The sequence below is a fragment of the Balearica regulorum genome, chromosome 6, assembly GCF_011004875.1.
Source record: "Balearica regulorum gibbericeps isolate bBalReg1 chromosome 6, bBalReg1.pri, whole genome shotgun sequence".
Taxonomy (NCBI): Eukaryota; Metazoa; Chordata; class Aves; order Gruiformes; family Gruidae; genus Balearica; species Balearica regulorum.
In genome coordinates this window covers 30,306,308-30,412,066 of record NC_046189.1, presented here as the reverse complement: position 1 = coordinate 30,412,066, position 105,759 = coordinate 30,306,308, and the positions used below count along the sequence as shown (strand labels likewise).

Genomic DNA, 105,759 nt, shown 5'->3' with positions numbered 1-105,759 from the left:
AATTTGGTCCCCAAACCCCAAAGTGCGGCGAAGACTGCATGCCCAAAAGAAGGTCATGCGTGGTCCTCTCCGTCCTTCATCTGTGAGATGGAGACAACCCTGCTGCAGGAGTGCAGGGTGGGGATTAATATGTCGGAGGCTTTGTAGAAAAGCCAGGAAGGAAATCTGGTCCCTCCTGGCGAGCAGAGATGACGCCTCCCTCCTCGCTGGGCTGCAGCCAGGTGCGATGCCCAAACTCCCTCCACCTGCCCAGGGGTCTCCCAGCGGCACAGGGGGACCATCACCCTGGTCCCTCCAGATGTTGGGCTCTGTCTGCTCCCACCACAGAGCACCCAAAACCATGCCCACATGGTGGTGCAGGTTGGGGCTGCAGGAGGATCAGCTCCAGCACCCGGAGCACCAGCCCCACCGATGCACAGCACGTGCCAAGGTGGCTTTTTTTTCTTTCTTTTTTCCTTTTTTTTTCTTTTTTTCTTTTTTTTCTTTTCTTTTCTTTTTTTTACCACAGTCATTCTTTTATTCCATCAGCTACAGAAAATCGATGCATCTTTTCGGTTAAAAGTCCTGGCTTGAAGCTTTCAGTCCCTTAAATCATCTTCCTATGATTTAAGGGGAGGCGAAATCCCTCTCTGGTGCCAGCTGCTGTGATGCCTTCCCAGGTGAAGTCCCACCGGGGAAAGGAGACCTGACAGCACGAGATGTGAGAGGGGCTGAGCCCCCATGCCCTGCCCCTTCGCCCTCCCACCCCCAGCCACCCCGCAAAGCACCTTGTCCCCAATTCCCGATGGTGGCTCAGCCAGGGTCCACTCCTCCTCTCCTCTGTGCGTGGGCAGGGGGGGGATCGATGCCAGTGGGGGGTTCCAGGTCCCAGAGGGTGCTTGCGGGAGCAGCCCCGTGCCACCGAATCCCCGCAGCATCCTTTTTACTGGCAAATGGCGCAAATTTGGTGGGGGAATCACTGAAGTGCAGCAAACATTGTGCGCCAGGAGGCCATTTCCAGCCCCACTCCTGGGAGCGCAGCAGCACCCGCATACTAATCCAGCCAGATGTTATTAAAGCCTTGATCACATTAAGCATAGAGAGCTTTTAAGTTCTCCCTTTGGATTTATCAGGAGTAAATTCTTCTGAGAGAATCAGCTAATTGATGGGTTACTTTTAAAAAATTTAGGCAGCCTGCTGGGTTGGAGCATCAGCGAGAGGGAGCTGCTACCCCTGTACCTGGCCAGGGACGGCCGGTGGGATGCTTATGGGCTCCATGTGTTTCCCTAATGCTTTATGGACTTGGCTGAAACATCAGGAAGATGTGGAGAGCCCCAGAAATTTATTTTTTTTTAAATTCTGTATTGAAGGCTTTTCCCTCCTTCCCATTTTCAGATTCATTTATTTAATTTTCACCCTTGAAATAAAGACTAATGCTGCCGAATCTGAAAGCACGGCTCTTTTGTCTTGCCTCGCAAGGAAATAAAATAGCCTTGCTCCCCTTTTAATGCTAATGCATGAAAAATCTTCCGGCAAAATTTCCATTTATCAAGCCAGATTGAAGGGCACACAACGGAGGAGCTTATTGCCCTGCTGCCTTTTACCTTGTACCTCTGTTTGTATTATCAAACGGTGTGATTAAGAAGATATTGCTTTTTCTTTTAAGTGTCGCAAGACAGAAAATTTACAGCAAGGGGAAGCAGGAAAGGACATGGATGCAGCTTTACATCAAAATTGGAGCATTTTCTAACAATTAAGAGGGAGACACAAAGTCTGAGGCACAAGGTGACTTTCGGCATAGATGTGCCGCATGCCCCGTGTCACCGAGGGATGGTGGGAAGCTGCTGGGGATGGAGGGCTCGGGCTGGGTCTGTGGTGATGCCGACAGTTCTGCCACCACCTCCCCACTGTCCCAACCACAGGGAACCCCTCTGCTGCATTTATCGACCCATAACGGAATAATATTGATGATTTTCACTGACCCAAACACAATCTTTTAAGCAACTATTTATACAATTAATAGAGAAGTCAAATAACCCAAATGAATGATAACATTTTAAAGTAATTATTTGCTACAAATGAACACAAATGGTTTCAATACATAATGCATTAACTCCAGCAGCGGGGAAATTCATCCTAATTAGAGGTGCGCTCGGGCTGCGGTGTGTTCGTCAGGGAGTTCAGCTCCAGGACCCACCTGAAACCCTTTATCAGCTGTTAATCCATATTTTCTTCCCTCACATATAAACTCCTCATGGCTTTTACTTTCGAGTAACGCACATCCACAGTGAGCTTTTCCTTTTTGTCCCTTAATTGCTCCACTTTGTCCCAGTTAATCCCGCAGGAGGTACGGTAGTGGAAGGACACAGCCCAGCCATAAAGCTCATCTGCTCTAAAGTAATTTTTTTTCTTGCATGGAAAATTTGCAGCGAACAATGAGAGCGTTTTAATGCTGGCCTCTCTCAGCAGCCAAATTCAACAAGAAAACTAGGGATGAGCCCAGAACTCACAACGATCCCGATGGCACCAGGTAGGAGCAGCTCCCCAGACCTCCCAGCCAAACCCCACCACTTGGCCAAACAAGGACCATGTCTCGAATCAATCATCAGGGCAGATATTTTGTGGGCATAATGCAGTTTCTTCCACTTAATTCAATCATGACATAACTAGATTACCTTCTCTGTACCCTACCAAGGGCACACACTTTCCAGTTTTTATTACTAGCCTTCCAGGCAGCTGATACTGGACGATGCGTTCAGTGGTGGCAGAAAGTTTCTGTGTCGATTAATGAGAGAACAAAGTTCTGGGGGAAGGAGAGGCAGAAAAGCAGGGATGGAGGAGGACTCGTGGTAATTCAGGATGATTAGGGCTAATTGCCCTCGTTCACTGCTGGTTGCAGTTTCCGAGGCAAAACTGTTGGGCTGTGAAGGTCTGGAGATGTCCCTGAGCGATCGCAGTGATGGTGAGGTGGGCCACTGGGTGCAGGGTGTGGGCCACTTGCCCACAGGACTCGCTGCCGTCCCACCACTGCTCATGGAGCCCTGCCAGCGTGCGTGGCACAGGGTAAACAAAGGGACAGGGACATTGTCCCAAGAGATCCAGCCATGGCAGCGAGATGGAGGAAGAAGCTGGGTTTGCTGTAGAAGCGCCATATGGGGACAGTCAGTAGCAGTGACCCTCAGTGCATCACCAAGGCAAACACCAAACCCAGCTGTGGTTTCTGCCAACGCGGTTCCCCATGGAGAAAACCAGAAAGTGCCTGTCTGCCCACAGCATCCTTCCTCCTCCTCTCTCTCCAACGTGGCTGGCTTGCTCCCTGAAGTGTGGCCGTTTATATCCTTCATACACCACAGCGCTGGCTGCACTTCGTCCTTTCATGGATGCATTGGCTCTTAATTCCAATGACACCTCGTAGGAAATGAGTACAGTTAAATATTTCCTTTAGCACTGTGTCAACGCTATTGCAGTGTAACCATCTGGCTTTCCCTCTGGTGCCTGTCTGACATCTGCAGATGGATGTGGCCATGTTTGCTCTCCTCCAGTCTTCCTCTCCAGCCCTCTCTGTTGGCCTCATCTCCATCACCCCGCTTCACTCAGTATCTCATTGAAGACCAAGGCAGTGAAATCTCATCTTGACAGACCTCAGTAAAAGTAGGATTGCACCCAGACAGCTTATATTTTTATTAAACAATAAGGAACATCCTCTCCTCCAGCTTACACAGGTCACCATCATCCCGGAGCTACACAAACCAGGAGCACCTGGTTGCCGGGCTGCCTCAAACGCCTGTTTTGCTAGTGGATGTGTGTGACATCCCCACGCTCACATTAGCCTATTTTTCAAGGCATCTGATTTGCTTTTGGAAACTCCCAATCCTCAGGAAAGCAAAATGAGAAGAGACTTGGCTCCTTCCCCAAAAAACCACAGTTGATATATAAAATGTTCCCTGAGTGCTGTGAGTTTGCTTTGCCCTTGCACAGCTTAAATATTGCACGAGGCTCAGGGAAATGGGGAGAAAAGCTTTTATTATTACTAGTTTTGCCTGTTTCTCATTAAGTTTTGACATCTCCATGGCGTCTCTGGCCAGGAGGGATCCCACCGACTGGGGTGTAATGTCACAGGTACCCTTCGGGCTGCCCCTGGGGCACCTCGTCCTGCCCATCCCTCTCTGGCTGGGAAGGGGCTGCGCAGGGAGCCCGCCTGGGCCACCAGCCTTCTCCACCGGCTGCAGCAGCCCTGCGAAATAAAGCCTCCGCATCAAAGCACACCGTGTGGCAGAAAAACCTGATGAGCTCCTCTGGCAGAACACGAATCGGCACGGAATTGCTTGGGATATGAGATATTCATGTGCAGCAACATCTTCCACTGGGAGAGAGCTGGCCTCCATCGCAGCCCCGTCAGGAGCCATTGCAAAGGGTTTCCACCGGCCGGTTGCCCCACTGCTGTTTCCCCAGCAGCATCGTGCTGGCAGGGCTCGGGGGCGCGAAGGGGATCTTTAAGGGCATTTATGGCCGTCCGCGGTGGGGCTGGCCTGCGAGGAGATGGGTATGGCATGGAGGCCGATGATGCTGATGGGAACACGTAGAGTTCCCACTCCCAGGTGTTTGGGTGCATTTAGATACCTGCCAAGAGACATCCCCACTACTGAAAGCAGTGGTGGTAAGGAGGGAGCCCTTTCCATCAGAAATATATTCTTTATTTCTGGGACCTAAAATTTTACCCGTGCCTCATGCCCTGTGGCAGCTGTAGGAGCAAACCCACCAAAGTTGTCTTTGTGGAGAACAGAAGTTTGGAAATTACAGGAAGCTTTTATCCAGAGCAAAACCTTTGTCATAAAACTTCAGAAAACGAATTTCTTTTTCAATGGGTCCCCTGGGGCCTAAAAAATAAATATCTGAGGATTTGTGTAGTAGTAAAAGTCGATAAAAATCTTTGAAGCAAATGGGCTATTGAGGAATTATGCGTGGAAATGAATGGATGGATTCTTCTGCAAATCTCTTCATAGAGGTGCTCTGACATAATGAAGACACAGTAGGTGCGTTAGTAAAAATCCTCTTTTTAATAACTGCTGTACCTTATGGTTTTCCTAAAGCGATGGTTTACCATATGGAAAACCCACTTAAAGATTTTTATCTAGAAAGGAGGCTGCAGTCGTTCAGTGGGAAGGAGCCAGCTTCGTTCTCCATCCCCTCCCTGGGGTGGGGGATGTCGTACCTGTCCGTGCAGTACTCCAGAGCAGTAAAAGCCTTCCTTTCACCTGGCAAGAGGTGGCCAAAGGTGATCTGGGGTCCACAGCCAACTTTAGAATAGCAAAATGCAGGGAGAAAAACTCAACCTATGGAGATATGGCCGGTTCCTGGCCAGAGCAATGCCAGACACATCCCCCATGGAGCACCTGATGGCCAGAAAACACAGCGGACCGACCCCTCGCTGTCCCAGCGGCCGGGTACGCTCTGCGGAGGTGACCGCAGGTCCCCCGGGACCCCCAGCCCTCAGGGTGACATCTGTGCCTTCCCATCGCCCGCCCTGTGCCCAAACCAGCCGCCTAAATAATGTCCCAGTTCGCGGCGCTTGTTCTGCAGCTTGTCATGGTGTTTGCCAGCGCTCGCGGGGAGTTTTTCATGCACCCCCTGAAGAACATGAGCCGAGTTAGTTTTACATAAGTGCCGAGCTTTGCTGCAGAAACATCACTCCCTGCTTTAATTATTATCGATTTTCATTTTTCCAGGGAAATGTTGGGTCTCTATAAACCCCCCCCGCTGCTGACTCCAGAGATCTGTGAAGGATTTTGGCTGAGCAAGCATTTCTCTTGCAAATCTAAATATTTATGCTACAGCTGTGTAAACAACCAAAACTCGAAGGGGGTTTATTTTTAGCATTCTTGAATTGCAGCAAGGGATTAAGACGGACATGTCGTGCAAACTCCGACGTCTTCTTTTTGCTGTTTATCACACGCTGCTGCTGATGAGCTCAGCCCCCTCAGCCTCCTTTCTAAAGGTGTTTCACTCTAATTATTTATATGGTGAATCCAGATGGATAGGAATTAGATGGTCGTTACTTTATGTTGCATCGTCTATCCGGACGCCAAATGTACATCTGCTTGAATGCAGCAATTTAAAATTATACAACATTAAAAAAAAAAAAAGAAAAAAAAAAGCAGCCTCTTGTTAAACCATGATATTCAGGAGGGAGAAAAGTTATTCCTTAGTGTGCATCCAAAGAATATGTTACCAATCTTAGCACGACCCTCCGCAGACCCTTCTCACGGAGAAATGATTATACAGTCTTTACTTGGCATTGAACAAGCTGAGTAAAGCAGGAGTTTTGTTTACGAGAGCTGACCTATAGGTTATGTTATCCCTAACTTGCTGCTCAAAAGCTGCGTGGGAGCACGTCCATGCCTGATAAGGTACCGATGCGATTGCAGACCCCCTCCCTGATTTTGGCTGGGGTCTCCCTGCAAAGTGAATAAGGGTTTTAAATATATAGGCATGCAGCGTATCACCAGGGGGGCGGCAGGGAAGGAACCCTAGGACTGTGTCCCAACCCCCACACACACTGCTGTGCCTCCTGGGACGAGCACCCGCGCCTCACCGGGCACTTGGTGGTATCTGACTTGAACAGCTCATCAGGGAAGGGGGATACAAACCCCCAGCGATGGGTTTTCCCTAAATAACCACTGCGCTTCCAAGCAGTGCCGCTGCTGCCGGCGCCTTGCCCAGGCGACGAATCGATTGTCCTAATTAGCAGCCCCGTTGGTTGGTGGCGCATCCAGGAGGCACGTGGTGTGGGAGCCCCAGGCTCGCTGGGGCAGCGTGGGCGCGGGGGGGGTTACCCCACGAGCCCCCGCAGGAGCTGCCCCAGGCACATCCCCGCCGGCCGGGCATGCAGTGCCTCCACGGGGTCCCGGCGCGAGACCCGGCACCGTCCCCCGGGCGCACCATCCCCCGGGCACACCGGGAGCTTCGGCCAGGGAAGATCCTGTCGTGGCAAAACAGGGGGACAGGTGCCATGAAAAAATCTTCGCTAGAACGAAAGTAATGGAAAACCTCCCAGAAAAGCAGCTATTTTAGAAGTGTAGCATTCACCAAAGTGGAAAAACATGAAGATCAAACCACCGGGTGGGCAGGGGGCTCGGGCATGAGTCCTCCAAAAGCAGTTTCTGCTTGGCTTTCAGTGTTTCAGCACCTCCGTCACCTTGAATGGGGGCAGGATATTCATCGGGATACTCCAGCACCAGCCACACGCACGTGCTGAAGCCTTTTGACAAAAGTTGATTAAAATGAGACACGTGCTCCCAGCACCGCACAGGAACGGAGCTCAAATTTCAAGTCAAGGAGGCCTTGCACCATCAGGGGTTTGTCTGACACGGTTAATATTAGGTAAACAATTTCTAACAGGTGACATTCCCAGAAAGACAGGATTTAAATTTTCAGGAGCAAAGGAAAAGCTGGCAACCAGGGGCTCAATTTTCTCCTGGTTTTCACCAGGCAGGTTATCGCAGTTTGCAAAGTGCTGCCAGGGTAAAGAGGACTCAAACCAGCTCCTTTATGCTCTGCCACTTAATTAATTTTAAGCACTTTACAGTAAAACGCAGTTTGGCCCAACTTCTGCAAATGAGAAGACAGAGCGGTGCAAACGCCTGGCTGACCCGGCTGCGTTGCACACCCCAAACGTGCCGCAGCCGGGCACGGGAGCTTTTCCACCTGAATATTAAACAAGGAATGGAAGGTAATTCAAGCCTCCTAAAATTAAGGGTCTAAATCAATTTACATTTACAAACTCTGTAATTAAATAATAAACCAAAATATTACAGCTTGTGCTCTAAATGTGAATTCATTTTCTAAAGAACATATATCTAAAATTACATTACAGCCCCTTATTTGTTTAGCCTGCTGCAGTCCCTGCTTGCAGGAAGGAAAAAAATTGCACAGAGAGGAAGGAACAAAATCCCCGAGTCCCAGAGCCACAGCGGGTCCCTTCTGCTTTAGTCTGGGCAGGCTCGGCCAGGCTTTTCCTCCCAAAGCTGTCGAGGTGCCTGCGGCAGCACGAGCATCTTCCTTCCCCGCGGGCAGATGAGCCGGTACCCAACTCCACCCCGTGCCCGACCTGCTCCTGCTGAAACCCTGTGCCAGAGCCTGTCCCCGCTGCGTGACCTGCCCCGAGGTGACTGCTCGGTGACGCTCACTCTGCCCCATCACAGGGGCTCTCGTGCCAAAACACGGCAAAGACGCGGGTGCTCGTCCCTCCTCCGCGCCCCGTGCTGGCAGCGGCTCCTCTCTGTGGGGCCATGCTGGGGCTCGAGGCACCTCGGCTGCTCCCGGCAGCCTCTCCCCACCTTTGAGCACAGTGACAGCAGCACAGACGCCACTCATCTGCTCTTTTATTTGCAGTCTCGGCAAAGAAAAGGAGAGAGATGGGGAATAAAAGCAGTAAGTAATGCACAGCTGCCGTGCTTTACATTTCCCATGGCGATAAAAACAACTCGCGGCCTGCATGCAGTGCGGCCACGTCTGGAGAGAGAGAGGGTTTGGGGGAGGTTGTTCTGTTGCGGGGGGAGGTTTATGGAGCGTCTACTTTGTTTCCTCATGGCGTGTCCTCAGTCTGCTCAGCCCGAAGCACAGCCCTGTGCCGGCACTGCCAAGGGTCCCACCAGTCGCATAGCGAGGGCTTGCAGCGGGGCCAGCGTGCAAACGGCTTCGGGAACCTTCCGGGTTCGGAGTCTCTCTTGCCCATCACCTCAGCATCAGTTCTGCTTTACAAATATTTTAAAACCTCGTATACATGTGCACAGCCTTCTGCAGCAAAGTTTCCCCGGCACAGTGGGAGGGGACACCAGTTCATCCCAGTGACACGCTGGGAACAGCGGTGGATGTCACCCGCCCCACGTCCTCCTCTCCATCCCCAAGGGAAAGGCAACGTACCCAAGACCCTTATCTCCCCATCTCAGGGTCACGTAATCTCATCTGTCACTCCTTCCCCTTTTCTCTTTTATCCTGCTGCACTGCTGAAGCGGCACCGGCAGCCTCCGCTGTTCGGAGCTTCTCCTTCAGTTATCCGCGTGTTTTAAGCTCTGCGAGGCAGAGAGCCGAGCGCCTTTAAAACCACGTACATCAATTATCGCCGCAGGGTTTTCATCCCGCACAAGGGCGCAATAGGCAATGCAAATAGCGCAAATAAAGCGTTTGGTATTTAATGATCCCACACTGGATGGGGAAGATGTGCTCTTGAACAGGAGTTGCTTTCTCAAGCCGGTGCAATGCAAAAGGACCCTTGTCTTTCATGACTAATTGAGCCCTAATGATTTTCCTTTATCATCTGAAATGAAAACAAAGGATTTAAGGGATGTTTCATTGCGGCACTGTGGGTCTGTCTGTTCATTTATTATTCCCCACATTAAAAGCCATGCTTTGACTCGTCCTTCTGAACCCGCTTCTCCCTGGTGTTGCTGCTGCTTTTGTAGTTCTGTCCCTTTGCCTCTGACGGCCCGAAAACAGCCGCAGTGGCTCATGCAGCCTCTGCCAGGAGCGAAGGCGCCTAGACCGTCCCCATTAGCCACAATATCCTCCAGAAACTTGTGGATTTGGGCATTTCAATCCAAGTGTGAATTCCGAGGGTCGCACGGGCAGGCTCTGTGCCGGGAGGGAAGCGCGGGTGTGCGGCTGGCACCAAGGCACAGGGGGAACGAGCTCGCCCCCAGCTTTCACGGGAACAACGGAAATGCCAGAAAGGAGCAGGGCAGAGCAGATCTTGAAACAACAATATTTTATTCCCCACAGCTGGGCAGCAGTGATTTGGGATGAACTGCTTGCGAAGCCCACCGCTCCCCTCGCCGGCACGCTCACGCACCGGCAGCAGCGCCTGTATTTAATGGGGAGAAGAAAAGGAAGAACTGTTTCGCCCAGGTAAACGGATGGGGTGTGCACCCTGTGCCCACTCCTGCGCTGAGCCTCGCGTTCAAGCAGAGGCACGGACGTAAGGGAAAGATGTCGGGCTGGGAGCGGGGCTGAAGGTAATCTTGCAGCCAAATCATTCTGCAAATGGCAACAGCCTGAATCATTGTACAAATCTGGCCATTTGCTGTAATTAAGGCTGGGCTCCGAGGTGCCATCGCAGCCCCACGACACATTTCCAAATTGCTGCTCTTCTGCGAAGCCGCCTCCAGAGCTGTCCTTGAGATGTCAGCACTAGGGTTAATTGGAATCGACAGGAAAATTGGCCTCCGGCAGGAGAAATGCGGATGCCAGGTGCATGGGAGCTGGTGGGAAGGGAGCCACGCTGCTGCCGGGGCCCTGCCATCCCCCTGCGCGGCACCCATGGGTGCTGGCACCTGCGAGAGCGGCGGCTCCCCTCCAGCCCAACCCTGGCTTCCCTCGCCCCAGCAGCCGGACACAGCCCAGACACTGGCGTGGAAATCCCACGGGGGTCAGTGCCGCCGAGCACTCGCAGTTCCCCCGTGCCCGTGGGAAAGGCTGCGGATGGATTTGGTCCTTCCAGCTGGCACCTCTCCAATTCCGGCGCTGACACCGAGCTCATCGCTGGGGTGCTGGCCAGATCGCAAGGGGGATAAAAGCAGAGCCAGAGCCCAGCCGCGGGGTGCCGAAACACGAAGGCTAGGCGTCGTAAGGAGCGTGGCCGCCCCCCACCTCCCTCGCCCCCGAGCAATGCACCGGCCGTGGTACGGAGCTGCAGGCTCCTGTCATTTTTCTAAGTGTTCCTCATCTCCTTCAATGCCATTAATCACACTATTTCAATTAACAGACCTGAACCATTGAACAGACCCGTCCTGCACTAATATGTTATTAATTGGGTCAAGTTGGATGGCAGCAATATTGAGTGCCATGTGGCTCTGAGCTTTCATCTTCTGGTCCAGGCTCGTTTCATTTATCTAATCGCCTCCCCGATGCCACAGGAGCCCCGTTCACTTTTTCCCTCTCCACCCACCTTCGAGCTAATCTGATACATTTTCTGCATTGTCTGGTATCAACTACACACTGAAGAGAGTCGTATCTAATTTACAGTACTCTACTTTCCCAAGAAAAATCAATGATTGTTTACATTACTATCTTACGATCCCTATTTTAAAGTAATTCATGGCAGGGCCAATGCTATTAATTTTATTAAGCCATTATTGGAGGGTAGATATTATTCTGCTCCATTGATCCTAAATTGCTGGAATTACCACTTACAAAGCTAGCACCGTATGTCTGAAAATTCCAATTCTGTTTGCAAACTGAAGCTGTATGTTAAAATTCTGCCAAGCCAGATGCTGGTGGTGGAAATCGGGGAACCTGCTGCATTTCCGAGCTGATTCAAAACAAACAAGGAACTGCCCGAAATTTATAACTTAAATCCTTTTAAAGCGGAGGTACTGATATCAGCCTGGACCCGAGCCGTTCCCGAATGCCCTATGCTAAAGGGAGAGACATACGCAGATACTCTCTTAAAGCCTCCCGGGTCCTACAGTTCCTAGAAATCTCATCATCGTGGATTACCGGTTAACTGAAACATTCTCTGGTGTGAAAGGGAAATTTTACACATGAAACTAATTTTAGCTCTATCTGCACAGAAAACAGGCCAAAAGCCAGGACAGGCCCATGTCCAGCTGAGCGTGCATTTCACTCTGTTTGCAGAGGATGAATTTCAGAGGCCTCAGGTCTCCTTCCCCTCTTCTCTATGGAAAAAAATCAATAGCAGAGCAGCGTGGGAAAACTGAGTGAGACAAAATGGTGCACATCACCAGGGTCTCAAGCATCTCCAGGAAATCCAACAGCACCGAGTGACGTTCTGATCATCAGAGGTGTGAGGGGTCCCGCGGGGCAGGAATCCCCATCGGTGATGACCACCCCATTGAGAGGCCATGTGGGTGCCCAGTGTGGCCACAAGGCATAAAAACTTTTTACTCAGCAGGAATGAAAACCTGCGGTTTAAAATAAAAATAGGAGCTCATCAGCCTTAGGCAGCTTGGAAAAACAGTAGTTCAACCACATCCTTTTGATCATGGACAGAAATGTGCTTTGTGTGTATTTGCAGGTCAATAAAAACCTGCCACTCAAGGAATGGGATAAAAGAGAGAAAAGAAAGACAGTCCCTGCCCCAGGATCTTCCTCTCTAAATAAAAGGTGGATGGATGGATAGTGGAGAAGAGTGGACCAAGGAGGAGACAGGAGTCATCCCAACAGGCTGCAGCGCCGGCAGCCTCGCCGTTGTTAAGCTGATGATAGACAAAAGGTTTGAAGGAAGACCATGATGTCTACTGAGAGCCTTGGCAATGCAAGCAGGAGGAAATTGAGCCTCGAGGAAGCCTGGCTAACTGGGACCAGTAGCCTTTGGAGCATGTTCTACTGGAGAGGGACCTCCTTTCTGCTAGTGCTTTGGGCTGGACTTATTTCAGAGTGACAGACGCATTTGTGTGGGACATACAGGTTGACCTGAGGCAAATAAGTGCTCTGTTAAATGTATTTTAAAACACCGTGAAGCAATGTATGAACATTTTCAGTAAAAATTAGGCCAAATAAGATTTTTAAACTGTTTGTATGAGAATACTTGCAGTAGCTCATAGCAGCATCAGGCAGCTAAGGTAAATCACCTGGATTTGGAGAGCAAAGCTAAGTTACACCAGCTGACACTCTGGCCTCAGAGTCCCCCCCCCAGAATAACATGAAAAGGTATCATAAAACTGCTGGTTCACGGCGACTGGTTAATGCTCTGGAGATGACAAATGATTTATAGGACCTACTGCACTCAGCTAAAACGGTTGTTCAACATTATAAACCAGCAGCCTTGTCTCCCATGCAAAACAAAGAAATAAACGAAGAAATAAATTATGTGCTTCTTTCCACAACTGAGAGATGTTCTGCAGGTGGGAAGCTCCACAGGATAGCTGCATGGTGCTGTGGGAGGGTCTGTGCCGGGGTTCGGCGAGCCGTCCCGCAGGCGGGATGTGGGAGCAGAATCCATGCCATTCAGCTGGGACGCTCCTCGCTGCCCACCTCCTGGTCCTGGCTCCCGGCAGGTTCAGCCGCTGCAATTCACTGCGGGGGCAGTGGTGGGAGCATCCCTGAGTCCGCCTGGTCCCCTGGCCGGGGTGCAGTGGGGCACATACCTCGCCTCAGCGGGGTGCTTGGGGGATGGAGGAGTGGGCACAGGGACTTCCCAGACCCAACGGTTCTTACCCTGGTCAGGAACAAAGTAGTTCACAAGGTGGTGCTGAAATAGTTCAGCTCCATGAGCATTTTTGCTATTGAAAGGGAGGGGGTTTAGCATTTCTTCTCCTTTGTACTTTTCAAACCATTTAAAGTATGCCTAGGTGGGTTTTTTAACCCTTTTGGAGAGTGGAGGACTGGGCCAAAGCATCCTCTCCCTGTGGGAACGGGGCTGTCGGTGCAGGAGCAGCATCACCCTTTTGCCGTAGAGGTTTTAGGAGCCCAGAGCACAGACGGAGCCTGGAAACAGCTCTCTCCAGGCTGACCAGAGGCACGTTAGCCCGGCACCTTTCCCGGTGCTTGACACCCTTCACCAGAGGGTATAATATAAGCAAAGCCCTCCCCTGCCTCTCCGTCCAGACAGCTCAGAGTCCCTTGTCGGAAATGGCAATAGAGTTTGGCTCATCAGCATATCGGGATCTGGTTTATATTATCTGCCCACACAAGCCTGCATGCAGGGATAGATCAGATTAACATGGCTGATGAAAAGCATCTTCCTCTTTATGCCCTCTGACAGCAGCAACCCTTTATCAACAGTCTGAAGACAAAGTTTTCTCAGCCATAAGTTTTCTGCCTTGGAGGTTCTCGGTTGTTGTTTTTTGGGTTTTTTTTCCCCAGTAGAAGTTTTCTATTTTTTTCTTCAAGAAAAATCAAAACATTTTTATGGAAGATTTTTCAGCCATCCTTATGCATTAGACATGGTGGCAGACAGGCCTGGCACATCAACATCTACTCCTTCTCACTGGATTAAATTTAATATCTGGTGTATGAGCGCTAACTCTCCCTCAGAGCTCCGCTGGGGTCAGCTCAATGAGACATACCTGGCTTGGAGAGAAGAAAATAGCTCCTTTTCTGAGGGTTTCCAAATGCTTTTCCAGAGTGACCCTCTCACCGTTTTATCCCCTCTTACAAAGCTAACTTCATAATGCTCTCCAATGAGGCTTTGGGGAGGACAGTGTTATAAATTGCAGCTCAGTGAATCTGCCACTCACTGCTGCTAATATACTGCATTTATCCTCGCCGCTGCAGAGGCTGTGGCAGTGAGAGCAGGAGAGATGGAGAAAAGTAATTACTTCCCGCTCAGCTTGTCACCAAATCCCTTCATTGGCCCTCTCATGTCATTCTCGGCTGCGTTAGCGACTCGCCACGCTCTGCCATGCCGGGGCTGGATTCAGCAGTGCTGGTGTGAACGGGCCATGAGGATGGGGAAGGGGTTGGGTACCGCAGGCACCGGGAGCCCCCTCGGTCCCCAGCATGCCCCGGGCTGTCCCGCTTGCATGCACCAAGTCCCATCAGCCCAAACAGCTGCTGCTTGTATGCCCATAGGATCCCCTAATCAAGGCGTGGGTTTATTTCAACAGGGAAGTCTTATCCCAAAAGCATCCCCAGTGTTGAATGAGAGGGAAGAGGAGGTGTCTTCTCTGGGTGGTTTTTTTTTTTTTAAATACCCTTTAAAAGTTACAGGTGTGAGAGAGCCCAATATTGAAGACTCTCTTTTCTGGAGAGGACTCAAACTCCACATCCTCATTGGATGTCTGATGGGGATCAGCCAGACATTGAGTTAAAAGCAGAGATATTGAATCATGAAATGAACCCAAAATGAGGCCAATTTGCTGGTTGGTGCTGAGATTTCCAAGAGCAGCAGCATCTTCCTGAGACCTGAAATTACGTGGGATATCAGAAGCCTTTACCTGGGGCATGTATTAAATTGAAGACAAATTTGACCTGCACCTGATGGGCCATTTCACTGTTTTTCTTCAAGTGCTGCAAGGTTGAATAAAGGACCAATACCAATGGCCGTTGTCCTCTGGGGAGGCGGTGGACGTGGGGACCACTGGCGATACAGTGAAGGTATCCCACTTAACCGTCCTGGCATTGCCGTCGCTGAGGTGTCATGCACTGAAACCAATGTGCCGTGTGATAAATTTGATGCACTTCACACTGAAATTGATGCATCACCTTTGGAATCAAATTTATCAGCTCTTCTGTCACACTACATATACTGAATCAGAGTCACCACCTACTGAATTAAAAACTTCACATGCAGTTCACATCACATCATAAATCAGGCCAAAATGGAATTAAATGCATTGTATGCTAAGAACTCGTTCATCACCCCATAAATTAAGCATGGGACAAGCCTCTTAGGCTGGATGTGCCCAGATATAGCCTGCAGAGTGCACTGGGGAAAACATGACACCACTGAAGTCACTGAGGGCTTGGCCATTAATTTCAGTTAATTTTTTTCAGTGCCAGGATCTATTGTGTACCTGGTCCAGCTCTGTCCTGGACCAACCCAAAACCTGTGTACTCAGCAACTTCTGCTGTTAGTGGCTCTTCTGTTGAACCATCCACACTCCCCACTTGGAGGTTTAGGCAGGAGCCTGGAGGAGAGAAGCAAATTGGACCCTGTCACTGCTCCTGCAACGGGCAATGGCCGCAAGAGGCTGAGAGGGCTTTGCACGCCTTGGGCAGCTGGCACACAACATCGCATACACACAGCACCTCTCACCTTCAAAGGACCATGCACCATGAAAGATCAGGGTCAAAGTCCCAACATTGTTGCTGCTGGAGGGGAACATCCTTCTCCCAAGCCCTCAGCAGGGCTGCAGAGGGCTGGGCTCGGCTGCGGGGGCTGCTGGGCACCTGACACACCTTTTGCATTCTTTGGACTTTAAGGCAACACGAGGAAAAAAAACCCAGGCTGAGGGATTCATGTGGTGCCAGAGCATCCGAGACAGTTCAGCCCTTGGCAGTAGGTGTCGTCAGCCCGGCGTGACAGACGGGAAAGAGGAGCGCAGAGCAGTGGGTACCAGCTGCTCGAGGCCAAAGCTAGAGCTGGGGCAAAGATAAGGCTTCAGGAACTCTTATCTAAAACCAGGATATTATTTTCTCGTTTTTGTTACCCACATTAATTTTGGCTTTTCTGACAGCACCTCCCTCCCTGTGTGCTCTCGCAGCACAGGAGCTCCCTGCCCTGTCCCCGTTCCCCAGAGAAAGGTGGGACAAACCTCCAGCTTGTCTGAAGCACGATGCAGTCAGATACATCCTTGGATCCAATCCACAGTCTTTCCTTTTATTTTCCTATTCATCTGCTGCTCTCAAAATCTGCTCAGGAGCAATTAAAGCCTTTTGGCTAGAAGCTGATGCAACTTCTATTTAATTAGCCCAGCAGCCAATAAAGATCTAATTCATCAACATCTCATGGAAGGTGCGGTTGGTGGGGGCGAGATTTGTCATTTCTTCCCTACATCCAGATGGCTGCGGAGCATCTATCAGTGATCCGATCACACGCATGGACTCATGTGCACATCTGAGGAGACCGACCAGCTGGGAGACATCTGTCCGGAAAGCAGTTATGGGAGAAAATAGTGCAAGACTGTCCCAGATGCTCTGTTAGCAAGTCCTGCTGGTCACTCAGTCTCCAGACCATGCCCAACCTGGGCAGCAAGTGGCCCTGGTGGGATGATTTTGGCGGGCTTTTCCTTTTCTGACCTATTTTACTGACCCAGCAACAGGAAAGGGCAGAGATGTGTAAGGAGGGCTGAACGCCAGCAGGATGAATTGGGGGAGGCCTGAAGAAGTATGGGGTTTGCCCCATATCTGCTGCCTTTGCCCTGAGGGGGATAAGAAGCCCCTTCTCTGCACTGCCACACTGAGAATAAACACAGAGACAGCAAAGCAGGAGAGGGGAGATTAGTACCCAGACGAATGGATCCCAGCAAAGTTTTGGGGTGTTCAACATGCCAGAGAAAATCTTTGGAGTGACACTCTCTTGGCCTGAAAACTTCTCCTTAAATTGACTGTCAGGGTATCAAATACTTGCCTGATCTTCTGCCAGGCCATCTAAGCAGGACACGTTTGGGTTTGGCTTTTCCCAGCGACTGGGCAGGTGGCCAGGAAGATGGGGGAAATGTAAATCTCCCCCCTGCGCAGTCTCTGTGCTGGCGTCATGTCATGAAAAGGACGTTTCACCAGCTCAGACCTGCAGGAGTGGGTCCCTGCAGAAATCACTTGCCAACACTGTTTGCAGCCTCACCATCACAATTCTTTGAACTAAAAAAATAAATCAGTTATCATGGGACAGTTCACAGATTACAAACATGAGTGATGGCATCTTCATAATTAACGATTGTGAGAAAGCAGCTTAATAGTTTGGTTCCTTGTGGCTGGTTTGATTTGTAATACCTGGCAGTTGGAGTAAGCAAAGCAGGTAATTGGAGCCAGTTTACCCTTGGTGTGTCCAGCTGGTAGCTGCACTTGACAAACTTGCATGTAAGGCTGCTTTCTTCTCAAAGCCTTAACCCCCAACAGCAGAAGAGGGCTGCAAATGTAACCACAGCGACAGCCGTATTCCCAAGCTGGGAGATGCCTGGGGACCGAACGATGGGCAGTTTCTTGCTCCTGCTGCACGGCGCATCTGTAAGTTTCTGTGGTCAGCAAATCCCCCTGGGCATTCGCAGAGAAAATGCCTGTGCTCAGCTCAGGGCATCAAACCGTGCGCCGAGCCACCCGGCTCCCCGGTAGTTATTAACAGGAGCATCATAGCTGTCATATTACTGTGATTGTTGCTGCATCAATCAACTGGAAAAGTGTTAAGCAAGCCTCAAAAATAAGTGAGATGAAGACTTAAATACCGGGCTAAAATGTGCATATAATGGGGATTATTCCAGGACTGAAAAAACATGTGCAGACATGCTGAAATACACAGCTGTGCCCCTCTCCGCTGCTCCACCGCTAGTTCCAAGGGAAGTGAGTAATGAGTGCTTACATTGCGAACGGGGAAGGGCAATTAGCAGAGGGCACATCCAAACTGCATTCAGCGCGAGTCTGTGGTTTTACTGCTTATCAAATAAAAAGTAATGAAGAAACACTCTTTCTATTAACACATTATTTCAAGCCAAGCTGTGGTGCTTGCCTGCTTTTATTCTGTTCCATCAAGTTTTGTTTGATTTGGCTTAGTTTTGCTTGAGACCAATGTGATACGCTGTACTTGGAGTTGCCAAATTTAGCCATTTTTGCTGGCGTGACATTTGGTATTTCAGAACTCCTGGGGGCTCCTCTTTTAAGGAGAGTCTCAGATTTTCTTGCATTAAAACAAAAAATTTGTGGCCAGGTCTGTTGTGGCGAAACTTATGTGCAGCATCCAGCTTCCCAAACCCAAAAGGCAAACAAACAAACAAAACCCCACAAAAACCAAACAACAACAAAAAACCCCTCTAAATGTGTTATCTTTTAATCATCTGTGATTTTCAAACACTATTCCCTTGGGGAACCCAACTCACAGATTTTCTGCTAACAAAAGGTGATTTTACTTGAGAACAAACTCACTTTTCATCTCCAAAGCCTGGCTCACAGACCAGTGAATTCCTGTATTGTGTATGCAAAGCCCACGGTCAGAAACCGCAGGGCAGAAATGGCCCCATGCCCAGCACGTGCTCCAAAGCGGGTGCTTCATGCTTTCTTTGTTTCTCTATTCTGGTGCTGCATTTTCCCCCAGAAGATGCCTCTGCCTCCGTGAGAGCTTTCCACTGGTTAACTAACCCTTACTTAAACTTTGCGGGATGCATCAGGCTTTCCCATGGGATGTAGCACCCTCCTTGCTTCACCTGCAGCCATCTACACCAGAAACAATGTTCCCAGGCAAATATTGGTGCTTCAGCCCTTTCTATAGCCCTTACCCTGTGCTCAAGCCTGGAGCAGGTGGAGAGGAAGCTACCGCAGAGCGTGGATGTGTTTTGCCAGTCCCAGGACGTGGACCGAGTGCTTCCCAGTGCCGCCTCCAGTGCTTTACCGAGGACCAAATCCAGCACGTCTTTCTGGATCTCTCTTTTCTGCAGAGGCTCGAAGTGGTCTCCTTGCTCCCATGCTGGTGCTCAGAGAGGACCTGTCTCAAAGCACTTACAATCCGAACAGACCCAGCAAGCTCAGGGTTGAAAAAGAAAAACAGCTCCTTTTGCTAGCCTTTCATGTTAAGCTTCTATATTTAAAATGACTACATAAACTAAGAAATTAATAACAGGTCTAAGCACTTTACCAGGCAAATCTGATTTCCACTTAGGAGAATTGGAGGGAATAAAGCTAAAAAATTTGCTTCAAGGATGAGATTTAATTCAAAGTGCCAGTGCTCATTCTCCCACTGCACTTGCAGGTTTAGAGAATAAACCTACTAGCAAACAATCGTCTTTTAAACAAGATCATCATTAATCTTGAATTCAGCTGTCAAACAGACTGAGATTGCAAACTAAGAGGGGAATAAGGAAAACCTGGTAATTTTCTTGTTAAATATTTGCAAACTGTCATATCAATAATGGATAATAAGAATATTTTGGCCCTCCAGAGCTGATGCATAACACAAATCTCTGCTGTATTGCACCTAAACTATTATCAATAGCACATTTATTATTATAATAGATGAAAAACAAGCTTCCTGGCTGAAAAACAAGATCAATTTGAGCTCAAACTATTTGGACATATTCTAAATGTAGTAATTAAAATGCAGCATGAATGTTCCTTAAAAAAAAAAAAGACAAGAATAGCCCAACAACAATTACACATGCCATCCAGCTCTGACTCAGTAACCTGAGAGAAAAAAAACAGGCAAAATTGTATTTGTGTCCAGTCAGACATTTCTCATCTTCAGGGCTTGATGCAGAGCCTAAGCTAACAGAGCTTTTCCTACTGGGTCAGGATCCAGCCCCAGGCTCAAGGATTTGATGCAGGGAGTCAGCCTAGATTGCACTGAGCTCCCTGTGCAGGTCAGGATTTGATTAGAGTCCATCAAAGAAACTCAGCTGAGCTCTATCTTGCTGCAAAGACAACTGTAGTTTATGGGGGGGGGGGGGGGAACACCCAAGAAACTGTAGAAAGAGATAACGAAGCCACCTGTGTGAAAGGTTTCACTGCTGGAGCAAGTGCCTTGGGGACAGAAACAGTTGGAGTGACGTTCCCCGCTCTCCGCAGTGTTATTGCACACATCAATACCTGCAGGAGACAAACGTGACTCTCGCCCCCCCCAGCAATTAGAGGCTCACAGACACTTCCCGGGGGCTGCCTGCCACCCTGCAGAATTGGGCTCTTTTGTTCTGATAAAGAAGCGACTGGTGAGTTACAGCAATCTCCCGATAGCTCTCTAAATAATTGCATTCTCTTATGTCTTTTAATCATAAGCCCCGCGAGGCTCATAATACCACTTGTGCAATCCAAATTGGCCCATCAGCTCAGTTTATCAAAGGGACCTAATTTAATCCCAGTCTTTGATGGAGACAGGAGCGGTCAAAGTCTGCCCTAATGATTTGCTAAGTTTACTTAGCTTGCAGATCTGTGGCGTGAAGGGCACTTGGACTCCAAGCACAGCATTGATAATGGCAAGCCATGATGAGGAAGACAAAATTGGCAAGAGCTTGACAGTCTGAATCAAGAGAAACCGCAGCAGAAACCCGGAACAACAGCAGAGACTGAAAAGGCAAAATAAACCCCATGATGGGTGCCACACAAGTACCATCATGAGACTGGTCAAATAAATCATTGGAGGCAATGGCTCCCTCGGAGTGAATATCACTACTGCGAGAGACCCACCAAGGAGAGGACCACAGCAGGTGAATCCAAGCCGGGAAATGCAGAGCCAGAGGAAAGCAGGGGCAAAGTGCCAGGGATAGCAAAGCTGCTCTGACCTGGCAGCATCCCATCCCAGAGCAGGATGCAGTAGGCATGAGAGCAGCACACCTTTCAATGGAAAAGTGCCCACTCTTCCTCTAAAAAGCTGAAAAAGGGCACAAAACTTTCAGAGCTGAGCAAGTTCAGTCTAGGTGCATCCTTTAAAACCACTGGGATGACTTCTCTGCACCTTCTCAGCCCAGCAGGTCAGTGGGCCCCAAGAGGTGTCATACAGTGACACCAGCTAAGAAACGCTGAGCAGATGGAAGTGAAAACCCCAAAGGAAGGAGCCCAAATCCCTGGCTTCGAGGGATGCTGAACAATGAATAGCATTAGGGCTAAAGGCACTGAAGATAACGTCTTTACAGAAAAGCAAGGGTTGGCAGAAGACTGGAGCAGTGTTTCATTCCATACCTGTGAGTGATGGATGTGAACACATTAAAAAAATACAGAAAAAAAAGAATTTTACTAGACAAAACCAAGTGGTTCTGATGCACTCAATGGCTTTTAATAGTTTTCAGCTCAAACAGAAGAGGGAACTCAGAGCCTGCATTACAGGAGCTTGAGGAGTGCTGCGGGCTGTGAGAAATGAAGCACAAATGAAGCCCTTTGGTTTTAACCAGCATGTACAAAAGGATGGTGCAAAGAAGGGCCAAAGAAGTCCTCCAGTAAGGATGTAAAGGTTTATACTGGCACCATTAGCTCAGAGGGATTCTTCATGGCACTATCAAAGCTTCAGTAGAAGATGGATGGACCATCTGCCTGGAAACAGGCAAGGCTACTCATTTATTTTATACAGAGAGTGCAGGTGCTCAGGGAAACCTTTGCGGGGGAAAAGGACTGAAAAACAGTGACATTACCTCCAAAAGTAAAGCCACAGCCAGCAGACAGCAAAGGGTGAAAGGCAAATATTACTCAGGCTGGCTAATCCCCACAAAGGGACTGGCTAGTTAAAAACATGAGAAATCTTTGGTCTCAGGAGGGATGTGCTCTTTGGAGGAGTGGGGGACCTGAATTTGAGGACAGCTTCCAGGAAGGTGCTCGTGTGTGGGCAGAGCGGGAGAGCCCTGACCTCCCCTTACTCCAAGGCAGCGATGATTTGGGGGGACTGCGAGGCCCCTTGGCCAGCCCTGAAATAACAGGGCAGCTGATGACACTGCTGGTGAATGAGAAAGCAGGGGGGAGAGCAAATTATTGGCACAGCACCTTTGAGAGGTTCCCGTCTTTGGTGAGGATGGCACGAAGGCCTGTATGGAGAGTGTTTTGATGCACAGGTTAAAGAAACTGCCCAACAAAGACTCCAAGAAGCTCCAAGTAGAGTCAGAGCTCAAAGCAACCAAATTCACTTCGACTTGAAGAAACTTCCCTTGTGGGAGAGCACACAGCACTCGAGGTTTGGGAGATGCCAGTTACCCAAGACCTGGTCACTGGGGCTGGGCAAGTAGAGGAAGGAGCAGAAAGTGCCCTGCCATGGGCAAGCAGCACCAGCACAGGTCCCTGTGCCAGGAGAAGCAGCCCTGCCCCGACACACAGCCTGCTGCTCCTCACCCAGCAGATTCAGAAGCTGAAGCCTGGCAGCACCATGGTAATAACACAGGTCTCCCAGCAAAACATTGACGCTGGCTTTTAAAACACACTGGTCAAACCTGGGAAGGCCACAGAACCAGCCTCACCGACACCAGCAGTCCCTGTGCTGGCATGCTGGCAGAGGAGCTGGCCCTGCTTCACCGGCTACCACGTCCACACTGACAGGAGATCTGTGGTTGCCGATGCAGCCCGCTGACCACGCAATAGTGCTGCAGCGAACACAACCTGAGTGACTTGCTCCCATTTCTCTACAAGAGAAAGACTGACAAACTGATGGGGGGGGGGGACACTGGGGATCCAGAGCCTCCAGCACAAGTGAGAGGCTGGAAAGAGCAGCCTGACCATAAGTAATGTATAAACAAAGGTCAACTAAAGTAGGCTGGGGCCACCAAGGGCCACGGGTAGCACAAACAGACCCCCCATGGCTGGTAACAGCAGTGTGTCAGTCCAGGGGTCCCTGCAGCTTGACATGGCCCCACACAAGGGGGGCTGACTGCGGGCTGCTAACTGGGCATGGGATAGATTGGAGGGACACACAGAGATGCTGGGTTACCCCAATGCTTCTGAACTATTTGCCTACAGAAGATGCATAGGGTCATGCAAGGCTGTGATAAGAGGCCGGAGCCAAAGCCAGGGCAGATGGCCTGTTACCAGCAGATATCTGGCTCTGTGTGACTTCTACCTGGACATGGTGGTCCCATGGGTGAGCAGCTTTTCTGCCCATAGGAAAGTGGGAAGCACTGCCCACAACGACTCCCAAGAAGACATGCTGTTGCTGGCAGCAGAGAGGCTGCGTGACAGGAAGAATAAGCAAGGTGCTGAGGGCTGGCAAAGTCATCCGGGAGAAATCTGAGTGACTTCTGGGGAGGAAAGATCAGCATGTGGGAATGAGGGGGATGACTGCTAAGGAAGGGAGTCGTTTGGAGCTAACTTGGGAGTCTGCAACAAGAGGAAAACCAAGCTGCAGCTTGGGAAGGGTGCGTGGCTTCCACAAGTCAGTTCAGCTTCTTTTCCTTACACACATGGGTAGATTGAACAGGACAGGCCAAGCAGACTGAAAAACATATGCAATGACAAAAAATAATCTAAAAAGTGATGTTTGCTTGATTTTTGTGTCTTCAGCTTGGCTGCCAGTTGCCATGCTGCTGGATTCCAACTGCAGCTCTTCATCGCTCTGACTGAATTGCTACATTCTGGTTTAGGCTTTTACTTTCTGTAAGCATATTAAAAATTTAATTAAGCACTAAACCAGTGTTTTTGCAGGTTTTTTGAGTTTTCCTATTTATCTTGTTGATTACAAGTCTCTCAGGTCCTTAGTTTTGTCCTAAATTTAGACCAATTCTGGCTGAGCCCTGCAGGATAACTGCTAAAACTATTCATTAAAAATGAAGAGATCAGAGTTGGTCAGCTGACAGTGGGAGCCTGCAGTGTGGCTGCTCTGCATCCTGGAAATCTTCTGATCTACAGATACTAGAGGGAGGTTAATGCTGATCTACTGGTAAAACACAGCATGGAAAGATGCAGCAGCATCTTGATTCAAAGCTCACTAAGAAACAATTTGTTTCATTCCTTGTTGACCACCTGAGATGGATTTTAAGCAAAGCAATTATTTTCCTTCATGCAACTCTGTAATGTAGCATGAGCCCTTCTCAAGGGAAAATGTTTAATAGTGTCCCCCATTTTTGTCTTTCTGGGAAGCACTTTGCAAGAGGTGAATGAGTGTCCCTGCTTTACAAAGCACGTGGGCAGCTCCGACAAGGAAGCAACGCCACAGTTTATGCTTAGCCAGCTTTGATGCGGATTTTGGTTTTTTTCTAATCTGCTGGGGAAATCCAAAGGCCCCGCAACACCTGCTTGTACATGACAGGTTTATCGCACATGTTAACATGAAAGACTAGCATAAATCCAGCTATCAACACGCAAAACCCTGGCCAGATCTGTCAACATCTGGGACCAGAAACATCTCTTAAATGCTGTTTTAAAATTATATCACAATAACAAATGTAGTGATAATGAAATGCAGAGTATAGTACCATCCAAAATTCAGCAGCTGTGGTATTTGCCATGGAGCTGAACTCCCAGGTTTAAGCTGCTGGTGCTTAAAAGTGTTTCTTGTAGCTAGGCAAAGAAATTCAACAGAGAGAGGAGATGATTTCTCTGTCTATGACCCTGGCTAAAACTGCCCAATAACCAACTCTAACTATAGCATTTACTCCTCTGCTACTTCTATCTGTAGTACAGCTTCAGCTGTCTTTTTTCTGTCCCAAGTGGAAGCCAAGGTGGTGGCTGCCATGGATGGTGGGGGCATCTCCAGGAGCACAGCCACCACCTCCTCCAGTCACTGCAGACCCACTGATGAAGGTCTTTATGCTGATTTTTGCAATACTCTGGAACGACAAACCAGTTTTCAAGCCATGAGTGACTAACTTCACCACTAGTTAGAAGAGCACCTTTCTGAAAGGTCTGAAGTCATCCACTATTTAATTATCTGAATTTTCCACTTCTCATTTTCTCTCCAATTACTTTGATGTGAGGAATTCCAGCTGTTCACTGAGGAGTTGGGAAGACCCTGACCAAATAGCCCTTTCTTTCCTCCCTGCCCGTCAGTCTCCAGCCTCCTTGCACAGCGCCTCAGGCCAAAGGCAAGCCCAGTGAAAACTTTTCCTTTCACTCACTGACATTTCATTTTCACAACAAAACTCACATCCAGATCACTGCTCAGGAAAACCACATCTTCCACCAGGGTAAGCCCTGCTCCAGGCTGCCTTGCCCAGCCCCATTTGGGTCTCCAGAGAGGAACCAGCTCCTGTTTTGCTTCCCAGGCTTCTGCCTCCCAGCCAGCACTGATAGCACACACCAGCTGCATCTCAGCCAGTCCCATGCAGCCATTCATCTTTTGGAATCCTCCAAAACTCATCTTCTGGAATTGTGGAGCTGTGGGGAAGGGGAGAGGGAAGAAAAGAGAGATGCAAGCCCCTTGAGCTGAGCAGAGCAGTTTGCTACCTAAAGGCATTCGACTGCCTCAGAAAGAAGACGTAAATTGAAGCAACCCACAGCCAAGAAGTTGTTTTGCGGAGTTTGAAATCTCATTTTTATGCTTATCTCATGCAAAGCTGGAAATAACACTGGCCACACTTACTACCTGATAAGGGGAAAAATGTGTTGAATAACAGCCAGTGCAACTGAAGGGAAATTTGCTGCACAAAAAAACTTTATCAGACAGCATCCTTCAGAAAAACAGATAAATACACAGACTTCCACAGTGAAGCCAAACCCCTGCAATCTCCATGAAGGCTTGTGCGGCAGCATACCTACAGATCCCCACCAGCTCATTACTGTCCCTTAGCAGGAGATGATCATTTCTGTAGGTCACCCTCCAAAACAGCTGGTGTGAGCTTTCCCTAATCTGCTCCAGGGCAAATTCCACCAACAGCTGAGACTCCCTTCAGTGACAGTCGAAGCTGATCAGGCAGCAGCCTGCTATTTCTCTACAGAGGTTCACATAGCTTTACATATACTATCACTATTTTGGCTTCTCCCTCTTATCCTAAATCAAAGAATCAGGAGGAATAAGGAATATTGTTCTCAAATTGAGAGTTAAGAGCTGTGCATGGCCCCATCTCTGAGCTGACTGTATGGAAGAAAAACCCAGAGACCTCAATACTCCACAGAATCAGGTCCTAAACCTTTGATCCAGTCTTGAGTCCATCTGAAAGTGATGAAAGGGCTCCGAGGATGGAGTTGTGGCTCTAAAATTGGAGAAGCGCTACGCTGAATGTGCTATATGGCCACCTTCTCCAGCTACAGCAGGGGTAGCTCTTCATTACAGCCCCTGGCTGGTTGGCAGCATGCCCGGTGGAAACCCCTCCAAACTGCTGGTGCATTTCAAATAAATGAGTCCAATCAGCAAAGCTTTACAACTGCAGCTGAAACCATGGGGAAGGATCATACCAGCAACCAAGCAAGCAGATCAGAGCGGGACAAAGCTTCCAATAGGTGACGATGAGCCAGTGGGAAGAAGTAACTGTGTCAGCTGGAAGAGAAATGTGAACAGAGCCTCACACTCCCTCGGGCAAGCAATTCCCCGGCGGGGCTGGAGGAGCAGCCCCCAGCCTCATGTTAGCAACTTTATTTATAGCATTGCCTTCCTGTTCATAACCTTCCCAACTGTGAATTGCAAATTTTCTCCCCCTCCCCCCCCCCTCCCCGGCATTATGGTGATGGTTTGGAACATGGAGATGTTTGGAAAGGGGCAATTTGGCATCAGGAGTCTAAAAAGCAGATACAGATGACATCCTAAATGTATCTTTTATGAGTTTGGAATGATTCCTTTAAATTAAGCTCAGAGTGGTGACAGCTTCTGGTAGTGCCGCCAGTAAGGAAATAAGACGTAAAAATCAAGAGGTTCTTGGGCATGTGCAGTCTAAAAGATCATGTCCTCTGGACACCTTGCTTCCCCTCATGCTGCTTTGAGCTGCAATGTACCAAGTACTTCCCAAGGAAAGTGGTCCAATAATTTTCAATTGTCTCTTCACCACATATGCCCTCGAACCTCAACATACTTCCAAATTCAAGGCTTACAAAAAATTAAATGCTCCAATAATTCTAAATTGTGTCTGTTCAGTGTTACTGGAGCCTGTCCATTCCTTCAGTTTGGGGATTTTTGTTTAGTTTGCGGGGGGGAGGAAGAAATGCTTTCTATTAATGCTTCAAATTGGAAGCTGGTCAAACAGCATCATAGCAGAATGATTCAGCAGCCTCTGAGCTGATTCACAGTGTATCATAAAACAGGATTAGGAAAACAACAATGCCTAAAGAAGAAAGAACCCATACAAAGAATCACGGCAGGAGAACAATACCAGAAAGGAACAGAGGGAATAATCCTCACTTGGCTTCTGAGGAGCAGGTCGAATGACCTAATAGATGGCTTTCAATGCCCTTCATTCCCTGCTGCGTCGCAGGGTTCAGCCACCCAGATCCAGCCACCACAGCTTAATAAATGGCTCTGCATCGACTGAACCACACTAAGTGTTTCCGTGTGCACAATCACAGCCTGTTGTCATTTATCCGAGGCCATGGTCTGCCCTCTGGCACAAGATCCAGATGCTATTTCACAGCAGGCAGGAACTTATGCAGAACTAGCGGTAGAAGTTCATGACCATTTAGGACAGGAAGCAAAGGAAACAATCTGAGGCTGTGAGTCTTCCAGTTATAAACCAAAAATTGGGGTTTTCTTAGCCTTACTCAAGAAGACACAAGCACACAAGGTGGCACAAATGTCAAGCTAAGTGTATTCCCTAGTACTGTCCTGAACAGGAATGAAATTAAACATGTATTTCATGATCTTCTGAATCAAAGCATCAGCAACCACCTATGGCCAATGCCAAGATGAAAGAGGAAAGCATCATTTAAAATCTGTACTCTGTGAACCTGAAGATCCTATTGATAACCTTGCTGTAAATTAGGCCATACCTGCGGCCTTGGAGTGACAGAGGAAGGCAGAGACTCTCTCAGGAGTTTTACTAGATCAGCAATGGTTGAAGTACTTCTATGCACAACATGAAATCACAGCTCCACGCAAGCAAGAAAAATCAGACGATTATATCACAATTCCAATAAAATAGCTATATCCAAAGTTTGGTAGAGAGACACAAAACCAAGGAAGAAAACAAAAAAATCTCCTATGCCATGGTCTCCTCTTGTAGACTGAAACAATGATAAAGTGCATCCTTGTTTAACTCACTGCAGGATGCCTGAAATTTTATAGAAAATGCTGCAACATGTCTCCCAGTGGGGAATAACTGAAGCAGGAGATAAGAAATCAGCCATATCCTAACTTGCAGTGGCAAGTGCTGTAAAAGGAAATGCCCAATAAAGGCTTAATATATAGGAAGATGGCAAATAACTGCCTGGATTTCTGAAATAAGAAAGCATAAGCCGATTCTTTAATCAAGTCTAATCAAAGAACACCATCAGTTGCTAAAATCTTATAGGAAAAAATGGGTATCAGAGAGATGGTAGCATACATATCTTCTTCAGTAGTGTTTTGGGAATATTTTAGCTTGCAGAATTTAATTCCCTGTTATTACTTCTGAGCCTAGAGGCGAAAGTCATAAATCAGGACCACTCATAACATGCAATAATGGGGTGAAATTCTCATAAGGAGAATTATACAGTGAAATCCTTTGGGATTGTGTGTAACACTTCCAGTCCTTGATGATAGCATTAAAAATTCTTCTGTCAGTAACATCTATTCTTCCCTAATTCCTATACTGGGTTTTCATTCTTTTCTCCCAACATCTCCAAATTTTGCTGTCATATGGCATTCCTTCCACCCTTCCTCCCTGCTGCCCTAAATATATGTTTAAAACAAAATCATAGGAAAGCATTCCATGGTTAAAAAGATAGGCAGGTTTTAAATTACACTGTATTTACTTATAAGGGCTTTTAATACCAGAGGAGCTTTCCCAGGGAGTTTTGCTCTGATTTCAGGACCCCCATTGTTTTTATAGAGGGCTATTTGGTCCCATTTAGAAGGTGGCTACATTTTAGGTAATAAAGACTGCAATGCTATAAAATAAAATAACACTGTCCCCGCCCTTCTTTTACCCTCCCATCTACTGAGTTAAAAAAAAAAATCCCAACCCATGATGTGTTAGAGCTTTGTTTTCTGAGTAACAAGACTAATCATGTTTCCTCTGCTTGGGGTCTCACTCTTCTCTTCCTTTTCTTCTAGGTCCTCTGGATCCACACTGACATAGAAATATCCCATGATGGAGAAAATAATGCACACAGCAAAGAGGAGAACAGTGAACAAGACAAATTCAGCCCACTAGGAAAGAAAAAAGAACAGCAGGTCAGGATACCCTGGATTCGCAGTGCAGAGGATTTCTCTGCATTTCCAAGTGCTTTTTAAAGATCTAGGTGAAAACTACTTTTTCGCTTCCAAGATTGCTCACAAGATGGAAACTCTCTCATCCTGTTTTCTGGTAAATCCATTTACACATAATGTAATTATGAATATGTGATATACCTTGAAACAAACCAGTCAGATTGGTCTAGTTTCCTTAAACCTTTTCTTACAAATCTGTTCTGACTGGAACATACCTGCCTGGGCTTTTTGCTCACAAGATGCCTTTGGGAGAGGCAGTTTCATGTTAGCCAGAAACCAGCCCCAGTTCACACCTTAATGCCATCATCCCAGAAGTCTGATAGCCCGAATTAAACAAGTTCCGCATCACAACCTTCCCGTGCAAGCCCGACATCTCAGGGGTGCCACAGGAGGAGGAGGCCTTGAAGGAGTCCCAAGCTAGATGCTTGAGGAGGCTGTCTGCCCACTGGGCAGGCTAGATGAAGGCAAGCTGCTTTTGGTAAGCAACTGCAACGCGTGGCTGGCATCGTGTCCAGGCTCCAGGCCCAAATACAGCCTGCTCGCCTAGAGCTGAGCTCCAGCAATGTTATCGCAGTGCACAATATTATTTACTGCCACTTAGGTCATCACTGCTGAGGGCAAAGCAGAGCTGGGAGGCAGCTCCATGGAGGCTGCCACCACTCCATTGCAGGAGCCTGGGGCTGTGCGGAGAAGCTGTGCCTCCAGGACACGGACATCCAGAAGCACCATCCAGGGCCTGTTTTAAAGCATTACCTCTGTTTAAGAGCCGAACCATACCTGTGCCATTGGTGCAGCCTGGGCAACAACAAGCACAAGGGTATTCCCAACGGCCACCGTGAGCAGCCAGCCTGCCTGCAGCACGGACTTCATGCTGGCTGGAGACTGAAAAGAGGAGAAGGGCTGGATCAGTGGGTATCACACTGTGCCCTTCTGCCCTGGTTCACCCTTGTGATGTCCTGTCAGGTGTAGGTGTTCCAAGGCTCAGCCTAGGGGGAGATGGTAGAATTTCCTCTGTGCAGGGTGGTTAATCTCAACAGCTGTATACAAGGAACTTTTGAAACATGTCCTCCTGGAGGACACATGAAGAAGAAGGAGGTGCTGTTGCAGAGCTGGATCCTGATCATCCCCAACCTGCATCATCTCAAATTGTAAGATCAGGAAGCCCAGGGAGCCACACAACAAACCCTGCAGCTTGGAATCTGGTACCATGTAGCTGTACACCTTTGGAAAAGAGACTGTATCTTGATGTTATGCTTCCTGCTGATGACAAATTTTCCACATCCCATGACAGATCATCCCACTGTATTAATCACCCTCATTAATAAACATCTGCACTTTACTCCAAGGACAAATTTGAGCAGCTTCAGCTTTTTGATCTTGTAATGTCTCAGTCCTCTCTTCTCATAAACCTTCTCCCCAGACAACACAATACACCACAATCAAATCATCCCTTACACACTCGCTACCCCTTCCTCCCTTGTTACAGACTCAGGTAGGCTTAGACCCCTTCAATCTCTCATCTTAAAGCAGGTTCCAATCCTCCATGCCACTCTGTAGTCCTTGAGATACCTTTGTATTTTTATCACTGGTAAATACATACCACAAAATATTTCACTGGGAGAAAACCTGATATTACAGTACTCAGAGCTGTCACATTAAAATACACTTCTATCCAGTTCTGTTCTATGTTCTCAGCTTTACCAAAAAAGGAGTTTCCTGAGTATAATTAAGAACAGTTATCTTCAGAGTATGAATTATTTTAGCTTGAGGGCACCCAGCAAGTGGTGTTATAATCTCACTTTTAGCTAAAGTACAGATAACATTGTCAGTAAGTGTCATGCCAAAGGATGTATTACATGTCAATGGCAGATGCAGGAATAAATCCTAAAGTTAATTGTAAGCTCTTTCAGTGGAATACCTGAGAATAGGAGAAGGCCAGACCCGTAATGGAGAACATCACCTCCCCAGCAGATATTAATAAGTATTGTGGTAACTGCCAAGCCATATGGACGTTGTTGGCTTTGATGTCTTCTGACTTCCATGTCTCAACAGCACCTTCAGAAACCTAGCAGGAAAATAAAGGCACATTGATTAGCTGCTCAAAGATCAGATCCTTCTTAGCCTGGACTCCAACAGCAAATTTACCAAAATGAAGTTTTAAGTAAAGGTGAAATCAAAGCTATGCCCTGGAAGAAAAACTCTGAATCTGACCCCTGCCGTTTCCAAGCATGTTGGGAATGGGCTGACTCCTAGTGCACAGGGCAGAGGTGACAGGACGGAAGTATCCCAGCTCATTCATGTGCTACAAGAGTCACATGAGGTATTGCAAACGAACAAGTTGCCTTCTGTAGTGGGGTTGGGAAAAGCACATGTAGTACTTGTGCAGAGCCTGAGACCTGCTGCTGTCCCCAAAGCCAGAAGAGGACAAGAGGATAAATGCTCGTGGCACCCATGTGGTCACTGCTCCCATTTCATCAGCACTGTACAACTCTTCTATGTAGCACTGACACCCAAACAAATCCAGTTCAGGAATACCAAGAGTAGCAGAGACTGCCCCATATCAGATGTATTCAGATAGTTATGGTAGCTGCGCTTCTAATTGTGTTTTTTTTGCTTTCCCAGGTGTAATTAATACCACCTCTGATGCACAGAGGCAAAGAGAGATTTGAGTAGTAGCCAGGAAAACACTAGGCTGAAATGACTTCAGGCAGAAAACCCCGTGTTTAAGGACAGTACTTGGGAAAATACAAGGGATGTTTATGAGATGTACTTAATCACCATGCAGGGAGGCAAATCAAGAGACTGTATTTTAGCAGGCTAAAAGGGGTGAGAGGAGAGCTGCGCATTGCTCTTCAGACCATAAAGAAATGTCACAAGCATCATACTATAACTGCGCACTGAGGAAGGCTGGGTAGAAGGCAGCATCCTCATGATTTAAGTATCACGGTTCAGCCACATTAGCAGACTAATATATTGCATTCTTGGTTCTTCTATACAGCACTCCTGGCAGAGGAGCAGAGCTTGGTACAAATCACTGCAATAATTAAAAATGATCTTGGCCTGGAGCAAACTAACTCTACAGAGGAGAAAACCACAGGGAGACGGAAGGAAAAACATAGGGTCAAAAAGATTAAAAGACTAGCATAGGGTCCAGAAGAGCTGAGGGGCTGCACCCCTGAGCAGCCATGGCTACAGCAAAGACTTTTGTAGATGGGACCACAAACTGGAATCCTTGCTCTCAGTGACCTGGGACACATCTATGTCAACTGGCCCTGACTCAGTTGCATTACCAGAGGGTCTGGAGTAATATTCTTAGGTCAACATGACCCAGCAATGTGCGCTTGCAGCCCAGAAAGCCAACTGTATCCTGGGCTGCATCAAAAGAAGCGTGACCAGCAGGTCGAGGGAGGTGATTCTGCCCCTCTACTCCACTCTTGTGAGACCCCACCTGGAGTACTGCGTCCAGCTCTGGGGTCTGCAACATAAGAAGGACACTGAGCTGTTGGAGCAAGTCCAGAGGAGGACCATCAAGATGATCAGAGGGATGGAGCCGCTCTCCTGTGAAGACAGGCTGAGAGTTGGGGTTGTTCAGCCTGGAGAAAAGGCCGCTCCGGGGAGACCTTATAGCAGCCTTCCACTACCTAAAGGGGGCCTACAGGAAAGATGGTGAGGGACTGTTTATCAGGGAGTGTAGTGACAGGACAAGGGGTAATGGGTTTAAGCTGAAGGAGGGTTGATTTAGATTGGATATTAGGAAGAAAATCTTCACTGTGAGGGTGGTGAAGCACTGGAACAGGTTTCCCAGAGAAGTTGTGGATGCCCCATCCCTGGAAGTGTTCAAGGCCAGGTTGGATGGGGCATTGGGCAACCTAGTCTAGTGGAGGGTGTCCCTGCCCATGGCAGGGGGGTTGGAACTAGATGGTCTTTAAGGTCCCTTCCAACACAAACCATTCTATTGTTCTAATATTCTTCATGAAACTTCTCTACTTGGTTTCTCATCTGGGGAAAGAGGCTTGCAGCCATGAAGGAAGGGTCTGGCCAACATCACTTCAAATGTGTATGTGTTTTATATACATAAATCTCTGCACTCACAGATGGCAGCATCTGCCTGTTCCCTCCAGGACTGTGTATCCCACTCCAGCTACTGGAGTTTTAAAAAAAATAAATGCCAGGTGCTTTGCAGCTATATTTTTCCCCCTACGTATTTGGCCTCTGCAGACATGAACAGCTCCCATTAATTGCCCAACAGGGGGATGTTACTGCCAGGGAACAGCTGACAGCATTTTGCTCTGCTCATCACAACACAGTAGTCAAAGTCCCATAGGGCAGCTCAGCAGTGTGTCCTGTCAGACCTGGTTTGTCTGTGTGTCTGTGCAGTGGAAAACTTAAAATGGGAACTAAGCTGATCACGTTCATCTCTGTGGCTCCTGCCAGCTGGACCAGGGTTAGACCAGCGTGCCTAAGAGGTTGGCAGGCAGGGAAAGGAATCCACCCTCTCAGCAGTGCTCATGCCCCATCAGGGCTAGGTTGTTCAGAAAACCATGCCTTGACTTTACACTAGGCTCCAAATGAGCTGTACAGACAGTGAGAGGAGGAAAAACAGATGCGCCATCTCACCAACCTCCTCCCTCAACACTTTGTCCCTCCTTCCTCCCTCCCATGCACAACCCACAAGTCTTGGAAGATCAGCCTTTAGATCAGTAAGTTAAACGTGAGGATACAGCAGGCTGTTTCTGCAGAGTTTTTCAGGTGTGAGGTACCACTAGGTACAGTATTTTAAAGATCACAAGCAGAGTCAGCTCTTGGCAGACTGTAATAGCTCTTTGCAGCGCACTGGGTCCCTGTTAACTGAACAAGGATGGCATGAGACCAGCACAAACCATGTATTGTATGATTTTCCATGAAGGATTTCCATCTAGGAAAAGATCTTCTTAACCCAGGAGACCTGACAAGATCACAGTGTAAGGTAGAATGAGAACCCACCCACCTCACGTAGGTGCCAAAACCTTTTACTGGCCCTTGCAAAACGGACTGCCTTCACATGGCTACTGCCCAGGTCTCACAGCATGGAGAAAGCAAGTGAGAGTCACAAACATAAGAACAAAAGCACTGCCAGAGACTACAACAGGAGCTTGTTACCGTCACAGGCACACTTACGTTAGTTATCACAATGGTGTATGACGCGCCGAAGTCGAGCAGCCCTAGCTCCAGGGTGAATTCTCCCATTTCAGTTATGCATTTTCCATTATTATATCTAGACACAATGATGAAGTACAGTATTTCCCAGTTAGTCCGACAGACAAAGAGCACAGAGCAGAGCTATCAAACATGCCCCTACAATGGACTAGGGAGAATGTATGATGTAAAGATGCAGTCATGTTTAAGTCAGACGATCGCTAGAGTTCTTGCCATCTTTTCCTTCCAGAAACACTTAGGCGCTGACTGGAGTTCACCTAATGACCTGGGCTATTGCTAACATTTTTAAATGGTTTCTACTTCTTTCTAGCACTGATTTTTTTTTTCCCCTCTCCTCAGGCTTATTTTCCTTCCAAACTTTTCTCCACTCCTTCAGGAACTGTGGGCAGACAGGTTAGCCAGGTTCAAGCAGCCTTCAGGAAATCAGAGATATGCACCCACAAGCCACTTTGTTTCCTTTCAATAGAGCAAATTAGCCTTCATATTTGTTCTTCTGATTTTGGATGTGTGAGATGGCACAGAGGCTCAGCAGCATTGCCACAATGACTGCTGCATCCTACTAAATTGCAGCAATAAATATTTTGGATGGAGCTGATGCAGAGAAAAGCCATGAAGCTTGTTTTGAAACATTGCAAACGCCAGAAATACCCTACAAAAGCCAGCTCCAATGCTGCCAAACCAAGGCCATATGGAGCCCCGTCTAGCAAGCCCAGCCTGCAAAGCCATGTAACGTTACTTGACATTACCAGCCCACATACCAATGCTTTGTAGCATGGAATATGAATTGGCCTTTCCCTCAGAGCACCTTAACACTAAGAGGCCTAGGCCTGAGAGAATATCAAAATAGAGCAGGAATCAAATGGCAGAAGGGATTTCACCATGTCCCACCTTACTCTGCTGACAGATGCATAGGAATGGCTAGTCTCTTCCCCACAGGCCCCCACATAGTGTGAATAAAAGCTCAGAGAAAGTTAAGTGCTGTATCTGGACTTCTTCAAAAGGCTTTTTGGGTTTCCAAAATTCCCCTGACCTGACTCTGAGAAAAGTCAAATTACAGCCTAGATTAGGATGTCATTATACTCTTATCATGGGAATAAAGTTTCCAAGCTTTGTCCCTACTGATTTTATCTTACTAAAGCAGTAACAGCCACGGGAAGGGAGCTATCCCAGATGCTTTTTGGAGGCTGCATCTATTCTACTGTGTATTTCACACAGAGATACTGATTTGCTGTCCTTTGGCTTGGACACTTTGCCGACTAAACGTTTGGTGCTTCTGCACACATAGGAGTGGCCTGGAATACCTGCTCTGCTTATTTACAAACATCTGCCCCCACAACCAAATTTCAAGACAATAGCAATGAAGGTTGTGCTATTTGCTTGAGAAAAACCCCACTGTATCCAAGGAAATGCCTCGGCAAGGACCTTGCACAGCACGGGAAACTTACTTGTCCCTCTCTAGCAGCGAGTACTCAGAAGCACTGTAATTTTTCTGAACAGCAATGAACCGTTTGCTGTCAATGGTGAGGTTCACATCTTGGCTCAAACCATTAATGAATCTGCAAAGAAAGCATATTTCATTGGGTTAGCAGACAGGGCAGGAGAAGCCTAATATCAGACACTTTAAAAGAAGTGCACTCTCTCCCAAAGCATTCTGTAACTCCATAAGGTTATGACAGCCTCTCCTGCAAGCTACCAAAATATTCACCTGATTCGTTGCCCAGTTTTTCAATATAAGATTAGTTTTCCCTGCTGCGTAATTTTACCCTCTTATTCTCTCTCCTGTGAAAAGTGACCCTCACTTTTTGTGGGTTAGGACTTCCAGGCAATCTCATCTCAGAGACCTTCAAAGATAGTTCCGTGGCTGTTCAAGAGGAGAGTCCCAAGCCCATCCCAGGAAACTATAAAGTTGGGTGTCCTGATGATGCACCATACTGGCATACTTTCCAAGGAGTTTCTACCAGTGGGGAAGAGTTTTCTAGCAAAATAAGACATTTTCATCAAATCCAAAACTTTAATGAGAATGTTCAGGTTTGTTTTTTTTCATCCAGTGCTGATATGCTTTTTCATACACAAAAGACAGTTTCCTTTTGACAACTCAAAAATTGTTAGCAAAACCAAACCATTTTCATTTGATCTGACTATGTTTTAAAATATTTTGGTTTTCAGTTCTTAAAACAGGGGTGACTGTCCCTGAAGATAGTCAAGTGCTTAACAGAAGTAATTTTTTAGTGGAAAAATAGATTTTTCCTAGTGAAACCTCTTCAAAATTTTTTGGAGGGAAAGTTTTGGGATTCTGTCAAAAATATTCACAGCAAAATATAAAACATTTCTGACTGCAGGTATTAATCAAGCCTCCAAGGTGGTGTTTAGCCAGTAGAAGCCTTCACAAACACAGGGCTATGAAGAGGTATTGCTCTCCTGATACTGTCAACACAGGCTTTCAGACAAGGGAGTTGCTCATTGGTTTATACTATCTACAGTTTTTGGGGTTTTTGTTGTTTGGTTGGTTGTTCCTCTTTTTTCTTTTTTTTTCCCCCAAACCTGCTTCTTCTGCATCTCAGTAGTCTCACATAGGTCTGGTGATGTGGCGCTGGACGTGTGACATCACTGAGATGGCAGCTCAGCCCAGACAGCACAGGACTATTCATGGACTAGCTCAAATTTGGAAAGTAGACTGGCTTCTTAAGCAGATCCCAATGCCCAGCTGAATTGTTTACAAGGATGTAAAATTGTTGCTGTATCCAATTCAGTAGGCATTTGTGCATGAGGTTGGGTGAGATGAATGAATGTCATGAGTTGGCCAGTTTGCAGAGGACAAATGACGACAGCTCCCTTCCAGATTGCTTCTTCCCTTTCTTTCCCTAAGAGGTGGGACACAGTGAGATGAATTTATCACTCTTCTAAGGGAGGAGATCTTTTATATTGCCATCTCAGCCCAGACTATCCTAGGCAGTAAGCAGCAATAATGCTCAGCTCTGCGTGGCAAGTGTGGGAGGTGACACGCTGTCAAGCCTCCACAGCTGACACCTGAGTCTTGCATGAGAAGCGTGGACTAGATTCCAACCTGAGAACATCTGGGTTATGTTACATACAGTTTGCATTAGACAAAAGCAGTTTCCCTCACCCCACCACCCCCAAATCCTCAAAAAAAGCCATTCCTACCTAACAGCTGCCAAACCGTTTTCTGGCTTTGCTTCCAAGTCTGTAATCTAAAGAGGGGAAGAAAAAAAAAAAATCAAACATATTTATTAATCCTGCCTTATAAACAATGTGTAGCAGAAAATACTAGTGTCTGTGGAGTTACACGTGTTGCAAAGCCCATGGAAATCGACTGGACTCTCACATAAACTTTACATCAGGCCACAGAAATGAAGTCCCGGGACAATGAAGCCAATGGCAAAATTTCAGCTCCACTAAGGGCTTACGATGAGATCATACCTTTTTTCCTCATCTCCTGTGTAACAAAGGCTACAGAGTTTCAGCCAGTCACCCTTCTACTGAGGCATGTAACACCCTCCAAAAAAGTATTTATCTTGATCTGAAGATAGCAAGAGAGCATTATCCACATTAGCCTTTCAGTGATTAATTACAATTAAACATGAGTGCCTTACTCCCACAAAACCTGCAACTGCCTAACTTTCAGACCTTGGTTCTTGGCATACTCATAGACTTCACAGAAGCCTAAAGCCAAGAGAAACTGCTAGGTTACTACTCTGAGCATCATGTATGATTTATATTTTCCCTGACCCTCAATACTCAAGAGATTAAACTGTTGTATGGCGCAGGCAGAGAGCAGGAGAGACCAAGATGCACTGAGCTTGTTTGCGCTCACAGTCTCTGCAGACACATCACTGAAATGACCATCTGGTTGGGCACACTGGGGAGCGAGAATGCCTCTCCTGGAGATCACAGCTGGAGCATCAGCTCAATAGTTCATATGATCTACATTCATTTGAGGAGAGCCCATTTGGTGTACAATGCTGAAACAAAACAGTAAAGACACAGCCCTGCCCTGAAGATTGTATGTCAGACAAAAAAGGTACAGAGCAAGGTTCTTGGCTGGTAGAAATCCACAAGTTGTGCCATGTCCACTTAAGCTGGCAGGGCAATTTCAATTTGCACTGCCCACAGACAGAACCCAGGCAAGCCAAAAGGGACTGAATCTATCTTCAGAAAGCGGCTTTCTCTGAAAATTTTCTAGCCCTTTCTCCACACTGTCTTCCTGATGTTAAACCCTGAGCTTCTGAGACCAACGATCCAGAATGTCTATAAAATGCCTATTGCACTTCAGTGTGGTATGCTGATCCGCAGATAATGTATGCCCTAAATAATAAATAGCCACAGTGAATAATAAATGTCAGGGCAATAAATAATAAACAACAACATTGTGGGGTTTTTGTCCATGGGGATACATGGGGATTAACAGTCTAGTTCGTTGTAGGCAGGCCAGCCAAATTATTACTTGTTTTCATTGATGATCCCAAGAGTTCTCAAATTCATTTCCTGCCCACTCAACAGCCCACAAAGGAGAAGAAACCAATTTCAGATTGGCTCCTTCCAGGAAAACACCCCCACCCGAGTGAGGGGACCAGACCCAGCAGGGAGGGAGGCTGGCATGGGCCACGGCTACTCCAAGGCAAGCCCTGCAACACAGCAGTGATGCTGGCATTGCCCTCCTCCTGTTGCAATGCTGGAAAAGTGAGCATCATTTACCACACTTCTCTTAGGTACAGCTGAGAGTGACAGGTCAATAGCATCACCCACCAGCACTGCTGTTCCCCAGCGCACGGGAGCCTACCCGTGCTAAGGCAGGCATTAATTTAAGCACAGGCTAGATAGCTAGGGCAGCACAGAGATGTACTGAAGCTCAGAGATTGCTTTGCTCCACCCTGTCACAAGCTTTCGCTTCTTAAGGACAGTATGAGAATCAGTGTATGAATATCCACTTCTTAAGGCAACAGCACACAGTCATCAGGGTCACAGGGAAGCTAAACAACATTGTGTCATAATGAGCCCCAAGCTCTAAACCATAAAGCAGAAAAAAGCCCCAGTGTTAGGAAAAAATAAATTCTTAAAACTCCGCATTTTTAAACACAGTTATGTTTCTACTATGCAATATTGAATGCTTAGTATGGCAACCCTGCAAGGTAGGAGGCTGAGGAACTACAAAGAGAATTGATATTTTAGCAGGAGGACAGATTCTGATGGCATTTACGTGCATACATACACACCTGCCACAATGTGCAATAACACCATACATTTCAAGAGAGCTTCTTGGGACACAGCTGCACGTAAAAGATATCAGAATCTGGCCCTGTACATCCCACATGCCTCTCTCTGATTGTTGCGGCAATACACGAAAGTCCAAACACAGCCGGCTCTGCTGCAGAGCCTGAAATGAGCTTAATCATTTATTCTGTTCAGCAAAACAAATGGGCCTTCTGTGCATTTTCACTAAACACTTGCAATAACTAAACCCGGAATCATTCCTCTGATGCTTTTATTCCATGCCCAGCCCTAGAGCCTCTTTAACATCTTTGCTTTATAGAATCATCTTTTGGGGAAAATCTCCGGCTCTCTGTTTCCTTAGCTTTCTCAAGCTCTGCTGCCTAGCAGGCATGACTCTGCTCTCCCACTGCAGCATTCACTGGATTAAAGTGTGCCCGGCAACTCTCAGATGCCATAACGCCTCTATTAATCAACCAGCAGAAATGCGTACAGATCCAGTGCCGCTAGCTAAGAAGTCAGGTTTAGAGCAATCAGACAGACACTGCAACTGAGCAAATGAATTAATGAGCCCATTACCCCATTGTATCATCACAGCCATTGAATTAATACTGTATTTACACTTCACTCCCACACTCACTAAGCGGCTTGATAGGCTTCCTTCTGCCTCAAAAACAATTAAGCTGTACACTGATTTTTCCTTCACGGTGTAGTTAAAAGCAAGAGACAATCCTTGATGTTGCAGGGTGAAGCGAAGGCTCTGTTGCTCTCCCTTCAATATTAATTTTGAGTACTCAGCCGGGTTCTGTGGAAAAAACAAACTTGGTTACATTCTTTCTTCAGATGGGAAAGTATCTGGCTCTTCCCATCAAGTGCAACCCTACCCTCTCCTCAAGGGAGCCTGTAAAGAGAAGTTAACAGTCAGAGCTGCCTTCTACAGCAAAGGACCTATGTTGACATATAGGCTTTGGGCTGGTCAAGCCAGAGCTCGGAGTATCTTCCCTTGCTGGATGCAACACAAAGGCCAGGGTGCACCTTCTGCCCACACAGCTATCCCCCTTCCCCTGGCCCTCCTCTGCCCCGATGGAACCACATCTAAAAGATGGCAGGCAGCTGGTGGCCAGTGGACTCAATGAGTCCCAAACTAGCCTGACCTGTAAAGTAGTCTAGAAGCTGAAATATGAAACAACCCAGTGCCTGTGCCCAGTTAACTGCCTTCCTGTTTCTCTCCTCCTCTGCAGGTAAATGCTTTTCAGATGCCATCCAGATCCCAGCAGCAAAGCCTGGTCTGAGCACTGAGAAATGTGAGATGAATGTCTCTACGTGCTCATCTCAGGACAATTATCCTTTACTCCTAATTACAGGTTAATGTAGTTAGTCATTTCCTCCTTTGCAATGGAAATATGTCTCAAACTTTCCATTTCTGTCTCATCAACGGAGATAATATGCTCCATTTTTAAAGCCATTCTCATGCACTTCTAAGGCAGTGGAGGAGAACAAGCTCTACAATCTGTGGGCTTTATTAGACAGTGCCTGATAAAAAGCCCACCCTTTCTTCAATGGAATGCAAGTCAAACCTTCCAGCCCCACATATATGCATACCTGAAAAGCCTCCACAGGCTGCTGAAACAGGTCCCGGTCTTGGATTGTCACTTGAACAGGGTTCTTTGCCAAATTCAGGACCCGAATTAAACTTTCTTCTGAGACAAGTTGAGGCATATCGGTTTCCTAATTAAAATAAAAGGCTTTAAGTGCCATCTGTATGCTTTATTAGCACTTTAATATCTCTTCATTTTTAGTGATAATAGTCTTCCTCTCTGTAATGACACTTTTCCATCCCTTCCTCATCAGAAGTTGCACTGAGAGAAAACTGAACATAAATCTTATTTAGGGAGGTTTCCTCATAGTAGCTCAATAGCCAATCTATCGTTCCTCCCAAAATCTGCTCTTCACACTGCAGAGCGTACAGGCTACACAACTGTTGGGCAGGTAGAACAAAGTCACTGCTTTTATTATACAGCTCCCCAGTGCCTCAATTTAACTAACTGCCATATCAGAATAGAAAAAAATGTGCTTAGCTTTTAAAAGCAGTGACCAGAATAATTATTTCCCACTGCAGTCAGTGACTGGGCAAAGAATTAGGCCAGAAGCTAAGCAGTTTTGAAAATCCCAGTCCAGCTCCATGTCTGTAATTGGTGCTTTTGCATCACTTGACACCATACTATCTAACAGCTGACTGTATAGATCTTATTCCCTGTTTTCTGAGAAAGGGAGGATGATGCCTCCAGCACAGACGTATCTTTTTCTGTCAGGAATCATTTCCTAGAAATAGTACTTCAATCAGCGTCAGCCTTGTACTACCTGCAGATCTAAAATGAATATTTTTTTTAAACTACTCTTTTTTTCTCACTTTATTTTCAAGTAGCTGCCAGCAATACTTCAGAGCTATTAATTTTTTTCTATCTCATCCTATAATTTGGGTATTGCAGACAGGGTAGTTTGAACCTAACCTGGCAGGGAGACACACTGTCAGAGAAGATAGGGCGACACTGATTTCCCTGTACCCAGATGCTGCTCTAGACCAACAGTCCTGTTAATGGTATCCAGCAAATCCCATTACTGTGGCTTTTTGCCTGCACTACCCACAGCCAAGCCAAGGTGGGCCATCCTACCCCCTCTTTGCTAGAGCTTTTAGCGGCCTTCAGGGTAAAATTTCCATGCACAGGCAGTGGGGAACATCTAACTCACCTTGCCCCTGCCCGGAAGAGTTACCCCCAGCCAGAGCAGACTTTCAGTGCTTGGCCAGAGCTGCTGGCAGTGGCAATGAGAGCATTTCTTTGTTCACGTAAAGAGATCAGAAAGAATATCTGAACCCACAAAATCTCATCTCAGAGGGAGACTTGTCAGTGGATTCACCTGAGAAACCAGCAGATGTTAATCCAGGGCTGCATGCCTGCCACTCTAACAGAACATTTTAAGTATACGTGGAAGCTTTAAAAATTAATCCTACAGTAACTTTTGTGAGCCAAAGGTCAGCAAAAGTCTGCAAAAAGCTGGTCATAGGCCAGAAACAAACGGTACAAATCTGCAGAGGCTAACGTCGAATTTACAAGAGATTTGCTGCCATCCTGTCTGGGGATGCCTGGCAGTCCCTGATGCCTGTGACTACAGAAGTGACTGCATTCACTTGCCTCACCGGAGAATCAACTTGGCTTGTAAAAAAAACCCCAAAAAACCCACATCCCCACCCTACAGTAGGAATGGAATTAAATTTAAAAAACAAAACTATCACACATACACACACAAAAAAACCCCCAAATAGTAAAATATAGGCAAGCTACAGCAAAAAATAGGAGAGAGAACAGACTACCTTTTGGAAATTAATCACTAGCATTAACTAGATGTCTGTCAAGCACTTTGACGATGGAAATCTAGAATATAGACCAATACAGATGACCGGCACAGCAAAACTGCAAAGACTAGAAAGACAGAAAGAGACAGAGATAGAGAAAGAGAAGGAAAAGTAGACAAAGTAAGAATTATTATTAGCAACTGGATCAGTAGGCTTAACTGTAAAGAACACATTAAAAATTATCATCAAGGAACACAATGATTAAAAGGATTATCTAACAGGCATCAGTAAAAACAGTCCAGGGAAGGAAAGTATTTCTGCAGAATCCCTTGTGCTATACTTACATTTATTTTGACTTCTACAATGGCTGCAAGTCCAAACGCCATCCCTGCAAGGATCATACCTGTTGCCATTTTCCTAATAGGTCTATGGAGCAAGTGAAAGAGGCACCATTAAGAAAAAACTAGTAATTTAAAATATAGAATACCATTCCTCAGAGCAAAAGATGTGCCAAAACCATGTAATAAACTGTCCAACAGGTGGCACTGGGGATGACATGCTGTTTAAATTGCTAATCATTTAACTTAAAACTATTCTATTATTCTGTATGAGGCCAGCACTGAGGCCAATTAAAACTGATACGCCGTGAAAAAAAGCTCTTTGCTTGCAAGTTTCACATTATCTCATTCCTAGCTCTTCTAGTGGGAGCAGCTTATGGCATTATGTTAACCTGTGATGTTGGAAGGAGCACTAGAAATGATATATCTTCAAGTCCCTTTTGGGAAAGGCAGAAGAAAAGTAGCACACTATTTAGCAGCAGGAATGAGGAGAAGAAAAATGTATAGTTTGTGTCATCAATGTTTCTGACCATCTGTGGCATCATTCTGGGTTATTTCTCATGCCAATACATTTACATTTCTCAAGAATAAAGAGCTTGCTTCTGAACTCAGAGCAAAACTAGTGCAACTCTACCAGAGTTACATGAGACAATCTGATATAAAGCAGAACAAAATAGGTCCAGAACGGCAACTCCAAACTGAGTATTGAGTTACAAAACAAATCTGGTTCTAGATTCAGTGGTCTCTACACTCTGTAATGGTCTAATTCACATTCCAGATTGACTGGGGTGTGGGAAATCCAGATTAGGAACCCACGTTCTGTCTCTCAGTTACATGCCCTGGGATAAGAAAATATTTACTGCTTGCATCTTTTAATAAAAAAAATGGTTTTGATATTCAATGCTGCATTGGGATTTCGTAGCACAAACTTTTGCAGCCACATAGGCTAACTCCCTGCAGGCTCAGTGTTTCCACAGCCACTTCTACAGCTAAACTGGATAGGAGCCTGTTAGTATCCCACATCCAGGGGACCGAAACAGCATGGCATTCCAACCTGATCGATGCATGAGTTTGTGCTGCTAGGTGAACTAGTCTGTGAACTGATCATCAGGCAGGAAGTTTTCTGTCAAGCTGGTGCTCAGTCCAGCCCACAGGCTCACAGTGAGGTAGCACAAAGAAGCACAGCTCCTAATGTGTGTCCTCCAAAGGGCACCATTGCAGGGCTGGACAATGTCTTTGGGTGCAACTAATTCAGCATGATGGTAGAGGATCAGCAGGGTGAAGGGGTAGGCTTCTGAGGCTCCTTCCATCCCCATTTTATGTCATTTTGTCTATCCAGCATTTTAGTTTGGATTAGGAACATGCTTTTTAAGCTAGTCACCCACTCATAGCCCCTTCCCACGCTGTGGTTCACGTTGAGAAGCGGTGCTGGAGCATGGAAACTTGATTCCTTTCAGCTGAAAGTGCACTGGCAGAGGCACTCCATCAGTGCTCCCACTGCTAAAGGACATCAGTCCACAGAGGCAGACTACAGATACCCTGAAGTAAAATCCCCCAAAATGCATAAAGGGAGTCTCAGAACTGCTCCTATTACACTGCACTTCTTGCTAACATACACTTGGAATAAAATGCTTGGACCATGTGGAAAATCCCTTATGCACTCATTGGTTCAGATTCTAGTGTGGAATCTGCTTCCACACCACCGCATGTAGCCCACATGGGACAGGGAATTTGGCCCCACAGGGACCTTTAAGGGAGGGAATTATTTAGGGATGCTGTAGGAGATAAGGTGAAGAACCTGTTGATCAAATTCAAAGAGGTACTGGTCATATCTGCTTTCAGGGAAAATCTGTACAGAGCAGAATCCAACATCACTGAATTTTCCCCTCTGGAATTTCCAGGGCCTATGGAAGAGGCTGATGCTGCCTATTGGGGCTGAACTAGAGGCAAGTACTGGGAAGGATGAATGGAAATTTGTGTTCCTCCTCCTTAAAAGCTATTGTGCACACTTGCTGCAAAAGAATAAGAACTGAGGCATCTACATTGTCCCCAAGTACTTACGTGAAATTAAATTTGCACATGTTTATCAGGGGGTAGAGCCCAAGGTCAAAAATTGGGATGAAGACAAGAATAAGAAGTGGATTTAAGAACTGCAATACAAAAGAATGGGAGTTTAGTGACTAGAAAGCAACTTTCAGTAATTAAACTCATAAAGCACTGTCATCCAGAAATGATTCCATTACAGAAAGGACATGAACAAACAGTTAAAAACCTCCTTTTAAAATATAATCATAGTTTGCACTCCAACAGCTTCTACTATTTAGTTTTCACAGGCATGAATACGTTTTGTTCACATCCTCCCCTCCAAGAGGTAAACGAGCATCACTGGCCCAATTTCCCTGAAGAGAGAACTGAAGCATTATGTTTTTAAAAAGCACAAAACCCATTGAACAATAGAAGCAGGTGACCTTCGGTGCTGTGGTGGGACCTTACAACAAATCAGCAATAATGGAAACACAGAATCATAGAATGATAGAATGGTTTGGGTTGGAAGGGACCTCAAAGATCATCTAGTTCCAACCCCCCTGCTGTGGGCAGGGACACCCTCCACTAGACCACGTTGCCCAAAGCCTCATCTTGGGACTTCAGCAAAATCCCAGAGGAACAGGCGCTATTCTGTGAGATTGGCAATTTCTCGCACTTCCACACAGCTTGGTAATCCCCCAGGAACTACACTTCTCCTGGGAGGGCCAGAGCTTGTCTGCCAGCCAGCAGTGGCAGAGCAAGAAAATAGAGTGTGGTGGAGAACAAGCAGAGAGAGATGCTGTTTCAGTTTTGAAGGAAAATTTCAGGGAACAGAACAGAACGGCTTTGAATTTCTCCGGAACTGTTCAGCGTAAGAATTGTAATCAACTGTGATGACACGGCACCATTTTTGAGCCTTCATATTTTCATCTGCCCTGCAGGAAGGGAGGAAGGAAACATATTTCAGGTACAACGCTCACCCCAGAGCAGGGGCATGTTAAAAGGAGACACAGCTTGTATCTGCCGCATACCAGCACTAGTTAAACTACTATGGTGGCATGTTTTCCCACACCTCTGTGCTATTCTGCAGAATTCAACCTCCATGTTAGGACATCCTTGGGGTCTCCTGAACCCCAAGACTAAGCTTTCAAAACAGCTAGTGAGCACTAAGGCAGATTCCACCCCACAGCAGTCAGCAGGAGCACTGTTATTACCTTCAAAAGGAGCAGAGATAGGCCACCGGTCCCATGAGAAAAATAAAAATGAGAGAGAAAAATAAAATACATTTCTAAGGGTTATTTCCTACCCTATAGTATCTTTTACCTGCATTTGGTCAGGCTGAAGGACATATATTCCCTGAAACAAAAAAGATATTCCAAGTGATTCATAAACACCATAATATAACTGCATATGGCAAATAGGCAACCAGTCCCGGAGAGGCCTTAGCAGCAAAGGTGGTTTCCTCAAATGCTTTATGTTCCCTTTAGCAGCTGACATTGTGCTCTTGACACTTGTTGTCTAAGGACACATGTTTGATGAGAATAATTTTGCAGAAGGAAGCTACACCCAGACCTTGATATATGGCAGCTGGGACACAGCCTATGACAGGTACTGAGACCCATCTTTCAGGCTGGCTGAGCCATCGACTAGGTGAGTGGAGAGGAATGGGCATGTTAGTGTCCCAGCTGGGATTTGGACTTAGAGCTTCCTCGCTTCTGTAATGGGAAAAGCCCAAATCCTGCAAGTGAGTGCTCTCAAGCTTCAGGACCCTCTGAGCTCTGTTGGCATTTCTCCCAAGCACCCCAAAAGGATAACAAAAGACCATCCCTCAGCTGGTGGGCTGTACAAACACCTCTTTTCCTCCTTCCATCTGCCCAGGGCACCAAATGGGCTTTAGTCAGCTCTTCAACTGTGACTTCTTGGTTTGAACCAAGAGTCCGCAAGGCTATAAGAGGTACCTCACCCTTGCATCACTGTACCCAGCCCCCACAATTTGGCAGGGTCAACAGGGATGGATGGAGGGGTCCCAGTTCCCAAAAGGGACTGGTGAGCTGTCTCCAGGGAGGAGCTGGTGTTTGTCTGAAAGTCCACATAATGCTTTTCATTTGAAATTAAGATGAAGAGGGGGGAAAATTAGGAAGGAAATATCTTTCCAAGAAGGGCTGTGGGGGCTTGTCTCCTGTCTGCCAGGCTTGTCCTGAACTGAATCTGGAATGGCTGCTTGTCTCTGCTGGCAGCTGCCTCCTGGGAGAGTGGAAACCACTTGTCACAGCAAAGGAGTCTTACAATTCAAATTATCAGGCAAATATCCCATCCTGCTACTTTGTGCACACTATACAAATGTGCCATTAGGAAATAAGCCTGCAAATATTTAATCTCACACTAAATCATTCCCTGTTTAACTCCAGACTTCCTAGCTGAGCCCTTTGTCTGCAGAAGGGAAAAACATGGAATATTCCAAACATGAACTCCAGCAAGCCTAATGATGGGATCACCCTAATGTTGCAGTTAATTCTCACTTTCATGAGTCGGGACAACTCACCAGTGGAGAGAGAATTAGACTGAAGCACAAGCCAAAAATTTATCCAAGTGGGTGTGACAAAAAAGCCCTGAATATGTCCTCCTCCACCAGGGAGAGTTTAATAAGTAACATCGGGGGATTCTTAGATGTTCTGCTAATGGATCACTAAGAGCATGTGAGCAAAACAGCAGAAAACAAAGTTTTTAGATACACATCACAAAGACTGCATGAACTTTCATTGGTTTATCTTTCTGAGGTAGATAAATATCACCCAAGGTGTAGTCTTTTTCATGCCTCATTTGAATTAAGCAATGAGTATCATTGCTTAATGAGTATCACATGCTGAGAGTCCAATTTTTAACAGGAGTGACATAGAAGGGCTCTAATTTGGGGCTTTAAGTTAATTTTAAACTGGCAAATGGGCATTTACAATCCTAAATTCTGATGTGAGCATCCACAGGTAAGATCTAGATGGCTTGTTAAAACATGTATGTCTAGAAGCTGTATGGTGGCATCTTTAGGCAGCTAGCTGATCTGCATTTATCTGCTGCTGCAACCTGCACCATTTGCCATTCACATCTTTGAAGAACTTTATGGCTACTAACTAATCCTCATCACATCTCTACCCTATACACAAGATTCCTGCTGGTTTTGAGAGATTTTATTAATGTATCACCAAGCCAGAGCAGAAATATACAACTACAATAGCTCTAGTTACACCTTACAAGGGCTGTGTGAACTTTCCCTGACTTCTCTGTCTTCAGTGAGGGTAGCAGGCTGGAAACCCTACTTGCTCAAGGTCACAGAGTGACTGGTTGCCAGTGGGACAGCATTCCTGACCTTGCAGGCTGCTGATGGCTCCCCAGTCCTCGCTCCTTGCCAAGATATGCTGTGATGAATTGAACGTGGCTGACAGAGCCTCTCGCTTCTAATCACCAGAAGTGCAACTCACCCAGACTCATCAAGCAGGTGCTCTCAGTACTGCAAGACTCCGGTTAAAAAGCAAAAGCAGTGATGTTACTACTAGTCTTACCAGCCCTGGTGACACTAAGTACTTACAAAATCAGCATTCATTTTTGTGGCTTGCAAAGTCCACCTGGATCCCTAAGGAGAAAAAAGACAGCTGTGAAGCCTTCGAGATGTCTTATGGGACTAGAAAACATGGGGATAAAGAAGATGACAGTGCTGGAGGTCATATTTCCCATCTATTCCTTTCCTTCCATTCCCTTCACTGTAACACCTGCCAGTAGGCAGGGCACATTCTTCCTTCTCACCCTCCTGTGCCAGACACCTGGCAGGACTGTGAAGGGATGGCCAGCAGTGATGGTGGGTACTGCCTTAGCAAGCCCCTGGACACCTGGTAGGAACGTGGCACTCTGTGTCCCTGGGATGCTTTGATGTTACCATGGAAGGACAAGGGTGCAAACCCAGGCTGGCAGGCAGACCTGCAACGCTCTGTACTGTACCTGCTGATCAAACAGGGCCCAGAACATTGGCAGCGGTATGAAGAGGAAGAGAACGCGTGTCACCATTTTAACCTCCCCAATCAGCTGTTTCTATAGAGGGAACAGGCAAAAAGGTAAGATGGGGGTGAAAAACCAACAGGAGATTCAAGCCACAAAGCATGAGAGCTCCTAGTTCTTTCTGCATGGCAGTTATTCATTGCACTTATTCATGATATTGGACATATTTGCATTTCTGCATTTAAGTGCAGCACCTAAACTGTCCATTAAGGGTCAGGAGAGTACAGATGTGGGAAGGGACAAGACAAATGAGAGCCCGGTGCATGTGAGGAGTGGTGTGGCCAGGCTAGTCTTACTGTGTCCCCTGTCTGTCTGTCCATCTCCCCCTTTCCCCCTCCAAATCTGCCAGGTAGAGCATCACTTACCGAGTATTTTTCTGATGCCCAGTCCAGCCAGTGATCTCTCTTTGGAATCTGATGGGAACGATTTTTTAGCCGGTTTTTGATCGCAAACTAGGGAGGAAAACAGGTGAGTAACTCCCTCATGGCGTATCTGCCCTTGTTACATTCCCAACTCAAGGTTGCTCTCCCCATCTCCAAATGTAAGCAGTGCCAGAAAATTGCAGAGATTTTGCTGGACGCTTCCAAAAATCTCAGATTGGATGCTTTATCACCAATTCTCTGCAGGGAAGTTTCTGTGACATTGGTTGATTAAAGGTATGATGTGGGAATGAACTACCTCATGGACTTTTGGAGACAATTCTGACACTAGCCCCAAAGACTGTTTCATACTTGATTTAAAACTTGCTACATGATAAAGCTTTAAACATCATTTCTTCAGTTCTCTTCCAAAAAGCACCTGTCGAATTGACTGCTGTGCTGAGGAGGAAACGCCTCATTATTCAAGCAATGTCAAAACCAGAACTCTCGCTCCCTTCTTGTTCTGTAGATCTTTCTTTGCATACTCCTGGTGCAGCCCATGTCTCATTCACTCCTAGACCAGCTTTCAAGTTGGTTTCTCACTGGAGGAGAAATCAGTGACACTGAACTTGTAACTTGTTTATGCTGTGTGCTGCAGTCACTGAACACACTGAACATAGCCACCCTGGCAAAAAGAGTGGCAGACCTCACTTAGAAATCCTATCCTTAGGATCTGGCCTGCTTCGCCAAGGTAAACCTGTCACTAGGACTGACCTAGGTAAAAAGAAAACATCTGCTGTTAGCAACAACTTCCTGAAAAAGAAACATCATTATGCACCTAATAATAGAGTATTTTTTCCACATACTATATTCAGCTCACACACTATGAAAAATAATTAATAAGGCTATAATGCGACTTCAGCGGGTGTCTATTGCATTTACATGAACATGCTGCATGTGCATAATACGGATGTGTACTATTACTGTCTGCTGAACTGATAAACTTCACTAAAATTATTCAGCTGAAAAAAAAATGAGTCATATATCTGATACTCTGTGAGTTTCTGAATTTTCCTTTCAGTTCAGTCTCCACCAGCACCTGACACTAGTGGTTCTACTGACATCAGCTGAATAGTTCATGGAGCTATGGAAAAGACAAAATGTTGAAAGAATAAACTAGGACCTAAATGTTGTTTCTTATTCCTTACAGCTCATCAGCAAGATATCCAGGAGCAGCATACAGAAGAATTCCAAATGTCACCTCACCTTTCCCTTTGCACTTTTCTGACCTGCAACCTCAGAGTCATGCATAAAAAAGAGAGAATGGCACACACTTACGCCGATGCATTTGCACACTTCAAGTAAGATGTTCCCTTGTGGTGGCGTTTTTCTGTACAGTCCACTTCCAGCAATGAACACAACTGAAAAATATTATAATCCAAATGGGAATTCCCATGACTTAGGCTCAATCCTGCACCGGCTTCGGGGAAGGATCCCCCACCCCTGTATTCAACAGAAATCCTCTGCCCTTGGGGCTTACAGGATTGCACTTTTAACAAAATAAAAACATAGGACTCCTTTAATACCTTCAGATGGAATAAAATGCAACATCCTACAAGAGGCAGTGCGATCCCTAAGAAGTCACCGTCATCTTCTCATGATCTGTTCTGGCACAACAGGCACCTCCACATCTGATTCATGCTGGGAATTAAAGCTTTGAAAATTCCCCCCCCCCCCCCCATCTATGCTTTTTTTAGGCTAAAATTAAAATACAATCCACATTGAATTGCTGCACCTGATGTTGGAAATCAGCCCTGAGTCATCGCAACCATGCGAGCATTAATCCAGATCCAACATGGGCTCTGTGTACTCACATCTCACACACATTTCAATGGAAACTGCCATGAAGGTCACTGCATCACACACAGGTGTTAACAGAAATTACCTCCGTTTATGGTTTCTACAAAGGGATATACAGTTTAAGATACTGCCTTGTCTTGATTTTCTCCCTCAAAGCACAAAGAATATTGGACCAAGGCTTCAAAATCCTGTCACAGAGGGGGCTGATTACGTATCATTTGTCCTGCTCTTTGAGAGCCTCTGAGCACATTGCAATTCCAAAGACACTAGCAGGGAGAAGCACAATAAACACTGAGCACAAAATTCATATAACAAAGGAAACTCAATGTTTTAAACTAATCCAATTGTCTGGGTCAGTCCACAGCCAGTGGAGAAAAGCAGGCACCTCTGTCCTAGCACAGGAGGCCGGGGACACTGCAGGGAACTCATCATTTCTCTTTTCTCACTGTGAAGACCCTTCATATCCAGTTCTGACTTGCAGAACTGTCAAAGACACATCTAAAGTTGGTTTAGGTGAGTCGCACTGAAAAACACTTGTCCAAAATCACCCAGAGTGGGTAGTTGCACTACCTAATTAGCATCTCCCTGTGGACCTGTTGGCACCTCTCATTAGGTTGGCTGAAATACCTTCTGGTGATGCCATTGACTCCTTTGAGAGCAGAAGTTCCTTCATTAGGTTTGGTATTTGGAATTAAATAGTATCAGTCTTTCCCCACCTTTCAGAAACTGAGGCAGCCCAGAAAATAAGATTTCTATAAGATTTCCATTCTGCCTCTAAATCTATCCTTGCTTTCCATCATCACGGGGAGAGGGTCAGTCAGGGCTGAAAGGGTATTTTCTCCAGTTCTGCACGCTGCTCACATAGTCAAATATATCACTTCCAAGAGCATTTTAGTGTGCTAGAAAAGAACACAGAGCTGCTTTGCCAGGCAGGCTGTGGAATCTGGCAGTAGGACACTAGCTAAAAACACATTTTGATTGATGCCTTCACCAAAACTGCAATATTTACACGTCCATTTTCCCCTGGGCAACTACTACCCTGCTAGAAACATTTATCACACAATGATGCACAGAGGAGCCTGTGCTGCCTTAAACTGATAGAAACAGGCCACAGGGGAAAAGAGAAGCTTCTCAGGCCTGCGACCACGCACTTTTTTGAAAATAATTGCTATAATGTTAGCTGTGGCCTGATGACATTTCTCCAATGTCCTGATTCTTCTCCCTGATGGAAGTCTGAGGGGACAGAGCAACGTTCACATTCTCTGGGAGATGAACTTTTCGAATCACAGACGCTGTGGTGAAATCACACAATTGCTTGGTCTCTCGATTAAGCTAACAAGCTGAATGAGAAGTCACCCCATGCTGTGTGAAAACGTCTCAAATGCAGCGTAATAAGGGGACTGCTCCCCTCAGCAGCTTGCAACTGTGCAACTAAAGCTAATGGGGTGTCCTCTGTATTGGCTACCAAGTAGTAACATTAAGAATGTGGAAATTGGTGAGTATTTTATAAGGGTTGAAGAAGAAATCTTGACAAGTACATTAATAGGGCTAAGATGCAAACTTTAGGAAGTAGGGTGATTGCGGCTGCCTCCTGACACTTGGACAATAAGGGCTTTTTATTGCAACATAATAATAAGCTGTCACTGTAATTGTGGGAATTACTTCAGCCAAGCAAAGTGAGACAGCTCAGAATAAAATAACATCTCATTCAGCTCCTTCCACAATTTCTGTGTGGTGCACAGATTCTGTAGCAAAAGTCTGAGCCATTAAGGATGGCCCCAAGCTGCAAAGAGCCTATGGAAAGGTTAGAAGTGGCATGTTAATCTTCCCTTCTATAAGCTGGGGAACTCTGAGGACTGCTTAGATTGCAGTTCAAAAGCCAAGCCTACTCTTGGGAAAGCTGCAAGCCATCAGAAGAATCATTTTGGTGCCTCCCTTTGCTTTACAGAGCAAGGCAATTGTATTGCGAAACATCCAACAGACCACTCTCTCATCAGTATCATGATAAAGGATTGCAGTAAAGCCATGGTCTGCCCACGACTAAATGAACTAGTGATTTTTCATGCTGTTCTGAACTGTGGAACTGTTGGATAACCTTGAACCCTTGAGTTTCCTATCACAGTATCCATCCAGAGCTACTGAATTTGTGCATTTTCTCATCTATCCATGGACTCAGAACTGGTAACTCTTATTACAAGCATTATTGTTTCCACTCACCAAGTGCCAACACCATCAATGCTGCTGGGACACCAAAAGCCAGTGCATAACAATCCTCTCCAAAACATTTCACATCCCCTGAAAAAGAAGTAAAAAATAAAAGCACCTCATTACAGTCAGACTTATGTTACAGGGCCTTTGATTTGCTTCCCCTAAATCAGTCACTTCCTCTGGCTTTAAATCTTCTTTGCTGGTGCTTGACACTGTGAATTGAATCTCCTTGAAACAGTTGTCCTCCCTTGATGAAGACAATTTGGAAGCAGGGTGAGTGTCTGCCAGCAAAAGCAGCTGATAATGGGATATTGATGAGAATGGTAAAAGGGAGGGGGCACACAAATAGGTAGAAAGAAGTAGTAGGAATTGTAATTGGGGAAAAAACCTGCAACATTTAAAATAATAACCTGAAGTTGTTCTGTATTTGCCTAAATCTAAATAACCAGTACTGTGTTTCCACATTATTTGTGCCAGCTGCATGAGTTATTGAGCTAAAAACCTGAATAAGATTTCATAGCAATCTACAGTGTACAAAGTAGAAGCCAATACCCCTACTAAAGAAATGGAAACAGAGGATTATTCTCAACTCCAGTTCCCTTTCTCACCACCTTCCCAATCTCACTACAGGCAGCCTGCTCCAAATGTCAGGTCTTGCAATAATCCATCAGGAAGCCAGGTTTGTTATAGCATGGCTCTGATTGATCTGAGCTATGGTTCGCTGAAACCCTGTGCCTCTTGGACCAGGTCAGTTCTCACACCACGTGAACTTAGAAGTCTAGCTGCAAACAGCAAGCCAGCAGTGGGGTCCATGTTTGTATGCCAGTGGCCACAAATAACTGCATTCTTCATGGAGTAATAAGAAAATGGCTAAAATAAGCCAACATAGTTAACAGAAAACCAACCCATAAAGCCTTCAGTTGTTCCTGTTTGTTGTCCCTGGGCAGTCAGTCAGCTGCATAGCTGTGTGCGTGCATAGCATTTATTTACATATTTTCAGTAAGTTAGCTAAATCCAACAAAGCTGGCAGCGAGATATTATGGGCACACTGAACTTCTGACATGCAACATGAGTTGGACTTCTCCACCTAAAAGTATATATTCCACATTTCTGCCAAATGTCTATGAACTGCATTTCTTGCTCTTCCAAGAAAAGCTTTCACGCTTAGCAGAAATGTTACTCTTTCCCCATCCTCTCCACCTCATTTCCATGTTGCAACTAGTTTATTGCTAGGCTATATTGGCACAGGTTTTGATGTTTGAAGGGAACTGGATTTTCATCTGCTCATGGACTACATTGAGCAAAAGCCCCTTCCCAACAGAATGCTGACCTGGGGACACCAGTGAGAGAAAGAGCAAGAGATACAGCATTTGTCTTTGCCCATACGCAGGGTGTAAATACGAGGCGAGCACAATTGCCCACAGCCTTGTGAAATGAACGGCCTGTTAAAATAACCACTCTGAACAAAGCAAGCTTCCCGGAGGCCATGGGACAGAATGAAAAAAATTGCTACTGAGCGTGAAGGCTACCTTGTCCCTGTCCCATCCTCATCGCCTGTAGCCTGCTGCTCTGCCTCTGTGTCTGTATTTAGAGCGTGCCAATCCCCTTGGCTTCCAGGAGCTGCGATACAATGAAGTAAGTGCAGCAAGACTCAGGGACTAAAAGGGTTGTGCAAGCTGGCTAGAATGTAAAGTAGGTCTTAAGTGGGGCATAGGCCTGTGCTTTGTCTCCAAGGCTAGTTGCTCAGGGCTGCAATCTTGCAAGCAGACCCACACAGACATGCCTGGGTGCCAGGACAGAGCCCTCCAGAAGTCGGCAGCAGCCTGTGGGAGAGAGAAGGTAGGACTTCAAAACCAGCCCTGCTAAGTTTTTTGGCCCTGATACCTGCAGAGGACAGCAGAGATCAGTTCCCATCCACAGGCTACCTGCAGGCAAGACAGGAGAATAATCCTTCACTGGCAATGGGGAGGATTAGATGACCATATAGGTCCTTCCACCTTTCATATTTTAATTCTACAGTTCAGGCTGGCTTTGAAATACAACCAGGAATATAGTTTCTGTGACTTGTCTGCTAGTACTATAAATCTGTTACACTGCTACGGCAGGATTAACAAGGCATAAATGCAATACACTGGCCACTTCACAGATAATACAGTTTCTGCCATTCAGTTGTCATAAGAGCCTAACTATGCACAGCAGAGTAGTCAGAGGGCAGCTAATTTATTGTCTTATTCTAAATCAACACTGACCTCTTAATACAGGAGTTACAAACGTGGAGATCAAACTTCCAGCATTAATGGATAAATAGAAGATGGAAAAAAACTTGCTTCTCTCCGAGGTCTAAAACAAGAGAAGACAATATCAATGTCACAGCTAACACACAGCATTGGGCTTGCAAATTGAACACTATCAATTCTCTTGTTAGGAAGGCTGGGTAAATATTGACACATGGTGCATAAAATGTTAAACAAACAAGCTTGTGTTCAGGTGACGGTAAATGCTCACACAAATCAGCTCACGTTACTTGAGAAGCGCTTTGGGGCTCTTTGGCATTTCAGAGTAAAAGCCACTGCTTTGAGAGTGTTGTGAGATTGGGAGGAAGGGAGAGCATTTACTTATTCAGAACAAGTAGCATGATTCAGATCCTCTGTCACCTAATTCAATCCAATTTGGCACGGTTTGACAAGCTCATCATTTCTTCCCATGTCTAAGCGCTTTTTTTTTTCCTCCTCTCCTGTGTAGAAATAGAAAAAGTAAACCTGTGTATTTTGAGGAGCATAGATGACAGAGTGCCAGCAAATGAGACGTATCCATCAGACAGGAGATTACCAAGCTGAGGCCAGTCATCCTCAAACTAATAGGGTAAATTAAATCTACAGGAGCAAATTCAAGAGCCTAATGGAGGGATGAACTCTAAGACAAAGAATTTAACTGATGTTGTAACATATTATAGTTCATACAGTCAAAGCATTCCTGTGGATCATCTTTCTTCCTGTATAATTCATAATTTGGAAGGAATCAAGAACTTGATGCAGAGTTTGGTCCTTTTTGCAGGAGTAATGTGTGAGGGCATTCAACAGAGAGCAGTCTCTCCTTGCTTGTGGGGGAGACCTACATGCACAGTCGCATGCACATACACAGTGCTAAACCTCCTCCCTGTGCCTAGGTGGGCCAGCAGAGGGGAGAAGGAAGAGCAGGGTACCTGACCTGTCCCACGCTCACCTGTATCACCAGCTATGGGACACCTGAGTCAGTGAAACCAGCATTTAAGGACAGCCCAAGCCCAGGCAGCCAGTATACTCTGTAAGTGGCTAGGCTTTGCTCCCAGCTGTCACCAGGTCCAATAAAGGTAGCGGACAAATTGCTCGGGACATGGCTTGGTGCCTGGCAGAGAGCTCCTTAGGGCATCTTGAGCCATATCTCTATGACCTGAATGCAAAGCTTTAACTTAGCTGAGTGTGAGGAAGCTCCTCAGGGGCCTGGTTCTGTCCCCTCTCCTTCTAATATGTCCTGCTTCCTTCTGCTCCCTGAGACAATAATATTCACGAGGGCAGAAAACAGAAGAAAATGTGAAGAATTGCAGGCAGCTAGAAGAGGACAGCTCTTAAGGAAAGAAGCCTGGGATCCAAAAATGTGGACAAAACTTCCCGTGACTGATGGTGCAGCCAACAGGAAATTTTGCTACTTCATATGGCAAGAAGCCTTTTATCACAGGGAATTACTGCAGGGAAGGTGGGCTGGTGGGAGGGCTTTTCTTTATGTCCAGCTGTGAAGTGGGTACTGGGAAGGTGAAGGTGAGAGCCCGTTGCCTCCCACTGCCACCCACCAAGTAGTCTGGGGGTCCCCTCACTTGGATTAAGGGCTTTTTGCCTTTCCTCAACACAGTTCTGAAGACTCCATCAACTTCAGCTTTTGGCTCTTCCACAATTTTATTTCCTAGCGTGTCCCAGGCAATCTAATCCATACATTACTTGTAAATGATTTATCCCAGATTAAAGGATTCATAAGCCTTAGAATTATCATCTCCATGGCATGTTCCCATGGTTAATAGCAAACAGCACTGGGTCTTACTCTCTCTTATACTCCATGCCTGTCCTTACCACTGTTTTTGGTTACCTGGACCTTTCTACTGCTCCCAGAGTAGCCCTGCCACAGCTTGACATGGATGGTACAGTAGAGTCCTCACAGTCCTGCCCTCTTCTAGTCAAAGAAGTTGGAGCGAGTCCAGAGGAGGGCCACGAAGCTGATCGGAGGGATGGAGCACCTCTCTTATGAGGACAGGCTGAGAGAGTTGGGGTTGTTCAGTTTGGAGAAAAGGCAGCTCTGCGGAGATCTAACTGCAGCTTACCAGTACCTAAAGGGGGCCTACAGGAAAGATGGTGAGGGACTGTTTATCAGGGAGTGTAGTGACAGGACAAGGGGTAATGGGTTCAAGCTGAAGGAGGGTCGATTTAGATTAGATGTTAGGAAGACATTCTTTACTGTTAGAGTGGTGAGGCACTGGAACAGGTTGCCCAGAGACGTTGTGGATGCCCCATCCCTGGAAGTGTTTAAGACCAGGTTGGATGAGGCTTTGGGCAATGTGGTCTAGTGGAGGGTGCCCCTGCCCGCAGCAGGGGGGTTGGAACTAGATGATCTTTGAGGTCTCTTCCAACCCAAACCATTCTATGATTCTATTATTCTGTGAAATTCTCATGCCATTTCTCTAACCCTTCATATCTGAACAACTCAGAATTTCTGAGAGCTGGGAAAAACTCAAGCATGCAGCTCTCACCATGATAAAGTCTAGAGCAACAATTACCAAAAAGAATGTGCTGGTAAGAGAAGAGGGTAGTGATGCATAAGGAATTTGGGGCATCTTATTTCACACATTTTCAGATTTCAGAGATGGAAAAAAAATGGTCAGAGAAAAGCAGAAAAGAGTACAAAAATAATAACCCAGCAGCCTGAGAATTACACTGATTGGAAAAAGGAATTCCCTCCCTATTTTCTCAATCTTTGGAGCAGATGTACATGAACAACATGATTTGGATTAGCTAATTTGAGAAAAGGTACCGTACATGATAATCCTGATCTCCTTGGCAACCAGAAAATAAAGAAACAAAGAGAAAGCTATTTAGTACCTTAAACACCATATCACACTGTTTAAAAGCAGCTTTGGTCCTTAATTAATATGCACAGCAGCCTTCACATTCATATAATATATCATAAATATAATTTTGTTCAGGCATTTTTAGCTTGGACTACTAATCCCATAGACAAAGATGCCTGGAAATCTCCCGCAGATAAATCTGCTTTCCCTGACCTCCTGCTGAATCAGTCTCCATCACTGTTTGCAGTAGTACTGTTCTCAAAGCGGCAGATCCAAGACTATTACACTCATAAAGTACTTAAAAGAAAACCAGACCAATGGTGTGCATTCACCTCAAAACATAAATTTGTCTCTACGTGGGAATAGCAGGGGCAATTTATTTATTCATTTTATATACAGAACTACCACATCTCTAGTTTCCAGATGAAACAACTAAGCCTGTGCACTTAAGGGCTCAGCTGAAGTTTATTGGTGTCCTGAAAACTAAGGGGGAATCAAATGCTTCATTTCATTGGGAATTTTCAGAACTTATTTCATCCTACCTGCAGTGGAAGATGAAAAACATGATAAGTCCTCTCAAACACCACTCTGGAGGGGAGAAATATTCTGGTTGGCCCCAAACCTTTCATTCCTTATAAAATCAAAACTTCTTATTCCAATTTTGAAGACTTAAATTTCCTATCACATAGCATAGAACTGTTTTTTCTCCTGAAAAGCCAAGTCATTTCAAAATGGTAAAATACAAAACTTTCTATTCTGAAAAGAATGAATAGAGCAGAACACATTGTCCTTATCAGAAGGCTTTTCACAGTTTTCTTTCTCTAAATTAGTTTTTCTTGAAGGCAACACACAGGTGAATGTTTGAGCCTTAGTATTTGATAAAGTTGTTGGAGAGGTATAGTCTGAATGCTGGAGAATGGGCACAGGCCCACACAACCACAGGCAATACAGTGTTTTCTCTGAAACTCAGCTGCGGTTGTAAGTTTGGGATAATAATATGTATGTGCCTGACTGGGGTGCTGAGATTCATTAGCTGAAGTCTATAAAACATTCTGAAGATAAGTGGTACATATTATCATACTGTAATTAGGTGGTAATTGAAAGATGCTGGATAAACATTATTAATCATTAATATTCATAGAAGTAGCACTTCTGAAAACGCTGCTGTAACACCTGTTACAATCCTTTTGGGACAGCTATCGGTGCTGCAAACTGGGATGCCCACATGCTGATATGCACGCGGCATATTCCCAGAACACGTGTGCTATACTGCCAGCCTGCTTTTGGTCAGAGTTGTGCCAACTGGGGAGGCTGGTGACCACCAGATGATAGCTGCTCCCTCTTCTGCAGCATCCCCTAAAGCACCAAGTCCAACTGACAGCACAGGATGGACATGCCTGCACAAGGATCTGCTTTGAACAAGTGACCCATATACATCCTGGGTTTTGTCACTCCTTAGTAACCATAAGCTTCATCACTTCAGCATCACACAGTTCACGTGCAAAGAGCTCAAGTCTTCCCAAAATTTTTAAATAAACATTCCAGTCTATATTATTCATTCATTAAATGTTGACTACATGCTGGGGCATTGCAAAAAACAAACAGCAAACTGCCCTATAGGGGTCCCCCATCCCTTGTCCAACTCTATCAGTGCCTTTCCTGACTGACCATTAGTCTACTGTCCTTCTTCAATGTTTCCACTGATGGGAATTTCCATCTCCCAAAGGTTCTAGTCTTTCCCATTACTTCCCTATATCTATTTCTGGAAAATTTTTCCTACTGTCCTAAATAATTCTTCCTGAATTTAAGCCTACTCATCACAGACCTAAACACTTATTTTCTTTCTTGTAGCAGTGGCCTTCTACATATTTGAGGACCTATGCCATGCACAGAAGATGCTGATTTGAATACTGGCATTGAGGAAACTCAAAACTTTATTTGTGTGTTAGGTCAACATAAATCTAAGTGTTTAATTTAATTTCAATTTGAAAATTATTATTTTGGCTGAGGATTAGTACTTCCTGACCTGCACTACCTTATCACTGGTTGAACCACTGTGCTGCAAAATGGGAATTTGAGATTAGTGCAGGTGAGGGGCTAAGCACTCACGATGGAGAACGAGCACATGAAGCAACTGGACTACAATTCACAGGATGCAGAGCACAAACAGAGCTAAAAAGAAAGACTTTCCCAATTCTTCTCAACTTTCCATTCTGGAATATCTAGAAAATATTCTGGGCAGATTTGGTACCAGCACTACCTTCAAAAGACTGGAATTTCTTACAGTTCTTGCTGAACAACATCTGAGACACAGACAATGACTGTTTTGAGGGAAAATTCCCAGGGAAGCATAGGCTGGTAATACAATTTTCTCTTTCATTTGCTGTATTCCATTGCAGTGCATTATAATCACCCCTGTTAAGCTGGTTCAGAAATGGCTACAGTTCCATGATACAGGATCTTCTGACTACTCCAACGTCCAATCAACTTTTAGATGATTTGATGCAATTATGACTTATCCTTCCTGGTATTGGTCCTGTTCTGCTGTCATTTTCCTTTCCTGGAGCATCCAGGTTCTCTCAAGTCTTATGCAGATCATCCTACCTCAAATCTTACTACATCTTTTCCTAGCAAACTGGCCCTTATTCTAGAAAAACAGGATTTGTTATAAATATCCTCAATAAAGTAAGCATACACTGCAGATTTTAGGAAAGAAAAGAAATCTTACATGTTCCTCTTCAAACTGGTCCCCACCAAATGCAGAGACACAGGGCTTGATACCTCCCGTTCCAAGGGCGATCAAAAACAGACCAACCATAGACAGGATCCTTCATGCAAGAACAAAAATATCACCATTGCAAAACCTTTCCAGTGCTTATGAGAGCATTTTAATGTCACCCAACCATGATTCCTCTGGTATCATTGTCTTTTGCACATGGGTAGTGATGATGAGCCAGGTAAGTGTGAAAAACAAATTGATTATCCTCATTTCTACATTCAGTACCAGTCAATTAACCAAACTGGTTTTGTCAGTTTTTTGCTGTTCTGAGGCCCAACAGACATACTAGAGATCAAAGATCCATGGGATTATTTTTCACTCATATGAGAACAAAAGATTGCAGAGATCAATTGAGAAAAGCAGGGGGGAATGGTCTTTTCCTTTAGTCTTCCAGCCTGGGTAAGCAAAGACAAACTGTTTGAATTAGGCTCATTCTTCAGTGTTTCTACCTCCTAGTGCTCCTCAAAATGCCATTGTTGGCCTGACAGATTACTTCTGTATGAAACAGGAGTGTCAGGACTGGCGAGGTCTGGGACAGAAGGAAACCGTTCTGTAAAAGAGATGTGCTTCTACCTGCATGTGCGTATTTTTAAAGCTGTGACCACCTAGGTAAAAATAGCTTGGTGGTTTCAGAGATGCCAGCTGCAGAACTACTCTGACAAGCCTATCAGTTCAAAATCCAGAGGGCAAGACGGGTTGTACCCTGTGGAAGAGGCAGACCCTTCCTCTGTCACATCAGAAAATGTACCTTTGTTTTTGTGTTTCCATGCACACAGAGGACCTTGCTGGGCTGGGCAGCTATGCTGATGAGGAAATGAGGGAGGAATAAGCCTGGTGCAGGCAGTTGGATGGAGACCAAACTCCAGTATAGCAGAGAGGGGTGGTCAGAGGTCCCCATCTCAGTTGAGTTTCCATGGTTGTTTCCAACTCCTTGTGGTGTGTATTCACACTCTAGATCCACCCTTGTGTTCTTACTCAGATATCCCAAACCCTTCCCTGATAAAAGCAACCCATGCACAGCTCCCAAACTGCTGGCCTGATGGAGGTGAAACAAATGACAGTCCTGGGTAAACCAGCTACCATCGCAACCTACTACAGCACTGCGGTTTCAACAGCTACTTACACATGAACCGCCTGGTTGCCTAGGGATGGAATTGCACCGACTGACTTTATCAGGTGGCCAATCACATACACAATGGAGAGGTAGATGATAGTCCTGTGAGGAAAGCAAACAGCAGTGACTGAAGGTGCTGGGTGATGTATGATCCAAAACCATAGTGCACCTGTGCTTCCTGATAGGGCAGGTCTGCTTGGCAGACACACAAGGAACCAGTTTATTTGTACCACTGATATAGCAGGCAGCTATAACTCTTTTGTGTCGACACTGAGTGCCCTGGAAGAAAGAGACAGGCAAACGGGTTCAGGATTAAGGAGGGATAGCCCCTGCTTTCTTTGCAGTGATTGCTGAGCAGGATAAACTAAAAATGTTCCAGTCTTGTCATGCACAGAAGGCTGCAAATAGAAGGGTACTGTTCAGGTCTGACTCTGTTTCCATATTATTATTAACTGGCGTTTTGTAACATGTGCTTAAGTGAATCCCTTGACTGGAAGGCATCTGTAGGGACTGCTGCCCACATTCAACCCACCTGACTAACACATCCAAATTAGATGTGGTTTCCCCATTAGAAATCTGTTTTAGATCCCAAGTACCTCTGAAGGGCTGAGCTCATCTATCTATCTGCCTCCCATGTCTTGGTGAGGGAGAAGAAGAAATCTGACCAGGAGGATCAGGCTCTTGTGTGATTTCTATTCCTTCATCGCCTTCAGGATTAAGAGATGTCTATGTATTTATGTGCAGACTAGACACACACAGAGGGAATGGAAGGACTTGTTAGTACAGAGGCACTAGAAGCCCTATGAGATTTGAGTATGGAAGCGATCCTTGACGCATCCAAACGCTGGCTGCAACAGCTAATTTAGAGCCACATCAGATCATTCTTAAATCCCCTCTAATCTGTTATCCTGTTCTCGGTATCGGCCAAGGTCCAGTTACTACAGCAAAAGCCACCCTACATTAAGTCATAGGGATTACTCCAGGGAAAGTTTCCTGCCTAATGCACCAAAGTCTGCATAAGGATTCACCTTCTCACAACATCATGCTGCAAGATAGATATCCTCAAATACCAATGAACATTGCTAGGTGATCTTAAGCAATTAAGTTAATAAACTGCCACTGTTATTTTTTTCCATTCAAAGGGACAAGAGAATGACTAAAATTGAGCACAAAGAAAATTGAACATTGATATCTCCTTAAGAACTTTCTGCTGGAAAGGCATATGGCAACTGTTTTTTTTCCTGTTGAGACTCTTCTGCCAGATGTGCTTAGTCCTAGAGAGAAGGGTTCAGCTGCACTTCATCACTCTGACTGCCAAGACTCCTCAGACAACGAAGAAACAGTGCCAAGCAAAGAAAGTTCTATATCCACGTGCTCATCACCACTCTGGAGCAGATGATGGCCCCACAACTTTTCAGCGGAGGGGAAGACTGTCTAACTTACTCAGGGAGATTCTACCTGGTTATGTGCTGAGGGAGATGATTTGAGTGAACCCAGGTATCTCTGGCATAAAAACAGGTGTGCTCACACATTCCCTGTGCTGTGAAAGTATAAGTATAGTATAGTTAGGGACATTTCATCTGAAACTGCAAGATGTAGAGGATGAGACGGTTTCCTCACCATCTTTGAATCCCTCTCAGAAGCAGATCTTGGCAAGCTGAGGGTTAAAGACTCTACATCTCGGCTTCCTCAAGGTGGGTAGGGAAGGACAGTGGAGAAGCGTCCTTGTGAGATTTAATTTGTTCCAACTTTTTTGCCTATTGGCCCTTGGGTGAAAGAGGAGCACAGAACAGCATGAGCAAACAGATCAGCTGTTCAGCCATTAACAGAAAGGACCTGTGTGTTGCAAGTGTGTTGTTGCTGCACTCTGAGCTAGCTCAAAACTGGGAGCACACACAGCACTGTCCTTGCACAGGCTGCATGGTATAGATGTACGCTGTCTGAATTAGAGAGATGTCTTCACTTACTTGTATTTCCCCAGCCATGAGTCTGCCATGATGGCTCCAATGACAGGTGTGAAATAACAGAGCGCAGAAAAGGCATGATACACAGCGGTGGAGAGATTCTCATCCCAGTGGAAGAAGCTTAAGAAATATAGCGTCAGGACAGCTAAAAGGAAACAAGCAAATCACATCAGATAATTAATGTGTATCTCTGCAGGTAAGCAGGAAACTACATCACGGTGGGAAGAAAACCACTGATTTGTCTAGCAGCTGTGAGCACTGTTGTGGAAAGATCTGTGCTTTCAGACCTGTTCCTCATAATCCCTGACACAGGAAAAGCTGAAATGAGATATATGAGTATCAGGCGTTCTTTGCTCATAAACATTTATATTTAGCTGGAAAATGTATTTTCTAGCTTATCTTACTGTAACCTGTAGTTATGTTTATGCACATTTTCTATTTGCAATTTAGGTGCCTGTATGATTCAATTCCCAAACACGCTGATTGCAGACAACTATGAAAGATGTCACATACTGGAAAACCAGATTTGGGAGAGAGAATCAAATTTAGACTGGAAGGTACATTTGGAGCTCTCTAGTCTCAACTTCTGCCTAGAGCAGGTGCAGCATCAATGTTAAGGCAAACTATTCATACCTGCATCCCAAAATACTAATTTACTTTGAAAGACAACTGAGACTACACACAGCACAGCCATTGTACACCGGGCCAGTGTATATGGAAACCCAAAGACGGGAAAGTTGCTTCCCAGCCACATACCTCTCATACCATAGTAGGAGAAACGCTCACAGAACTCGTTCACCACAATGAAGGCAATGCTTAGGGGGTAGTTGGAGCCACAGAGTTTCTGCGGGAGAAACAAGAACCTATCAGCTCTGTTAAAGCCTTCACCCCAGCAACATATCCCCATAGTGTCTGGGTGGTGGAGAGGAGTCCAGTCCAAAAACCAGGCACTCACTGCTGCTTGACTGGCCTGTGGGTTGGACTCAAAGGAGGGAGGGGATCCCCCACCTATCTTGCTTTGGTTAAGGCTCCCCAGTGAATCAGCCTGGCCAATATGGGCCCAGCAAATACCGCCATGGGGATTCGTGGGCTGTCAGCAGGCCACCACACTTGTAGCTCCAGGAACTCCAGTGGAAGGGTCCTACCACCGCTCCACTGCAGAGCAAAAAACCACTGAGATGAAAAAACGCCTTCAGATGCCTTTTCTCCTACACTTCACATAAAGCTACTACCCTGCCCCAAAACTGCTCCCTCTCCTAGCACCAGACCTTGCCTCATCAGTTGATAGACGGCAGGGAGCTGCTGTCTGCTTCTGTGTAAAGCTGCTCCCTCCCATGCGACAATTGCCCTCAATCTCTGCATGTCACTTGCACTGAACTGCGGCACCACTTTCACTGAAGCAGAGCGTCAGCCCTGTGTCCAGCACTCCCTCGGGCATGGCATCCATTTCATATTCCACAAATGCTGGCATAGCTACGGATAATTCAATTTATTAATCAAAACTAAATAAAACAGCGATGGGGCTATCAAACCTGTACGAGCGTGGCCACTCTTTCCCTGGATCTAACTTTGGCTAAAACGAGTAGTTTCCAAGTGAAATACAAGGCATTGAAACAGATGAGTCTTGGCATGACCTTGCTTGGGCCTCCGTCCCTCTCGCTACCCTACTGTGGTCTGGAAGCTGCTTACCTCCACTGCCTTGCAACAGGGAAAGCAGGTTTTCACAGCACTGCCAGCCTCTGCCAATTCGTGGCAGAGAGGGGCTGGCCACGCACTTGGTGAGGGATAGGGGAGGGAGCGTGATAGTAACAGCTGCATTTATATTTGTGATTTATATTTGTGGTTTTAAACAGCCATGGTATGGGCCAGTGAAGCGAGATGAACTCTTCACATGCATTTCTGTGCCTTGTGTCAGAAATAATGAATTCCTGTATTTCTTCCCAAAGTCCCAAATGCAAATACAGATACCAAAATAGATGTGTTTATTCAGGTTTATTTCACCACCAAGAGACCCGAGCTTATTTGGATTCCCAAAGCAATGGCATCAAGTTTGGAAGAGTCTAGCTTAATGATGCTGTCTTGCTCAATATTATGCAAGAGCAACAAAAGAGAAGAGACTGGCTGTCTGGGAAAAAAAAAGAACAAAAACCAAAACCCTAATGACCAACAAATGCTTTCTGTTACTTAACCCAGCATCTCTAAAGACAAATATTTTTGTCCTTTTTTATATATATTTTTCTCTATTTATGGGCTGCCTTTTTATTAAGAAACTCTTGGCCTCTTTGCTTTACTAGAGTAAATACGTAATTATCCATTTCATTTATTATTTACTCTGAAACCCTCATGGTCAGGATATGGCTTGTAAGACAGAGTGGGCTCCCTTGGAAACTGCACTGGGGCCTCCTGCTTTTAGACTATCCTAAAAATGGTGGCATATATAAGCTGTAAATGCACAAACACACAGAAATATGCACACACAGAATACCTTTCTCCAACAAGTTTTTCATAATAAAGAAGAAAAGCAATAAGAGGCAAATAATGTTTCCTGTGGGTGCCTGGAGGCATTTGCTGAACTTGGAAGTAAAATTGTACAACACGGATAATTTCTTCCTCTTTCACAGACCTTGCTATCAGTACTTGTGAGATTTAATAACATTGGACGGATATGCGGAGCGTGACTGCTCAAACCCAGATGGCCAGGTGACGGGAACCCGCTGCCTGAACTCACCCCTCCGCACCCGATGCACAAGCCCTGCTGGATTTAGCTGCAGCGGTTTAAGGTATCACACGCCACGCTGCGAGCTGCAGTGACAGAAAACCTGGCAGTGACCCATTTCAGCCACTCCTGCTCTGGGATGGGTACCTCCTGCAGACGAGCAGGGGCAAGCAGGGAAAGGAGAGCGGGAGGTGGTGACTTCCCAGCTAAACCTCCCCAAGAGCCAGGACCCTGAGTAAGTGCTTGCAAACACTGAGCAACGACTTACAAGCAGGGGTACTTCCATCTGGTTTGTATGTCACGAGCTGGCATCGGCACACGCAGAAACCCTCGTGTATTCTCTCCGCTGTATCACTGACCTGCCTGTGGCCTGCCTGGACATCCAAAAGCGGGCAGCTTTCATCCATGTGGAGAGCCAGATGCAGTTTGCTTGCTTTCGCGGAGGAGGACCTTGCTCAGCAGAGAGCCCCAGCAAAAGCAAAGAGGCTAAGCCTGGATTCATGAGCGCACAGATAGTCTGCCGTGCTTAGCTACCACTGTAAGTCTGGGATCTGCAGGATTATGGAGCTCTTAAAAAGATACTGTGGAAGTTGATGGTCTGTGTCTTTGGAAAAAAGAAAGGTCATTTAAAGTGCCAGCTACAGGAGATGTTTGTTTTTCACCTCTCCTTGCTGGCTAGCTGCAAAATGGGACTAAGATTAATATTTCACAGGAGCTCTGGATATCCAATAGTTAATGTCTGCACAGTACTTAAACTTGTGAGTTAAATAGTTGGATTGCTAATGACATGAGTGACTGCAGGCTTTAAAAGCAAGCGTTAGCATTGCCAGTATTACTGTCCTGCAAGTCAAAGCAGGTGCAATACAAGCCTTGTTCTCCCCATAGGGAATACAACGTACAGTTTTTAAGGGTCAAGCACTCAGCCAGAATTAGCTGAAAACTGCACAAACTTCAAAGCTGCAAGGGAACAAAATATTCACCTGAATCTGGCTTTAAATCAGAGCCAAAGAGGTAAATCTGAGGCTCTGGCACTGCATTTAGGCTCTGTAACACACATCAGCGGCCTGTCCTTCCTTCTGCGTTGCAGCACTTGGGGACCCTTCCCTGGTGGGTTTCACCAAACTAAGCAAACACACAGGTCAAGTCCCTCCCTCCGCCCCACACACAACACCCCCCTCCAGAGAAGTAAGTCCTTTCCCACGAGGAAAGCAGCGTTCAGGAAAAAGGCAGCAATCAAACCCCTTACCCTTTTCCCCAAACATTCAGCCAGTTCATTTTTTCCCTTTAAGCTGCCCCTTCTTAACTTAATCAGGTTAGTGGAGGGATTTTTGCCTTGAGTTGTTAATGCTTATTTCAACCCTCTGCAAGAAAGGGTGTTTGTCTCTAGACAGAGCACAACAGAGGAAAGAACAGAGAGATCCTGCTATGTTTAGAGCAAGCTGAGCAGAAAGCAAAGCAAAGGAAGCCAGCTGTAACACTCACCGGGGATTTTTTCTGAACAGGGAAAACTCCTTTGGGGGGATCATCTCCTGCAGAAATCAAAGTGAACAAAGTTTCCTTGGATGCGTTTCTCTGAAAAGCGTTCATCTCCCCTCTCGCCTTGTCTCCCACCATGCTATGTGGCTGTGGTGAGTTGACTGGGAAGATTTCCAACCTCAGGCATGAAGTTTGATTCAGTTTGAGTTAACCCTAATTGAGCACATTTGTGCAGCCAGGGCAGAAAGGGGAGGGAGATGCTACCAGGAGAGACAACTCCAGAGTTCAAGAAGAGTCAGGGAACGCAGCCTAAATCATTCACAGGTTGGGGCTGTCGGCACTTCGTGGCACAGACCTCCTATTTGCTTGGCATGCCCCCAGCTATCGTACGTGCACCAGCCCAGCACAGCACTGTATGCTGAACAGATGTGAGCTGAATAAAAATCCCAGGTCCCAGATACCACTACAGCCTGCGGATTTAGGAGCAGAGCGTGCATCTCTCTCCCGATGCGGTAATGACAGGTTTATTCTGGTCTCATTCCACTGAAAAGCCACACATGCATCCCAAGTCATAACTACTGAAATGCCCATCTTGCCAAGCGCTCAGACACTGGATGTCACGGACGCCTGCACTTTGTTAAATCATTTCTTTGCTATCCCAGAAGTGAAGTGACCCAGGGTTCATTCCCACACCAATTCCCTGGAATGACCCTGCCTTTTCCTATGAGACAGTTTAATCTGGAGGCCATAGCCAGCACCCAGGAGCAGCCCCAAACCCCGTATCTTCTTCCTATTATCCAAAAGGCCACCTTGGGGCTCCCTACGTGGCAAACGCATCCTGCACTGTGCTGGGGGCCCCTGGATTCCCCATGCAGCTATGTGTGCTCAGGTCCCTGCAGGTACCCTGTCGTCCCTCCTTCTATACCATTCCCACAGGAATAGAGGGGCTCTTCATCAGTATTCTTCCAGTGCCAGTTTCAATTACAGAGCAAAATTCACAACCTTCCCATAAACCATCCTCAGTGGCTGTAGCTCCGCAGAATTCTCAGCACAGCGCAGGCATTTTTTTCTTCCCTTTACATTTGGCTTCTTTAAAAGGCAAACGTGCAAAGAATTTTCCCAAATATTTCTCCCTTCTCTTACCAGCAAAAAGTACAGACCACACCCAGAACCTACAGTTGGTACAAGGAGTCTCCATAAACTCATCCGTAGCTCCAGTACTGAGTTGCTGCTAATGCTTGGGTATCACAGGAACCAAGTTTGCAGTTGACAAACCAGGAAAGAGACCATGGATTACACCACAGATCCTTAATTTGGCTTCAGTTATTACTAACAAGATATGGAGAACGCTTAGGTAAGGGACTCAGATGTGACAGAGTGCACAGAGAAAGCATAATTACTCCCCACTGTGTGCACTGGCTTTGCTTCTGCCGAAGATCCCCAGGGATCCCATTTCACTCCTGCTAACTGAGCAGCTAAACATGGGGCCAACAGCCCAAACTTCAGATGGGGCCAGGAAGGTCTACCCTGTTCTTACTCCCTTTTTCTTCTACAGCAGTGGCAAAGCAACAGATGGGTACCTCCTCCATACTGCCACAGGCCAGGTCCTCGTATTCAGCCCTCCCAGTGATTTGCACACCCACGCAACCTTGCTTTTCACCTGGGTCACACTTCTCAGGTGCCATGAACAGCCTCCAGGGAGCTCGGGTTTGCTAAGCCCATTTCACGGGCAAGAGCGACTCAAAAGCACACCCAACTTTGGGGACAGTGCAAGGAACAGACTTGTGCAAGTTGTTCCTGTCTCCTGCACGTCCGATTAGCACACACTCTTGAGTCCTGCAAGTCTGACCCTGCGTTCAAGGCAGCAGGAATATTTCTGAACCCTCTGGTGGTATCTCTTACTGCCCTAAGTATCTCTGGACAACTCCAGGTAGAAACCTGCTGTATTCTGCCTTGCACAGGGGAGCAGAGCAAACACAGTAGCAAAGTTATTAAAGGAGTAATACAAAAGGAAGACAGAAAAGGTTTCATCATCCCTTGTGCAGGGCTCCCACGCTGCTGCAATGCGATGCCTTAATATTTTCAGCATCCTGCAGCTATATTTCCTGAGTGTGTACACAGCCCTGTGTGTCACATAAGCTAAATGATTTTTTTTTTTTTTTTTAATACTAGCATGAAAAACCGTATCAGTCAGTGGGATTAACATACTACTTGTCAAATACACTGCAGAAATGTTTAGGCCATTAGCTGCCAGAAGGTTTTCTGAAACAGAAAGGGAGAAAAGGAATTCAAATGTCTGGTAACTCATGGCAAACAGCAAGAACAAGTTAAACAGAATAAATCTGCAAGCACCTCAGATACAAATGAATTCAGAATAAGACTCGATAGAAGGAGACCTGTGTGGCTAGGCTGAAAATCAGGAAGGAATTGTACCACAAATGGAAATAAGGTGGCATTTCTGAAGACAAGTATAAACAAACAGATCAAGCATGGAGCAATAGAGACTGCAAAGCTAAGGTACAAAATGAATTACAGCTACCAGAGAGACACAAAAGGCAATAAGAAAAGGTGTTAGAAATGCTGTCAATATTAGAGAAAGAGGAAGGAAAATGAAAGTCTGTTATTTAAACTAGAAAACGAGCAAACAAAAACTCATCCAGAGAAGCCAGAAAAGTTGTGTCCTTTTTGTTTGTCTTCACTAAAATACTAAATTGCAACAAGATACGTAACACCATTAAAATGAACCAGTAGGAATATGGGTGAAATGAGACAAAAACCTTTTAAAGAATATTTGGATACCTCAAGATGCTCAAATCGTTAGAGCCTGATGAAGTTTACCTTCAAGTGCTGAATGTAGTATTGAACCACTTCCCTTGTGAAGGGCAGGAGCAGGACAAGCATCACCACTGCCTTTAAAAAGGCAGGTTAGGACAACCCAGTCGTGTTCCTCCATAGCCAAAGAGATAATTGATCGGATAATCCCTTCTAAGCACCAAAAGGAGAATAAGGATTACAAACCAGCCATTTTGGATTGGAAAAAATGTTCTCAAACCAGACTCTTTTATTCTTCGGCAACAGAGTAAGTGGTGTAGCAGCTAGAGCAGCTGTGGATGTGATATATCCGAACTCTAGTGTCTCTGATGCCTCACAAGGAAAAGAGGGTCCAGATGAATACCCATATAATGGGCAACTGGGAAATCCCTCTCAGAGTAGCTGTCAATGATTTTCCATCAGATTAGGAGGACATGAAACACACAGGTCCTCAGGTTTTCCACGAGCAAAGAGAACATCAGCACAGCCAGCATGCTGCTCATGTCTGTGTCCGAAACCAGGATGGAGCAAGCCTGGAGGAGAACAGGGTGTGAATTCAAAATGATGTTGCTAAATGGAAGGAACCACTTTGAGGGTCTGGAATGAAAAAGATGAAATTCAGGGAAGAAAACTACCAAATGCTACTCCTACCCATCGACAGGAAAAGCAGCCACAGAGACCAGCTACTCTGCATTTTCATTGAGAATGAGGAAAATAACTGACTTTATTTTCAGTAAAAAAGATTCAGGGCTGCTTTTGGCCAAATTCCCTTTCTGCAAGAACAGGTGAGCACTGAAACAGAGATGGCATGGCTGGGGCTGCAGGGTTCAGGCAATCCCTAATGTCTATTGTATAAGAACATATTAGGGACTGGCTAAACGGTGGGTGCTGTGCCAGAGCAGGCGAATGGATGAGGTGCCCTCCTGCATTTCTGTGAAAGTCATGTGCTAAAACAACTTCAACTGGTAAGCACAAAAGCAAGGTCTTCTTTCTATAAAATTTCCTCCTTTCTCAGTTATCTTTTATGCAAGTGGGGAATCTGCAAGATGATTCATGCTTAAATGTAATATTCAGCTACCAGATGCTTTGCATAGCCAGAAGTTCCCATGAATGTATTTTTCTATGACTTTCAGTTCATCATTTAATTTTTTCTCGTTCCCAAATCCACAGGAAGACAATCTGCACTTTCCCCTTGCATTTACAATCCTCAGATTCTTACTGGTTCCTGCTGCAGTACTGTGCACATTAATCTGTTTATACTCAACTGATCTCTTCATTTTTATCTGCATTCATCTTGTGGTACAATCCCTTCTTGATTTTCAGCTCAGCCACACTGATCTCTTAATAATGAGTCTTATTTTGAATTCATATACACTGGCCATACTTTCATAGCCCTTTTATCATATCTGTGTTTCTCACGTCTTTCTCTCTTCCCAAGATAAGGTTATAGGAAGCTAGATGAATGTGTGCGAGCAACACTTTGGGCTTAATGACCTGGCCCTGGATGGAAAAGATAACTTCTCCAGGTCTCTTCTGGCTTATTTTCTCCAATTCTTTGATTATAGGAAAGAGCATGGCTTAACCAATTTAGACAGAGGAAGATGGTTTCCACTGCCTGCAGACTTGTCTCAAACTTCAAAGTAATTTAAGAAAACGATGTATCAAATCACTTGAACAACCAGAAAAATATACCAGAAGTCTTCAGACCTGCATCTCTGCTCTATTCACTAGCCCTTATAGACTCAAAATTGTAAAGGTATTTAGATTAATACCACTAACAATATCACGTACTTAATCTGTATTTAAGAGCCTGTCATCTGGTCACTAGTCCACCTGTAACAATTAGAGAAACTTCTCATCCGTCCTAGTGCCTTTTTGTCTTCAGTTTCTTCTATGATTAGCAACAAGAAATATTTTTTAAAAATTTTCTCACCAGCTTGGGCTTCCTTTGCAGCCTGCAGCATGCCATCCCCCTCTGCCATGCCTGTTGCTTCCTGCGCATCGGATGATCCCAGCTCTGTTGCGCCTGAAGATGAACCTCATTGAGCAATCCTGGCTCACTCCCACCCTGTTGTTAATGATTCATTTCACAAGAGCAGTCCTTTGGTCACCAATAAAATAGTTAAACTTTCTTTTATTTTTGATCTGAAGTCGTCTCTGCTCAGCTCCAAAATGTCATAGGGAATCTGCCTTTCTCCTTGAATATAACCTCTAAGGCTGCATGGCATCTTTCATGGATGTTCACCATCAATCACTTCGCACTGCAGGTACACTATCTTTCAATAAAATGACTACTTCTGGATGAGAACAGGGACTGGACCTGTGACTAGACAGGATCTACAGCTGGCCATAAATCCAAACTTTTGTCACTGTACACCAGCTACAGATCTGGCCTTAAGTATATGCATCTTTCAGTAGTTAAGGTTGTAAGAAGACAGAGAAGACACAGGGTTTCATCACCTTTTGACAGACTGGCCTCAGTTCCTGGTTCTTCACGTGTCACACAGGAATGCAGACATAACGTCGACATGCTTTCCTCCCAGACGCTTTTTCACCTTAAAGCCACGAGCTGACTGAAGGAGGATCAACATTTTTTTCTACTGCATTTCTGCTGTTTATTCCTTTCTGCTTTCTTCCCTACCCCTGGAGAGGAATTGCTTACAAGGTTATGTGGTGATAACAATGGGTAATGGCTTTAAGCTGAAGGAGGGTAGATTTAGATTGGATATTAAGAAGAAATTCTTCACTATGTGGGTGGTGAGGCACTGGAACAGGTTGCCCAGAGAAACTGTGGATGCCCCATCCCTGGAAGTGTTTAAGACCAGGTTGGATGAGGCTTTGGGCAACCTGGTCTACTGGAGGGTGTCCCTGCCCATGGCAGGGGGGTTGGAACTAGACGATCTTTGAGGTCCCTTCCAACCCAAACCATTCTATGGTTCTATTATAACCTCCTCTAAACTGATGCGACTTCTTTTCGTAGAGGCTCTAAGGCATCTCCTCCACAGGGGAAAACACCAGATATTTTCTGCAGATACAGAAATACAGTCAAGGCTACAGACAGGTATGCAGTTCCTAATGAGCTCTGCTATTAGCTGAACAAAGGTTCACCTAGGGGAACTGGGCAGGAGGACTAGAAAGATGAACTAGGGAAACACTGAGACACATCCAAACTTCACAACAAAGAGAAACATGCAGAAATAACTACTTATATGTGCAATGGTAAGCAGCCTAAGCTGACTGCAGATCAAATTCCAAAATGAAATGAGGAATAAAATCCTACAGGTGTCGAGTCATTTGACAGAGCAACAAGGGATGCACAGCCTGAAGTGAAAGGAAGAAGAATAGCACAAACAACTCATAAAAAGATTATGGTAAATTGTAAGTGGCTTGTGAAAGGAGGATTGAAGCAAAACTTTAATTATGGCTACAAAAGAGCAGGCTATTCACACAAGATATATTAAAGTAAAGATAGATGGTAAGAAGAATTTAAATCCAGAATGTAGGATGTATGGCCAGGATCCAGGGACTGTTAGTCATATTATAAGAGATGTACCATCGATAAGTACAAAGCACAGCACAGCAAAGCCAGCAGTATGAGACTCTGGGCAAGCACTGTGAAAAACAAGCAGAAAAGAAGCATGAGCACTATAGGCCAGACAATGCAATAGAGAAGAAAAGCTGGAGGGAGAATAGTTATTGGGGAGAATAAAAATCTTTACTTGGTAATGCTTGTGATTTCTGTTAGAAGATTGGGGGGGGGGGGGGAGACACCACATCAGGAAAGCACTTTTATTTCTGAACAACTTTTTAAGAGGCTGTCATAGCATGGAAAAATTAGAATTTTTCTCTTCATTGGAAGGAATGTTCAAGCAAAACACAGGGAAAGATAGAGCTGATCAGCTGAGGCAGGAAATGAAGAAAACCCAGCACAAACAAAATACAACCACAAATTTAAATTACTTTCTAGGCTTTCAAGATGGGAGTATCACAAAACCACTGCAAAAAATTGGAAGTCGGCTCCAGAATAAGACTTACGGTCTTTTGGAACAGACCACTCTTTAACAGTAAGCGAATACCAAGGAAGGTTATATATTGCATAGAAAATCAGGAATAATTTAACTATTCAGGCTGTCAGTAAGGAGACGGGCTAAGTGACCTCTTGAATTCCTTTCCAGCTATTTTCACCTCCAGTTCTAAGTTGTACTTCATGTTATGGGATAAGGTACCGTGCCCTGACTCAGAGCTGACTGGTAGCACTGGTTTCGATAAGTTCAAGACATAGGGAAAATGGACATCCAGATGCCCCAGTCAGTCCGGACCCAGGGGAACATGTCCAGTCCCTGGGATGTTTCTATGTTCTGCCCTTCCTGCCTGGCCTTTGTGTCCCCTTTATAGCAATTTAAAGCATTTCAGGAATGCTGCCCACTTCTTAGAGACAGTCCCTAGTTAAAACAATTGCTAGTTTTACTGTTCACATTGGTATGTAAAGCCAGCAACAGAGAGTGCCCTCTGAAAAAACAAATCAAGAAAAGGAGAGCCAACATAGGTGTACAAGGGAACGTGAGCTCCGTTTCTAACACACATCAGTGCTGTTTGACTCGCAAGGGTGTCAGTGATCAATTCTGAATGTCTTTTTTATGCTTCTAAGAATAAAGGTGTGCTAGTCCCTCAGACACTCAATGCCACAGCTGTCTGGGTCAGGAATAACTTGGGCTCTCTGTTCAAAACCTCTGAATAACAGAAAGAGCCTGGAAACAGAAAAACCTGAAGGTTTACCGGGTCCACTTGCCTGGGGCTGAGGCTGGGTTGTCCCCTTCATGGAGTGAGAAGGTGGGAGGTCCCTGCAGCTGGAAGACTGGAAGTTTTTCCAGGACTTTGGAAAAACACTTGAGGACTGTTTGGTGTCCCAAGAACATCTTCTCACTGATGGTATCAGAAGCAGGATCTTACAGAGTGCCTTTCAGCAGCAGGTCTCAGGGCATTTCACTGAGCAGATATCAGTATCTCCATTTCAGAGATGAGCAAAAGAGGGAAAAACCATCCTGATGAAGGCAGACTCCGCTGAAACCTCTTGCACGCCAGCTCAGCAGTCTATCCATTAAGCTGCCCTACCTGTAGTATTATCACAGCAAAGAAAAACCAGCTACTGAAGACATCACAGCTTGCAGCAGCCTTGGGTGTGGAGGAACGCCGAAAGATAGTCACATCCAATGTTTCAGTCATCCCTTGGGTGTATTGCCCTCCTCTCTGTGCTCACTTCCAGCCTCTGGGACAGATATTGCCTCAGGGATTTGCCTTTTTGCACTGACCCCTCCACTGGCTAGTAGCTCCTTTCTGGTGGTGAGTCCCACACCTGCTTCCCACCCAGCTCCAGAGTAAAAAGCTGGTTTTACTCACTGCTAACCTCTCCTTCAGCGAGAGGCAGCTGGTAATGAGAAAGCAGGAATACTGCAACTACTCTATTCCTCACAGCCAGCTCACAGGGATGCCTGGCACTGGGGGGGTCTATGGGGCAGCGAAGGAGGGGCATGGCTATAGGATGTGGCAGCAGGACCCTGGGGTTCAGTTCTGACTGTGCTACTCATCCAGCACCTTGAGCACATATTTCAAGTTTCCTAGCCTTAACTCTACTGGCCATAAAACAAGAGTCAAGCAGTACTAATCTCCTGTACATCTGGGGCAAGTGGTTTGATTCATTAATCTGGCTACAGGACTAGAAGAATCTCAGGGAAGGCATTAATTTCAGCTTTTCCAATTTTTTCTGTGCGCCCACAGTAAACAGCCTGATTGTTTTATTCTTTGCAAGCTTCTCTGTGTCAGAAGACATAATGCACTGCACAATTTCAAATCTTTGCCATCACAGAGAGGGTATTCTCACTGTATCCCAGTACACAGCTGATTTTTTGGCTACAGCTTATGTTAGATTGCAATTATGTAATGAGTATTTCATCAGGGCAAGCTGCCAGGGACAGAGAACATGTAAATCCCCCAAATAGCTCTGTTCTAATAAAAAAGCTGCAAATCTAATCCAGAGAGATCTCAGCTGTCCAACAGTGACCTCTCCCAGCTGCAAGCACAGACAGATATGATACGACTTTCTGCATTCTAGGGACTGGCATTTCTACCGAGATGTTAATCAGATCCTCCTCAGCCAACTCCCTCCACTGCCACACCAAGGGCCAGACAGATCAGGGGCTCATCCAAGATTCATTAACTCTGGTTCCCTGCATTTTCATAACGAGCTTGCAGTGCCATCCATTCTTTTCAGCCTCCCCCCACAGCGGCCACAGGGATCAATTTGCTAACATTGTGAGTGCAACCAGCTCTCACCAGCTCCAGCGGGAAGTACAGTCATATGGGTTTTCGCTGCATCAGGTCTCAGAGGGACTGGCACAAAATTAGAGACCTTTTTTGCTTTTTTTAACGTTGATCTAAACATCCAGCTTTTGGGTCTCCGGGGACCCTGACACTTTGAAGCGCAATTTGTTCTGTTCTGGCCATCCTGTGTCCAGGGCAGTCTGCTCTCTGCTGGCACTCGTGGCAAATCCCCTCTGAGTCTGGCGGGGAGAAAGGTTATATTCACGGAGGATGAATTCATCTGTGCCTCTTCCTCCTTATGGCAACTCCCCCAAAGAGGTCCACTTTTCCTAGAAGCCGAGTGGCATCTGATCCACCTGACATCAGTGGGACCAGGGGTGCTCAGCCTTTCCCAAATGCCACCCCTACAGCACAAGTTAACTTCCCTCTGCTCAACACACCTTTCTCCCAGAACTAACCTCTCCTGTCTCAGTAGCTTAACTGGAGCACATCTTCTGGCTATGATCAAATACTGAATCAGGCACTTGCTCTAACCCTCCTCGTCTACCCCCAGCCTGTCTCCTTCCTCCAGGGATCTTGCATGAGGTTGTGCCCATCACACAACAGCTGCGTCCTGCATCACATACCTGCAAACACTCTGCGTGCTGCGTGCTTCGCTTGTGCAAACAGCAACCCTGAACACAGAAAGGTTTTTCCCATGGGCACACGAAAACCACTTCTAGTGTTTTCCAACTTGCAGCCACCCAGGAGCTATCAAGCAGTGCTGAATGCGCAGGGCAGCAGCACAGCACATGCCCAAGCAGCAGACAACAGTGTATGTTGCTCTTACTGCACATGCAGGCCACCAAAGCCTTGCTGGCTTCACCAGGAGCAGAGCCAGCCCCATGTGTTTTGAGTGACTGCAGACACAGGCTCAGAGCACGAGCCCTACGCAACAGCAGGAGGTTTAATGAAGTCAAATTAAGCCCCATTCACTCTTCAGGCTACTACACTCACCTCCAGCCCTTCTGCTTCTATTTCTAAGCGGTTCCTCACACACTATAAGAATACAAACCCTCCACAGATTTCCAGTATCTTCCTGTGGTGAGCTATCAGCTATTGATCTGGTCCTTCTTTACATTTATTACTCACCAGCAGCCCATCTCCCAGCACTTGCTCTCTTAAACCTATTTCCCCGGAGAGGACATCTGCCTGGCAAACTCAGGGAAAAAGCTCTTCAGCTGCAATAGCCATATGGAAATGGTACATGTGGGTTGTTGAGGTAGCATAGGCATGTACCAGCTACAGCAAGAGTTGCTAGGTGATGATGATGTGCCCAAGCAGGTCACTTAATATATCCACTGCAATCTCCTCTGTGGTGTGTGACAAGGAGAGATGGCGTTTCCACCCCACTTGATGAGTAGTGGTGCTGGGGATGTGCTTGTACAGGCTTTCCATCACCCCTTTCACCTCCTGTGTCCACAGCTGGCATGTCTATGCTGTTTGGCATCCAGCCTTTAGATGTCTCCAAGTGCTCCTGTACAGCCCTTAGTAAATAGAGGACAGCACACTGGTACTCACTGACAGAGAAATCCATGAGTGCCAACATTTATTAGCTTTAACAAATCCATGCCAAAAAACCACAATCACCTTTTCCACGACCTCCAGCTATGCCTAGGCTACCTGAGAAAAATCTATCCACACCTGTCCTTTAAGATGCAGAGGGCCACTCAAGAAGTGTATTTTCACTTGACTTCAAAACCTTTGAGCACTCAGCAGCTTGCAAGAGATTTGTTTACAGAAATAATCACTCTCAAAAGCAAAGTGCATGGCACTTTTTTCTCCATCTCCCAATTCAGTTCTACCTCTAACAATAAATCACTAAAGAGACTCAACATGGAATGCCTTAGCATTGTATTCATCCAGAAATATTTCTTTGCTGTATAAACTCAGATTAATATTCATTCTCTCCAAGATAAAGACAGCTAGAAATAATTTGAGGCAATAAAACCAGTTTTCAGCATTCCTGACACTTCCCATTGTTAACAAACAGACGATCTTACAATGGTAAAGTCAGAGGAATAACTCCTCTCCTATACTAGATCTGATTGACTAGACATGACAGATGGTGCTTTTATTACTTTCTGTCTTTATGCCATTCTAAAAGAGGCCTCATCTAATGCAGCCCAGGCTGTGTTTTGAGTCTTAACCTCTCAGATAAGCAAACCCAGTTTCATCAGGTTAATGGATCCTTACTTGATTCAGGAAGGCAATTTTCCTTAAAGTTATTCTAATCAAGTACTCAGAGCCCAAATTGTCCCGACTGATTGACTGCCAGCAACGGGTAAATCTTTCTACTAAGAACCATATTTATTTTCAAAGAGGGAAAACAAGTTGTTATTATTATTATTATTACAGAACCAATTCTATCCTGTATTCAGTGACTTCTCAAGTACTGGCTTTTACTGCAGTCACGAATTAAAGATAAAAGTAAAGTTAATGCAGCCTTCCTCTTAGTAGATTTATTAAATAACATGCAGAAAAAGAAAATTAGAGAGAGATAGCTTGCTGTCTATTGATACCCCCTCAATTAACTGCCCCTATAGTAACAGCATCTGATGCTAATCAGCACAGACCCCTTCAAACACAGGCTCACTCCAAATTGAGGGCTGTCAGCCCAAGTAACTTTGCCACCAGGCTGGGAAGAAGTGACAGAGGACTATCCACCTTCTAAAAAAAAAAAAAAAAAAAAAAAAAAAAAAATCTCTGAAGGAAGACCAGTGCCTTTAGGACACTACCTGCAAGTCCCATCTCCAAACACGGCATCTAGCTCTACAAGCACAGCTGCTTGGGAGCGCAGCAACAGCCCATATGGAGGCAGGGATTATAGTGCCCTGCTGCCTTGCCTCTTAGTTGACTCAAGTCACTCCAGGCAGAAACCCTGCCAGTGGTGGGGCTGCCCAGACTGCTCGAAGAAGCAGATGGGAGGTCCAACCTTTCCTACTCTCTCCCAGCTACTGCAAGACTGGTCCAGTAATTGAGCCAATGTAAGGACAAGGAGAGAAAGCAACCATCCCAAGGTTGTGCAGAAAACTAGCCGCAGTAACAAGAACTGGGCCCAAAACTCCTGAATGATCATTCAGTGCTTTTACTTCTCAACACACATATTACCTTTTCACACAGCATCACAAGGAGGATTGGTAGCCCTGATGGCCAATCAGACGTTTAATACTGGATTTCCACCTCCGTAAAATCTGACCTCCAGGACCCTCAGCTGGAGTTTGCAGGGCAAGAGAAGTGAGCTACTCAACACAAAAAAAAAAAAAAAAAACAACTTTGCCATTTTCTAAGCAGCTGAGCTGTTGTCCTAGCAGCTCTGCTGAAGTTATTGATGCCTCAAATGAAACGATCATTCTCAATGATTTTTATCTACCAGACACCAGATTTTTAGAGTTTAGTCAGGCAGGGTATTACATTGTAATAGCAAGGCAGGAATCTTTAAAACAGTGACTATTCTGCAGGAACAATAAAGATGCTGGAGAATACATTAACTCTTTCATTCCTCAGGAGGACTACAAGGCAAGGAGAAGGTGTCAAACTGTGATACAGAACATAGAAACATATACTCTCCCCCTCTTCATGATACAAACAAGTCCTTTGAACATGCTCCAGTTGTGCTTATAAGCCAAAATAACCCACCAAAACCCTCAGGATTCCCTCTCTACTGACAACGCACAGTATTTGCATTCAAGGGCAGCATATATTGAGAGCAGTATAGAAAATACAGCCAGGAGGGCAGCAGGATGATAAGAAACAGCTAGAGAGCAAGCAGCTTTTAAACTCACCATCACCACCCAAGTACAGCTCAGCTGGGTCCATACATGTATCTCATTAAATTAATTATCCCATAATTACTTGGTGAAGACTCAAACCTCATTTACTCACACCACACTCGAGTTCTTCCTATGCTTGATTCTATAGATATTTTACCTTCTATTTTTGAAATGTCCTTAAGATGCAGAGGGGTATGAAAGGTTTTATCCATGTCTTGAAACAGTGGCTACAGCTTTCTGCTTAGCTTAGACTAAGGCTGGGATGTGGGTGCACAGGAGGAACCCAGGCACAGAGGAGGGCATTTGAAAGCAAAGTAGGGGACAATCTCACAAGATTTCAACCATTTTGAAACCTCACAAGATCAGCTATTCTTACCATGTTGGAGAACTCATTTTAAGACAAAAGCTTCTGATGATAGAATTTTATTTTTTTAAGACTTCTGGCCTCCAGAGGGGAGGGACATGATCCGCTCCAGGCTTGGATGCCAGGTGAAAAGGGTGTCTTTGAATCAGAAAGGATGTCTTTGAAACTCAGAAAGTATGGCTGGGCTCAGGCTCAAGGATTAAAACTTCTGAAGCTTTCTCAAATGTCTCTGTTTCAGGTTCTCTCGTGTAGTCTGTCACTTTTAAAACGCACAGCATGCTTCAGGAGAGGCAGCCTTTTAAAATAGTGCTCTCCTTGAATATCGTTAATGGGGTTGATTGCAGACACCTTTGGGCTCCGAGCAAGCACCACTGGAAATTGTTCAGACAGGGGATCAATACAGGTGCATAACTTAAAAAACATGTGACTTGGGGAGACAGCTTCCAGGGACAGCCCTGAAACTGCCCCCACAGTAAAACAATCCCAGAAGAAGTAGGCATCCATCCCTGTTAATTACTGCTGGGAAGAAGCAAGGCATCAGAGCAGCAGGAGGAAAAGGTGAGCTGGATTCTTACAAGGTCTCATCTGTTACCCCAGTTTTTTTAATGAGCAGTGTATGGTGGAGAAAACTTGTCCCTGGGCCTGATGCAAACCCCCATAAATTGGGTGAATGGACCATAAGCAAAATTCACCCCCATCCAGTTTCCAGTGTCTGGGAACAGCTGAATCCAGCTGTTTTGGAGAGAACTGCAAAGAGGCTCCACAGCTATCGGATAAGCTGCCCCAGTGGGTTTCTCATTGCCTTTATTGAGTGTTGGGTCAGACCCTGTGCACAGAAGTGTCTGTGATCAATGAACCCATGATTTGCTAGTTCTGCCCAAGGGCTTATTCACAGTTAATCCAAACCAACTTGATTCATGAAACTGGCTGGAAATCTCATCAGAACAGGCTTTGCAGAGAGATTTCTGGCACTTTTGCTTCCAGCACTGGCTGAAAATAGAGCAAAAAGAGACTCCAGCCTCCTCAGAGTTATTTTGTCAGATCTGGAGATGGGTGATTAATTCACAAAAAATAATAGTAGCTTGCTCATTTTCTGCCTTTTGCTTTTTCCCCCCTATGAACAGAGGTGCTTATTTCCTTAGGTTTATTTGGTTTTCAGAACTATTTGTCAAGTAGTTTCTGCAAACAATTTCAGGTACTTTGACAGCATTAGTGATCTGCAATATATGCAGGCACAACAGGACACATAGGTTACATCGTACATTTTTCACCTGGATGAGCATATATCTTAGAAACAGGTTCACGGTGCAGATTTGCACATCTCTCTAAAGCTCTTTCATGGATATTTTGGACGATTGCCTCAAAACAGCCCACTCCCACAAACATTCCTCACACGACGTCTGTCTGCTCCAGCACTCCCAGCCAGGGAACGCGGAAAGAACAGGAACACAATCAAAGCACGTTACTTACGGAAATATCTGCAGCAAGTCTCAAAGAAACGTGTTGGTGGAGTGTCCCCAGAAGGAGGGATTTCCATGGAGGAAGCAGTGAAGTGGTCCAAGAGAGAAAAAGAGCACTATGAACTGTTTAAACTTCAGGATGCGTCTGAGATGAATGTAGGGAATGAATATAAGGTTATTTCTTCTTGTACCCACAGCAGTACTCGTATGCCATGGTGATGTACAGAGCACAAATGGCAAAACAAGCTCTTGGCCTCACAGTAACATTTTTCTGTTTGTTGTCCCTGGAGGCTTTCAGTTAATCTTCATCTGTGGGTTTGGCCAGAGAAATGTACTGGTGAACCTCCCCTCTCTGATTTCTGTATGCAAACTTAAAGCTTCTTGAGGATTCATTAACTCTTTAATTTCTCATTCATGTATTTCAGGCGAGTCTTTCTTATTTTCTGTACTTGTCACTGCCTTTGTAAGCATAGAGTTATTGGTGGGGTCTCTTTCAGACTTGCACGTGTTCCAGAGCAGGGCTCCTATAGAAACAGCTGGTCCTAGAGGGAGGACAGACAGCTAAAACAGGAATTGTGTTAGAGGTAGCTTGGCCAGACCCAATGTCTCTCAGACCTAGAGCTTCCTTTTTTCACATTTCCCGTTGGGGAATGGAAAGCAACTCAAAGGATTTGGCTGTATGAAGCCAACTTACCAACAGTGATCAGCAATCAGAATTGATACCATATTTTTTCAAGAGTTCATATTCAGCTTGATGCCTAAAATTAGATTTAGGCTTTGGTGAATGGCAAGCAGGAAGGAAACTCGCTGTACTGACTACTCAGCTTCTCCAAAAAGCCAGTCCTCCTGTGAGTGCTGAACACTTCTCAGGCCCTCCCACTTTCTACCATGGAAGAATCACTTTGCCAGTCAAGTGCAGCTTACGGTGAAGTAGGAGCAAGCCAAACAGGTAGACCTGTATTCCTAAGGCAAAAAACCCTCTGGGTTCTTTAATTGCCTGAGAGAGAAATGAAGTTTTCACTTTCTTCAGCCTTGCCTTCATAATCCACTGTAAAACTGAAATTTGCTGCTCCTGAGAGTTGGTATGCAGCAGAAGGACAGAACCTGATATAGGTGGCCAGCTGGCCATCCACCCTGGCACCCCATGTCCCCATCCCCACAGCACCCCAGCAGCTCCCTCCTGGTTCAGGCATGGGGCTCCAGAGAATGCAATTATTTCAGCCCAGATGCTCAGGTTGCTAAACTACCTGTGGTATGTTAGTTGTTAAATAAGGCTGATTGATGAGCAGCATACTGATCATTTTGGAGGAGATAAACCAGACATGCAAGATGCTTGTGACAGAATAATTCAGAGGACATGATAACATGATAAGAACCTGATTCTTCTCTCATCTATTTTGGTGAGAAGCAGGAGGAGCTGCTTTTTCTGTGGAGCCAAACCTGTAATAAAATGGTTTGATGGGAAGAATCTCCTCCTTGGGTGTTGGCAGGACCGCACTGGAGTGAGGACATCTGGGTCCTCAGTACCATCTGGCTGCCCGGGGAACCCAGCTCATTTCCACGGCGAGGACCCTGCAGACCCTTGGGCACTGGGGGTTTCAAGCTCCCCAGCACGGAGGCAGGAGCCTGAAAACCCCGCAACAAGCTTGCAATTCCCATTGCTGCTCGTGGCAGGGAATCCCAGACTTCTAGGGTCTTCTACAAACCTAGATAGGCCCAAGTCTGCTCAAGCTGTGTGAACTTCCCTTCAGACCCCAGTAAGAAGCATCGAAGCCACATACACTGGGTGATGGATATGGAGCCCTCCTCAGAGGCAGCAGAGAGAAAATGAGGTACGTAAAGGCAGGAATTCAGACACTGGTGGCTGTGAGGTCACCAAGGAGAGGAAGAGAAGCAATGCAACATGAGGGGAGCTCAATTTGCCATAAAAATCATAGACATAGATACAAAAAAACTTTATAATATATTCATTCTGTCTCAGAGTTCACGTACAGGAAGAAATCTGTCAAGGCAAACATGCCCCAAGCAAACACCATCTGGGAAATGCTGAGGCAGTTCTCCTGCCCAGTCCCCTCAGTGCATTAATACATCAGATCAGTGAAAAGAGGGCTGGACAATACTTCAGTTTATAAAAAGGTCAAGGCTGTTTTCAGCCAGCTGTGCTTGGTATGTGGAGCAGCCCCAGCTCATCACATCTGTCTGCCCCTAATGCTCCATCCCTAGGGGACTTCAGAACAGCTACTTTGACCAGAGTTGGTAAAACCAAATAAATCTGTGTTTTTTAAAAGGGCTGTGCAGGAAACTTGCAGTGTGTAAGTCCAGAATAAACAGGAGACTGTAGAAAAATTATGCCTGGTGGTTACCACACAGAAATAAACCCTGGGGATGAATCACATGGGGCAACCAAGGAAGGAAGAAATTATCATAACTGAGACGGAAGAGAGGAGACCTTGCTGAGACGCTGTGGTGGGAATGAGGGTGAGACGGATCTAGCTACAAGCTTGTGCGGTGAGCGTGAGGCTGACGACACTGCCTCTTGACTTGGTTGGAGGTAGCAGATGCTCTCACATCTTTCTGTTGTATGCAGTGCTACCCACCCCAGGGAGACAAGCAGGAACCAGCTCACCCAGCCTGTCCCCATGCCAGTGAAGAAACAGGGATTCAGTGCAGAAAGTTGACACCCAGGTGCAAACACCTTCCTCAAGCCCTTCACATCACCAGGGTGAAAGATGGATCATTACTAACAAAAACAGAATGTTTTGGTTTCAAAATTATCTCAGGGAGTCAATGGCTACTGGAGCAAACAGCCTATTTCATAAAAATTTAGCAAGGGAATAATTTAATGGAGCTCAGATAAAAGGCAGTCACCTGGAACTCAGATTTAGAAGAAATTGCTTTTTTTCTGAACTACTGGTTCAGAAGTTAAATAAGGAATATTCATCTGGCTGCACTCTTCTCGCACACTTTCCCTGATCGGTGCACTAATGAACTCCAAACTGGCTGGGGAAATGCTTTCAGTCCCTCCCCACCACCTCCCAAGAAGCAAGTTCTTTATTAAAAACTAATGATTGATTCTCTTTTTCAGAATTAGCATCTGCAAACTTGGGGGCAACTTCAACTCTGGAATAAATAGGAACAATTCCCTTTGCACTGATTAAGGAGTTCATCCTTCTCAAAAAATCCCAAAGGCCTCTCAAATTGACTGTCTTGATTAAAGATGGGTTTAGCTTTAATTGAGTAATTGGTGTGGTTTATTATCATTGGTTATGGCAAAGATTTCCTCTGCTATATCTTGGCCAGATAGGGGTGCTTCCTGTGCACTTCGGTTCAACCCTCCTCAGGCTGAACTGTTCAAAAAATTACAAACACCATATATCATCAAAATACATATGAATACATATAGATCCAGACATTTTAATATGCTGGCCTTGGAGGAGACATCGTCCTGCCCAACGGCAGGTCATACACCAGGCTGAAGTTGTGGCATGGCATTCAAGGCGGCAGAAAACCAAGAGGAGCCTGTAGGACCAGATCCACAGATATAAGAGTGTAACTCCACTGATTTCAGTGGGTTGTCACCAACGAGACAGTTCTGTGTGCTAGGGACACAGAGCTGGAGCAACATCTAGTTAAAAACCAATACATGCTGCAAGGAGCGAATAGATTTACTGTGGTGCTAAACTGTTAGGTGGCTCATACCCTTGTGCCTCACATTGTTAGTCAAGTACCTACAAGACCTAGTATGAGGGTAAGTCTCAAGAACATACATTTTCTTAAAGGCCTTTATTGGTATTTGGAATCAACTGCCAGTGAATGAGTAGTTAATGTCGTTGCTTGCAGTTAGGACTGTAAAACATGTGGATGTGCATCTCTGTTTGATGTCTCACTATCAAATAATTTCTAGGTCCTTTATAAGGCTTCTTACTGTGATTTCTTGACTCAAACCAAAGACAGAATTACCAGTGTTTAAAACTGAGCTAGAAGCTAGGAAAAACTGGGTTTAGGGTTAATTTTATGTCCAGTGGTGACCTCTTTGCCACCATTTAGCATTTGAAAGATAAACTCCCTGACTCTGCAGGTCTGCAAAAGCTCTTTCTAATTGAATCAAGCAGATTTAGATTATACCAACTGATTTTTTTTTTTTTAAGCAGGAAGTAGGGATTCACTTAGATCAGTGAAAAATGTGGGCTTGCAAGGGAAAGGAATTGAGAAGATTGTCTTTATGTAAGAAATAAGAGAGTAAAGTTTCAAAATTATTTCAATACATCATTTCAAAGATTTTAGTTGTTATAGTTAAAAAATCTGCAAGCACATAGTAAAAGCTCACATTTGAAATAAGACATGTCAAAAGCATTTTGACTTACTCAAGCCATGTTTTTCAGTTTTTCAAAATGCAGGAAGCTTATTCTGCTCTAAGATAGGAAGATTTTCTAAACCTCAGAGTCTGGTGAGGTGGAAATATGCATCTCTGAGTGTCTAAGACCATTACATTCCCAGATCTTCTAGAACTGGAGACAACTGCATTGCCAGTTCACTCTCCTGCCACTTCTCCACCTTGCTATCAGTGCACTGACATGGGCAAAGCACATGCAATGAGGCAGGTTATTGCCAATGAGTGGCAATACGGGTTTACACTGCCTTGGCTGCCTCTTCAGTAAGCATGGATCATTTACTGGCCAGCCAAGGAGGACAAGCGCTGCGGTCACGTTTGCTGTTAGGGAAGGGCAGAGCAAAAAGGATGGCTAGTTGCACAGGGTGGAGAAGATCTGCTGCCTGCACAGGCCAGATCTGCCCTACCTACCTACCCCATCCAGCCCGCCCTTGCTGGGGCAGACTCTCAGATACCTCAGCTACATGCTGGCTGCCAGAGCAAACTTCTCCATGGAGAGAGCACCCACCACTGAAACTGAGGTCATGGGCACCCCAAAAACTGCCTATGTGACAGATATCCTGACTTAGCCAGACACTCTGGATCCAGCTGGTTTTAAATGGGGGAGGAGCCTGGGTCATTCTAGTTCAAAGGAACCACATAATGGCTGAGCCATTGCTTACAGCAACTAAATCCTGCTCTACAGTCAGGCTATTGTAGTACTCACTCTTTACAGCAGATCCCAGCGGTGCAGAGATGTGCCAGATGTTGGTCAGCTCCATTCATGCAGAACAGATAATTCTGGCCATGCTGATGAAAGCGGCAGCTGCTTTGCAAAGCTGCGGCAGATGCATTGGGGGGTTGCCTGAGCCAGTTGGTACTATGTGCAAGCCAGCAAAGGGCAGCAGGTCTGCCCAAAAGGCAGGATGGCCAAACACACATTAGATAACACAGTGAACAGCTCCTCTTCTCCATCAGAGGATGGACAGATGGCCTCACTTAACACCTTGCTGTAGGACAAGTCATAAAGTGCTTCCTTAGGCGAAAGAGTCATTGAAGGCAACAGGGTCCCTGCCTGCTCATAGGACAAGGAAAGAGCTTTCAAACCACAGGCTTGGACTGCACAGCTGCATCTGGCCAGTGAAACCAGGCTATGCATGTGGTGCCTTCTGCTCTGCTGTATTTTTGGCCCATGCCCTACCCTGGCAGGCAGCAAGGATGAAAGTTATTTGACATGTGATGAACCACGGTGAGCCAGCAATGGGAAGGCAAAGGAAAGCCAAAACCAAGACAAAGGGTTGGCTTACACAGAGCACCACAGCCATGCGCCTGCCCCGAAGAAGGGCAGGATACAAAAGGTCACTGCTAGCACTGGGTTGTTCCTGAAATAAATGTTCTTTGGCTTCAGGGCACACAACAGAAGTGCACTTCATTGAGCCTTCTGCTTCCAGCGTGCAGTTGCAAAGTGTTTGTTCTCCAAGTCACTCCAGTACCACGGTGATGGGCTATCACTGTCAGCTGACAGGTGGGTTTGCCTCTCTGTTCTTCACCATGTGGAAGGCCATTGATCCACAGGCTCTCTATCCCTGCTCTTTTCACTTTCCATTGGCAGTGGAAGTCTCCATGCTCATAGTATCCCTGATGGGCAAGGTAATCAGCTCTGGATTTCCCCACTGATATCAAAATACAATTGCACTGCCATTCAGCAGCTCTCCAGCAGCCCACCTAAAATAAGCTACTGATTCCATTTGGCTCCCCAAGGAAAAAGCAAGCAGATATCAAAGCCACCCCCATCTGTCAGTGGCTGCACAGAAGATAACTTAAGAATCCCTGGAGACACAGCTCTCTAGGACAAAGCAACCCAGGCTGGTGTACCAATCTTACCATTGCTATGTGAACCAAACTAAGCAACTTAAGAGGGTGCAGCCTACTCCTGCCCAGGGAAATGGGTTATTCTGCAAACTGGAACAGGCCTGAGAAACTAGTTCATGGTGTAGTCCATCCCTGTTGGTTGCAAAGGAGGCTGTTTCTGCCTTAGGATCTGAACTTGCCCTGCTAAGAACTGCTTTAATAAAGAATATTCCAGACTGGCAAACATACAAGGCTTAAATTTCAAATTGTCTAGGAGGCCATCATATAGCCATCTCTCGATACACTAGCATGGCCCTTCAGGCAAGAAGCAGTCAACCTAGGCTGAATTCTTGTCATCTTGCTACTCATAAAAAAAAAAAAAAAAAGAAAAAAAAAAGGACCAGAGATGGAAAGGCCAACTATAATGTGATGCATGTCACTGCCTTCAGTTATACTGTACTGAATCTACCACCACCATTTCTCTCCTATATTGCAATGACAGCACTTTGCAACCAACTTTCATAAGAGCTTACAAAATGGCAGTCAAATGGGAGGGTGGTTTGAAAGATTACAGAAAGGAACACACAGGGCAGTGACTCCTATTTGAGACGGGTCAGCCTCAGGACCTCAGCATTTTCTGCTGTGCAGCCATGCACACAGAACAGCTGTCCCTAGTCAGGTGGGAGCAACACATCGCATGTAGCATTCAAACTCATTCAAGGGTGGTCTTGTTTTGGAAGAGGATGGCAAGGGACTATGCAGACCTTAAAGGAGCAGAAAGAATAATAATTAACACATCTGTCTAGATGTTCAGCTGAGCAGATTCTCCCGGGAGCCAACAGGAATTGCACTCCTGACAAAAGTAAAGTAGTGATCCTCAAATCAACCACAAGCATAAATGCATCTAGAGTTTCCAGAGAGAGGCATACAGGGTATGTGACTGCCCGAGGCTCTTTTGGCTGGACCTTAAAAACAGGAAAAACAAAAGCACCCTTGGAAGTGATGGAAGTGTGAGCTGCCACCACATTGCTTGTCTGAGCCAGCACAGGTTGGGAATACAGTCATGGGGAGAAACAAGCTTTTCCGTGCCATGAGCGCCCTTGAAACTTCAGCACAGCAAGATCTCAATGATTTCTTTCAACTTTTTAAAGCAACATTGTTAAACGAATGGGAAAATAAAACTGGTTGGCCCTACCCAGAGCTTGCCAGAGTTGCTCTTCTCTTTGCACAGTGTGTTTGTCACTGTATCACACAAAGGTACAAAGCCACTTCCCTGGTCTCCCTCACTTCTCCTACACCTGGTCACCGCTGAGGACAGCCTGGGATTGAGGGATGAGGACAAAGCACAGCTGAGGGAGCCCAGGTCTCACAGGAGCAAGTCGTCCAACCTCATGCAAGATGATTCCTCTTCCAAACACCATTCACCCAGTGGCTGTGCCTCATGCCATATGAATTTTTCTCCACCATTCTCACTCTCCCCTCCCAAATTCTCCAACATATGTACATACAGAGAACACCCTGCCACACTTCAAACACTCACTCCCAGTCAAGCTTTTCTTTTTCGGCGCCTGGCTGACAGCCCCAGCATAGCAGGGCTGTCCATTTGCAGAACTCAGCACTCTAATCCATTGACCTTTTCCACATTGTTCAGGATTGTCTATTTCTTATCACCATAGCCTATTTTAAGTAATTTTCTAGAAGTTCAGTTCATTCTTCTGCTTGCCTAAGGAAATATAAAAATTTACACCTATTGTAAAAGCATGAATAAAAGCTGATTGCAGAAAGTAAAGACAGTAATGTGCCCATAATACTAACTAGCTCACTTGCACTGCATTTCTGTTTAAAAGATTTGTCTGATCATCAACAGGGTGTTGATTTAGATTGCTGCTAAAATTACCACTGTAAAAGTAAACTCACTTTTATTGCATTAGTACAGAGAACAGTTATGTTCAGTTTAAACTTTTATGCTGTTGCCAGTGGTGATCAATCTTTTAATTATTAAGCCAAATGGGTTCTGTGGCAGGAGATAATATATTTACTGCACTTTGGATATTTTTGAAGAGGTTAACATTTACAAAATAAAAATCAACAAAATCTATTTAAAATAGAAATCAGCAAAGTTGGTAACAGAATCAGGTAGAGAATTTGTGTCATTCTCAGATCAGGCTGTTTGAGAAAGCAAAGCAAGGGCAATGGTCTAGGATTGAAAAGATTCACATTAACTTTCCAATTCTGTACAGACTTCTGGTGTGACTGAATCTAGTCTTTTGAGTTTAGGGAATGGTTTTTGCACTGGTATTGTGCAATTTGGCCAAATTTCACAGAGGAAGAACTACACTGCCTGCTGAGATGCAGTCACCTTCAGCAGTAGCCATATGCATTTTTATTACTCTTTACACAGTTCTCTGGTGACCTGATACTTGAGATGCAGGACACAAGTTTTCTTTGGCAGCCATGTCACCCTCCTCACACTCATGCATTTCTAATCTCAAATATGTAATGGTTAATCACTGACAGCAATGAAGTAGCTCATATGTGGATGCACAGAAGGAAGATGGTTGTGTGTATTCTGTATGTGGTTTGCAGTGTAAGCACTACCCAAAAAATAAAACAGGAAGGAAACAAGCAGATAGTTGCTTGGATCTCCTGGTGTCCAGGTGCCATCACTTTCTGACAAGTGGAGAACATTAAAACTGGAAATGTATCTAGAAACATTCCTCCTTTGGTTTCAGCATTCACGCTTCAGTATCAATTCACTCAAACTGCTCAGCAAGGAGAGCAAGATCCGCTCTGGCTGTTAGTGAACTATGTAGCTTTGGGACTGTTTCTGTCTGGTTCAGCTAAGATGAGAGTGGCTGGGCTATGGGCTTTTCAGCCCTGCACAACTCACAAGCAGCTCAGCTGCAGCTCCCCTCCAGGGCTATCCCGTGTGGTCAGCAAGGAGGGGTGTTGGCAGCAGGGCTACAGGACAACCTGAAAAATACCAGTTGGAACCACTTTTATGAATCATTTACAGAAAACACATTTACAGATGAAAAGCACATTTAGCTGAAGAGCATTTCATCAGTCAGAAGTCACTTGAATGCACTGATGGGGAGAGCTTTGGAGAACACTCAGGATCCAGTTCTTTCCAGTACAGTTTTGTTATGAGATTTGCATAGACTGCTTTCCGGTTGGGCGATGTAGCCATTTAGGAGCATCGGTTTGACTGACAGATAACCCTTCTGGACCATTGGTTTGACTGACAGATAACCCTGCTGGTGCGGGCTGGGTGGGAAGGCTGCGTGCTCGGAATGGGCATTGCAGGGACTGCATTCAGACCGCCTCCAAGGACCAATTAGATCAGCTCTGAGAGAAACTCATTGGCTAGAACATTTCAAAAAAGTGACATCATGCAGATTTAATGACTGATCAGAAAGATTTCTAAGACAGCTCCCCCACCAAACTAACAGAACCACCAGCTGACAGACTATGAGAGAGAAAATCCTGTAATTCAGCTTATTTCAGTGCATGAGAGATGGCACACAAGAGGAAAATCAGGTTGTTAAGGTACCAAAGCAGCACCTTGTTTTCAATTCTCAGCTGTGTCTCATCTTCCTGTCATGATCTTGGGCAAATTACTTGACCTCCCATAGCTTCAGTGCCTCAGCTTTGAAATGGGGAGGATTCTGCTGCCTTGATTACTTGGCTTTTAAACAACTTCAGTGAGCACCTTTTTGTGGGGGTTTGTACAGTACCTAACACATGCTCTCTGTCGCTGTTTTGAGGGAGGAAGATCCATCCTTTATGTGCCATTGTAAACACCACTAATTAATAATCACTGGAAATTTTTCACTGCATCTATATAGTTCAAGAGAAGTGTTCTCATTCCCAGGCCACAGAAACGAGCAGAGCAGACTGAATTCCTCATGCCTTTATCAAAAGACTTCAAATGGGACATTGGCTGTCTGGGGGTTAAAAGTTTTTCAGCAGTCCTTCGAAGGCACTGGTGTTGCCTGTGGAGTCTTCAGCCCAAACAAAAGAGCAAAGTCCCTCCGGGTCTTTTGGGACTAAGGCAAGAAAAATTTTCCTTTGAATTGAGGAAATCTTTAGAGAAGGGACTTCAGACCTCCAGTGATAAAGGAAATAAAAAGCATCTGCACTGACAGCTCCAGTTAGGAGCAAAGAGGCACAAAGGGCTTTGAAAAACAACTAGCCTTTCATCTTCAATAGCAAGCTCAACAGCTCTGCACCAGCTGCTCTGTAAACAGCATAGCAAGGGAAAGAAAATCATTGGCATCAAATGCATTAAACATGGCAGTGTCTTCAGATGACATATTCTGTAAACTTCCTCCTTACAAGTTATGCCATTTCTTAAATTTAAAGGATTACCTGCTGTGTAGCAGCAGAGTCATTCTTCCAGGCAGCTGGGCAGCTTCATTACCCATGTTTCTTGCTGAGTTTCCCATAAGGCAGGCAGACAGTTTGTTTAAGAGAGCATCAAATGCAATGTCAGGTGACTTGGGTTCACCTCCTGTCTCTGCTTTACATTTTCTGAGGGACCTTCAGCAAATCACTTCATCTTTGGGACAAATTTTCACCTGGAAAAGGAAAGGAACTATTCTTTTGTCTTAAAGCAGCCAGCCCTTTATAACGATCATTTGCAACCTTTTATTGACTGTGGATCCATAAGAACTTTTTCAGGAGACAGGTAGACACTGCTTGGCAAACTAAAACCTTCTGATAACAAAGTGACTTTTCTTAGCTCTGGACCATGTAGAAATAGCCCAGGAGCACCCAAAACCATGCGTATCGCAGGCTGAACTTATTCCAAAGTGTAAGCTCCTGAACACCAAGTGAGGGAAACTTCAGCCTAGATTTGGTGTGGTTTAATTTAATTTAGTCATCTCATGTGAAATATAAAACACTATAAGCTAAGAGGTTAAAAGAAAGCACTGAGAATCCCCCTACAGTATCTCCAGCACTGAAACAGTTAAACACACCCAGCATGTACATGTACAGGGAGGGATTACATTCTCTGAGCAACTTGGTTCTTGTAATCTATTAATACTGAAGTGACATTTTCACTAATTTCCATTTCTTTTTCTATTATTAAAACTATGTTAGAAATAAAGCACAATTAGGAACATCTGATCACCACTTCTAATGCCTGTGGGAAGGCATGACAACACCCCTACCTTTCCGTTTTCTTCTCATGCAGAAATCTATTGGGATTCTGGTCACTTAAACTTCCTAAACTTCATTTTGCTAACAGAAGAATAAGAATTCCAGACATTTCCAGAGTGCACCAAGGCCTAACAGTAATATAGTATACATAATACACCTGCACTGCTTAAAAACCACTGCAGGCTCTTTAAGTAGCAGTGTGCCTTTGCAGGGAAGCAGCTGAAGAGTGTTCCTGCAACCCAGTTCCCCAGGTTCACTCTGCCGATCATAATTCAGAGTCACATCCAACAGTTAATAAATCCCACTGAACACACGACACCCACTGCCACTGAGCCCTAAAAAACCCCGTTGCGTAGGTTGCAGCCCCTTCTCACCAGGCACATGACAGTCCCGTGAAAGGCACCAGACACTGCTTAGTGGGGTGTGTTTGGGGCTTGCATCTGCCCCTTGGTCTTTGCCAAGCTGTCATCCAAAGATTTCCTCAACAGCAAGCATTAGCCAGCCCTGCCACTTCTGGCTAACTGGCTGTTGCTAGGCCAGATGCCTTCCCCTCCATCAAGCATGGATAGGTGGCTTCTCAGGAACTGCCTTGAGAAGAGCACAGCTGTCTCACTGTGCTAAAATAGACACTTTAATTTGTTCTCCCCACTTCGACCAGTGAAATAGCATATGGGCTTCTGCTCTCTTCTTTAATTTGCTGCAAAGCAGCCCCAGGGTTTCAGGAGACAGCATTTGGTGATTGCGCTTGTAATAACCCTGACACACATCCAGCTGGTATCTACACACTCGCTAACCATTCCAGTATGGGGAACAGCAACACTACATCCCACATGTCCTCAGATCTGCATCTCATGTCTTCAGAGCAGGTAGCACTGGTGGCTCAGCCCTGGGTACTGCACTTCAGAGAAATTTTGCTGGCAAAGTCCCTTAGCAGCTTAGTTGCTATTAAATACCTGGGAAGCAGGGGCAGGCTTTGCTTCCGCTCAGTACAGCCTTAAAAATCTTATCTTCTGCCCTCAAAGTTGATTCAGGAAGCAAGTATAGACTGTGCAAAGACAATGTTTTACATACCCTGTTGTGGTGGGTCCTTATGACTCGACTTGAAGAGCTTCCTTTAGCCAGAGGTATGTCAAATGGGGACCACAGATTGTCTGGTACAGAGCTAAGCTTAAAAAGCCCTGGGTGCTGCTTGGACCTGGTGGGATCTGCCTTGTGTTTTAAGGAAAGGGTGTGAACAGGTGTCATCTTGTGGCCAGAGCCAGCCACTGGTTTAATGGCAAAGGCAAGCGCCCTTCTGCCTTAGTGTCAAAACCAACCTGCTGTCACTCTCTGGGAGCAGCAGCCAGTCAGGCGGGGCCAGCTGTAATGACACAAACATCCTTCCTCACCTCACCCTCTCCCCTTGGTAGAACAACGTTATTATCCTGTTATAAAAGGGGGAAACTGAGGCATGGAGCAAGGTGGCAACTTGTCCAAAGCTGCTCAGGGCATTGCAGACCGTCAGGAGGCTACATGAACTGCTGGTCCGTCGGCAGTGTCTGTTTGCCTACATCTGCCTCAGAAAGCCATGCTCTGAAGCTGGGAGCATGTTTTTTCGGGTATTCACATGAGGCCTGAAGAAGACCAGGGTGACCAGACCCTGATCTGCACCAGGGCTAAGGACCCCTGCCAGAGCCTGGCTTTCCCAGGGACGGTCAGCGGAAGCAGGTTGGCTCCTCATTGCCTTGGAGGCCCCTTCCCCCAGCCAGGAAGAAGAGGGAGAGGTCTCTTCCCCACTCCCCCAGCCCAGCCTCCTTCTCTCCACGGCCCAATTGACCCCAATTCAAGCTGCTGACACTTTTGCTCAGGGTGTTTCAGAGCTTCGTTATTTGTGAATGCCTTTTTGTGTAGCACCATTGGCACCAGCACAGCCTGTTCCCAGCCTGTTCCAGCAGCTCCCCGATGACTGAGGTGACAGACTCGAAACAAGGCATAGGCTCCGAGCAGGTCCTCAATGGGGTCAGGGAGAGACAGCAAGCATTCTGGTGGATCTTCCTCCCTTTTCCAGCTTCCCCTCCCTGTACACCTCCATGCACACAGCCTTCAGTTGCTGGTCTCCAAGAGCTTGAGGCAGAGAGCTACTTGCTTAAAAATACACATATAAATTTTTAAATCCCCAGCAGTAGGCTGGGTATCGACAAACTGCATGGCATCGGGTGAAAGGCAGCAGAAATGGCTGGGAGGCTTCTGGGATTGATTTGTGAGGTACAGATTAAAACAGACTAAACATCTATATCCTGACTAAATAGTGGCCAGGCTCAGGGCAGGGAGCTGGCTGCACGCATCAAGGAGATAAGTGCTGTGAGGGACCATCCAGCATATCTGCAGTTACCATGAGAATCCTATATTTAAGAAAGGGAGGCTTCTCCTGTGCGGTTGCTGTATAAACTGACAGCCAGTGACCAGCACCTGAATGGTTCATTGCCCTCTCCACATCCAGCCTGTAGATGATGCCAGGCTCAAGTTAGGAAGAGGCCAAGGTATGTCCTCAATCAACTTCTCAGCACAGAGACGGGGTGGCAAAGTGGTGGGAGAGAAAAACAAGAATACCTAAACAAGAACAGCATTTCCGGTACGGATGTGTGTCCACCTTGGTCAGGAGCCTGCCTCTGACTGTGGACAAGAGCAAATGCTCACGGAAAAGTGCAGGAACAGGGCAAGTGGCACATTCCCAAATGCTCTGCCAGGATCTATGTTTGCAGCTCAGGTGTTTCTGTTCCAGAGGAAATGAATGACAAAGACACCCCAGGTGGGAGACCAGAGCAGAGATAAGTCTCCCGAGAGCTGAAAGCCTGCAAAAGCATGCTAGATGAGTAGAGATCCCTCGAAAGAAAATCACTCTCTATATACAAGCAATATCATCTGCTCAGAGCAAAACAGCCGTGACCTGTGTAACAAGCCTTAGTAGGCATCTCAGTATCTACAACGTGGCCAATGTAAGATACTTTTCTTAAAGATATTTCACATTTGAAATGATGTCAAATGAAGATGTTAGGCATGTTTTTCCAGTGCCACATAATCTGGAGAATTCCCCCTTAGTAAGCATGGTTGGGAATTATGCTACACGAACCATTTTGCACAGTATCTGCTTTCTGCAGGGTCTCATCCAGGGCAGTGGCTCTAGCAGGCAGAGCCTGCATTTTGACAGGGCTGTTCTGCTCCCGCACACCAACACATACATAATCCAGCTCTGCTGCCTTTCTGTCAAACCCTCACTGTATCTGCAACCACAGCACCGCCCCCAGACTTCTATTTACAAATCACACCTTCTTCACTGCCAGAAGGGGAATTACTTTTTTCCAACAACAATAAACACTGTTAATTGAACACTGAACACAGTTATCAATGTTGGCTAGCCCTGGCCACTGAGTATTAAAGACAAGGAGCTTTCACACACCCAAGTAGGAGGTCCAGTCCTGACTATGCTGTTGAGAGGGGACAAAGCTAAAAAGCATCCTCAAAAACATCCACAATCAGCTGAGCTTGTTCTTACTGTCAAAGGCTAAATTTCTCTATTTATGATGCTCAACATGAATGTCTTCTTGTTTTTCTATAGAGTGCAACATTTGAATTTCTCTATTACAATTTTACAAGTAGCCTCCTGTGTCAGTCAATGGAAACCAATTAAAAACCAAGCGCTTCAAAATCAGGCCAAAATAATACAAGCCACAGCTCAAGAAAACAACCTATATTATTGCTACAATAAAAATCAGACTCCCATTGCAAAATACCCCATGTTTTTAATTTTCCCCTGACAGTGTTAACAAATCTATGCAGTTGTCCTACTGGTAAGTATCTGGAGGGAAATGCAGCCAAGCAGGCGCTTACCAAATCTGCTGTCATGGGATGTGGATGATGGGACACAGAAGTAACCAAAAGCAGCCCACAGCTTTACCTCCTAACGCAGCATAAATCCAAACAAGAAACGGATGCCTTCATTATCCTCAAACAATTGAGGGAGAAGAGCATTCAAACAATACTGCAGAGTCTGCAGTTTAGCCTTGAATATCAGCAACAAAGCCTATCTCATCCCCTCCCGACACAGGCAGCCCCTCTAACAGATGCGCACCCCAGTAAGCACTGAAGTGACAGACTCTGGTGTAAAGAGACACACGAGGTCAGACACAAACCTAAGGACAATTGAGGTCCTAGGACTGTCCCTGCCCTTTTTGCCACCACGAGTTCCTGCACAGAGAAACCTGGTCACCAAGAACAATGAGTGGTGAAAAGCAACCTGATGGGCATCACCTCAGACAAAACACAGGAATGAGGGATGCTTTTTCCTGATCCCAGATGGGGGCTGAGCGACCTTCAAAATCAAACCAGAGCAGGGAAAAGGAACTGAGCCCCATAACCAGTGCAGGATGGACAGATGGATTCCTGCATCTGGTGTTGATGCTACATCTCATGCAGTTCATGCAATGTCCTTTTTACACCTGAGAAAACCCTTGTTTTCCTTTCCTTTTCCCATTTTCCCTTGTTTTCCTTTGCTCTCCTCTCCCTATGGCTATTACACAGGCTCTAACTACTTCCCAGTTTAATTGCTTTCAAATCATTTATTTTCCCACTCTAATATCCCTGGCTGTACAACCAAAAGTGGGAAAGGGAGAACCACAAGGAACTGGGTTAGTCATGGCCACATCATTGCTGTGCTGTCATTCTCCATGGGATGACTCTCCAGTGCGTTAGAAGCATTTCTGAATTAAAGCTATAGAGTTTTAAGACCATAAGAGTCCTACACACTCCATTCTATGGATGGAAAAACCACAGCCCATAATGCCAAGGAAAAGAAATCTCGTCTTTTTTTCCAGGTTGATATTTCCTTGTTACTTTAGTTGCTTATTGTTGTTTTTCACTTTCTTTACCACTCAACTTGTCCACCCTGCACTTGCACTGAACTGAGTAAAGCCATCCTGCTGTCAATCACAGTGAGTCACTCAACTCAAAAGGTAAAGGGTTAGGTTCATATTAGAGGTCAGACATGAGTAAATACTGCTCTGAAGGGGTTTGCATTTGGGCACAGGTAAGTGTTTGTTGTACTGGAAAGCTGCTTTAATTCATTGTTTTCAGCTAAACAAATTCAAGGGCACAAGCAAGCCACTGCCACACCGAAGTGCAGGAAATCTCCAGCACACAACAGAGTGGCCAGCACACAAAAGCATGGTAACTCATTCGAGTGCCTAGACATTGTCAGCTGAAAATTACTATATCATTACACTTTATTATTTAGAGGTCTTGAGTGGTCTGTCTGGGAAGACAACCCATTTAATCTGATCACTTCTCACCAGTAAAGCTCACTGCCCAAGTTCTGGACCAAGATGACAGCCTTCCTGACAAGGGAAGAGAAGAGTTTTATACCATCCTCCATAAAACACCACATAGGGCACAGAGACAAATACCTTTCTCTGACACGAGTTATAGGCTACAGTGTTGATCGAGCCATGAAATGAGATGAGCAAATCATTCCCAGCCAAATCAAATCCCCTCAAGCCAGAGGGCAGCTGGCAGAGCCAAATCAAGAAGGAGCTAAAGACACCAGAGATTACCTTGCATTGGAAGGTCCTTCCTGCCTCTCCCTCTGAGGTTGATCATCTCAGCTTCTTGGAGGGGGTAAGCACCAGGTATGGTGTTAGTCACCTCTGCCAAGGGATGGTAAGAAATCAGCATATCACATCCACTCCGTAGGGTGTGCAGAGGATACCGAACACAAGCTAGCCCTCCAAGGGGGCAGCAGGCATTGTCTTATGTCTGACAACAGAGCACTGATCAGCAGGAGATGTTATGGATTGGTGTTAACAGTAAAACTCTTCAGGCAGAATGACCGGCAATGCAGTGATACCAAATAGCTGGTAAGCATCAAGGTTAATTCCAGGTAGTGCACCCTTATAGAAGTGCCTACAAAGGTTTTGCTCTGGCAGTCAGGCCCTTAGGAGGCTGATTTCTGGCCCTCACGGGGATTTAATACAAAGCTACAAAGCTTTATAAGCAGAGGACTTGGAGCTCATTGCAGTAGCAGGCCTTAATCTGCAGTGGGATTACAGATTCCAGCAGCTGTAAACCAGATATACATCCTGCATTCCAAGCATCACAGACATTAGAAGGAAAGTGGACAGCTATGAACTCAAGTGAGGCTTCATTAAAAAAAAATAAAGGAGTATTTCTGACTCTGTTTTTCCCAGACTTAAATAAATTGATGCAGTCTCTGTCCAGGAAGAGCAGGAAAATGCTACTTTGTCTGGATTGCAGGAACAGATTTACCTGCTTTGTCCCTGAAACCAGAGGGCATATCTGAGATCATCCAGCTTCATCCAGACATGAGCTGAATGAGCGGCTGCACTCTCACCAGTTCAGTTGGGCTCTTCCCGGTTGACAGTCTGGGTTAATTGCAGGGGTCAACACCTGAGCTGGGGGCAACAAACACTGCACAGGGCAGCTTTCACTAACACTCTCCTATGGCAGAGAAAATCTATTTCCTTTACCGGAATAGAGGAGTTAAACTCCCACTACAGCCAGCAGATTTCATAGTCCTTAATGCATGTGATGGGCTGGACTGAGAAGCAGGGAACAACCAGCCGTGGGTGTTTGATTCCTGGATCTTTTCCTAGCAATGCCAGGCACCAGCTGCTGCATGTCAAGACTCTGGGACATTGTCCCTTCCCTAGTGGAGCAATGGGATCAGGAAAGCAGCAAGGTCCAGGTGTGGGAGGACTCTGCTGAGCCTCAACAGTTGTTTCTACACACGGACCCATCACACACCTCTGCACCTCAAATCTCCCTTGTCAGTCACACTAAACTGCTGAGGGGTAGGAGCCACGTGCTAATAGAGCACCTAGAAAAATGGAGCCTTGGGCTCAGCTCACGCCTCTGTGCACCATGCAAGAGAAATGCCAATAGAGTACTCCTCCAGGACTAGGCTGGGTTCAGAAACTGGGACAAGCCAGTGGCACACAGAAAGGAGCCAAAGAGGAATTGTTGTGGAGCAGATCTGAAGTGGCGGCTCAAGTCAGCATAGCTTCAATGCACACCTTCAAACCAGCTGGCTGGGCACCAACTTTCCTGATGCTGCTGGAAGCCTTGGGCCCCACAGGGTGACGGGACAGGTAGTTTGGAGGTAGTTTGCAGAGAAGAAAATCCTCTCTCCTAGCTGCTGGCCTGCCAAACTGACCTATGTGCTCAGGAACACATTGCTCAGCTGATGTGGTCAAGAAAAGAGACTTGCTTCACTTACAAGGGAGATCTGAATGCAGTTGAGTGTCTGAATGCAAAATAAGACACATGGGCAAAGCAGCTCCTTGTGGCCTTAAACTGTGAAGGACAGCACTAAGGAACTCAAAGTGATGCACAAAGAGCAGTTCAACCAACATTAGAGCAAGAGGAAAGACAAAGGAGACCAGGAGACCAGATCTCACTAGCTTCCCAGGCAGTCAAGGCAACTCGAACAAAGTCACCTCCCAGGGCTGTGCCCATGCGTTGGACTGCATGTCAAGGAGCAGTGGTGACACCTGGCTGCACATAGGCACCAGCTGCTCCAAACACTGGGTCTCAAAGGGTCTCACCATCCCTTGGGGCCACTGGATGCCACTGGTCCTGTGCTGGTTGCCCAGGCCAGGGAACCAGGTAGGGGATAATGAAGAAGCAAGCGCTGCAGGTCTGCCACTGAAAGAGAAAGCTGGACTAACCCTGGCTACCCTCCAAATGCAATGCCTGCCAGCAGGTGAAGATCTTCCTCCAGGAATACACTAATTATCAGGAGATTTGCATTTCAAGGCAAATCAGAGCCCTTAATCATCTCCCCAGCCACATTCGACCCAACTCTCACTTCCTAGCAGTCCTGAAGGTAGACGATTCAATTGCCCTGAGGACCAGCCAGGGAGGAGAATCAGCCAAGCAGTGAATTACTGTCGAGCTTTGCCTCCCCACAAGTGCCTGCACACCTGCAGGAATGAGGGATGGGCACACTTAACCTCCACAGAACTAGGCAGAAAAATTGTGATCTTTCCAATGTGAATGAGTCACTTCCAACTGGTTTATTAAGTTATTACATTGTATTATTATATTAACGTCATCGCCATTTTCAGGAGAAGATAAACCTAATTTTAATCTGCTCCTAATTGAAAGCTTATCAAGAGACTGGCTCCATCCCTACGCAGTGAGACAGCTTTTTTTTCTTCTCCTTCCCTTCCCCCTTTCCATACGCTGCACTCTTTACACTGATGAAAAGAAACATCTCAATTCATTAGAGAAAAAGCAGTTTGGAGTCGATCAGGCCTGTTAACCTGCAGCCTGGGCTGTTATCGTAGATCAGACCTTTCCTAACAACAAAAAACTGTTGGGGGCTGCGTTTGGCAGCCTGTTGCAGTGGTTTTGCTAGCTGTTCATTTTTATGTTGGGGTACTTGACAGTTTCCATTAGAGGAAGTGAGAATATTAAAGATATTTGAGCAGCTCTGAGAGAAAGTTAAGTATATAATGCAAGGGGACTGTGCAGATTTTAATTACAGATTTCCCCAAAAATCCATAGAAACTCTGATTAAACTCCTAATTACTTTTAAAGAAGTGAATAAGCAGTCAATAAGATGAACAGCAGTCTCTCTCCTTCTTTCTTTTTCTCGTGAGCGAGCTCCACACTGATAGCACGCTGCAGATGTATTATCACAGGCAAGTTAACAGGAGACCAAGGGGGAAATATTTCTCTGAAGATTCCTTCGAAGGAACTTTTTGTGACATCTTCAATACCAAGGTTGGCCCTAAAATCAATCAGGTCACAGTGTTTTACACCAGCAAAGGATGTGCCCGTTGCCTCCAGCTGTGACTTCATTTTGCAGGATTACATTGGCTTTTCCAGCAGAGCTCTGCCTCCCCATACAAGCGGTGCTGGCCTTCAGGGGGCTGTGGTGGGGTTTCAGTTCTTGTCTAGCACAGGGAGGTGATGCTCACAGAGATGCAGCCTTGTCTGAGGGGTCTGGAGTCAGTCCTCCTGGCTGTGGTTTACCAACAGCCTTCCCAAACAACTTAGGTAACCACAGTGAGCAATTTCACTTTTCCCCTCTCTGTCAGACTGTGGAGCTAGCAGCAAGTCTCCCCTGAGAGTCCTGGCCCCAAGATCATGGCTCAGCCACAGCTACTATTTTCACAGCTGAAGATGTGGGCATCTCTGTGCTAAGCAGAGCACCAGGCCCTGGCATAGAGAAATACTCTTACTCCAAGGGGTGAGGAGAAACCTCTCAGTCCCAGACCTGGGGGCCATGTTTCAGCCCCTCCACCCAGGCCCAGCCCTGCAACGCAGATGTGCCTGATTATCCACTCTCATCCTGAAAAACAAAAATGGTTTCCCAGCAAGGCATTTTAGTTCCTCCTCAGAACTTGCTCAAACATGCTAGATTTGCAAAGAAACTTTTTTCTTCTAAGCTTAGCTAAGACCCACAGTAAACTACAACTCATGCTCCTCACCCCTGTGAACATCACCCCTCTCTTCCATGGCCATCCCTGGCTCTCACTTAGCCAGAGCTTTGCTACAGCTGTGACAGAGCAGCACAAACCCTGCTCGCTCTCTCTGGGCACACCAGTACCAAGAACAGTAAAAAAGAGATACCTTCCCGAAAGTAATTCAAAGTCTGAAGGTGGGACCCACTCTGAGCTGGTGTACAGCAGCCAGACATGCTGAGCAAGCAGTGACTATTCCCAGGGCACAACCATGCTTCATCTTCCTGTCTTCTCTTCAAGCCATTATTGTTTATTTTGCTGTCTTCAATGCCCATAACTTTAACCCTGCAAATAGCTTTCATTTCCCCATCTCAGGAAGGAGAATGGGAGTGCTTTTAGGGAATCAGCTGTGGCTGTGTTCAAGGGCTCCCATTCTCCATCTGCAAATACCACCATGTTCTGCCTCTCACCTGATTTTTTTACATTTTTCCCACAGAGAAGACTCACAGCTACCAAAAACCTCCTCCTATAGCACTGCCAGCGATTTTCTAGCTAAGGCACACAGTACTGGGAAGCAGCCCCCCAGCCGTTGAGGGGCAGTAACCACTCATCTGCCCCATCCCTGCCTGCAGTGCCAATGCAGTTTGTATTCCATGATGTAGCCAGAACTATCCTCACTTTATCTGACCGCCCAGGTCCCACAACTTTATCTTTCGGAACCCTTTCAGGCTAGTTCCCAGATCTGGAGAGACCTTAACCAGAGGATGCAGATGACCTCTGGTAAAACTGTTGGTTCAAGATGGCTAAAGCCATCTTATGCACTGGGTACAGCACCTGACAGAACAGGGCTCAGGGCTGACTGGGAGCTCTCAAGGCTTTTGCCATAGAAGTAATTTTGACAGAGAAAACACACCTAAAATATTAAGGCTGTAGGGCATGGATATTCGAAGCCTGATTTTTTTTTTTTTTTTTTTTTTTTTTGAAGAAGGCTGCAGTGAGGTCTTCTAAGGGCGAAAAAAATCCCCAAAGGACTCTTTTGAATGAGGAAGGGAAGGAGATTTTGCAGTGTGTTGGAGAGGTT

At 45.8% G+C, this 105,759-nt stretch overlaps 1 protein-coding gene across 4 annotated transcripts; it reads right to left on the bottom strand.

Annotated features, from left to right (window-relative positions):
- Window positions 1-27,085: 27,085 nt before the first annotated feature.
- Window positions 27,086-73,883, bottom strand: SLC15A2 (solute carrier family 15 member 2). Of its 4 annotated transcripts, XM_075757054.1 has the most exons (23): window positions 73,811-73,883; window positions 69,073-69,119; window positions 65,631-65,718; window positions 64,878-65,019; window positions 62,920-63,012; window positions 61,746-61,845; window positions 56,175-56,265; window positions 53,935-54,012; window positions 51,196-51,278; window positions 49,864-49,950; window positions 49,442-49,531; window positions 49,035-49,079; window positions 46,778-46,810; window positions 45,491-45,579; window positions 43,436-43,517; window positions 41,342-41,467; window positions 40,380-40,544; window positions 37,676-37,722; window positions 35,959-36,069; window positions 34,475-34,571; window positions 31,236-31,382; window positions 30,095-30,199; window positions 27,086-29,257 (listed from the first exon to the last, which is right to left on the bottom strand). In XM_075757054.1, the coding sequence occupies exons 1-23, from the start codon at window positions 73,857-73,859 to the stop codon at window positions 29,081-29,083; spliced, it is 2,172 nt and encodes a 723-aa protein (XP_075613169.1). In that variant the 5' UTR covers window positions 73,860-73,883; the 3' UTR covers window positions 27,086-29,080. The 4 variants fall into 4 exon arrangements, 3 of the variants coding, with proteins under 3 accessions (XP_075613169.1, XP_010304134.2, XP_075613170.1); XM_010305832.2 differs by lacking the exon at window positions 73,811-73,883 and having other exon boundaries at window positions 69,073-69,399; XM_075757055.1 differs by lacking the exons at window positions 69,073-69,119; window positions 73,811-73,883 and adding an exon at window positions 67,950-68,013.
- Window positions 73,884-105,759: the final 31,876 nt, after the last annotated feature.

Bases quoted from the DNA above. Each gene is read 5' to 3' on its own strand.
- SLC15A2 (XM_010305832.2), bottom strand. From the start codon at position 69,204: ATGGTGGGAGACAAGGCGAGAGGGGAGATGAACGCTTTTCAGAGAAAC. The intron at 65,020-65,630 runs GTATGTGGCTGG...GTTTCCTTTTAG, and splicing joins CTCCTACTATGGTATGAGAG to CTGTCCTGACGCTATATTTC. The intron at 41,468-43,435 runs GTAAGTATAGCA...TATTTTAATTAG, and splicing joins TTGTAGAAGTCAAAATAAAT to GAAACCGATATGCCTCAACT.